Source organism: Neoarius graeffei, chromosome 3, assembly GCF_027579695.1.
Source record: "Neoarius graeffei isolate fNeoGra1 chromosome 3, fNeoGra1.pri, whole genome shotgun sequence".
Taxonomy (NCBI): Eukaryota; Metazoa; Chordata; class Actinopteri; order Siluriformes; family Ariidae; genus Neoarius; species Neoarius graeffei.
In genome coordinates this window covers 33,289,727-33,433,905 of record NC_083571.1, presented here as the reverse complement: position 1 = coordinate 33,433,905, position 144,179 = coordinate 33,289,727, and the positions used below count along the sequence as shown (strand labels likewise).

The window sequence follows — 144,179 nt, the reverse complement described above, 5'->3', positions numbered from 1 at the left end:
AGCAGTTGCTTGTGTTCACCATAATGGTTGTGACTTGGTGATTTAAAAAAAAAATGAACTGAGTGCTGCACATGTGATAGCAAGGACGGTGCTCCAGATGCCCAATGAATAAAGCATGATCCAGAGTGTCAAAAAGCTGTATGTCGATCCAAGCAGAATGGGAAAATGACCAGATTCTCATTCAGGGCTTTGAAGTGACCAAAACTACAAAGAAACCTTCAATATGTTTAAAAACAACACCAAAGACAGTCCAAAAGGATTTATCTCTCTCAGCAGTTGTGATTCTAATCATATATCTGTTTGTAAGTGTAGCAGTTTGTAACTTGCTAGCTAGTCAGTCCCAAAAGTACTGTAGGTTGATCTATTTTGATGATGCCAGACAAATTTGAGGGAACAAAGTTTAGCACAGGGCTATTCAACTACCATTTGTAAAATTCCTCTCATACAAAGTTCCAGAAAAGCCACTAATGCCGCTTTTCCACTACCAACGTGGCTGAGTTGGGCTGAGCCGTGCCGTGCTGAGTCGGGCTGAGTCGAGCTGAGTGGGGCTGTTGGAGTTGCATTTCGACTACAACCGCGCTGAACCGTGCTGGCTGGAAGTGGGTGGACACATTGGGTGGAGTTAGCGAAAGTGGGTGGACGTCAGGTGATGTCGTTAGGCGGCACAAACAGTGACATCAGTGATCTTTTAAGCGGTAGTCTCACAACCCGGAGAGTAAACAATAAACATGGAGGACATGGAGTCGTTAGTGTTGCTGGTCTTGGTGCTGTGGCTTGTTGTCACCGACAACGCCAACAGATACTGGCAAGAGCGTATAGATGAGGTGAGGCGCATAAGGCTTCATAATTCTCGTAATTCTCCTTCTTCCAGGTTTACAGTGTTTACAGATCCCAGCGTGCTCGCGGGGTGTGTGTGGGCATGTGAGGACACTCCTCCTCACCAATCAGTGCACAGGGGAGTGTCTGCTCACGCCCCTAGCCCCACTCAGCTCGGTTTGGCTCGCTTCAGCCCCACTCCAAAACCGTGCGAGTTTTGGGGGCTGAGCAGGGCTGAAGCGAGCTGAGTCGTGCTGTTCTTAGATAGTCGAAACGCAAGCCGTGTCGGGCTGAAGTGAGCTGAAGTGAGCTGAAGTGAGCTGAAAAAGGATAGTGGAAAAGGGCCATAACATTATTAAATTGTGACAACAGTTTTACCCATTAAAGCATATTATTAATGTATCGCTATAAATAAAACAATTTTAAGTGATGTTTTCTTTCTTTGCGTGACCACTTTTGAGTAGTGCCACGGACTTGGAACAAAACAATAAACATGCGATATTTTTATCCAATCATTTTTAAACATTCTGCTTTTGTTGTCTTTTTTTTGTTGTTGTTGTTGCTGTTAAAGGACATGTTGTCGCTTTTCTAACCAGACCAGAGAGGGTCAATAGACTTAAAAAAAAAAAAACTTAAAGTCTGTGAAAACGTTCCTTTCTGATGAGCCATAATCAGGGAGAAAGACCTACAGTACATCTGCATTCGTTCCACATTCCACCAGCTCATGATATCTCTAACTAGCAAGATAAATGTTTTGAATCTTGGAAGATCGTATTGCAAACAATGTCAGAATCGATTTATTCAAAATAATGCCAGTATTATTTTTAAAGTACAACCAGATGATTATTAGGAACATGTCTAATCTAAACTTTTCTCCACTGGAGCCTGTAAATGCTAGCTTTGAAAGTGGGTAAGTGGTATTCGTGTTACAGTTTGTCACTTTGCACCAGCCGGATCACTCAAGCAAAATAAGCTGCACATCCTCAGGGAACCTTACAGCAATCTAAAAGCATGCTCTTCTCCACCTAAAGCTAGTTGACTTCAGTCCTACAAGGGGAACATTTTTATTTATTTATATACTTATTTGTGTGCATTTGTGAGACCTTTCGTCCTCAGAAAGGCCAAACTTTAGAGGTGCTATAGGTCAGACTTGAATTGTAAAATGATTTGAAGCCTTAAGTTTCGATAACAAATTACATAAGAGGACAAATTAATGCATTATCTGTTAATTGCAGCATGGACGTATCAATGTGCGCATATCACGCTGGAATTAGCTGTAGCCAGGCTTGTAGTACTCAAATTCAGGACTCGGACTCGAGTCTGACATGCCCTAATTTTAAGGACTCATGACTCGACTTGGACTTGAGCACTGATGACTCAGACTTGGACTCGGACTCGTGCATTAACTGCATTAGGACTCGTAAATTGAAGACGAGGACTCTGATTTTTTCTTTATTTTTTGTAACGTGTCATAATAATTTGGCATAAGATATTTATATCTACATTAATTTTATACTAATGCAAGAGTGTTACACCTGCACGCCTTGGCTCATGCATCAGATAGCCTATCAGGCGCGCTCCAGACAGTGTGTGCGCCAAGTGGACTCTCGCACGTACGCCGTAAACAACTCGCACCTGCACAGGATTAAGGCACTTTGCAAAGTATTGAGTTGCTTTGCTGATACATTACTGAGCCTTATTTCCTTGTTTGATTTCCTGTTTCTCATCTTTGATTCTGCCAAGTCTACAATAGCCTGTTTCAACCTATTGCCTGTTTCACGATTTTGCCTGCCATTCTGGATTGTTTACCTGTCTTCACTTGTATTAACAAACACACCTTCTGCACTTACATCCGTCTCCCAACCATCTCTGACAGAATACTTCGCACTCCCTGACAAAGAGAATGCACATTCACCTGTTCATACATCATGTTCAGGAACAAACTAATGTTAATGGCACTAAAACAGCCACTGTCAAATGGTGCGGTTGGAGTGTTGGATTCGACTCGGATCAGTAGTGGACTTGACTTGAACTTGACTTGAAATTTTCTTTAATGACTTGGACTTGACTCGAACACTGGGGACTCGAGACTGGATTCAGACTTGAGGTTTAGTGACTCAACTACAACACTGGCTGTAGTGGGTCTACAACCCCGATTCCAAAAAAGTTGGGACAAAGTACAAATTGTAAATAAAAACAGAATGCAAAGCAATGAAAAACAATGTGCCTTGGCACTCTCTCCGCACCGTTCAATAAATAAAAGAAAAACTATAAATAACATTAAAAAACATCCAAGTACAGTAAACCTAGTAACTAAGCTCAGACCTCAGTCCTCCTTCCAGTTGAACTATCATTCATTAGCCTAATTACCTGGGGGTAAAAACTATCCCTGAAACATGATGTGCGTGTTGGGATACTCTGCAAACGCCTCCCTGATGGGAGGTGGGAGAAGAAATTGTGTGCGGGATGACTAGAATCCCGCATAATACTTAGTGCCTTCTTAGTACTGCGTTTCCAGTATATATTTTGGAGCGGTTCAAGTGGAGCCCCAATAATTCTAGAGGCAGTTCTGACCACTCTTGCTAGAAGATTAAGATCATATGAAGTAGCCCTGCCAAACCACACTATGATGTTGCCTGTCAATATACTCTCAATAGTACAACGGTAAAAGCTCTGTAGAATGTTGAGGGACATGCCATATTTCTTGAGACACCTCAGGAAATAAAGTCTCTGCTGTGCCTTCTTAATGACACAGCTGGTATGTGAGGACCATAAGAGGGAGTCTGAAATGTGGATGCCTAAGAACTTAAAGGTGTTGACAATTTCAACTGGGGAGTTGTTAATATAGACAGGTGTACTGTATGTGTGGGCTTGTTTCTTCTGAAATCTATAATGACCTCCTTAGTTTTCCCCACATTGAGGGACAGGTTATTTCTGTGGCACCACATGATTAGATTACTCACCTCATCCCTGTAGGCAGTTTCATTATTGCTGTCAATAAGTCCTACCACAGTAGTATCGTCTGCAAATTTCACAATACTATTAGTGGGATGTTTTGCAATACAGTCATAAGTGTACAGACTATATAATGGTGGACTAAGACAGCAGCCTTGAGGTGCTCCGGTGTTTAGCACTATAGGAGCTGAGTATGTAGTGCCAACTCTAACTGTCTGGGGGCGGTCTGTTAGGAAATCCTGTATCCACCTGCAGATGGAGTTGCAGAGGCCCAGGTCTAAAAGCTTGGTGTGGCAGCAGGGGCATGGTCAAGTGTCGGTCTGTGAATGGAGGGTGGAGTCAGGGAAGGTAAGTGGCAGAATCACTGCACCTGACAGGAATTAACCTGTGTTTGTGTGTCTTCCCCAGTGACCGTGCCCTATAAGAGGAGAGGGAGAGCAGAGGAAGGGGGCTCTCCCCAAACGAGAACACTTGTGTGTGTGTGTGGGAGAATAATTCAAAGCTGAAAAGCTAAAATAAAAAGGGTTTTTGCACCACTGTAGAAATAGTTAAGGTGGGTGGAGCACAGAAGCACAGCAGGCCAGAACTGAGTTTGCAAAAACCCTTTTTATTTTAGCTTTTCAGCTTTTAATTATTCTCCCACACACACACACACACACACACACACAAGTCTTCTCGTTCGGGGAGAGCCCCCTTCCTCTGCTCTCCCTCTCCTCTTATAGGGCGCAGTCACTGGGGAAGACACACAAACACAGGTTAATTCCCATCAGGTGCAGTGATTCTGCCACTTACCTTCCCTGACTCCGCCCTCCATTCACAGACCGCTGCTTGACCACGACCCCGCTGCCACACTTGGGTATTAGAAAAGAAGGTCTGATGGTATTGAAGGCACTGCTATAATCAACAAATAACATCCTGGCATACGTATCCCTGCCCTCTAGGTGTTGGAGCACAGTATGTAAGGCAAAGGATACAGCATCATCCACCGCTCTATTTGATCTATATGCAAATTGTAGTGAATCAGTGGAGACTGGTAAGCTATTGTTGATGTGTGCCTTCACAAGCTGTTCAAAACACTTCATAATCACAGAAGTCAAGGCAACAGGTCTAAAATCATTCATGCAGGTGACAGTTGTTTTCCTAGGCACAGGAATTATGATTGATTTTTTAAAAACAATTCAGAACCACACAAAGAGAGAGTGACCGGTTAAAAATATCAGTGAAAACAGAGGCAAGTTGGCTATAACATGTCCTCAAGACTCGTGGAGTAACACCATCAGGCCCCGCAGCCTTTCCTATTTTCACAGATTTAAAAACTTTACGTGTGTCTGTGACTGAGACCTGATATGTTTGTCTGCTAAACGCATCCCCGGTTGGAGATGGTGTGTCAGTGTGTGTGTATTCCCATTTGTAGGCATTTTGTCACGCAGAGATATTTTGACATGCGCATCCCCAGTTGGAGATGGTCTCAGAGCCAAAGACTCAGCAGCACATTCAAAGCAAGCATAAAAAATGTTCAAGTCATCGGGGAAGGAAACAAGTTGTTGTGATGCCACTAGGTTTGGCCTTGTAGCCAGTGACTGTTTGTAGGCCTTGCCAAACGTGCCTAGAGTCCCCTTCAGAACAGAATCACTCTATCTTGTCCGGGTGTTGTTTTTTAGCAGACTTGATTGCATGTCTAAGCTCGTATCTCGCATTCTTGTAACGAGCGTTGTCTCCAGATTTAAAAGCCGCCATTCTCTCATGCAATTTCGCGTGCACGTCGCTGTTTACCCATGGTTTTTCATTAGGGTAAACACGAAGAGTGCAAGTGGGAATACAGCTGTCCACACAGAATTTAACATAATCAGTGACTGCCTCAGTGTACTCATGCAAAGTAGCAGCATCACTAAAAACTGTCCAGTCAGTAGATTCAAAACAGCCTTGCAACATTAGCTCACCTTCAGCAGTCCAACGCTGTACTGTCCTCGCAGTGGGTTTCTCCCTCTTTATCTCCTGCTTGTACACAGGGAGCAGTAGAACGGCGGAATGATATGATTTCCCAAAATGAGGTCGGGGGACAGATTTATAAGCTCCCCTGATGGTTGAATAGCAGTGGTCGAGAGTTCAATTGCCTCTGGTGACACAGTTGACATGTTGGTAGTATTTCGGTAGCACTATCTTTAAATTGCACTGGTTGAAGTCACCGGCAACGATGGAGAGGGCTTGTGGATGCAGCCTCTCACACCTGTTGACAGCGTCGGAGAGCTGCTCCAGGGCTGCCTTAGCGTTGGCTTGGGGAGGGATGTATACCACAGTGAGTAGGACTGATGGAAATTCCCGTGGTGAATAAAAAGGCCGGCATTTGATGATGAGATCTTTGAGGACCGGCGAACAGGAGTGGGAGATCACTTCCGCGTCAGTGCACCATGAGTTGTTCACTAGAAAGCACACCCCCCCACCTTTCGACTTGCCAGTCGTGTCCTTGGCCCGGTCCAAACGAAATATGGAGAAGCCGTCCAAGTTTATGGCACTATCCGGATAGTCTGATGTTAGCCATGTCTCCATAAAACAGAACACACAGCAACTCCCCAGATCTCGCTGAACACTGACCCGGGAATGGAGTTCATCCATCTTATTGCTGATGAATTGCATGTTTGCCAGCAACATGCTTGGTATTGGAGGCCGCATAGGTCGGCTCCGTAGCCTCATCAGCAGTCCCCCATGTCTTCCTCTCTTCCGCCCATATCACCTTTGGTAGCCAGTGCGCCAGGTCTCTGAGATCTTGGTAATATCCAAAGGTATCATAGATCTTGTAGGCAGTTTTGGAGAATTTTGTCTGATGTCCAATAAAGTCTGGCGATCATAAGTGATAGGCCTATAGGAGGACATAGGCTGTATCAAACTCATTAGTAAGATTAAAACTAACAGTGAGGGCAGCGTGTGAGAGGCTCATAGCGTGTCGCCATGCATCGGCGCCATCTTGTCCTGTTGTCAATTAACGTGTGTTTGTGTGTCTCTTCCAGTGACTGCGCCCTATAAAAGAAGAGTGAGAAGGGGAGATTGGCACCGAGGGCTTGATAATAGCCTGTGTGTGTGTGTGTGTGTGTGTGTGTGTGTGTGTGTGTGTGTGTGTGTGTGTGTGTGTGTGTGAGAGAGTTTGAGTGTTTTGTGCTGAAGCCAAAATAAAGAAAATAATTAAGAAGCAAACAACCGCCTGCCGTGCTTCTGTGCTCCACCCACATCAGGGTCTCACTACAGACCTAATTCTGGCAAAGGATCAAGGTCAGAGGTCAAATGAGTGCAAACAAGTATTGAAGGGCCATGGAAGACAGCATGAAAGAATTTTGTCTAGCTTGTCCTGGTACTGTACTAAGCCGTCCCATTCATAGCCATTCCTGAAAATTTTATGAAATCATAAAAAGATGCAGCGGCACGGTGGTGTAGTGGTTAGCGCTGTTGCCTCACAGCAAGAAGGTCCGGGTTCGAGCCCCGTGGCCGGCGAGGGCCTTTCTGTGTGGAGTTTGCAGGTTCTCCGCGTGTCCGCGTGGGTTTCCTCCGGGTGCTCCGGTTTCCCCCACAGTCCAAAGACATGCAGGTTAGGTTAACTGGTGACTCTAAATTGACCGCAGGTGTGAATGTGAGTGTGAATGGTTGTCTGTGTCTATGTGTCAGCCCTGTGATGACCTGGCGACTTGTCCAGGGTGTACCCCGCCTTTCGCCCGTAGTCAGCTGGGATAGGCTCCAGCTTGCCTGCGACCCTGTAGAACAGGATAAAGCGGCTAGAGATAATGAGATGAGATAAAAAGATGCCATGACATCATGTGATGTCATGCATGATATGGAGATGACAGCTGGTCACTTACCTATATGCACACCAAGTTTCATCCAGATATTTTGAAAACTGAGTGAGAAATGACCCTTGTCTAACTACTACTATTGCGTGTACCCTAAACCTAAGCAATTTCAAGATCCCATTTTCACTGAAGTGGAACTGGAATAATAATGCCAAGAATTGTAATGATCACTCCAATAATTATTTGTATTGCCCTGAGGTCATGTGGGTGCCATAAATTTTAAACAGAAATATGAGAAGCTGTGATGTACTGTCATTAATTAACTTTCAAAAATGGCATTGTGCATAGAGAGTGCTTGGGATTGTAATGGTGTGTTTGTGTTTGTGTTTGGTTTCTTAATAGCTTACTGCTTATCCATGCAATCCACAAAAAAATCTCAAGACAATGTGTTGTGTGCACTTAATGCACCTTTAGCAAAGGCTCAAACAAATGCAGACTCGTTCAGACTTGGAGGATCACAGGACTTAAGGTCATACAGGGCTAGTTGTACACAGAGTTGTAGTAGAAAGAAATGCATGCAGGTCATGGTGAGTGGGAAGTCCAAGAAAGGAGCAGAGGAGTTACCTATGAAGAACTTTTTTGACCCCATTTTGATGGACTAGGAAACAGTGCAGCTGAACCTGGCAAGGAGAACGCAACAGTTTCCAGGATTCAGTGTAGTGTGAGAGGTTTCAGGAGGATACTCTCCCCCATGTGTTTGCCTCAGGATCTGGTTGCAGTCTCTGACTCATGAGCCAAAGAAGCCCTGATTATTTTTCTATAACAGCACCATGAACAAAGCCAAAAATAAAAAGCAATAAAGCCACAGCTTCCTCACCTCATCATTTAAGCATACAGTAAGTGGAATTAAATATATCAAAATTTTTCTAATGGTTAAACATCCATGAAGGCAACAACTGTTTGTTTAATTCTGACATCCTGGGCCTGTTTTTAGGGTTATGCATATGAATATGAATACCTTTTATTGGTGTAGAAGTTCAACAAGATTCAGTGGGCAGTCCTCCATCAAGCTATATACTGTACAGTGTATAAATAAAAAAGAAGAAAATAATTTCTTCATATGCTATATTGGAGGGATTTTCATCAACGGTTTTTCATCAACGGTTTTTCATCATTTTCTGTGAACCTATGCCCACTGTACTTCCTGTTCTTGGCTGACAGAAGTGGAATCTGATGTGATCTGCTGTTGTTACCCATCCAGCTCAAGGTTCAACATGCTGTGAGATGCTTTTCTGCTCAGCATGGTTGTATAGAGGGGTTATTTGAGTTACCGTAGCCTTCTGTCAGCTTGAACCATTCTGGCTGTTTTCCTCTGACTGGTCTCATCAACGAGACTCAGAACTGCTGCTCATTAGGTGTTTTTTTTGTTGTTTGTTTTTTGCACCATTCTATATAAACTTTAGAGAATGCTGTGCCTGAAAATTGCAGGAGACCAGCAGTTTCTGAAAAAAGACTCAAACCAGCCAATTTGGTAACAAGATCCATGCCATAGTCACTGAGCTCACAGTTTTTCCCTATTGTGATGTTGGATGTGAACATTAATCTGAAGCTTTAGACCTGTATCTGCATGATCTTATGCATTAACAAGGCTGAGGCTGCCAAATAATTGAACACTAAATGAAAAAAAGAGGATATACCATGGGCGGCACGGTGGTGTAGTGGTTAGCGCTGTCGCCTCACAGCAAGAAGGTCCGGGTTCGAGCCCTGTGGCCGGTGAGGGCCTTTCTGTGCGGAGTTTGCATGTTGTCTGCGTGGGTTTCCTCCAGGTGCTCCGGTTTCCCCCACAGTTCAAAGACATGCAGGTTAGGTTAACTGGTGACTCTAAAGTGAGTGTGAATGGTTATCTGTGTCTATGTGTCAGCCCTGTGATGACCTGGCGACTTGTCCAGGGTGTACCCTGCCTTTCACCCCTAGTCAGCTGGGATAGGCTCCAGCTTGCCTGCGACCTTATAGAACAGGATAAAGTGGCTAGAGATAATGAGATGAGGATATACCATACTGTGCATATTATATATAGTGCAATATGCAAGTCGTTCAGGGTTAATGCACGGTTATTACAGGCCAAATACTGCTTGGAAATTCTGTGTGAGACATAATTTTCACCCTCATCTTACAAGTGGTTGAAATTTTTATGAGAGGTCAAGATGTCCTGGTGAGCTAGGCATTGACAAAATGATGGCAGTCAGATGTGGAGTATACACTGATTGCAGGAAACTCAGTGAGTATGAAAATGTCTGATTAAAAATGGGGTGAAATCCTGAATCGTGCTACTTTTAACTCCTTGGAGTAGTCAGAATGTCATGGAAGAAAAAATATTCATATGCCAAGAAAATGGCACATGGGTGCATGCTGGTGTAAAATTGAGGTCTGACATGGAAAGATGATTACTAATGAATTCATGTAGCACCATATATCATATTTCAAGAACGAGTGATTGACTGATTGTAGGATTTGTACAGAATGATTATTATTAGATGAAATGATTTGATTTTGGAAATTATTCAAACAAGGTCAAGGTCCATCCATCCATTATCTGTAGCCACTTATCCTGTTCTACAGGGTAGCAGGCAAGCTGGAGCCTATCCCAGCTGACTATGGGCAAGAGGCGGGGTACACCTCAGACAAGTCGCCAGATCATCACAGGGCTGACACAGAGACAAACAACCATTCACACTTAATTAACCATTCCATCAATTAATCTAACCTGCATGTCTTTGGACTGTGGGGGAAACCAGAGCACCCGGAGGAAACCCACGCAGACATGGGGAGAACATGCAAACTCCACACAGAAAGGCCCTCGCCAGCCGCTGGGTTCGAACCCAAGACCTTCTTGCTGTGAGGCGACAGTGCTAACCGCTACACCACCGTGCCACCCCACAGCAAGGTCAAATATGTGAAACAGTTTTTCTTCAGGGGCGGCACGGTGGTGTAGTGGTTAGCGCTGTCGCCTCACAGCAAGAAGGTATGGGTTCGAGCCCCGTGGCCGGCGAGGGCCTTTCTGTGCGGAGTTTGCATGTTCTCCCCGTGTCCGCGTGGGTTTCCTCCGGGTGCTCCGGTTTCCCCCAAAGACATGCAGGTTAGGTTAACTGGTGACTCTAAATTGACCGTAGGTGTGAATGGTTGTCTGTGTCTATGTGTCAGCCCTGTGATGACCTGGCGACTTGTTCAGGGTGTACCCCACCTTTTGCCCGTAGTCAGCTGGGATAGGCTCCAGCTTTCCTGCGACCCTGTAGAACAGGATAAAGCGGCTAGAGATAATGAATGAGTTTTTCTTCAATCACTTCCATTATTTTTGAAGTATATTTTAACGCTATTTGAGACTTACAAATTAGTAACATGAAGGAATAGACTTCTTAGTGGTGGCGGAAACATCCCTATTGACAAGCTCTGACAAGTTCTACTTCTTCCTTTTCTTCAGGGCGTACTCTCGTCTCCATTCTACAACATGCTGACATAAGCAAGCAAAAATCATTAATGGATTTTGTAGGCAATCAGAAAAATGATACACAGTCCTTAACAGTGCTTAAACAAACAAGGTCAACGCTTTTCATTTGCTGCTCTGTTTTCCCACTGACATGTGCCAAGCTAAATATACACACAAAACTAAGCTAACACCCATTTGAATGAGATTTATTCTTTTAAAAACAGTCTGTATACACCATTTACTCACATATCACATGCAGACACAGAAACCAGGCCACGAGAAATGGATTAAACCTCTGAAACTATACAGATGGGAGATTGGGGCTTTTTTTAAATGTTCACTGATAACATCCTAATCCATTCACGCTTCTCTCTGCATGCTGCAAAACACACACCAACACAATTTTAATACACTCTTCATATTTTATTCAACACACACTCTGCTCTGTTCTGCCAGAGACACCTTCATGCATGCACGTGTATTTGCATAAACACACACTCAAATGCTCTGATAAGACCATCATAATCCATTCAGTACACACAATTCTCAGTGCCAAGCCAAATGTACACACACAGACACACACACACACCAAGATGTTGTATTTATATCAGGAGATTCTATTGTCACGAGTTAACGAGTCATGCCATAATGTTGTTTCTCAGTATGGCGGAACTTGTTAGCGGTCAGTGCTAAGTGTCATTATTGTGTCATTTTAGTCTTTTCTTAACAATTTATTGACACATCTGAGGGAAATGTTGATATTTCTGCCAATTTTATCATGTTTTCACTCTCACTCTGACTTAACAAAACACTCAGTGGCTACACACTAGATACAGTGATGCTTGAAAGTTTGTGAACCCTTTAGAATTTTCTGTATTTCTGCATAAATATGACCTAAAACATCATCAGATTTTCACACAAGTCCTAAAAGTAGATAAAGAGAACCCAGTTAAACAAATGAGACAAAAATATTATACTTGGTCATTTATTTATTGAGGAAAATGATCCAATATTACCTATCTGTGAGTGGCAAAAGTATGTGAACCTTTGCTTTCAGTATCTGGTGTGATCCCCTTGTGCAGCAATAACTGCAACTAAACATTTCCGGTAACTGTTGATCAGTCCTGCACACTGGCTTGGAGGAATTTTAGCCCATTCCTCCATACAGAACAGCTTCAACTCTGGGATGTTGGTGGGTTTCCTCACATGAACTGTTCACTTCAGGTCCTTCCACAACATTTCGATTGGATTAAGGTCAGGACTTTGACTTGGCCATTCCAAAACATTAACTTTATTCTTCTTTAACCATTCTTTGGTAGAATGACTTGTGTGCTTAGGGTCATTGTCTTGCTTCATGACCCACCTTCTCTTGAGATTTGGTTCATGGACAGATGTCCTGACATTTTCCTTTAGAATTCACTGGTATAATTCAGAATTCATTGTTCCATCAATGATGGCAAGCCATCCTGGCCCAGATGCAGCAAAACAGGCCCAAACCATGATACTACCACCACCATGTTTCACAGATGGGATAAGGTTCTTATGCTGGAATGCAGTATTTTCTTTTCTCCAAACATAACGCTTCTCATTTAAATAAAAAAATTTCTATTTTGGTCTCATCCATCCACAAAACATTTTTCCAGTAGCCATCTGGCTTGTCCACATGATCTTTAGCAAACTGCAGATGAGCAGCAATGTTCTTTTTGGAGAGCAGTGGCTTTCTCCTTGCAACCCTGCCATGCACACCATTGTTGTTCAGTGTTCTCTTGATGGTGGACTGACTCATGAACATTAACATTAGTCAATGTAAGAGAGGCCTTCAGTTGCTTAGAAGTTACCCTGGGGTCCTTTGTGAGCTCGCTGACTATTACACGCCTTGCTTTTGAAGTGATCTTTGTTGGTCAACCGCTCCTAGGGAGGGTAATGATGGTCTTGAATTTCCTCCATTTGTACACAGTCTGTTTGACTGTGGATTGGTGGAGTCCAAACTCTTTAGAGATGGTTTTGTAACCTTTTCCAGCCTGATGAGCATCAACAACGCTTTTTCTGAGGTCCTCAGAAATCTCCTTTGTTTGTGCCATAATACTTCCACAAACATGTGTTGTGAAGATCAGACTTTGATATATCCCTGTTCTTGAAATAAAACAGGGTGCCCACTCACACCTGATTGTCATCCCATTGATTGAAAACACCTGACTCTAATTTCACCTTCAAATTAACTGCTAATCCTAGAGGTTCACATACTTTTTGCCACTCACAGATATGTAATATTGGATTATTTTCCTCAATAAATAAATGACCAAATATAATATTTTTGTCTCATTTGTTTAACTGGGTTCTCTTTATCTACTTTTAGGACTTGTGTGAAAATCTAATGATGTTTTAGGTCATATTTAGGTCACACCAATTTGATTAGTTGGTTCTTGGAATCGCCACTTGAAGAAAATGTAAAATGAAAAAAAAAATTGAAATCAAACTCCCACCAACAGAAAAACATCGTGGCTGATGGTTCAAAATACTGAAGACTGCAGGTTGAGGTCACGTGACGTTGAAAACCAATCAAATCACCCCTTTCACTTTAGATAAAGACTTGTGGAAGAAACATGCCTGTGGAGGGGAATCCTGCAAAGCCTGTGTTTGTGATTGTTAGGATATTCAGCGAACAGAAGCATAAAATCTTTGACAGGTGTGTCGAAATTCAAGAGGGGGAAAACTTTGCACAGTTGTACTCAAGATGCCGTGAGCTTGTTACCCTGCGATGTGCCAATTTGGACAACAACTCTGTGGAGGTGGGTTTGATTTATATGTTTCATTGATTGATGTGAGGGGCAAGCAAAAAATCATTTGAAGTATTTAGCCATCAGAAGTAGCCTACTCCTGGTCAAATCTTTTTTCTGTGCATTGTAGATGTTCAATTGACTGTAATTCAATCGTTTATTTAGCCTATCTGTTTAGGGGCCGTTCACAATTGTCAGCATTTTCATGAGTGTACAAAACGTACACTTTTTAACCCCCCCCTCCAAAGTGTACGAAATAAAATGTTGATTTTTCTGTATTAAAAATAGATCTTGTTTATTCACAAAAAAATAGAAACCACAGGAACTTTCGCTAGTTCACCCACCCGATCCGTGGATTATCTGCAGACTCCGCGGCTGCAACCACCATCTGCGCATCTCTACTAGCTACAGCCTAGCTACACGCAGTAGCTTTCCACACTGATGTGGCCAGCCTTCCAAAATTACCCTCAGAAGCAAAGAAAAGTCAAACTAACCTTTTGAAATAGGTCCACAATAGTTTTCTTTGGCCGCACTTTGAGTTTTTCCATCCTTTCACGACCTTGTTAATACAGTGCACATCGGCCGGCATTCAGACCATCAGTTTTCAACCTTTTCCAAAGGTTTTGTCCAGCACTGACTGCCTCAGACCGTTTTAAATTGTGGTTGACGAAATGGAACACATTGATGAAGTGGCAGTATTCATTGTTCGGGGACCGATGTATTGTGTCTGGCCTATTTTTCACATAAATCTCCAGCTCATTGAACCACTCACACTGGGACGCCATTGTTCTGCAACGTCAGAATGTGTGTTTCAGCCAGCGCCACCGTCGGACGCCCAGGGAACGTCTGTATTGTGCATTCATGCTGTGTACAAACACGGCAATTAGAGCCATTGGAGTGAGATAAGGCTGTATTGACGAGCTTCTCTTGAGATAGCCACGGATCAAGAGCCATCAATACAAGGAGGTATAGCCGTTGATACAAAGAGGGATCGACATTTTTATAACTATTTTAAAAGCGTACACAGCTGATTAACCCCCTTCCCCCCAGCGTACGTTTTGTACGCTCATGAAAATGTTGATAATTGTGAACAGCCCCTTATTGGTTTGCCTGATAAAAGACGTGCAGAGAGATGGCATTCTGACTTGTCAGGCACAGTTGTTTGAGTTCCCCTTGGGGGCTTGTTTACACAAATAAAAGGAAAAAATGAAGACTGTTGTTTCAGACTTTTATTTTCAATTATCCTTAATGCATGTGGGTGGAAATAAGATAAGCTTTTAAAAGAGCCATATGAAATGTGTAACAATAATGTATTGTCTTTGTTTTGTTTCTCTATTATGAAAGCCCTCTATTTCCACCGCTAATTTTACCATCAGAGCATTTTTTTTTTTTTATTTCGCTCGCTCGCTTCATATTTTTCCTGGAAAAATCTGAGAACCAACTAATTAAACTGGTGTGGCCTTATGCAGAAATATAGAAAATTCTAAAGGGTTCACAAACTTTCAAGCACTACTGTAGCTACTAGCTAGCCTCAGTCAATAGCTATATATAGTTATACTTGGACTTGCTTAGACTATTAGGCTCATGTTTTGTCAATATAGCACAGTGTGGCAGCGGGGGCGTGGTCAAGCGTCGGTCTGTGACCGGAGGGCGGACTCAGGGAAGGTAAGTGGCAGAATCACTGCACCTGATGTTGATTAACGTGTGTTTGTGTGTCTTCCCCAGTGACCGCGCCCTATTTAAGGAGAGAGTGAGAGCAGAGGAGGAGCTCTCTCACCAACCAGACACCTGATGTGTGTGCGTGTCTGTGTGTGTATGAGAGACCACTGAAAAGCGTCAAAATAAACAAAGAGTTACGAAACTCAGTTCTGGCCTGCCGTCTTCTGTGCTCCTCCCACTCCTACAAACTGCCACAGTGGTGCCGAAACCCGGGACGTGGAGCGCAGAAGAAGAACAGCCCCATGGAGTCCTCCCCTTTTGCCGACCACCGGCTAGTCTACGCGGACCTCCACTGGGCCGTCCTCCAGCGTGTGGGGCGCACCCCTGAACAGCAGCAACAGTGCTTCTGCGCTCTGCGCTTGGAGGAAGTCGGCCGGCCATTCGCGTTTGGCCAGCAACTCCAGGATGCCTGCTGGCGGTGGTTGAGGGCCGACAATCGCGACGCCGAGGGAATAATCGATCAGGTGGTACTGGAGCAGTTCATCGCTCACCTACCAGCAGGAACCGCAGAGTGGGTCCAGTGCCACTGCCCGGCGTCACTGGATCAGGCCATCGAGCTGGTGGAGGACCATTTGGCGGCTGTCCCGACGGCAGGACAGAAGACAACCTCTTCTTCCCTCTCCTCTCTCTCTCTCTCCCCTCCTGTGTCTCATCCTCTCCCCGTTCCCCCACCGCAGAGGCAGGGGCCAGCGCCACTCCAGCCGGCCTGCCGCGCCCACGGTGCCCTCCTGTTTCTCCCTTCTGTGTCTGTCTCCCCCCCCAGGTGAGTGAGCCCCAGAGCACCAGTGCAGAGAGGGAGCCAGGGCTGGTTTGCTGGCGCTGCAGGGAGCTGGGCCACCTCCAACAGCAGTGCTCGGCAATGGAGGTGGGCATGGTGGTTCGGATCCCCGACGTGCCAGGAGCCACCCTTGATCGGGCCGGAGCGTATCGCATACCAGTGAGTGTCCAAAGGGATACATATCAGGCGTTGGTGGACTCTGACTGTAATCAGACCTCAATCCACCAAAGCCTGGTGCAAAATGAGGCATTGGGGGGAGCACAGTTGGTGAAGGTGTTGTGTGCGCACGGGGATGTTCACAACTACCCTTTAGTGTCGGTCCACATTCTTTTTCGAGGGGAAAAATTTAGAGTAAAGGCGGCGGTTAAGCCTCGCCTTACCCACTCGATAATTTTGGGGACTGATTGGCCGGGATTTGGGGAATTAATGAGTCATTTAGTGAAGAGTGGGTCCTGCCGTAGTTCTGCAGGGGGAGGTCCCGGTGTCGCATTGGCGGGAGCAGCTGTCACAGAGCTGTCTACATCATCTCTGCGTCAGAGTGAGGAGCCGTAGGCTCCTCCTCCTTCTATTGGGGAATCCCTTGCGGATTTTCCGTTAGAGCAGTCACGAGATGAGACTCTGCGCCATGCGTTTGACCAAGTGAGAGTAATCGATGGTCAAACGCTCCAGCCAAACGCCACCCCGTCCTTCCTCTACTTCTCAAGTATGAAGGATAGATTATACCGAGTGACGCAGGACACTTGGACTAAAGAACAAATCACGCAGCTTTTGATTCCAAAAAGCCTCCGGGAATTGGTATTCCAGGCGGCTCACTTTAATCCCATGGCTAGACACTTAGGGCAGGATAAGACACTAGCCCGAATAATGGCCCAGTTCTATTGGCCAGGAATTCATGGCGATGTCCGTAAGTGGTGTACGGCATGCTGCGAATGCCAGTTAGTAAATCCAGCGGCCGTTCCAAAAGCGCCTTTGTGCCCTCCCCCATTAATCAAGACCCCTTTCGAAAGGATTGGGATGGATCTCGTCGGGCCATTAGATCGGTCAACACGAGGGTATCGCTTTATATTAGTTCTAGTGGACTATGCAATGTGATACCCGGAAGCAGTGCCTCTTCGCAATACCTCAGCACGCAGTATTGCGGAAGCGCTCTTCCGCATCATCTCCCGAGTTGGAATCCCCAGAGAGATTCTGACTGATCAAGGCACCTTGTTTATGTCATGAACACTGAACGAATTGTATGGGTTATTAGGAATTAAGCCGGTCCGCACCAGCGTTTATCACCCACAAACGGACAGTTTAGTCGAATGATTCAATCGCACCCTCAAAAATATAATTAAGGAATTCATAAGCGAGGATGCACGTAATTGGGATAAATGGCTCGAACCCTTGTTATTTGCAGTGCGAGAGGTCCCACAAGCCTCCACGGGGTTCTCCCCATTCGAATTGTTATATGGGCGTAAGCCGCACGGCATTTTAGACGTGCTGCGAGAAAATTGGGAGGAGGGACCTTCACCAAGTAAAAATGAGATTCAATCTGTTATTGACCTGCGCGCAAAACTCCACACACTCACCCACCTAACCCAGGAGAATTTGCAGCAGGCTCAAGAACGACAAACCCGCCTGTACGACAAGGGTATGCGCCTTAGGGAGGCAAGGCAAGGCAAGGCAAGTTTATTTATATAGCACATTTCATACACAATGGCAGTTCAATGTGCTTTACAGAAGCAAAAACAAAAACAGTAAACAATAGAGAAATAAAATTACATAAAATAATTTTATTTTTAATCTAAAACAATTAATTAAAAGAATTAAAAGAAAATAATAAGAATTAAACAATAGTAGAAATAAAATAATAAAATGCCAAAAAGAAAAAAGGAGAAAAAGAAAAAGAAACCAGTGGAATAAAATAGAATAAAATTAAAGTAAATTTAAAACATACAGAGAAAGTAAAGATTATAAAAAATGTAAAAAATATTAATTATTTAACAGAAAGCATCTGAGAACAGCTTGGTCTTTAACCTAGATTTGTAGCTGCCAACAGCAGGAGCATTTTTAATGTCCTCTGGCAGTTGGTTCCATAGATGTACTGCATAGTAGCTAAAAGCTGCTTCACCACACTTTGTTTTAACAACTGGTTTTAATAGTAAATTTTTCTGTTGCGATCTGGTAGATCTGATTGGGTTAGGCCGCTGCAACATATCAGAGAGGTAATTGGGCCCTGTACCATTTAGAGATTTATACACCAGCAGCAATACTTTAAAGTCAATTCTGTAGCTTACTGGAAGCCAGTGAAGGGACCTTAGAATTGGAGTAATGTGCTCTGTTCTTTTTGTTCGTGTGAGAACCCTCGCCGCTGCATTTTGAACCAGCTGAAGTCGTTTGATAGTCTTTTTTGGCAAGCCTGTGAAAAGGCCATTGCAGTAATCAACCCTACTAGAGATGAAGGCATGTATTAGTTTTTCCAGATCATTTTTTGACATAAGTCCTCTTAGTTTGGAAATGTTTTTTAGGTGATAAAAAGCCGTTTTAGTGATTGCTTTCATGTGACTGTCAAAGTTTAGCTCGCTGTCAATGAAAGCACCAAGATTTTTAACCATTTCTTTAGTTTTAATCCCTTTTGTGTCAAGAATAGTGGTAATCCTGAGTCTTTCATCTTTTTTTCCAAATAGAATTACTTCTGTTTTATCTGTGTTCAACTGGAGAAAATTTTGTGTCATCCAGCTATTGATTTGATCGATGCACTGGTAGAGACATTCAAGGGGGGCATAGTCATTTGGTGATAGAGCAAAATAAATTTGGGTATCATCTGCATAGCAGTGATACAAAATTGAATTTTTATTGATAATTTGCCCAAGTGGGAGCATATAAAGGTTGAAAAGTAATGGTCCAAGAATCGACCCCTGGGGGACACCACAGGTCAAGGGCATTGACGTTGAGGAACAATTTCCCAGGGTAACAAAGAAGCTTCTATCTTTTAAGTATGATTTTAACCAATTGATAACTTTACCAGTCAATCCAACCCAGTGTTCAAGTCGATATAGCAGTATGTTGTGATCAACAGTATCAAAAGCTGCACTGAGGTCCAGTAATACCAGGACCGATGTTCTGCCTGCATCAGTATTAAGACGTATGTCATTTATAACTTTAATCAGCGCTGTTTCAGTGCTATGATTGGCACGAAATCCTGACTGAAAATTATCAAAACGGCTGTTTGATATCAAGAAGGCAGTTAATTGATTGAAGACAATTTTTTCCAGGATTTTCCCGATGAATGGTAGATTTGATATTGGCCTGTAGTTATTTAACACTGAAGGATCCAGATTATATTTTTAAGTAGGGGCTTTACAACAGCTTTTTTTAGGGACACAGGAACAACGCCAGTCTCCAAGGATGTATTTATAATTTGAAGCACATCTGTAATTATAAGATGAAGAACAGACTTAAAAAAGTTGGTGGGCAGAATGTCCAGTTCAGATGTTGAAGAACTGAGATTTTGTACAGTTTTTTCAAGAGTCTCATAATCAATTAAACAAAATTCTGACATTGTGTTAAAGTTATCTATCTGTGTCATTGGTGATTGCAGTTTTTCAATTTTTTGCAACTGAGATATATTATGAGAAATATTCTGCCTTATTTTATCAATTTTACCTTTGAAAAAAGATGCAAACTCATTGCATTTATTAACTGATAGAAGTTCAGGTGCTAATTGTGGTGGGGCATTAGTTAGCTTCTCTACTGTTGAAAATAGCACACGGGCATTGTTCATATTCCTGCTGATGATGTTGGAGAAAAAAGACTGTCTTGCTTTACGAATTTCATAATTATAATTACAAAGCATCTCTTTATGGATTTGATAATGGATGTGAAGTTTAGATTTGCGCCATTTTCTTTCAGTCTTTCTACATTCTCTCTTTAGCAGTTTAACAGCCGGGTACTGCTTCCATGGTGCTTTCTGCTTATCATTGACTCTTTTTATTTTGAATGGAGCAATATTATCCATAATTTGGGTCATATTTAAATTAAAAAATTCCAGTAAATCATCTACAGAGTCTGACATTTTGGTTGAGTTCTGAGAGAGCTTGCTCAAAAAGAACACGTGTTGTCGTTTATGACTCTCCTACCTATAGTCGTTGAGCTATTCTGAATGTGAGGAGACATAGAAACTTCAAAGAAAACACAGAAATGATCAGATAATGCCAGGTCAACAACAGTATAAGAAACAGTAAGATCCTTTGTGATGACGAGGTCAAGAGTATGACCACGAGAGTGGGTCGGTCCCTGTACATGTTGTACCAGGTTAAAGTTATCAATAATTGCAAATAGTTCTTTGGCATAAATGTTATCAGTATTATCTACATGCAAGTTAAAATCCCCAGATATAATAAGACAATCAAACTCTAAGCAAATGACTGATAACAGTTCACCAAACTCTTCAAGAAAGACTTTGGCTGAATGTCTCGGAGGCCTATAAATAGTTAATAATAATATGTTAGGAGAGCATGTAACAAGTGCACATAAGTGTTCAAAGGACGTAAAATCACCAAGTGAGGATTGTTTACATTGAAAAGAGACTTTGAATATATTTGCGATCCCTCCACCTTTCCCTTGTCGGGTAACATCCAAAAAATTAAAATTTGGGGGAGCTGCTTCGATAAGGGTGGTAGCACTATTTGCTTGATCCAGCCAGGTTTCAGTTAGAAGCAAAAAATCAAGATTGTGTTTACAAATAAGATCATTAATTAAAAATGACTTGTTTAAAAGTGATCTAATGTTCAGAAGTGCTAGCTTTACAGAAATTCTAGAAGCAATATTTGGTTGTGCACTCTGATGCTGTTTTAAAACAGGAAGGAGAATAGATTGGTTCACCCCCAGGGTTAAATGTGCTCTATGTTTTCTGTTTCTTATCAACACAGGAATAGTGTCGACATCGGGTCCCAACTTTTTTTCAACACTACATCCATTTGCAGGGACCCAGACTACATCAAACAAGACTTTCTAAATGTTCCATTTGGTTTGAGGGTGAAAGGACTGGAGATGACATGTATCTTTTGGATGGTGAAAAAGATTTGTAGCCAGCTGAAAGTCCTGAACGAACACAATTTTGATGTACTGGATACACTGCTTGTCGTGACAGATTTGGGCTGGAAAAGGAAAGCGTAGCCAGTGGGAGCAGTTTTTTCATGCTATTTGGGAAATCCATCCGAGGAGAAGTGGAGTCGTCTGTCCTTGAATGTTGGGAGGCCTGCAAGTCAGATGTTTGTGTGTCCTTGATGACGACTTGCAAAGATGATTGTTTAGGCTTTGTAACTATGTCAGTCTGCGACATCTTATCAACTGTTTTCCTCGGTGCTGGCTGAGAAAAGATTGCAAATTTGTAGTGGTCTGCTAAGACTTTGGCTCCAATCCAGCTGAGTTCAGTGCTATTTGGCTTGTAAAATTCTTTGCAATTCCAAAAAAGATTAAAATTGTCTATGAAATTCATACCAAATGAAGAACAAGTTTTTCCAAGCCAGGTGTTAAGACTGAAGAGTCGAGAAAAAGCAAAACTTCCTCTCGCTGGGAGTGGGCCACTGATAAAAGATTGAATTCCAGTCTTATAGAGCTCAGAAAAAAGTTTTCTGAAATCATCTTGGACAAACAGCTGTTCTCTGAAAACATCATTCGCTCCCACATGTACAACGATACGTTTTATAGTTTTATGCTCAGACATGAGTTTCAAAATGCTGTCTTTGGTGTCAGAGATGGATGCATTTGGAAGACAACAAATAATCATCTCATAACCTTTTAATTGTCTTACAGTGAAATCACCAAGAACAAGGGTTGTGGGATCAGGTGGTGTTACGAGCTGCTTTTTGCCTCTTCTCACAGCTCTTCGATCTTGGTGTGATCTCTTTTTACTATGTGTTTGTCCGCTTGACAAATCCTCTTCCACATCCCTGAGGCATTCAAATTTGTTCTGAAGCCTTATAGGCTGTGGATTTTCCATAGGATTGTAGATCCTATTGTAATTTGTAGAACGAGCTGGTGTTGAAGTAATTACTCTTCTGTTTTTGTTTTTTGGCTTAGCACCCATCATTTGCCAGTTTTCAGTACTTACAGGTTGAGTTATGAATTCTTCCACTTGGTCTGCAATGTCCTCAGTCTGTCGGAGTGTAATCTCTGCATTCTCAGCCACTGTTTCAGTACTCCTTTCCTGAGATATCGCTTTTAATTCATCCGTCTTTGGCAGAGCATTAATCTTTGATTCCAGAATAGAAATCCTCTGTTCTAATTCCATGCATTTTCTGCAGGATTTTTTGCTTCCTGGCATTTAAAAAAAAAAAAAGGTGGAAATTAAATTAAAATTAAATTAAAAGCTTATAAAGATTAAAAAAAATAGTGGAAAGTCAATGAGAAAGTAAAGTATAGAAATAAAGATTAAGAAAGCAGGAGCAAAGCAAAGAAGCGTCCTACTCGCTTGAGTAGGAGGAGGAGTTCGCACCGGGAGATAAAGTACTCATACTGTTGCCCACATCGAGCTCCAAATTAATCGCCAAGTGGCAAGGACCCTTTGAGGTCACACGGCGAGTCGGGGATGTCAACTATGAGGTGAGGCAAACGGACAGGGGTGGGGCGCTACAGATTTACCTCCTCAATCTACTCAAACTCTGGAATGAGGAGGTCCCCGTGGCGTTGCTGTTGGTGGTTCCAGAGAAGGCAGAGCTGGGGCCGGAGGTTCCAAAGGGAACATTGGCATCGCGTACCTCTCCGGTCCCCTGTGGAGACCACCTCTCCTCAACCCAACTCACGGAGGTTGCCCAGTTGCAGACCGAATTTTCGGATGTGTTCTCGCCCCTGCCCAGCCGCACCAACCTCATAGAGCACCACATTGAGACGCCCCCGGGGGTTGTAGTGCACAGCCGCCCTTACCGGCTACCGAACACAAGAAAAAAGTGGTTCGGGAAGAACTCGAGGCCATGCTCGAAATGGGCATCATCAAGGAGTCCCACAGTGACTGGAGCATCCCGGTGGTCTTGGTACCCAAGGCCGACGGGTCGGTCCGGTTCTGTGTAGACTATAGAAAAGTCAACGCGGTGTCTAAATTCGACACGTATCCAATGCCTCGTATTGATGAGTTGCTCGATCGAGTAGGCACGGCTCGCTTTTACTCGACACTGGATTTGACAAAGGGTTATTGGAAGATCCCCTTGACTCCATTATCCCAAGAAAAAACAGCCTTTTCCACACCGTTTGGCTTACACCAGTTTGTCACACTTCCTTTTGGGCTGTTTGGGGCGCCCGCTACGTTCCAGCAACTGATAGATAGGGTCCTCCGCCCCCAAGCCACCTACGCGGCTGCATACTTAGATGACACCATTATCTATAGTAATGACTGGCCGCGGCACCTACAACATCTGAGGGCCGTCCTTAGGTCGCTGAGGTGAGCGGGTCTCACAGCCAACCCGAAGAAGTGTGTGACTGGGTGGGTGGAAGTACGGTATCTGGGCTTCCACTTGGGCAACAGGCAGGTGTGTCCCCAAATTAACAAGACAGCAGCAATTGCGGCCTGCCCGAGGCCCAAGACCAAAAAGGGGGAGAGACAGTTCTCGGGGCTTGCTGGCTACTATCGAGGGTTTATACCTAATTATTCAGACATCACCAGCCCGCTGACTGATCTGACTAAAAAGGGGGCACCAGATCCGGTCCAGTGGACGGAGCAATGCCAGCGGGCTTTTTCTGAGGTGAAGGCTGCACTGTGTGGGGGGCCACTGTTACACTCCCCTGACTTTTCTCTCCCCTTCAGGGCTCTCAAGTCTCACGCATTGAGCGTGAGACACACGCATTTCAAGCAGTTCACACGCTCACACGCCACACCTTGTATCTCTCACGCACAGAAATTACTAAGACAACGCCCACCAAGGTGCACCGCTATTTTTCAACTGTGAATGAAGAGCAGGCATCAAGTGCTTTCCCGCAGAGTTCAGAAATAGCTTGCCACACACCGATCAATAAATTGAGAAATGTAGCTACCCAACAGCCAATCAAAAAATAGCATTGTTGTTGTCGTGGTGAACGCCCTTTTTGTCAGCCGGTATGCAAGTGCGTTAATTACTCACCTGCACGCAATCAAGGAGAACAAAGCGACATGTTGACTTCCTGGTCGGGTGCGAGGACTGAACAGCAAAAAATAGGCTGCTGCAGCGCGAAATACAAACTCGATCACTTGCCGAGCATTTTGTGAAGCTGTGTAGAAGTTTTACCATTGTCAAGATCTGAACAGACAGCTGGTAAGCTAGCTTTTATTTTTACTTTGTTGTGAATGCGAGGAAATTGTTGCGCTGACGGTAGCCTGGGCCCACCCATCCTAAGCGTGACGCAACACGAGGGCCTGTTGCGAGCTTAGTCTGGCCAGGCAAGCTATCTACAGCTCTTCCAAGCTCCCGAAAAATCGGGAACCAATCAACTTTGAGCATCTCCAACGGCCCTGGGTAGAGGCATGTTCAAGGCACTGACGTAGTAGAACTGCAACCAGAAGCCATAGATTGTTTACAGAATCTATGTCGGAAGCGCTTCATTCACGCTTCTGCATCTATTACACATAGATGCTGTATTGAAAGCATTCAACGGGAAGTTCTCATTGAAAACGGAGCAAAGAGCAGCCCTGGAGGTATTTATTGAAAGGAAGGACGTTTTTGCCTTGTTCCCGACCGGCTTCGGTAAGAGTTTAATCTACCAGTTAGCCCCGTCGCGTCACATACGTCAGAGGAAAGAGTGATGTGATTGGTTTAAGCTTCGTCACAGCCTTTTCTGGCTTCGACCAGTAGCAAACTGAGACATTTCAGGGAGGCAGGTCAACCACGGGCTCTGGGAAACGGTTGGGCTTAATATCTTGGCCAGACCAATAGCTTGTAGAGCTTTGTCGCGTTAGCCAGACTACGCTGACGGGGCATTGAGATGCGGGGAAAATGTTTGTGTTTGTAGCGTCTTAAGGTTCAAATATTCACATGGTGCTTTGTGTAATTGTTGGCTGGTAAGGGTTATTGCAACTTGCTTTGTTTGGTCCGGTAAAAGGTGTGGCAACTTGCTTGGTCTCATGTTTGAAATGGCCCAATTTAGATGTGGTTTGATGCGTGGGCTTTATTGTGCTGAGTCCTTGGGTGCCAGTGAAGACATGGTTTAAAAGCATGCATCTTTTTCTACTTGCATACAGTGCATGTTTAAAACGAACTGAAAGTATTTCATTGCTAAAATGTTCATGGTGGATATGGTTTGTAAATATGTAGGTTGGCTTGTTACTTGGTAACTCATTTATTGGGTTTAGTAACTTGCTTAATTCATTATGGCCCTTGTGGTTAAAATCTCATCTCATCTCATTATCTCTAGCCGCTTTATCCTGTTCTACAGGGTCGCAGGCAAGCTGGAGCCTATCCCAGCTGACTACGGGCGAAAGGCGGGGTACACCCTGGACAAGTCGCCAGGTCATCACAGGGCTGACACATAGACACAGACAACCATTCACACTCACATTCACACCTACGGTCAATTTAGAGTCATCAGTTAACCTAACCTGCATGTCTTTGGACTGTGGGGGAAACCAGAGCACCCGGAGGAAACCCACGCGGACACGGGGAGAACATGCAAACTCCACACAGAAAGGCCCTCGCCAGCCACGGGGCTCAAACCCAGGACCTTCTTGCTGTGAGGCGACAGCGCTAACCACTACACCACCGTGCCGCCCGTGGTTAAAATGTATTTTAATATTTTGATGCATTTACATTGAAACAATTCATTCAAAATCTGTCTTAAGTTAAAGTAAATTCTATCTATTTTCACATACTGTACATGTATTTAATGTTAAGCTTTTGATAATCATTTTTTGTGTAACTGCTTTTATAAAAAGAAAAAAACTGTGCAAATTGGTAAATGGATAGTGTTTGCCTTTTAAGGTTTTTCACCTGCAAAGGAAAAAAATAAGAGGAAAAAGATGGAACAAAGGTCTGGTTTGAGTGAATTCCAGTTTTAATGTTCAGCTTTGGTATTACCCTTCAAGTGTGGGATAAGCACAGCAAAGGAGCAAAACACTTGACAGTTGTATCCAGGTAAAATTTACCGTACGTGAACTTTCTGAAGAAGACGATGTGGTGAAGTGCAGACGGACACACATTGGAGGACGCGGGAGCGCCATATTTGATGAGTAGCCTACAGTACAGTAAATCATTTCATCATATGATTTTGTATTTCCTGAATGAAATTAGTACTTGCATCACAAAAATTATGAAAGCTGATGTTGGGGAATATTGTCTCCAGCTAATAATGTTAACTATCAGTTTGCCCAGAGTCTGTGAGCTTGTCTCGCCACTTCAATCTTGAATCCTTGCTAATTTCAACAGCTATTTTTGACGCCTGTTTTTAGTCCGAGTGTTGCATACTTGAATGAAAACTCTGTGTGTGTGTGTGTGTGTGTGTGTGTGTGTGTGTGTGTGTGTGTGTTTTTTTTAATCTCTTCCTTTACTGGGTACTTGCCAAACTGCAAAATACACAGATATAGTAGTACATTGTTACGCGCTTCTGTTTACACGTTGCCCTTGACGGAACTCTCTTCTCAATCATGGCTGTTAAAATGGCAGGCCTGGAACCACTGTGTTTCAAGTGGGAGCCCCCTACCCCTGTATTGAAGGCCTCTAAATCTGCCACTAACACTTACAACACACACCAATCATAACCCCCCCTCCTCCTCCTCCATCCCCCTGTGCGCCGCCGCCGACACCCCTCACCAGCACCACCCCTGCCCTTCCCGACAAATCTCACTCTGAACTGACTTCAAAACTTGAGAGCCCTGCTCCCCTTTATGTTACAGATGAATGCATCGGACAGAGGGCTGGGGGCTGTTTTGTCCCCGGAGGTGGAGGGGGAGGACCACCCAGTGCTGTACATCAGTAGGAAGCTGTCGGTGCGTGAGGGGTGCTACAGCACCATTGAAAAAGAGTGCCTGGTGATCAAGTGGGCGGTCCTCGCCCTCCATTATTACCTGCTGGGATGCCGTTTCACCTTCTGTTCGGACCACGCGCCCCTCCAGTGGCTCCACCGCATGAAGGATGCCAACGCGCAGATCACCCGTTGGTATCTGACACTCCAACCCTTTAACTTCAAGGTGATCCACAGGCCGCGGGTGCAGATGGTCGTGGCGGACTTCCTCTCCCGTCGGGGGGGGTTGGGGGGTCGGCTGCAGGCCGGACAGCCACCCAGCCTGAGTCGGGCGGTGGGGGTATGTGGCAGCGGGGGCATGGTCAAGCGTTGGTCTGTGACCGGAGGGCGGAGTCAGGGAAGGTAAGTGGCAGAATCACTGCACCTGATGTTGATTAACGTGTGTTTGTGTGTCTTCCCCACCGCGCCCTATTTAAGGAGAGAGCAAGAGCAGAGGAGGAGCTCTCTCACCAACCAGACACCTGATGTGTGTGTGCGCGTGTCTGTGTGTGTATGAGAGACCACTGAAAAGTGTCAAAATAAACAAAGTTACGAAACTCAGTTCTGGCCTGCCATCTTCTGTGCTCCTCCCACTCCTACAAACTGCCACACACAGGTTTAATTTCAGCATAATTTTAATTCTGTGATTGCTTTCCTTAATTTACCAGCACATTTGAAGGAAATGCTGATAGTCCTGATAGGTTTATCTCATTTCTACACTGATGACTTTCTAGTTTCTGTACAAAACATGATGCAGCTATGTACTAGCTTGCTAATTAAACCATTTTCTCACAAGTTTAAATGCATATACCAGAAATACACACAGTACACACACTAATTCTACATTCAAACAGGTTTCATAAACACCATGTTTATGAAAAGATTCCGTTCAAGACTGCCGTCATTGCTAAGTGCACTAAGTGTAATTTTAGCTATACAGAGTATTTTCCTAATAATTTACCAACACATCTGAGAAAAATAGATATTCCCATCAATTCTATACCATTTTCATGTCTCTGTGCCTTTACATTAAAGATTTAACTGCTATGAATTAGCTAGTCAGTTATCATCATTCATTAGCTAGCCTGTGTTTAGCATATACTTACTTTCTGCTTGCCTAATAGTGGCAGTATTACAACTTTAACCATTTGACACACACCTACGCAATCAGAAAGTCACACGTATGATCCAGCAAGGCAAGGCAACCATCCTCCCTGAATCTATCCTCAAAAATGTTTATGAAAAAGCAAGCTGCTGAAAAATGGTCACCTTTTCAGACACAACAAACATCATCACAACTCAAATGTAGGTATGGAAATACTTTCAGTATGTAGATGATGTGAAACATGCCGCCTTAAAAATTTCCATATGAATTTGAGATGTTTTTAACATAGCTGAAGTGTATTTAAGCTCTGTAGGAGGTTATGTTTTCACCTCTTGTTTGTTTGTTCCCAACGTAACTCAGTCAGGAACAGATTTTGATGAAATTTGGAGGAAAGGTGATCCATGGGCCAAGGAACAATTGATTTGATGTTGATGCAAATCCAGATATGTATGTGGATCTAACTTTTTTTTTTGTCTGTTCCCAAAATAATTCAAAAAGTAATGAACGGATTTGGATAAAATTTGGTGTACAGTTTTCGTATTATCCTCAGTTCAAGTGATTTGATTTTGATGTTGATATTATGTAGCTTGGCAGAGGTATGCATTCTATCAATGCCCTTCTAGTTTCTTTATTCAATCGCTTGGTAATTGTTCACATTTTTCCATTGTATTTATGACCAAAAGTTTTACAAGGACGTTTTCAACCCTACACACGTCTCCAACAATGTTTGTTTGCTTTTTGGTTCATTTTAATTGTACACAATAACCAAAGCAGATAGCAAATGAAATGAAAGTACTCTTTTTGCTTTGATTTGAACTCAGACTAACAGGTGCAAATGTGCCATAAGAGACGTGCAAGTTTCTTCCATCACCACCACTTTTGGTTCTGGCCACTCCCCACGCTGCTGAAAGTCCCTGTATAAGTCCATAACTGATAGACAATAAATTGCCCTGTGCATTGACCATCCCAGGAAAAAAAATTCTCAGAAAATAGATTTGCTAAATGCAAAAGTTAAACTTTATGTCTTCACATCTAAAAGGTCTCTAATGTTCCTTAGAAATCAAATAACAGTAATCATCCTTATTTTATGTAACTTCTGAGTGTGATGGCTTTTCTTTATAGCATAATTAAAATAAGTGTTTTGAAGAAGGTTTTTGTCCAGACAAAACCTTTCAGTGTGTTTGTGGCCAGCCTAATAATAATAATTATATGTAAACCTGACTGAAAAGTGGTAGAGAACAGCAAATGTGGTACTATTTATGAAAGAAGTATTTCAGGAGAGAGAGAGAGTGTGTGCAAGTGCTACTTTATGGACAGAACATTGTGTGTGATTACATAATTAGCTAATGCAGATGATCTCATCTCATTATCTCTAGCCACTTTATCCTGTTCTACAGGGTCGCAGGCAAGCCGGAGCCCATCCCAGCTAACTACAGGCGAAAAGCAGGGTACACCCTGGACAAATTGCCAGGTCATCACAGGGCCAACACACAGACAACCATCCACACTCAATTTAGAGTCACCAATTAATCTAACCTGCATGTCGTTGGACTGTGGGGGAAACCAGAGCACCCGGAGGAAACCCACGCGGACAACATGCAAACTCCGCACAGAAAGACCCTCGGCGGCCACGGGGCTCGAACCCGGACCTTCTTGCTATGAGGCGACAGCGCTAACCACTACACCACTGTGCCGCCTAATGCAGATGATACACATCCTAAACTGATTTTAAAAAAAGACCCATTTTAGGAAATGTATAAAAAAGGCCTCGGATTTCTCCCAATGTCCTCAATTTGCAAATGAATGCCCTGTTAAATTGAAAGCTGTTTGGGTAACGGTGGCTCGATATCACTCTTTATACAATAAGACCTGAAGTGGAATAAGACCAGGCGTTTAAGGTTTTTAGCTAAGACATATTTTCATGGGCTGTGATCAGTGCTCCATGACACCATAGTGGATTATCCAACACATCAAAAATGGTTTATGCTCTATGGTGATATGTTTGAACCAATCAGAAGCCTCTGTGCTTGCTCCTTAAGTTAAAACTGGAACATGGAAAAGACAAAGAAAGAGAGCAGTAGCAATATGAGAAATAAAACCAGAAGATTAACATATAAACTCCTGGATTAGATTAAAAGTTAAACTCACAACCAGGTGTTTTTCACCTTTTAAGAGCATGTTGAATCCTTAAGTTCTTGGTTCCTTTACATTATTTCAAACCTAATTTCAAAACTGACCTCCATCTCTACTATTACAGCTTTGACATTTTCGAACAACTTTATTTTTATAAGACAGGAAATTGTGAGGATTACAACCACAGTGACTCTTGTTGCTTGTCCCCACCCCCAAGCAACATCCTATAAAGAATGCATTTGATTTGATTATCTCTCCCTCTCTTCATGTGTGCTGAGTTTTGGCATGTCCACTGCTGGGCAATATGGTGTTCTCTGGTCAGGGCTAAAAATAAATGAATAACAGTTATTCCATGAAATCGAGTCATACATGAGCTGATAGCCGATGAGGCGTGCAGCACCGAGTTGGCTATAGATGACTTACAACCACGTGATCAAAATGTTCTACATCATGAGCATCTGCCATGATGGTGGATATACAAAGCAACTAGGATGGCAGCTGCTGAAAGCGTGTCTGTAAACAATGCTGAATTTTCTCACTATTACCACGATTTGAACGATCGAGCGAAGATAAGTGTGGTTTTGACCCATATTATTTTTTAAAAATCAGGCTTTTCTTTAGATAAGATGCTTCTACCGACCATCGAGTACGAATACAAGTCATTTCGTCCCATGACCATTTCGTCCCATGACTATTTCGTCCAAATCCTTTTTCATACACACTATCAATTATTTTATATTTGAAGAGTTCAGATGCAAAACCCCCTAAACGCCATCTCTGTGAAAAATGAGTTAATGATGTTGTGTGAATCCTGTCTACATCTAGTATATGTAATTGAAATATTTTTGTAAAAAAATTACATAAAAACCACTCCCCGTCTTGTCTAAAATATCGGTTTAGTATCAAAAACCTCTAAATGCCACTTCACTTTAGCAGCAAAAGACTCTACTTTCAACAACCAATCAGAACGTGACCTGGACTCGCGTGCCATAACGTTTGTAAACAAAGTTTCGTCAGGAAAACTTTATTCACAGGAAGATTTTTGTGAAATGGCAGCTAATACCGACATGAATTACGATGGCATGAATGAACCTGTCCTCCAGACAGTGAATGGGCGGAGGAAACGCCGTGTTGTGGAAAATCATGGTCGCTATTTAGCGAAAATGTTGAAAATGGAATAGTCTGCCATCACAACAGCTTGATGTGCGCCGCGGTAAGCTTAACTCAGATCGACCTGGCTTACTTCAAAAAACAGTTATACACGTCCAAAGATAAGGTTGAACAGGACGCTATACTTCTGTCTCACTTGAATATTATGCCGGTTAAGCGGAGGAGAGAACAAGTTGACGACGAGGGGAAGAGATGACAAAGAGACATGACCATCAAATTAATTATTATTATTTTAATAATAATTAAAATAATATTAATATTATTAATAATATATAATAATAATATAAATAATATTATTTACCATCAAATCAAATTATTATTATTATTATTATTGCGGCACGGTGGTGTAGTGGTTAGCGCTGTCGCCTCACAGCAAGAAGGTCCTGGGTTCGAGCCCCGGGGCCGGCGAGGGCCTTTCTGTGTGGAGTTTGCATGTTCTCCCCGTGTCCGCGTGGGTTTCCTCCGGGTGCTCCGGTTTCCCCCACAGTCCAAAGACATGCAGGTTAGGTTAACTGGTGACTCTAAATTGACCGTAGGTGTGAATGTGAGTGTGAATGGTTGTCTGTGTCTATGTGTCAGCCCTGTGATGACCTGGCGACTTGTCCAGGGTGTACCCCGCCTTTCGCCCGTAGTCAGCTGGGATAGGCTCCAGCTTGCCTGCGACCCTGTAGAAGGATAAAGCGGCTAGAGATAATGAGATGAGATTATTATTATTATTATCACAGTTATTGTGTCAATGTTGTTAATGTTACTAACTTAAACTTGCCCTTCTTGGCAGAATATTGCTTGTTGCATTTACTGTACATGTATTTGTGTTAAGATTTTCATGTTGTTTACACCAGGTTTTTATTGCACTTCAGTATTATTCCAATGTATTTTATTTGGTTTAGTACTTTGTATCATTTGCTTGGAAAGCAAAAGTCTGCTGATGTGAAGAAAATAAACCTATTGGCGTTGTTTAAACTGTGTGGATTTCAAATTTCTTAAATGTTGACATGACAGGCCTTTTGCCTTCATTTATGAAGAGGAGTGTTGGTACTTATTTAGGTATTGCTTAAAAACATGACACGATTATCTCATGATCATAGGTCCATTAACTTAGCTATGAATGTGCCAACCACACCACCATCACTATTACAACCACCCTATATGTGTGGCATACTAATTTTCAATGTTTCCAGTTGTATCTCTGGTGATTTTGTAACACTTACCCATGTCTCTAAGGAAAAAATGGATTTAGAGGTTTTTGCACACAAAGAACCTATGGATTTAGCTGGTTTTGACGCAAAAGAAAGAAAATATTTGTTAAAAACAGTAATTTTGCTGAAGTAACATTTGTGAGATTAACACAGTGTTTTCCCTAACTAATAACCTTGTGATTTCAAATGAATCTAGGTTTCTATACTTAAATACAAAGGCCTGATAAAAAATGGCCTTTTTCTCAAAAAGTGGTCAAGTGGAGTTAGAGGGTTTTGCATCTGAACTCTTCATTTCAGGTATTTGTTTGTTCGAAAAAAAAAGAGGAATTCTCAATGGAATTTGACCAAAGCAAAACACATTTTTGTAAAGCAAATGAGTGCCATAGTATGGATCATGTTAAATCTTTAGGCACCAAGCAGTGCTCCCGTGGGGGCTTCATTCACGAATCCCATACCGAGGCACAGTCCTACCAATCCGAGACCATGCTCTTTCCAAGGGGGAGGCTTATAGGGAGCTGCCTGTCAAATTTGGTTTCACTGCAAGCTCCATTGGCCGAGTTATTAATTTTTAAAGCTGGCTGGATCATATTAAATCTTTAGGCACAGAGCATCGCTCTCGTGGGGCTTTCATTCGCGAACACAGGAATACCTGAAATATAAATTAATTGATAGTGCATCTGAAAAAGGCTTTGAACAAAATGTCTTAACTCATCTCATCTTATCTCATTATCTCTAGCCGCTTTATCCTGTTCTACAGGGTCACAGGCAAGCTGGAGCCTATCCCAGCTGACTACGGGCGAAAGGCGGGGTACACCCTGGACAAGTCGCCAGGTCATCACAGGGCTGACACATAGACACAGACAACCATTCATACTCACATTCACACCTACGGTCAATTTAGAGTCACCAGTTAACCTAACCTGCATGTCTTTGGACTGTGGGGGAAACCGGAGCACCCGGAGGAAACCCACGCGGACACGGGGAGAACATGCAAACTCCACACAGAAAGGCCCTCGCCAGCCACAGGGCTCGAACCCGGACCTTCTTGCTGTGAGGCGACAGCGCTAACCACTACACCACCGTGCCGCCCCAAAATGTCTTAACTATTGGACAAAATGCTCATTGGACAAAGTGTCCTGATCCCCTCGTCTCCTCTCTGTACTAAGCCTCAGAGTTTCCTCTTTCCGAATCACGGACGGAATTCTAAAAATTTGGAATGCGCCACGGTCACGAGCACTGTTGTGACCACAACCATATAGAGCACAAAGATATGGCAGAGCTAAAAGAACGCTTAAAGCAGTGGAAAAACAAAGACAGTTGTGCACGCGTGACTGTTTTGTATGGAATGTCGCTTGACCCCGTGTTTGTATCTCCACCAACATGGCTGACATCCAGGTTTCTATTTTGCTTTGACGTCACTTGCAAGTCTAGGATAAGCCATGTACAACGAGATTGAGTAGAACAACTGATTTATTCTATCCATATTCACTGGATTTTGAGAAACATAGCATTTTTATTTTTTGCAAATTCGATAAATAAAAACTTTATACAAAACATCCAACAAAATCATTTCCGCTTAGAATGTAAACAAACTGGCGAAATGACAATAGCAATTTGTGAAAGATGCTACGATGACCATTCCTGAAAAAAAAGATCCATTCTTATCATCAAATACTTTTATTCCCTATTTCATCCCTTTTTGGGGGTTTTCTTCTTTCTCCAACCACTAGTAGAACTTGCGATCTCCTAGTTGAGAGGCGGACATGCTAACCACTAGGCCAACTTGCGGTTGTTGTTGCTGATAAAAGAGGTCAGAGGAAAATGGCCAGATTGGTTTGAGCTGCCAGGAAGGATATAGTAACTCATATACAGTGCCTTGAAAAAGTATTCATACCCCTTGAACTTTTTCACATTTTTCCACCTTACAACCACAAACTTAAAAGTTTTTTATTGAGATTTTATGTGATAGACCAACACAGAGTAGCACATAATTGTGACGTGAAACGAAAATGATAAATGGTCTTCAAAATTTTAAACAAATAGAAATCTGAAAAATGTGGTGTGCATTAGTATTCAGCCCCCTGTACTCTGATACCTCTAAATACAATCCAGTGCAATCAATTGCCTTCAGAAGTCATCTAATTAGTTAATAGAGTCCTACTGTGTGTAATTTACTCTCAGCATAAATACACTTGTTCTGTGAAGGCCTCAGTGGTTTGTTAGACAACACTGAAGAACAAACAGCATCATGAAGACCAAAGAACTCACCAGACAGGTCAGGGATAAAGTTCTGGAGAAGTTTAAAGCAGGGTTAGGTTATAAAAAAATATCCCAAACTCTGAACATCTCAAGAAGCACTGTTCAATCCATCATTCAAAAATGGAAAAAGTATGGCACAACCGCAAACCTACCAAGACATGGCCGTCCACCTAAACTGACAGAGCAAGCAAGGAGAGCACTGGTCAGAGAAGCAGCCAAGAGGCCCATGATCACTCTGGAGGAGCTGCAGAAATCCACAGCTCAGGTGGGAGAATCTGTGCACAGGACAACTATAAGTCATACACTCCACAAATCTGGCCTTTTTGGAAGGGTGGCAAGAAGAAAGCCATTGTTGAAAGACAGGCATAAGAAGTCCCGTTTGCAGTTTGCCAGAAGCCATGTAGGGGACACAGCAAACATGTGGAAGAAGGTGCTTTGGTCAGATGAGACCAAAGTTGAACTTTTTGGCCTAAATACAAAGCACTATGTGTGGCAGAAAACTAACACTGCTCATCACCCTGCACACACCATCCCCACTGTGAAACATGGTGGTGGCAGCATCATGCTATGGGGATGCTTTTCTTCAGCAGGGACAGGGAAGCTGGTCAGAGTTGGATGGGAAGATGGATGGAGCTAAATACAGGGCAACTCTGGAAGAAAACCTGTTGGAGGCTGCAAAAGACTTGAGACTGGGAAGGAGATTCACCTTCCAGCAAGACAATGACCCTAAACATACAGCCAGAGCTACAATGGAATGGTTAAATCAAAGAATATTCATGTGTTAGAATGGCCCAGTCAAAGTCCAGACCTAAATCCCATTGAGCATCTGTGGCAAGACTTGAAAATTGCTTTTCACAGACGCTCTCCATCCAATCTGGCTGAGCTTGAGCTATTTTGCAAAGAAGAATGGGCAAAAATTTCAGTGTCTAGATGTGCAAAGCTGGTAGAGACATACCACAAAAGACTTGCAGCTGTAATTGCAGCAAAAGGTGGATCTACAAAGTATTGACGCAGGGGGGCTGAATACTAACGCACATCACATTTTTCAGATTTTTATTTGTTTAAAATTTTGAAGACCATTTATCATTTTCGTTTCACTTCACAATTATGTGCTACTCTGTGTTGGTCTATCACATAAAATCTCAGTAAAAAAACTTTTAAGTTCGTGGTTGTAAGGTGGAAAAATGTGAAAAAGTTTAAGGAGTATGAATACTTTTTCAAGGCACTGTAATCACTCTTTACAACCATGGTGAGCAGAAAAGCATATCAGCATGCAAAAGCAGAAGATCACATTGGGTTCCAGTCCTGCAGCCAAGAACAGGAATCTTAGAATCAAGAACAGGTTCCTATTATGTGGCCGGTGATTTATAAACAGGAAAATCAGGACGTTGTTTTTGTTCTGAAATTTCTCAAATCATTTCCTTTCATGTTCAACATAGTTCTTCTTTTTATGAAAACAGGAAAATGTCAATTTTTTTCACCTCACCTGAGTAAAGGACATTTGCTTTCGCTACTGCAGTGGAATGTCATGAAATATCGGCTGTATAGATGTTATTCGTGATGTGTGCACAGCCTGTGCTCATCTCATCTCATTATCTCTAGCCACTTTATCCTTCTACAGGGTCGCAGGCAAGCTGGAGCCTATCCCAGCTGACTACGGGCGAAAGGCGGGGTACACCCTGGACAAGTCGCCAGGTCATCACAGGGCTGACACATAGACACAGACAACCATTCACACTCACACCTACGGTCAATTTAGAGTCACCAGTCAACCTAACCTGCATGTCTTTGGACTGTGGGGGAAACCGGAGCACCCGGAGGAAACCCACGCGGACACGGGGAGAACATGCAAACTCCACACAGAAAGGCCCTCGCTGGCCCCGGGGCTCAAACCCAGGACCTTCTTGCTGTGAGGCGACAGCGCTAACCACTACACCACCGTGCCGCCCACAGCCTGTGCTTTGTTATTGATTTCAATAACATGCAAACATGCTGCTTCAGGACACAGAGGTCTTTACAGTAATGACAAGTCATTTAAAGGGTCACAGCAGAAGGGTCAGGTCTATGTTAGGGATGTAAACAAATATGAAAACATTATTCAGAAAGAACAGATGATGTGTTCTAAACAGATAGACATAAAAAGTTGCACTCATTTTGGATTTAAATCCAGATATGGATGCGTCATTGTATTCCATCAGTAGTCTATGTCTGAGACATCTTGATGAGGGATCACTGTAAAAGTGTCAATCATTTTTCTTACAAATTGTATGCCAGTCAAACTGGTCTGAACAAGGTTTAATTTACCATACAAGGCTTTAGGAGAACCTTGATATGGTTGTCATCTTAACTTTTTGTATGGAAATCAGCAGAAATGTCTCTCATCTCATCTCATTATCTCTAGCCACTTTATCCTGTTCTATAGGGTCGCAGGCAAGCTGGAGCCTATCCCAGCTGACTACGAGCGAAAGGCGGGGTACACCCTGGACAAGTCGCCAGGTCATCACAGGGCTGACACATAGACACAGACAACCATTCACACTCACGGTCAATTTAGAGTCACCAGTTAACCTAACCTGCATGTCTTTGGGGGAAACCGGAGCACCTGGAGGAAACCCACGCGGACACGGGGAGAACATGCAAACTCCACACAGAAAGGCCCTCGCCAGCCACAGGACCTTCTTGCTGTGAGGCGACAGTGCTAACCACTACACCACCGTGCCACCCAGAAATGTCTCTATTTTCTAAAATATTTGTGCTCGTTTTAGACTCAGAGCTGATTGAACAGTGTGTCAATGAGCCCATGGTGTCTAACTGCACATACAAGATGGCTTCCAAAGCTGCTGGCTGCAATAACTGTACAGGAAGCAAGAGATTAATATTTTATTTTACTCTCACTATAAATGGATTAGAATGATAAATACAGACAACTAGACATCAAAAGTGTAATGAGATCACTATATTCCAGGTAGTTAGTGATAGCTTCGCTGCATTCGCAAATGTTATCACATTACCACATTAGCTGTGTTCCAGAGCTGGACTTGCAAATTAAACACAAATGTTTTTAACATTTAGTCTTGTTGTTTCAAACATTGAAATCTCCTTTTTCACTCGCTTTATTAGCTCGCCCACAACGTTCTGTCTAGCAAGTTCAGTATTACTAGCTTTGCCAAAGTTAGTTAGCTATATCAACTTAGCCTCTCTTGAATGAGCTTTTTCTCCACCTGATGAGATCCTTTACACATCCAGACGTGACGAGACCAAAAGAATGCTTTGGAGAATTCCAGAATACAGCCAGAATTTTTTTTTTTGTGTGTGTGTATCTTGTATAGGAAAATAGAAATGTGATCCGTTCTCAGCCAGCTTAAGTGTAAGTGGTTCAGATGAAAGGACGTAACTTCATGGACAGAGTCTACTTTATTGACTTCTGTCTGGTTACTTATTTACTTGTTTATACTGTATAAATGTCATTTCCTGTTCGATTTTTTTTGTTCACAATATCATTATTGACATCCAGATGCCGATGGCACACTTCTGAATGTCAAAAAGAAGTGAAGCTCACAGCAAAGACCTCTGATCATCATGTTGTTTTATTGTTCATTCTTCATTTTGCATATGGACTCTTAAGATCCATACATATGAGAGAGACAGAGATATATATTTTTTTTAAAAAGGAAAAACACCAGACAGAAAACGGAGAAAAATTCGACAGATCACAGACCAGAAAACATACTGTAGTTTGTACATACACTTGCTGGCCACTTTATTAGGTACACCTATACATCCATCCACCTGCTGTTTTATGCAGTTCTCTAATCAGTCAATCCCTTAACAGTAGCACAATGCATAAATTCATGCAGCTCAAGGGCTTCAGTTCATGTTCACTTCAAACATCAGAATGGGAAAAATTGTCATGTCTGTGATTTTCACTGTGGCATGGGTGTTGGTGCCAGATGGACTGGTTTGAATATTTCAGAAACTGCTGCTCTCCTGGAGTTCTCACACACAACAGTCTCTAGAGTTTATACAGAATTGTGCGAAAAACATTGAGTGAGTAACAGTTCTGTGCGTGGAAACAAACGCTTTGTTGATAAGAGAGGTCAGAGGGAAATGACCAGATTGGTTCAAGCTGCCATGAAGGACATAGTAACTCATATAATCACTCTTTATAACTGTGGTGAACAGAAGAGCATCTCAGCATGCAACAGCAGAAGAACACATTGGGTTTCAGTCCTGCAGCCAAGAACAGGAATCTTAGAATCAACAAGTTCCTATTAAAGTGACTAGTGAGTGTGTGCTGTGTTCAGAAGACATTTGCAGGGGTTTGTGGGTAAGCAACGCGCCGGATATATTGCTTGCTCAACGAGCAGAGAGTTAACATTGCTCATCGGGATGAGGTTGATATAAAAAACAGTAAACATCGCAGTACGGTAAACTTTTTTGATTTGGTGATGTAGGAAAGTTTTGCTGGTATTTATATATTGTACGTATTAGAAACAGGGAAATAATTGTCTTTTTTCCCCCTCAATGCATCACAATCCTGCTATTCTGTCAAAACCACATTAGACTTACAAAGAAGCAACTTTGTTTTTAAATTCACTATCAACATCATCAAACATTTCTACTGAAAAGTGAACAATATAACAATAGTACATGAGGGTTCCTTTAACAGTGAATAAAATTTGATATTTTATTTTTAAAACAGCACTAAAAAAAGCAGGTTATAAAATACAAAATTAAGACACATTACACTGCATAAAGAACATAATCATGTCAACCTGAATCCTGAAATCAATCATGAAATGTCGAGACTCAAATGTGTATATTTATATTTTTTACATGTCATACATTTTATCTTGATAAAAAATAGACCTATTGAATGATTTACATTTCTTTGTCAAACAACAAAACACATACGCTTCCAACAACAAATGATAAGCTTGAAACATGTAAAAGTGCGTGATGATAAAAACACGACATGTTTTTTCCCATTTTGTTACGTTTGCTAATGTGTTCTTTGATCAGGTTATTTTTTTTCTGCTTTTGGTTCATAGTAAGAGCACCTTCCTTCAGAATTTTCACACACACACACACACACACACACACACACACACACACACACACCCAGTCAAAAGTTTCTACACACCTTCTCATCCAATGTTTTTTCTTTATTTTTATTAATTAAGTCACTTCATGTCTTAAAGTAATGATGGATGTTGTTTCTCTTTACTTAGCTGAGCAATTCTTGACAATATGGATTGCTACAGTTGTGGTATAGGGCCATTTACTGTATGTTTATTATTTACTATTTACTGTTTGATCTCAAACTCATTAAGAAAGCAAGAAACTCGTCCACTAATTAACTTTTGACAAGGCACACCTGTTAATTGAAAAGTATTCCAGGTGACTACCTCATGAAGTTGGTTAAGACAATGCCAAATAGTGTGTAAAGAGTCGTCAAGGTAAATGCTGGATACTTTGAGGAATCTAACATATGAAACTTTTGTTTTTTTAACACTTTTTACTACATAATTTCATATATGTTCTGTATGTTATTTCATAGTTTTGATGTCTTCAGTGTTTTTCTACAATGTAGGAGATACAAAATACAGAAAACCCTATAAATGAGTAGGGGTGTACAAACTTTTGGCTGGTACTGTGCATGTAGATACATCTATATATTCGTCACACTGAGTCCACTTTGACCTGGTTGTTATTGGTGATGGGTGGCGACGGTTTGCTCCGGAGCCTCTCCTGCGCATCGTTCGAGTTTTCTGGAACAAACGCAGTCGCCGTGCAGAGGGACAAAACGATATGCTTGTACTCGCGGCGGAAGTTCTGATTGAGCGCACCATAGATGATGGCATTGAGGCAGCTGTTGAAATATGCCAGGAAGTAGCTTGCCACGAAGAGCCACTCAGGAACAGCTCGCTCGGGTGCTAGAGTCACAGCAAGGCCAATGGCGTTGAGTGGTGCCCAGCATACGGCGAAAAGCACGAAGACAGCGAACATAGTCACAAAGTTGCGCACGTCTTGTGGCGTCACTCCAGCTGGCCGTGTCTCAGGCCTTGCACGCCTCCGTGCCCGGATTACCAACACCCATATACGCAGGTAGCAGTAGGCCACCACCAGGATGGGCAGCAGGAAGTGGAAGGAGATTACTGCGAGTGTATACACAGTGTTGGCTGACTGCGCAAATGTGCACGAGTAGACACGATCATCATAGCGGAGTGAGCCTACAAACACATTGGGCACGACAGCCAGCACGCTCAGCACCCAGATCAGTGCCACGTAGCATGCCGAGTTGCGTTCGCTGAACAGCTTCTCATAGCGCAGGCTGTGGCAAATGTAGCAGTAGCGGTTTACAGCAATGCCTGCAATGTTGAAAATAGAGCCGACTACACTGATGCCCATCACAAAGCCGCTGATCTGGCACTGGACCGCCCCCGCGCGCCAACCATGCCCAAATATGGCCGCCAGCACAAGGGGGTACGGGTACAGAGCAACCACCAGGTCGGCAACAGCCAGACTCACCACGAAGATGTTCCCTGAGAGAAAAACAGAGAGAGAGAGAGAAAAGGGACGTGTTATCAAACTATCATTCAAATATGTCTTTATATATTCCTTCACTTCTTTGAAACAGACACACACTTTCTTGAAAATATGATGCTTGGAGCAAGATCTTAGAAATCTCTGATCTCTCAGGACGAGCTAAATGCTAACTCTCTAGCAACAAAGCTGTCAATCAAACCACGTGTCCTTGGGTGCACAACACACACACACACACACACACACACACACACACATACTCCTGCCATGTGAAATAACCTTGGTGGTAATCATTAGGAATCGCTGGAGTCAATCCTCCAGTCTTGTGTCAGTAGCATCTGCTCCTGTTGGGAAAAAAAAAATCTTCATAGATGTTGTGTAAAATGGTTCAGGAACAAATCCATACAGCAAGTCTGATATTTATTATGCGTAAAAATCATGGTCGTTGTCTGTAACGCGAATCAGGGAACTTGGTTATGACATTAAACAGTCCATTTTCAGAACACAGATGAACAGGCAAGAGGTAAAACCAAGAAATACGAAATGTGCAAATGTGGAAACCTCCGAAATGCACAATAATAATCGGAGGTGGACAAAGTACCCAACTTCATTACTTAAGTCAAAGTACAGATACCACTGGTTAAATGTTACTCCGATACAAGTGAAAATTGCACAGTGAAATTTTTACTTAAGTTAAAGTACTGAAGTATTTGCTTTTAAAAATACTTACACTACCGTTCAAAAGTTTGGGGTCACTTTGAAATTTCCTTCTTTTCTTTCAAAAATCACTGTTCTTTTCAATGAATATCACTTTAAACTAATCAGAAATCCACTCTATACATTGCTAATGTGGTAAATGACTATTCTAGCTGCAAATGTCTGTTTTTTGGTGCAATATCTCCATAGGTGTATAGAGGCCCATTTCCAGCAACTCTCACTCCAGTGTTCTAATGGTACAATGTGTTTGCTCATTGCCTCAGAAGGCTAATGGATGATTAGAAAACCCTTGTACAATCATGTTAGCACAGCTGAAAACAGTTTAGCTCTTTAGAGAAGCTATAAAACTGACCTTCCTTTGAGCAGATTGAGTTTCTGGAGCATCACATTTGTGGGGTCGATTAAATGCTCAAAATGGCCAGAAAAATGTCTCGACTATATTTTCTATTCATTTTACAACTTATGGTGGTAAATAAAAGTGTGACTTTTCATGGAAAACACAAAATTGTCTGGGTGACCCCAAACTTTTGAACGGTAGTGTAAGTATTAAAAGTACATTTTCTGTTAACGCATTGTTGTATTATTGCCACAACGCTTACAAAACCTAATGCCTCTGAAGCAACCTATTGGATTTACTGACTAGCTTGTAGAACCTGTAAAGCTGAAGCTCCACCTGACATGCTAGCAAACTCTTTTCAAACTCCAACTCATATTGGGTAGCTAAAGTTACTAGAAAAGAGAGATTTCTACATTCTGTTTATTTGGCAAGGTTATGCTAAAACATTTCTGAAAGGACTTCAGATAAGTTAACATTATTCATGTTAGTGTAACTGTTTTTACATGCTAACTAACAGTGTCCAAGTTAACTAATTATTTGTTAATGTTAGCCGTGGACAAGGCTACGGCAACTTGACGGGCAAATCCATAGAAAGTCATTTGACTAACCAGACTGCATAGCTATTGCAACGTTATCGCTAGCTCTAAAAGCACAGACAACTTCATTACAAGCTTTCTTTTGGAATAAAACATTTATATACCTCAATATGCTTCCGAAGGTTGGACGGCGAGTTTTTGTAGGCTGTGATATGGTTTGTTTTAAGCAAACATTTCAAACAAAACAAATCTTTAATCCTTTCAGAAAACTGAAACATGGGTTCTAGGTATGGCCATGGGTGTGCGCATTCCCTAGAAGAATCGCCTCCTTCCATTCCGCCATCAACTGATCATGTTCAAATAATGCTGCAGAGAAATCACTGAACTTGATTTTATACAGTCTATAGATGTGACGTGACCCTAGTGATTACTGATAGGCTCAGTGTCACCTGCGAAAGAAGCAATCACAGTTTAGAAAAAAAAAGAAAAAAAAATCCACCTTTCAAAGCTGCTTCATAATAACAAGTAACGAGGACCTTGATAGAAATGTAGTGGAGTGAAAAGTACAGTATTTGTCTTTCAAAAGTAGTGAAGTTAAAGTCATAAGTTTCCAACAAAAATAATACTCAAGTAAAGTACAGTTACTCAAAAAGTGTACTTAATTACAGTACTCAAGTAAATGTACTTCGTAACTGTCCACCTCTGATAATAATCGATGAGACAAAGGAGCGGGACAGTTGAAACACAGAACAGGTGAAGACCATCAGTAATAGACCAATGACCAAACAGGACTGAAACAAATACACGTCAACACAAACAAAAGGACATGATACGAATCAAAACAAACAAGTGCAGGAATTTGTGGCATAAAGTAGTACACTAACTGGCCACTTTATTAGGAACACCCATCCACCTGCTGTTTTATGCAGTTCTCTAATTAGTCAATCCCTTGACAGCAGCCCAATGCAAAAAATCATGCAGATACAAATCAAAAGCTTCAGTTAATGTTCACTTCAAACATCAGAATGGGAAAAACTGTGATCTCAAAGTGTGACTTTCACTGTGGCATGGGTGTTGGTTTGAGCCAGATGGACTAGTTTGAGTATTTCAGAAACTGCTGATCTCCTGGGGTTTTCACATACAACAGTCTCTAGAGTTTATACAGAATGGTGCAAAAAACAAAAAAACATAGAGTGAGCAACAGTTCTGTGGGTGGAAACACCTTGCTGATAAGAGAGGTCAGAGGAAAATGGCCAGGTTGGGTCGAGCTACCAGGAAGGATATAGTAACCCATATAATCACTCTTTACAACCATGGTGAGCGGAAAAGCATCTCAGCATGCAACAGCAGAAGAACACATTGGGTTCCAGTCCTGCAGCCAAGAACAGGAACCTTAAAGGAACAGTCCACCGTACTTCCATAATGAAATATGCTCTTATCTGAATTGAGACAAGCTGCTCTGTACCTGTCCGAACTTTGCGCGACCTCCCAGTCAGTCAGACGCGCTGTCACTCCTGTTAGCAATGTAGCTAGGCTCAGTATGGCCAATGGTATTTTTTGGGGCTGTAGTTAGATGCGACCAAACTCTTCCGCGTTTTTCCTGTTTACATAGGTTTATATGACCAGTGATATGAAACAAGTTCAGTTACACAAATTGAAACGTAGCGATTTTCTATGCTATGGAAAGTCCGCACTATAATGACAGGCGCACTAACACCTTCTGCGCGCTTCGGCAGTGCATTGATATCTGAGCTCCGTATCAATGCGCTGCCGAAGCGCGCAGAAGGTGTTAGTACGCCTGTCATTATAGTGCGGACTTTCCATAGCATAGAAAATCGCCACGTTTCAATTTGTGTAACTGAACTTGTTTCATATCACTGGTCATATAAACCTATGTAAACAGGAAAAACGTGGAAGAGTTTGGTCGCATCTAACTACAGCCCCAAAAAATACCACTGGCCATACTGAGCCTAGCTACATTGCTAACAGGAGTGACAGCGCGTCTGACTGCGTCTGACTGACTGGGAGGTCGCGCAAAGCTCGGACAGGTACGGAGCAGCTCGTCTCAATTCAGATAAGAGCATATTTCATTATGGAAGTACGGTGGACTGTTCCTTTAAAATCAAGAACAAATTCCTATTAAAGTGGCCAGTGAGTGTATGCTAATATATTAATAATTATAGTAATTTGTGTCAAAATATCAGTTGAATCTTAAAAGTCCAAGTTAAAAAGGATTGATCGAGAAACTCTGTTTCTAAATCCTGAGGTTCTCCGCTGGACTTATTTCACGGCTCACACACCCAATCAGTTCTGACAGCCAAGGTCTCAAGGATCATCTCTGTGGTGACTCCTCGCATGCACAGGTTCCTGAAACAGTCTTCATTCAAACAAAGGAAGGAAGTGAAAAAAGAAACATCCTCTGCTCCTGAAAAGAAAACATCCCCTGGCCTCGGCAGGTATGACCGACACTGATGTTTATGCTGTCAATCAAACTGCTTGGGTTTTTCAGAACTTCATGCTTCTTTTCAAGCCAGAATTTGCTGGCAGACTTCTCAGAAACTCTAATTTCCTTCGAGACAATATCAGGTTCGCAGAAAAGAAATAGTTTTCTAGCTTTGAAGGAAATTAAATGTACCTCAGGTAGGAAAAAAAAAAAATCCCTGAAAGGTTGCTAAGTACTGAACACCGATTCCAGGTGTGAGCTAACACACATGTGCTAGCATGCTTGAGCATGTTGTCTCCTGACACTGGGTTTGTGTGGTAACATGTGAACAGGTCACCTCAAGTTTAAGAATCACCTCAGGTTAGTCCAGACATGTTAGGTGTGACTAGTGCATTCACAACACTGAAATTAATGATGAAATTTCACTGGGTAATGCAAACTGCTTCCTCATTATGCGTAACCTTTGGGATAATATATATTAACGTGTGGTGGCACGGTGGTGTAGTGGTTAGCGCTGTCGCCTCACAGCAAGAAGGGCCGGGTTTGAGCCCTGTGGCCGACGAGGGCCTTTCTGTGCGGAGTTTGCAAGTTGTCCACGTGGGTTTCCTCCGGGTGCTCCGGTTTCCCCCACAGTCCAAAGACATGCAGGTTAGGTTAACTGGTGACTCTAAATTGACCGTAGGTGCGAATATGAATGGTTGTCTGTGTCTATGTGTCAGCCCTGTGATGACCTGGCGACTTGTCCAGGGTGTACCCCGCCTTTTGCCCGTAGTCAGCTGGGATAGGCTCCAGCTTGCCTGCGACCCTGTAGAACAGGATAAAGCGGCTAGAGATAATGAGATGAGATGATATCTGGCACATTTCTTGACATACCATATTCTTGACATATTTTTCCCCCCTAAAAAGGCTGTGAACTTTAACAATATCATACAATCAATCTGGTGAATTTCACAATTCTCAGCCTGGAAATTAGCTCCACCCCTCAGCTTGGAAGATAGATTTATTTTTAAAGGTGCAGTTTGCAATGTTTAAAAGTGTTTATAGACGAGTAACATTTGTGTCATTTTAAACACGCTTTTAAAAGCTACAATCTGTATTTCTGTAACATTTCTGTACAATAAATCTGGCTAGTTTCAGATTTCTGATTGTTAGCTCCACCCCTCACCCAGAACAATACATTTTTTTCAAAGGTGGGATATGTAATGTTTAAATGTGTTTATAGATATGCAATAATCATTAAAATTCCTAGTAAAGTAATGCAAGAAATTTTTTTCCAGAGCTAGTTTTTTTTTTTTTTTTTGGTTTTCTGGCCTGGATATTAGCTCCGCCTCCCAATTGAAGCTGAATTGCTTTTTTTTCTTAAAGGAAAACCTACAAGATAAATTGTTTCAACAGAGGGGTATGGCCAAGTTGTAGTTGTTGTTGGTGTGATGGTGCATTTTTAAGCAATTAATGTAATTTTTCTAATGAGCAGCAGAGGGCTCTAACATTACACACTGCTCCTTTAAAGGAGATACGCAGAACCATGGCCTCACTTTTTGTTTATAAATGCCTTGAGACCTCAAGAATGGCATAGGAATAGTTTTAAGCATTAACAATAAATCTAATATAGTAATTTTTATGATTAAAAATGAGTCATATAGGTAGTGGTCTGAGTGAATGACCTTGACATCTGTGACGTCACAGCAGGAAGGCTATTGGTCTCATCGACATTTTCGCTATACTAAAACACAGAGCTAACTGCAACTTCGATCCTCAATTCTGAGCTAATTTATCGCCATGCCACATAGATGTGTTGCTGGCGGGTGCAGCAACACGACAGAAAGTGGATTTATGTTGCATTCATGACCTAAGAATGTTCAAACTGCAAAGATTTGGACGCATTTTGTGAGAAATTCACGGATTGGGTGCCTATGAAGTGGTCTCTCCTCTGCACATTTTACTGATGACTCGTACAAAACCTCTGATCTGTTGAGGAGCGTTGGCTATAAGCCCGTATTGAAAGAGGGTGCAGTACCAACAATTAAAGGAAAAGAAAACTACAAGAAAAGGAAAGCAAGTTCAGTTGCACCAGTTCTCCCGAAGTGTGAGCCAAGCAGTAATGGCGGAGCACTCAGTATGGAGAAAATGGAGAATGAGTGGACCAGTTGTCAGATCTCTCCACTGGATATGCTTGCCTCAGCAGCAATATCTCGCCCTTACGTGGAAGAAGCGAATGAACGAAGAACTGAACAAAGAACTGAAAGTCAGATTGTTTCAAAACGATCGGCCACAAGATCGGCCTTCAAGAAGCAAGAACACAGATGGGTAAGATGTGACTCTCATTTGGTTACATCACAACAACAACACCACTCGTTGTTTACCTGCATTTAGATTACTACATGTAACTTGTATTGTGTATTTAAGTTACCGGTATAAGATTATTTAGGGCCCGTTTACACGAGGACGCTGTCGGGTAAAAACGACTAAATATTTTATCAGAAGTGCCTTTCGTTTACACGGGGACGGCGTTTCCGAGGCTGAAAAACGGATAAAATTGAAAATGCCTTCCAAAGTGGATAAGTTAAAAACGGCCCCCGTTGCATATCCGTCTAAACTACCCAATACGCGAAACTCTGCTCGGATCTGCTCACGTCGGGTACGCGTTTACGTCATACATATGTCGTATACTGCACATGCCAGCCCGGGAAGTAAGAAAGTAAGTAAAAAAAGTAAGAGCATGTCTGATTACGGGCGGCACGGTGGTGTAGTGGTTAGCGCTGTCGCCTCACAGCAAGAAGGTCCTGGGTTCGAGCCCCGGGGCCGGCGAGGGCCTTTCTGTGTGGAGTTTGCATGTTCTCCCCGTGTCCGCGTGGGTTTCCTCCGGGTGCTCCGGTTTCCCCCACAGTCCAAAGACATGCAGGTTAGGTTAACTGGTGACTCTAAATTGACCGTAGGTGTGAATGTGAGTGTGAATGGTTGTCTGTGTCTATGTGTCAGCCCTGTGATGACCTGGCGACTTGTCCAGGGTGTACCCCGCCTTTCGCCCATAGTCAGTTGGGATAGGCTCCAGCTTGCCTGCGACCCTGTAGAAGGATAAAGCGGCTAGAGATAATGAGAATGAGATGAGATGTCTGATTACATCGATCCAACGGACCTTCAAGCTGCTCTGTGTTTTAATGCAGTAGATGTGTTTTCCTGCTCACCCGCCCAGCTGGAGCTCCTCAGTTTGGTGTCGCCAAGTTACACACACACGCGCGCCGCCTATTCAAGCCGCTCGTGAAACCATAAACCCGAGACTGAAAACAAAACTAGCAGCCGAACGGATTTATTTTGCTGAGATGGACACTGCCTTTTCTCTTCTTCACCGAAACAAGAGTGAGTGTTACTTAATAAAGGCAGATTAAAAGAGTTTCGGTTTGCTCCTGCTCCTCCCTCGAGCACTACAGTACCTCAGCCGGACCGGTGTTCTGTAAAGTTATCCTAGCAAGTTCTCATACAGACCGTTTTATTATTTAAAACAAGTCATTACAAATTATTTGACTCGGCCAAAGACTCGACCAATACGCACAAAACATAAAAATCGGCAAATGCGTGAAATTCTCACCGATTTTCTATCAGCCCAGCTGATCGGTGGGACAAAACTACTGTTAAATTTTCCTACCCTCCTGGATTTCGCACATGTGTAGTAGGCTTGGTAGGATAACTTGACAGAACAGCGGCGCAGATGTGCAGATCAGACAAGACGGAAGATGTTGCGCTTGCGTGCAGACATAGCGGAGACATTTATGCGTCACCGTATAGACGCAGATTTCCTCCTTGAAAACGGTCGTGTAGACGCGGAAAAAAGTGAGAAAGAAAACGGACTTTTGCGTTTTTGTTTTATACCGTCCCCGTGTAAAGTGGGCCTTAATTTGCTTCAGAATGTGATTGTCTCAGTTCATCTGATTATTTGATTAGCCTTTTACGTTTTAACAGTGAAAATGCATGCATGTACGCTGCATAAGTTATCACACCTATCCTGTTTTAATGAGAGTCACATGAGACTGTCAGTTCAATTCCATCCAATTCTCTAGACGGCTTTGTCCTCTGGCTTTATTTCGTAAGGTAGGGGCCTCCGTGACCGACGTGTTGTTATTATTAGATTCACTTTCCGATGGTTTGAACTGATACAGTTCTACGTGTATAGCAGTAGCATGTACACACACTCCAATTTCAGGGACTATCATAGTCAGATGTATTACTATCTGAGGAATCTATCATGCTCCGCTCTGGACTTCCACTCCGGAGATTACTTATCTCCCAGGTCAGCGCTAATCCGGATCCGGGACGGGAATTCCATCTAGCCTGCACTTCACTTCCTGGTTCTCTCTGCTGACTTTGCCTGAACGTCTCGTTTTGCTATTCTAGGCGTTTCTGTGCCTTTACTGTGTTTCATGGTTTTTGCTCAAGCTAATTTTCTAGTTTATGGTTTTTGCACTAAGGGATTTTTCTAGTTCATGGTTTTTGCACTTAGGGTTTTTTCTTGTTTATGGTTTTTTGCTCTAGCGTTTTTGTCCTTGTCTGTCTCGTGTTTTTGTCAAGTTTTTTGTCTCTTTTTACCTGGACTATTTTTGCCATTTGTTTTTGTTCCGTTTTTGCCACGCCCTTTTCCCTGGATTAAAGCACCTTATTTATTGGATTACTGTCTGTGTTCTGCTTGTGGATCCTTATCTCACCACCCCTAACAGAATCCGAAGAATCTCCAATAAATCTGAATGAAGAGGCCATTGCAACCACTCTCGCCTGCCGAGTCTGGCTTTGGTCTATAGCTGTCAAAGGCCTCGGCCTTAAAACTGGTTACTGCTGTGACATCACTCAGTCAGGGCTGGCTGGCTCAGCGGGGCAGCTCGAATGCCAACTTTGCCATTGATTTTAACTCTTAAAAATATATTTTTATTCCCATTTATGCAGCATACAGGAGTCAAGGATGGAGATACTATCCACTCAGAAATGTATTTAAAAATAAAAGGTTCTGCGTATCTCCTTTAAAGGGGAACTGAAGTCATTTTTAAACTTGCTTTATTTCTTAATTAACATGTTATTCAATTACATTTTTGGTTTTATTAACCTTATATCATGACTCATAATGGCATATTATATTACACTTATCAGCCTTTTTGGTTTTTAGCCATGTTGAATGTAGTTCGTATGGTCCACGGCAGGTGTTGCTTATCCGCACGATCTTCACGAGACTTGTGCGAGACTTCAAAAATGAAGTGTCAGCACCGCCATTTTGAAAGCTGTTTACACAGTGCCCAGATCGCCATATCATTCCAATTTAGATTAATTTCGTGGTTTGCCAGCTTCATCAGTGATGGAGTGTTGTGCTGTGGTGCGTGCACCTGAAGGCGCGCCTCGGGCTGCGGGTACACCAAGTGGACTCCAGCACGCGCACCGTGAACAAGGCGCACCTGAGCTCAATTAAGGAACTGTGTTTGCCTATTTAAGGACTGTGCTGATGCGTTTGTATCGCGAAGTATTACGATACGCATGACCGAGCCTTTCTAGCCATTGTCTTGATTTCCTGTTTCACGATCCTTGTGCCTGTTTCTCGTTCTTGTCCTTGCTTAGTCTTTGACGTACTGTTTGCGCCTCGACCGGCCCTTTTGCCTGTATTCTCGTTTTTGATCTAGCCTGCCGTTTTGGATTGTTTGCCTGTGTATATATTGTCTCACTGTATATATATTCTGCACTTTATTAAACTGTATACTTCTGCACATACATCCGCTTCCCTCGCATACGTGACACGGAGATTATTCCATACGACTTTGAACCAACATGTACAGTAGTAGAGAAGAGTTGGAAAGACGACAGGATAAGGACTAGTCCGTCGCGCTGGTATTTACGTCATTACTGTCGTACAATTAAAACGTGCCAGATCAGGCGGCTGGTGGGTTTTCAAAATAAATGCATGCATGTATTTTTGTGATAAATACATATTATACTGAGCGCATTTCCCACATAATCCTCACTAAGGTTTCGGACAGCGCTACAAAATGGCGTCTCCACTATATAGTGCCCTGTATAGTGAGTAGGGAGCGATTTCGGACACAGGAAAAACTTCCGGCTTGATTACGTCAGCATTCGAAGGAGGGCGCGCGCATCTTTTGACAACGTTGGCAGATGTTGGTCACTTTGATTTCCACTGTATGTTTTACTTCCGTCCTACAAAGTCTCACACAGGTCTTGCACAGGTCTCAGAGAATCTTGTTTACGGCCATCGCTTTGACATATGGACTGATATATTACATAGCATATTTCAAACACTCATAACTTGCTATAGCAGCGACAAAATAGCTGTCAGAAATGCATTCCTACATTTCATAAAATGAGAGAAATAGAATTTTGATAATAAATTTGCCTTCAGTTCCCCTTTAATGATGTAGTATTATAACACAGTTTCATCAGCATTGAAACGCGTTATCATATTCTTACGTGTCTTGCGAGAAGTACAGCGTAGCTATGATAAACTAGTAATTAATGCATAATAATAATAATAATAATAATGACATAAGTGACAAATATAAATGAGAGAGTTTTTCTCCCCTTCACTTTCCTTCTGCTGTCTTCCTTGCACTTGAGCTGTCAAATCTCTATAATGTCCTCCAAAATGCTCTAGAACAAATCAGGATGCAAAGCTAATACTGGAACGACTGATTAAGATCACCACTGTCTCTGTGATCCGTTTGCTGAGTTCCACTAAGATTCTGAGACTGTGGTTTCATATAAGAGCAGCTTCAAAAAGATAATATAATGGGATTATTGCTGTCTCTCTCTTCATCTTCTTTTCTATGCACAGCTTGAAGGAGTCACAAGATGTGAATGCATGATCATAGAGCATCGAGAGAGAGAGAGAGAGAAAATATCATGAATGCATTAATATTTGAGCATATTTAAATATGAAGGATTCTTTTCTATTGTTGTTCCACAGACAGAGTGAATGTGAGAACAGGAAGTGAATATAAGATTTTCTTAACTAAAGCTCATGACCTGGAAGCCATGTATACATCCGCAGTATTTATCAACGTGCTGGTTTGTGTGGGGTTTTTTTTATCTTAAAAAAAAAAAACACCACTGGATAGAATTGAGAACACTGAATACAGTCAGAAGTACTCATAATACAGTACTTAGTCTGGGTTAAGTCCAGTTGTAGCATTTAAGTTGGAGCTCATATGTAAACTGACATGGGTGTGGCTGGAAAATATGATTAAACTTGTGGGGAGAAAATAGTTGATAAAACCCAACGTAACTAAATCAGTATCTTTCAGAATGAATCATTACATCTGCAGAACTGCAGGGTGTTCCACTGTATGAATTTTTCCAAAAAACAAAGACCAAGTCTAGGAGTCTTGGACAAAGCAGATACAAATCTCCTGAGTGCTGTTACACACCTCATACACCTTGTCAGCTTGCATGCTGGGAATTCAGCTGGGATTCAAGTTGACAGCTCTGTGTCAAAGACACACACTGTATGAGATGGGACATACGGACAGCCCTCACTACACAGTCTCTGTCACGTCTGGAGTGTCAACCGTCACCTTGCCAGCTTCAAACACAGCCACTGCTTCACTGAGAGGAGGTGAAGTTCCCTTCAGTTTCACTGCACGAAAACAAAGGAAGTGAATACTGAAATACATTGGTTTGAGAACACTCCATTCAGACAATTCTAGCACTGGAACTGGAATCCTCAAAAAAAAAAAATCCATGTGCAACTTTGTGGTTTTGAAAAATCTTTTTTTCATGTCTTTTGCAATGTTTTGGTTCAAGGATTCGTCACAGAATTATCCAGACCTGGAAATGTTGTTCTTGACTTTTGTCCAAATAATCTGGCCATATATTGTACTATTTGGAACTTTCTGGACCTAGAAGCAAAGTTTTGCTTGGACATTCTGGAACTCTCTGCAAAGTTGTGGTACCAGAATATGTTCAAAATCAGAAAACTCTGAAACAATTAAAAAATTTGAAAATTCTGAAAATAATTTGGAACAGTAATTCCAGAATCAGCAACATCTGGAAAAAAACACTCTGTATGGAGAATGTTTTGGGATATGGGGGAAATTCTGGAAATGTCCTAAAACACCAATTACACAGTTAGAAAATTCCAGAATTATAAAACACTGGAACAATTCTGAAACAAATTCAAGAATTAGACAATTCTGGAAAAATTCTGCAACACTAATTCCAGAATTAGAAAATTGTGGGAATATTCTGCTGCCACAGGTGGAGCATTCTAAGAAGGACAAGACAATTTTAGAAGGACAAGACTTCAGAATAAGATCTGGAATGTACATCATGCTTATTCCAGAATTATAAAATTCTTGAACTATCGTACCAGATAAGCATCCTAGACCTTTCTGCAAAGGTTCAATAGAGATCTTGCACGTGACATCACATCCACTCCAGATTGTAAGCAGTTGCCATTTTGTCGGTCAAACGCCATATTTCCGCCGTCTTTCCAACACTGACTTTGGGTTTTTTTTCACCCAAATCTTCAAATATTACCGTGCCACAATGCCGGAGAGTTGTATGGCATATAAATGCCACAACAGGAGAGGTCAGAAATCAGGAAGAAAGTTTCATAGGCTGCCACGGGACCCTGACAGGCGTGCAAAGTGGATTGCTGCTATCGGCCGGGCCGATGCAAACAACAAGAACAAGGCATGGGAACCGACTGGAAAGAACGATCACTGGCGCCTGTGCAGTGACCATTTCATCTCAGGTTCGCCATGTATTTATTTCAGTATATCCATGTGGTTATTCGCAACATAAGTTTATGACTTGCTCTAATAAAAAATTCCAGGAAGTGGGAACCTGAGAAAAGGCTTGGGGCGGGGGGGGGGGGGGGGGGGGGGTGGATTGGGTCTTTAGTGGTGTGACAATCAATGTAGTCTCTAGATATAAAATTATTTTACACTTTTAGGGGTCACATGTAGAGATAGATAACTTCATAAGTATCAAATCATAAATTCCTCGTGCTCAATTTGCCACTAGTCAGTATATTTCTGTCTTTCAGGGAAGAAGAGCAATAACCCGACCTCTCCAGATTATGTACCGTCCATTTTTGCTCACATTTCCTCTCCACTGAAGAGAAAACGAAAGAGAGAAATGGAAACGTACACAAGACGTGAGCGATCAAAGAAGCAACGTCGTGATCAGTGCACAAAGACACTGGCTGCCAGAGCTCTTCTTAAGTTGTCTGAGCAATTTATTTCTACAACACTGGCACCAGTTTCTGTGAATGTAATGGGGGATGACCAGGATAATCCTGCAACAATGACAGCAGATGAGTGTCAAAACATGGAGTGCATTGAGCTCAAACAGTCGTTTGAGCAATTATCTTCATCATTTGATAAACTCAAAGTTCACTCAGAAATGCTTGAAACTGACTGTCAGGCACTTACTGTAGAAATGAAAATTCAATCCTCAAAGGTAAAATTAAATCTCTCTCTCTACTTGAAGCCGACTTCGAGGATGATGATGACAAGGTGAAGACGTTAACTGGGGTTCAGTCCTTTACAGCATTGATGACCTTGTTCTACATTATTCAGGATCATTTAAAGGCAAATTCCGCCCTGTCACCATTTAAGCAATTTATATTGACTCTTTTACGGCTGCGATTAAACTTATCATTTACATTCTTAGCTTATTACTTTGGTGTACATGTTACGACTGTGTCTCGGATCTTTCACCACTGTATCAATGTAATGTACACAAGATTAATACCATCTTTAGTTTTCTGGCCAGATAGGGAGGAACTTAGATTAACATTGCCGTACGTTTTTCAGAGAAGTAAATTTAACAAGTGTACATGTATAATAGATTGTTTTGAAATTTTCACAGAAAAACCTCGTAGCCTCCTAGCCAGTGCACAGTCATATTCATCTTATAAATCTCATCAAACTATAAAATATTTAATAGGCATAACACCACAAGGTGTAATTTCCTTTATATCAAATGGATGGGGTGGGAGAACTAGTGACAAACATATTACAGAAAATTCAGGATTCTTAAACAAACTTGAGCCAGGTGATCTGATCTTAGCTGACAGGGGCTTTGATGTTGGGGACACGATTGGATTGTATCAAGCTAAATTGAAAATCCCTGCATTTACACGAGGCAAAAAACAGCTAGACCCTCTTGACATTGAAACCACCAGAGGACTAGCTGCTGTCAGAATAAATGTAGGAACTGTTAGACAGAAATTTACAATCCTTCAAAGTACCCTTCCTACACAACTTCTAGATGTTGAACCAGGTTATGATGTAACAAATCTTGATAAAATTGTACAAGTTTGTTGTGCACTTACAAATGTCTCAGAGTCTGTGGTTCCATTTGAGTGACATGTACCATGATGGTTTCTTTGCATGTGTTTGACAGTATTGTATGTTGTGATCATAAATGATGATAAACATGTGATCAGTGCCTTTTGGCTATAGTAAATGTCAGGTTACAAATTCAAATCACATAATGTGTTTGTGAATTGTTATTGTTGACAACTGGTTATTATGTAGTCAAATGTGATGACTTAATCTTACAACCTTTGTTCTTTGTCAATTTCACATTATATCTACTTGTAACCCATTAATTGGAATTAATAAATTAATGACGGTTAGTAACTTTCAACTTTAATTTCACAGAAAACCTATGCACAAGACACTTGCAAATATTTAAGGTACTTCAAAAATTACACACAACTATCACAACACACAAATGCAAATTTGTATAATACTAGTAGTTGACATGTAGCAAAATGATTATACAAGATCTCGCAAATCAAGGCATGCCACTAATAGTAATGTAAAAAAAAAGTATCAATATTATGATATAACAGTTTAACAGCATTACAAAACAAATGCAACAAGAGTAAATAAAACAAAGTTTAAACGGACAGTAACTGTCAGGCTGAGTACACCACTTATTTCTTGTTTATAAGACGCCACATCTGAGGGGGGCTGACAAATCCTGAATTTCTGTAAAGATAACTATCCAGAGATTTATAAGCACGCAGTGCTTCACCACTGAACAGCGAGGGAAAGTTTATGAGGTAATTATACACGTCTGGGTATTCCACCTCTGGCAGTTCCATATCCACTGACACGGTCGTGAAAACTACGTCCGGTAAGCCATAAGGGTCACTAATCTGTAGGTCGTTTATTTTAGACATATATCTAATTATCTGTTCATTAGAAAAATGAGCCGTGTAGTCCGTCGGTTGAAATTTATCCATTTTGTGCATGAGTGCAGCAGTATTCAGCAGTGTTTTTTATCAACAAAATGGCGGCTGTGTACTTTCCGGTCACGTGACTGCAAGATCTCTATACTAGAACATTGCCACTCTAGAACTCCAATTTACACAAGTTTCTTCTTAAAGTTTAAAAACTCCTCCCAGACCATTTTGATTCTGGAATTAGTCTTCTGGGAAATGTTCTGGAATTTTATTTCTGGAGTTTTGTGCTTCAAAAATGTCTCTTAGAATTGTCTGCCTCTAGAATTCTAGTTATTTTGCAGAATTACAAACTCTTAGGTTTTAAACTGTCTTCTGATTTTAGAACTTTTCTGATTCGGGAATTGGTGTTTTAAATTGTTCTGAAACTCTGAGTTACTTATGGAATTTTATGGGGCTTGAATCCCACCTGAAACAGTGAGGTTCTGGATGTGTGGCTCTGGTGCAATGTTTGGAGCTTGTTATTCCGGAACTTTCTATAGTCCCTACACACTTATCTATGGTATGTCAAAGAAATGTAATCAGTTTAATCTTGACGCAGACTTGGGTATGAAATAATCCTTTAATCCAATTATCTAATTTTATTACTATGTGATGAAATCAACTGTATTATCCTGCATCCAATATATTTCCAATCTGATGTAACTTCATTCAGCACTGGTGGGAATAAAATTGATTAAAGTTAATCGGACACAGGTGTTGGATGGAAAGGTTATCCATGATAACGTGATCTTCCCAAGACTACAGTGGAAAAATTCCAGACCAAAATTATCTGGAGAGGGTGTGTGTGTGTGTGTGTGTGTGTGTGTGTGGTTGAAGCAATAAACCAAGAGTCAGTTCTCCTTTTAGTCAAAATGCCATGAACCTTCAGGACAATCTCCTTGCTGTAGAATGGACTTTTGATGTGGAATCTTCTGAAACACCAGGAATTACCCTTTGATCTCAGGGAAGTGTTTTTTTTTTTTTTTTGGGCGGGGAGGTGAGACAGGTAGAAACGTCAAGGTCTCCAGAAGAAGAAAACACTTTCACAAGAAGACAAAACATCACATTCCTGTCACAAACTGGAGCTTTTCAAGCCCCACTGGAATCTATCGAAGGCCACTGAGCTTTGTGTGTGTCTTTGCATCACCTCTGATGGAGAAGAGTCCACTGGCCACCACACTGCTCACACTGTGCCAGTTGAAACTAGGCTCCCTTCGATTCTCAGCAGGATAAAATAGCCTCCCAGAGATTCTGGCTCTCAAACTGTGGAAAAATTCCATTAAAAGCTTTGGAGGCAGTCACCGAGATCTGGCAGGTCAAGTGGAGCAAGGATGTGAAGCAAAGGAGATTAGGATAAGGAGTTCAGCCAAGACAGTGACTCTGACATGCCTCCTGAAATAATAACACTAGTTTGTCGGATTCATCTACTTCTGCTTGGAGCTTCTGCACTTGTAACTCATTTCCTGCTGCTCTGACTGGAAAGCTTGAAGATATACACTGCATAAAAACATTCCCGCCCTTCCTTCAGGGAATAATCCCTCTCTACATTACTACCCATCAACCGATGATGAATCATAAAGGCCATTCAACACATTGTTCATAAAAATCATATAATCATCTGTTCATACACTTGAATAATTCTTTATTACAGTATTTCTTTAGTTATGAACTGGAGTGATGTAGCTGAGGTTGAGGAACTGTCCGAGCCAGAGTTCAAACATCATGCTAAAAACAGTGACATTTCTACCTCTGGGTTTTTCCAGGGTTTTCAGGGAGGCGTAGTAGTAGGGTTTATTTTTAATTGGGGGGGAACCACTTTTGATTAAGCCACATCCACTTCTGGTTTAAGTTCAAATAGAGATACAGATAATGGCATTCCGTTACATATATGGTGTTTGAGAGAACGGTATGTACAGAGTGAGTGAAGAATAGGCATGTAATGATTCACCCAATTCATGTCTCGATTCACGATATATTTCTGAAAAAAAAATTGAAATGAAGAAAATTTTACTCCAAAAAAATGCAATGTTCTCTTCGTATTCTTTATAGATAGATAGATAGATAGATAACTTTTTAAGATTTATCAACTTAAATATTCCTTTTGTTAAATTAAAAAAAAGACTTTTGTTTTACTTTCTTAATAACCAAAAATAATTATTTACCCACATTTATAAAGGTTGGAATAAAATATAATACTCTATTCACTAAAATATTCCTTTTATTAAAAATGAAAAGTTAATAACAACTAGGTCTTTTCTGAATGAACTTATGAACAACATTTGTACTGCCTCCATTTGCTTCTCTTTTCTTTATCGATCTTTCAGCAGTCTGTTAAAATAGCTCCGATTTCTTGTTAAATCTATTTGTCCAGTCAATCACACAACAGCTCTTTCCCATTTTAGATCTGTTTGGGGTTTTTTTTGTGTGTGTGTTTTTGTGACCTTAGAGCTGTCTTACTTCCACCTACAGTGAAGTCAGGTGAATTCTCTCTATTATGTGTTATTGTGCCTTCTGCAGTCTAAACACAATTACTGCTAGGAAAAACTCAGCAATTATGCAACGTGATAATCACAAATTTTGTTTCATCGATTCAAATAGTCATTAATTTGTATCGCAAATCATCATTGCACTATATACAGTGTCTTGCAAAAGTATTCATCCCCCTTGGGGTTTGTCCTGTTTTTTGCATTACAAGCTGGAATTAAAATGGCTTTTTGGAGGGTTAGCACCATTTTATTTACACAACATGCCTACCACTTTAAACATACAAATTGTTGTTTTATCGTGACACAAACAATAATTAAGATGAAAAAAACCCAAATCTGGAGTGTACATAGGTATTCACTCCCCCCAAGTCAATAATTTGTAGTCAATACTTTTGCTGCAATTACAGCTGCAAGTCTCTTGGGGTATGTCTCTATTAGCTTTGCACATCTAGCCACTGGGATTTTGCCCATTCCTCAAGGCAAAACTGCTCCAACTCCTTCAAGTTAGATGGGTTGCGTTGGTATACAGCAATCTTCAAGCTATGCCACAATTTCTCAATTGGATTGAGGTCTGGGCTTTGACTAGGCCATTCCAAGACATCCGCTAAAATGTCAGGATGGTTGTAAACATCCGGTAGCCATTGAAAGCACACACTGTGCTGTCCATAGCTGCCAATACTCCCGTTTTTTCCAGGTTTCTCCCATATTTCAGACCCATCTCTACATGTACTAAACATGACATGCTAACGGACAAAATTATCCTTTCAACAACGTGCGGACAGCAGGTCTAACCACCACTGCTGTGTGCCATTCTGCACAGCATCAACTAGGTCCAATTCTCACCTGAGCTTCCACACCTTTCCAAAGGACTCAGAATTGCAGAAACAGTGGGCTGTTAAGATCAGGAGAGATCATTTTATCGTCACAAGTACTTCCCGAGTGTGTTCGCGACACTTTGTCACTGATGATCTGATTGAGCCTCCCACTCCTGCTGGACGACAACGACTGTGACCTGGAGCTGTTCCTGTGCTTTTTCATTGGAATAACCATAATATCCCAACCCCACGACCTGGAGTATGGGAAAGAACAAAGCGTCCATCCAACACCGACCCAACAGAGATGCAGACTGACCCTGATGATGATGACCCATGGCTGTGTCATGAACATGACTACTGTGCCAGTACTGAGCCTGCTGCACTTGAGCTCTCCCTCAATGATACTTCCATCAGAAATACAAACACGTTAAAAAATAGGCATTTCTAGTAACATGGTTAAACTGAACCAGGACGGTTTGGTTCATGACCAAAAGACAACAGTCACATCACTAGGCTGCCATCTCAGGCTAGCTAGAATTAACATTAGCATCAGCAACTTACCTTCAAAATTGCAGAGGTAGGACGAAACGTAGAACTTGAAACACTTTTCAAGTTTACTCTGCGGCGTTGTACTTGATGCTCTGACGATAAGACGCACATCGTTAACAGTAAACTTCAGTAACTCCAAGAGGCACCTTGTGAACTTCATGGACTCAGCCATAACACCGGCACTTCCGCATACCGACCGGCAATATTGTACCATCCTTACACCACTGCCCTGTATTTAGTGCCATCCATCTTTCCTTCAGTCCTGACCAGCTTTCCTGTCCCTGCAGATGAAAAATATCCCCCACAACATGATGCTGCCACCACCATGCTTCATTGTAGGAATGGTGATCGCAGGGTGTTGGGATTGCGCCACACATGCCATTTCCCATGATGGCCAAAAAGATCAATTTTAGTCTCATTTGACCAGAGAATCTTCTTCCACATGTTTGGGGAGTCTGCTGTTGGGCAAACTCCAAACATGGTTTCTTAAGCAATGGCTTTTTTCTGGCCACTGTTCCCTAAAGCCCCACTCTGTGGAGTGCACGGCTTAAAGTGGTCCTATGGACAGATACTCCCATCTCTGCTGTGGAGCTTTGCAGCTCCTTCAGTGTTATCTTTGGTGTCTTTGTTGCATCTTTGATTAATGCCCTCCTTGCCCAGTCTGTGACTTTTAATGAGCGGCCTTCTCTTGTGGTGCCATGGTCTTTCCATTTTGTTATAATGGATTTAATGGTGCTCCCTTGGATATTCAAAGTTTGGGATATTTTTTATAACCCAACCCTGATCTACACTTCTCCACAACTTTGTCTCTGACCTGTTTGGAATGCTCCTTAGTTTTCATGTTGCTTGCTTAGTAGTGTTGCAGAGTCAGGGTCCTTCTAGAACAGGTTGAGTTATACAGACATCATGTGACACTTTGGTTGCACACCGGTGGATATTAATCAACTAATTATGTGACTTATGAAGTGAATTGGTTGGACCAGCTCTTATTGAGGGGTTTGATATGAAAGGGGGTGAATACCTATGCACACTCCAGATTTCTGGGGGGGGTTTCCAACTAAATTATTGTTTGTGTTATAATAAAACAACAATTTGCACCTTTAAAGTGGTAGGCATGTTGTGTAAATCAAATGGTGATAACCCTCTAAAAATCCATTTTAATTCCATCTTGTAATGCAACAAAATAGGACAAATGCCAAGGGGGATGAATACTTTTGCAAGACACTGTATCGCTACACACCTAGTGAAGAATGTTCAGTCTTGGGTTCTTCCTCCAGGACTGGGTTTGTTTTGTGGTTTCTCTTAACACCAGTGCAGTGTGTTGAGGAGAAACATTTTCACCCCCAGCACTGGGGTTTTCTCTGTTACATAACAGGCCAGAAGAGGGTTACTGTCCCAAGGACAGCGGATGCAATTATAATCTAGCCACTTGCCTATGAGCGTGTGTTCGCATGAGCTGCTCAAAATGTGAAGCGAGTCTGGGAACGTGCTTTAAACTGATCATGCTGCGTTTGAGAGTCAGAATGTGTGATCTTATAACAAGAATCTGCTTTTTTTCTTAAATATATATTTTTGACTTCTTATGATCACATTCACATTGAAAGCACCTACACACACACAATCACTGAGTAAAACAAATGAGAGAAGCCATCTCCCGTCCACCTAGTTCTCTCGGTCTCTCTCTCCTCTAGCTCCCTCTCTTTCTCACTCTCTCTGTACCTCATTTTTCTTTGTCTATATGTCTCTCTCTCTCTCTCTCTCTCTCCTTTGTCTGGCTCCCACTCTTTCTATCACACAATTTATCCCTTTCTGTCACTCTCTCTCTTCCCCATTCTTTATCTCTCTCTCTGACTGTCTTTTTCTCTCCTCTGTCTGTCTCTCTTTCCTGTCTCAGTCTCGCTCCTCTACCTGTCTGTCTCTCACTCTCTATCTATAACTTTCTCAGCCCTATTATCTGAATCTCTCTCTCTCTCTCACTCACACACACAAACTGTTCCTCTTCAGGTGGTTTCATTCCATGTGACATGTCTGTCTGTGTGCATCATTCAGACTATGTCTCCTGCTGTTCGCTTGTCCTCACACACACCCACCTGCCGACACACACACACACACACACACACACGCTGACCCACGCACACACACACACACACACACGCTGACCCACGTGCGCACGCACACACACACACACCTGCAATAAAGTTTGCCAGTAACAGTTTGCTGTAGAAGCCACATCTGCTGGTTACCACGCAACTCTGCACCAATTAAAAAAGAAAAGAAACGCACATTCAGGTTTTCTCCTCTTTATGAGGACCTTCCATTGGCACAATGCTACAACTAATGCTAACCTTCACCTCAGTAACCTTTTGGCTGTTCTTGTTTGGCAAATAAAACACTGAGGATCAGGTGATTCAAAGAAAATTTGACACTGTACTATAGTTTTGAGGACATTTGGTCTTTTTCATTAGAAATAAATACAAACAATTTCATTCCCCTAGAAAGCGCCCAGAAAGAGTCTGGTTGGAATTTTTTTTTTTGTGCGCACTGAGCCTGGGGCACTGAGATCAAAGCAATCAGTCATCACTGTCTGTAGGAAATTGTGTATTTCTGTAATATCCATTCAAATTCTGATATAGCACATGGAACAATATGTAGCCATGTTACACTGAGAGATCATGCTGACTGCAGAACATTCTCCTTTTCTTCAAACACCTATTAGGACCATTGTAGGTAAAAAAAAAACAGAACTCAGATTTTCCAAGATTAAACTTTTTTTTTCAAATGTACAAATTCAGGTATTCTCCCAGATTATAAAGTCATACAATTGTGAGAAAAAAAAATCCAAAAATTCTTGCCCCCCCCCCCCCCCCCCCGAGTTTAATTTCTTGTCCCCCCTCGCAAATGTATGACTTTATAATATTGGTGAAAATCCAATTTTTCTCATAAATGTATTACTTTAATCTCAGAATACAGGGTTCGTCAAAATTATGTTAACACTAATGGATTATTTTTCTCCTGCAGATAGACGTACGACATGGGTGACCGATTAAATGGCACTGTTGCTTGCTAGTTTTTGTGTGTTGAACACGATGGCGAACAGGCTGAGACCATCCTGTAAATCATCTTGCACATATGATGTACGTTTTGTTTTTAAGTGTTAACAACATAATTTTGACTAACCCTGTATTACCCCCTGCCTCAGCGCCATTTTTTTTGGGGGGGGGGGGGGGGTGCTGTTGTATCCAACACATTGAATGTGCTGCACAATATTTATGAAAAATTCAGTTTTAGGTGTTTTTGTGTACATTTATAAACTCATTACACTGGGTCAGAAACACTTCCGGCAGGAAGTGTAAAAACATCCTGTGTAAATTTTTTTACAAATCGACTCAACTTTTTATTATTTTGTAGATGAACAGTTTCATCATCATCCACAAGAACATTTGTTGCACCATACCTCAAATGTATTTAAGGATATTCTAAGGTGACAGTCCTTGGAATGATATGAGAGAAAGTCAGAGATGAGATAAAAGAGAAAAGGAACAAGAGGAGATAGGAGGAGGAGATCCAGCCAGAAGTAACATTATATCCCTGAAGAATTTTATTTATTAAAGATTTCCGTGTAACAGAGGAGATGAGATGGATTCGACAAGGGAAGGGAAGGTGGAGAGAAGGAGGGATAAAGACAAAGAGTGGGGAGAGAGGAAAATAAAGGGAATGAGCGAGGGAGAGAGATGCCCCTCTTCCACCAAAGCAGTTCCAGGGCTGGTTCGGGGCCAGTGCTTAGTTTGGAACCGGGTTTTCTGTTTCCACTGACAAAGAACTGGCTCTGGGGCCAGAAAAACTGGTTCCAGGCTAGCACCAACTCTCTGCTGGGCCAGAGGAAAGAACCGCTTACGTCAGCGGGGGGACGGAGTTGTTAAGACCAACAACAAGACCGCGAAAGATCGCCATTTTTAAGTGACGAGAAGCAGCAGCTGTACAAACGCGAAGTCATCCATTATTATTATTGTTGTTGCTGCTGCTGCTTCCGTGTTGTTTTTGCTTCGATATTCGCGCCAAGGTTTATGCAAACGTAGCGACGTAACTGACGTATACAGCGACGTAATGACGTGGCTTCCCTTAGCACCGTGAGCTATGGAAAAGCAAACTGGTTCTCAGCTGGCTCGCAAGTTGAACGAGTTGTGAACCAGCACCGGCTCCGAACCAGCCCTGGAACTGAGTTGGTGGAAAAGGGGTACGGTAATAGAGAGTAGAAGAATGAAGTGAAATTGATCCCAGGTTTGAGAGTTTTGAGAGACTGCCAGAGTCAGAGAGAGAGAGAGAGAGAGACACAGAAGAGAGAAATGAGAGAGAAAGTATAGAAGGAGACAGGGAATTGAGAGTCTCTGTTGCCCCTTTTCCACCAAAGCAGTTCCAGGGCTGGTTCGGGCCCAGTGCTTAGTTTGGAACCGGGTTTTCTGTTTCCACTGACAAAGAACTGGCTCTGGGGCCAGAAAAACTGGTTCCAGGCTAGCATCAACTCTCTGCTGGGCCAGAGGAAAGAACCACTTACGTCAGCGGGGGAGGGCGGAGTTGTTAAGACCAACAACAATAACAAGACCGCAAAAGATCACCATTTTTAAGCGACGAGTAGCTGCAGCTTTTCAAATGCGTAGTCATCCATTATTATTGTTGTTGCTGCTGCTGCTTCTTCCGCGTTGTTTTTGCTTCGATATTCGCGCCAAGGTTTATGCAAACGTAGCGACGTAACTGACGTATACAGCGACGTAATGACGTGGCTTCCCTTAGCACCGTGAGCTATGGAAAAGCAAACTGGTTCTCAGCTGGCTCGCAAGTTGAACAAGTTGTGAACCAGCACTGGCCCCGAACCAGCCCTGGAACTGATTTGGTGGAAAAGGGGCATGTGTGTGTGTGTGGGGGGGGGGGGGTTAGTTTAATACAGTCTGTGTTTTGTTTTTCATTCTCATCTCATTATCTCTAGCCGCTTTATCCTTCTACAGGGTCGCAGGCAAGCTGGAGCCTATCCCAGCTGACTACGGGCGAAAGGCGGGGTACACCCTGGACAAGTCACCAGGTCATCACAGGGCTGACACATAGACACAGACAACCATTCACACTCACACCTACGGTCAATTTAGAGTCACCAGTTAACCTAACCTGCATGTCTTTGGACTGTGGGGGAAACCGGAGCACCCGGAGGAAACCCACGCAGACACGGGGAGAACATGCAAACTCCACACAGAAAGGCCCTCGCCGGCCACGGGGCTCGAACCCCGGACCTTCTTGCTGTGAGGCGACAGCGCTAACCACTACACCACCGTGCCGCCTTGTTTTTGATTTTACCTCATGAAAGTCTGGATTAGCGGCCAATGCTAAATGTAATTCCAGTGCAATTCAGTTTATCCAGAGCCTTTTTAAAATATTTGACCAACACAACTGAGGTAAATGTCGATATTCCTGATATTTTTGTCTCACTTATACCGTCACTGTGGCTTTCCATTGTGTGTTTAAAAGAAGCTGATGCTTAACAGCTAGCTAGATCAGTTATCAGCTTTAGCTACACTGTAAAAAATGTCCGTAGAATTAACAGTGAATTTATGTAAAATCATGACATAAAAAACTGTAAATACAAAAACAATGAAGCAGTGTGTAATTTACATCAATATACTGTAAAACTCCTGACCAAATACCACTGTTAATTTAACAGTAAGAATATGGTGAATTGATCATATTTTTTGTAGAATTTACAAATTGTTGTAGTTTAAACACAGACAAACTGTAATACTAAAACAGAATGTGATAGTTAAAATTACATCATTGCCCTGTTAAAAAAAAAAAAAAAAACGGCTACCATTGTGGCTCAGTTGACTAAGGCGCCATACTATGAATCCAGGGACCTAGGTTCGATTCCGACCCAAGGTCATTTCCCGATCTCTCTCCAGCTCATTTCCTGTCTCTACACTGTCCTATCCAATAAAGGTGAAAAAAGCCCCCCAAAAAATATCTGTCTAGTAGATCATTGCTTGTAAACATTTTGAATCATTGTTTATTGTACAATGAATATCCGTAAAATTAACAGTTATGTATTGATTATTGTACATTGAATACCTGTAAAATTTACATTTAGTTATCATTAATTGTACATGGAATCCCAGTGAAATGTACAAGTTATTCTGTAATGTTGTTTACATTTCACTGTATTTTTAACAGGATTATTCTGGTAACCACAGCTGCCAGTGTTTTTCCGTAAAAACAACGGATTTTTTTTTTTAACAGTGTAGATAATTCTAGGTGCCTGCTTAACTGAGAATACTGAAACACTTTAAAAAGTGTTTCCTGTTTTTAAAGTCTGTCTTCATACCTGCTGAAAATGTCTGTATTTTAAGCCAGACAATGAAGTGAAAGCGAGCACAGATCAGTGCTCGTTTGTCAGTTATGTCTGAAATGATACACTGATCGAAGAGGAAGCCTCCGAACAACACTGAGGTAATGAGGCACAGTTCTGAGAGCATGTCAGCATGTCAGACAAGGGTATGCATGGGTGGGTTTTGTTTTTTTGTTTTTTTTTAATAAAGGATATGTTTGAGTAGGAACGAGTGTGAGGCTTCTGCCTTTGTCTCACTTCCGTTCACATTAACTTGCACAATGATGGGGAAAACAGGGTGAGAGAAATGAGAGAGAAGGTATAGAAGGAGAAAGGCAGCCATAAGGGAGAACGCAACACAGGAAATGCATGAGAGACAGAGAGAAAGACAGAAAAGCAACATTTATGTCATACCTAATGGGCTCCTGTCTTCTTTACTTGTTTACACAGAGACGTAGGAGAGTCAGATGGGTTAATAGATAAAAAGGGATGTTTATAGCCTTAATCAAAGCCTCTTTATTTCTTTTTACAGCTTTTCTTGTGGATTGAACAAAGACCTGCTTTGTTTTTTCAACACAGCATGTGGAAAAGAAAGATGGCTAGATCAGAGCACTGAAAGAAAAAAGAAGGAAATTGCAGCATTTCCTGAATTCATGGTAATACGTGGCATGCTAGGTACGGAAGAGAAGACGCATTGCGATGTCCGTACCAGCACAGTGAAGTGTTTAGCTCACAATGAACTGTTTAGTTCATATTTATAAGTGACAGTAAAAGTCTTTACACATACTTTAAACATACAGTACAATGCAAATAAATGAACAAAAAGTGCAAAAAAAATTGTTGACAAACTTAAGGCAATATTAATATTCAAACTCTCGTGGTTACCAGAGGACTAGCTGTAACCCCAGCTAGGTAATAGGTGAGATGCTGAGGGCTATGGAAACGGAGCTTGGCGCCATCCAATGCGCTAAGTGCTTGGTTAGTACTGGGACAGGAGACTGCCTGGGAAGATCAGGTCCTGGCACGGGAGGGGAATATTCACATTAAATGTGACGTGATTATGCGAGGATTCCAAAAAACAATCGTGTGACGATGCATGTGATGAGCTGGTGCTTATACTTTTACAAAAAATAGGGGGTTGGGGTACATACTATCCTGAGAAGAATGCGAGTGTCTCTGATAACAGAAACAAAGCTCCAGCTCTCTCTGCTCTTAATCTGTTCTGTTCTTTCAGGATTTATCGCGCATGTCGCTCGTTGTAGAGTTTTTTTATGCCCGAGTTGTTTGAAACCAATTTCATTTTATTTTTATTCAGAATCACCATTAGCACTTGTTATAAACAAGGCTATTCTTCCTGGTGTCCAATCTTCTCGCATCACAACATCAAACAAATCATACAGATACATACAGTACACATACACAATACATTACAACATACACTACAAACCAAACACACAATAGATCACATATTTGAATCAAGTACAATAAAAATTCATAAATCTGTTCATTTCTAATCATAGACGTCGCCAGACCCATTTTAGGGTAGCTCCAGCCACCCTATCTTATGGCAAAGCCACCCTATATTTTTTGCCCTTTTTTAAATTATTTGTATTTTTTCCCAATAAAAACAAAGGCAGTAAAGCACTGAACATGAGCCATCAAGAACGCAAGTTAATCCGAACAACAGTTTCTGCTTGCTTATTTATTGTTTAATGCAATATTATTAATATCGTTATGATTCCTCCTCATTGGCTCTGTGTCAAGCGTCACGTCGAGTGGTAGGCTAGTAGGACTTAAAAAACTACGCGGGCATTCTGCAGCAGGCGCGGTGCGGGCTTCCATTGAGTTGGGTTTGCAGAGAGTCAGAATTCTATGCTTTCATTTGCAGACACACACGGTGAGATTGTAATTTGATGTCAGTGGTTTGCATTTGCTTAACTTTACCTAGGCTATATTGAGTCTTCTGTAGAATGTTTACATGATGATTTGTGAAGCACTTGCCCTCTTCAGTTTGCGCAGGAATGCATGACACCTACCATTTTTTTTTTTTTCACATTTTTGTAGTTTAGCTGGTGAAGTTGCTTCAGCAAGCAATTAAATGATGAAAGCAATTTTAAAATAGAATAGAAATGGTGGGAAGTGTGTCCCCAAGGTGTGATGCTCTTGAAATAATGAATTGATTGACAGCCTTAGTAGGTGCTCTGAAAAATGTTCGGCGCGCGCTGCGCGCGCACAATACCTTTTCTCCTCTGGGTGCTAAGCTACCCCTGTCTCTCAAACCTAGTGACGTCCCTGTTTCTAATATACATTACCATGGGTTTCTCTCCACTTTCCATATTACCTTTTCTCCAATTCAAATAATAAAAAAAACAAACACCACCAAAAGAAAAGTCTGAGAGTGCCCCTTGGATGCAGACACCCAGCCCCCAACTCCTGCCCACCTACACCCCCCCAACAGCGGAGGGTCCCTTGTAGAGTGGCACCGGTGAACACACGCCAGACACCTGCACCCCGAGACACCCCCCACTCCCACTCCTCACTTCCAAAAACATAAATCATAATACAAACTCAATAAAACAATAAACAATACAGTCCATTTTTATCATATTCAGTAATATTTTGGACTTCTCACAACAAAATCATAATTCATGAAATCCTACAAGGTATTGTTTTATCAGCATCTTAAATCTTTCCCTAGTATTCTCATGCACAATATACACTGGCAATGAGTTCCACCTCTCCATCGCTCTATATATGACCGTCTTCTGAATACTGCATGTATTGGCTCTGGGCAATATAAACCTTCCATCAGCTGCATATCACGTTTGATATTCATGTTGAACAAAATTAGGCAGTAACCTTTTATACAATATTTTTGGGGACTGTGTTAACATAATATTCCTCAAAAAGGTTAACAAAACATAACAATACCTCTGTCTTACAGTTAACCATCTCGATCGATTATGCATGTCCTTCACGTTGGTTCTGTAAGAACAATGTAATGCACAACGCGCTGCTTTATTTTGAACAACTTGCAGTTTTCTCATGTCTTTCATAGAAGCACTAGACCATATTACAAAACAATAATCTAACTGTGACATCACTAAAGCATTTAGAACCTGTTTGATAACTTCCAGTGGCATACCTTTTGAAATTCTTCTTACAACTGACACTCCCCTTCCCATTTTTCTTACAATTTTATCAATATGGTTAGACCATGATAAAGTATGATTAATAGTAATGCCCAGAAGTTTAGTCTCTTGTACTTGTTCAACAGAAATATCATTTACTTGTAAATTCAATTTTGGTTCAGCTTTCAATTGATACCTTGATCCTATTAATATGGCCTTTGTTTTGGTCACATTAAGCACAAGTTTATTACTGGTTACCCACTCTACCACTAATTGTAGTTCTTTCTGTAATATATCATTAACAATATCAGCTGATTCTGCTGCTGCATTTCTTGATGAATCATCCGCGTACATAGAAATTTGAGCTTTACTCAGCACCAAGGGGAGATCATTAATAAAAATCAAAAACAATAAAGGCCCTAAACAGCTCCCCTGTGGTACTCCACAGTCAACAGGACTTACTTTAGAAAAACTACCATTAAACAGTCTGCCCTCTATCTCTTAAGTAACTCTCCATCCATTTTAATGCAGGAGGAGTGAAACCATAATGTTTAAGTTTATCCAATAACAAAAAAATAATCAATATCAAATGCTGCACTGAAATCCAGTAAAACAGCCCCCACCAGTTTTCCACCATCCATATTACATTGCCAGTCATCAATCATTTGTATTAAAGCAGTACATGTACTATGGCCAGGCCTATAGGCATGTTGATAATCTGTGTTTAAATTATATACATCAAAATATATCTTTGTATTTGTTCAAAAATAATTCTCTCCATCACCTTTCCTAATACTGGTAACAAACTTATAGGACGACTGTTTGTGCTTGAAAAAGGACCAGATGGATTTTTTTTTTTTTAAGTGGAATAATTTTTTGCTATCTTCCATGTCTTAGGACAAATACATTTTTCAATACTCAGATTGACAATATGGCAGACAGGAACTGAAATCACACTGGCAGCTAAACTGAGAAATTTAACATCCAAGTTATCCACCCCTGGTGACCTTTCCTTACATTTTTTAATTAAACACTCAACATCCTTAACAGAAACCTTTGCTATTTTAAATTCACAGTTCTTATTATTCATCACTAACTCTTTAATTTTTGTTATGGAAGAATCAATACCTGTCTGTTGCATATTACTCCTTAAATTATTTATCTTTGAAGAGAAATAATCATTAAAATAACTAGCAATATGAACTGGTTTTGTCAACCATTTTTCATCCACTTCCAAATGGGAAGGGCAGGATTTTGGCTGTCTTCCCATCATTTCATTTACAACATACCACATCTTCTTTTTATCATTTCTCACATCTTTAATTTTATTTTGATAAAACAAGTTTTTTTTTCTTTTTATTTAAAGCTGTAACATAATTTCTTAATTTCTTATAAATTTGCCAATCAGACTCAAAACCAGATATAATCGCTGCTTTTTTTGCTTCATCTCTGTGTCATCAGTCCCCTCAACTCTGTATCTAACCAGGGCGATTTCAAATTTGACCGTCTGCTTTCTAATCGGAGCATGCTTTTCAATTACCTGTAAAACTAATGTATTAAATAATTTATGTCCAGTGCATCATCAAGATCATCCTTTTCAAGAACATATTGCCAGCTATTTTTTTTAATATCAAGTATAAATGCATCTTCACTGAATGTTCTCATTGATCTCCTGAACACTATTTTCGGTCCTGATTTTGGAACCTTTGCATCTCTAACAATTACAATTAAATTATGGTCATAACACCCCACTTTTACTGAAACCGCTTTAGAACATAACTTAAATTAGTGAAAATATGATCAATACAAGTTTCACTTTTATGACCATCTTTCCTTATGCATATTCTCGTTGGCCTTTCCACCATTTGGATTAAATTACATGCATTTGTAACTGATTGAAGCTTCTCTTTTAGTGGACAGTTAGATGAATTCCAATCAATATTTAAATCTCCTAAACAATAAACTTCATTACCAAGATCGCATACTTTATCTAACATGTCACAAAGCTGATCCAAATACTCCAAATTTGCACTCGGTGGCCTACAGACACATCCGACTAGCAGAGGTTTTAAATAAGGTAAATTAATTTGCAGCCACGTCAATATCCACAACCATTAAATCATATTTTTGTTGGAATTTGATTCTGAACATATACTGCTACCCCCCCACCCTTGTGAGTTTCTATCCCTTCTAAAAATATTGTACCCCTGTATAGCCAATACCTCATTAAATGTATCATCTAAATGAGTTTCTGACAATACTAATAAATTTATTCCAAAAGATAATATTTCTGGGTGGCACAGTGGTGTAGTGGTTAGCGCTGTCGCCTCACAGCAAGAAGGTCTGGGTTCATGGCCGGCGAGGGCCTTTCTGTGTGGAGTTTGCATGTTCTCCCCGTGTCCGCATGGGTTTCCTCCGGGTGCTCCGGTTTCCCCCACGGTCCAAAGACATGCAGGTTAGGTTAACTGGTGACTCTAAATTGAGTGTAGGTGTGAATGTGAGCGTGAATGGTTGTCTGTGTCCATGTGTCAGCCCTGTGATAACATGGTGACTTGTCCAGGGTGTACCCCACCTCTCGCCCATAGTCAGCTGGGATAGGCTCCAGCTTGCCTGCGACCCTGTAGAACAGGATAAAGCAGCTAGAGATGAGAGGAGATAATATTTCTGATACTTCTTTATGTCTCAGGCTGCAGATGTTTATATCGCCTAATTTAAACCCTTTTCATGGTAAATTAATTGAAATCATTATAAATCAGAATATTTATTCTATCTTCAAATTTGTGAACCATTAAACATATAAAACACACAACAAATACATTCATAACACACACATTCACATCCCCACATACACATACATATAATTTGTCACACATGTTGTGATAAGTGGCGGCACGGTGGTGTAGTGGTTAGCGCTGTCGCCTCACAGCAAGAAGATCCTGGGTTCGAGCCCCGTGGCCGGCGAGGGCCTTTCTGTGTGGAGTTTGCATGTTCTCCCCGTGTCCGCGTGGGTTTCCTCCGGGTGCTCCGGTTTCCCCCAAAGACATGCAGGTTAGGTTAACTGGTGACTCTAAATTGACCGTAGGTGTGAATGTGAGTGTGAATGGTTGTCTGTGTCTATGTGTCAGCCCTGTGATGACCTGGCGACTTGTCCAGGGTGTACCCCGCCTTTCGCCCGTAGTCAGCTGGGATAGGCTCCAGCTTGCCTGCGACCCTGTAGAAGGATAAAGCGGCTAGAGATGATGAGATGTTGTGATAGATTATGGGATTGCAAGAATCTTTATAGCATGGTGCCCGGAGCTCCAACCCTCAAATTCATTTTTACCTCTCACCTCCCCAATGTTCATCATGGAATAATCATTTAGTTCAGTCCATATAGAATTGAAACAACCATTGCAATAGCAATATAACAAATGTATAAGACCCCTTCCAAATGGTATAGACCGTGTGACATCACTTGTTTCAGGAAGTACCGGTATGTACACTATCAATGTGACTACAGTACAATATAGTCTATTAACCAACAGAGACCAAAGAATATACACTAAACAATCAACGTTTACCCTAATCTTTGGTAAATGGACAACTCTATTCCACGATGTTCATAAGGAGGGAATTTGACAACATCTTACCCCACTCTTGAATGCAAAACTGACATGGATCTTTACAGTCTGAGATGCTCAATGAACGCTTCTGCTTCCTTCGGGTCATTAAAAAGTGTTGTCACTCTCATGCAAAACATGCAGCCGATGTGGGCATACAAACCCCCTGAACATTCCTTTCTGGATCAGCACCCTAATAACCCTGTCGAACTCCCTACTGTACGTTTCTTCCGCACCTCCGCCGGCAGATCCCTGCGAATGGTAAGTTTAGTTCCATCTTCTCACATTGATGTCTTCTTAGCCGCTTGTAGTATCTTATATCCATCTCTAAGCCTTAAGAGACGACTTAAGACTGGTCTAGGTGGTCTACCTGGCTCAGGTGGGGTTCAACCCGAGTGCATGGCTTGATCCAGTTCAAATGGTTTATCCATTGGAAATTTGAGCCAGCTAGGTAACTCCTGTTGGATGTAGTCGGTGAGAGCTACAGTAGTTCACGTTCAACATTTTCTGGGAGGCCCAGCAACACCAGGCTCATCATCCTATCTTTATTCACCAAACGCGTCCACTTTGGTTTCCAGCTTGTGTATCCTTCCTTCTACTTTGGTCAATACCGCTGTAATGTTTTTTTGCGTGTCTTCAGCAGTTGAAACCCTCTGTTCGAATGCATCCCTGCATTGCTTTTGTTCCTCAAGTGTTTGATTGATGGTATCCAGTGCGGTTTTAATTACTGCTACTTGCATGGTCACATCTCCTAGGCATGTATCTATGCCATCCAGTCGACCTACTATCTCAGTACGCTGAGATTTCAGTTCAGACAATATTACCTGTAAGGTGGACTCAAATTCAGATTCACTCATGTCTGATTCAAGTATCTGGTCTTCCACTTGTTTGTAGGTCGCACCTGTACGCTTTCGGCTATTACCACCAGCGCCACCGGTAATCTTATTGTCTGGCATTATTCTTACCTAAAGTTCATAACTCTTACTTAGAGTAAAAAAAAAAAAAAAAATTATTTTTTACTGAGTGGAGGTAAAAATAAGTTCCAACACCGAGGAAAAACGGAGCTTTCAGCTCAGGCAGTCATCTTATTTCTCCACACTTAGAGACCCATCCCAATCTGGGTTTTCTGTGTCAAATAAGGAAGCGTCTTCACCTTTAAGAAAATCAAACACTTTCATGAAGGAGCTAACTTGAATGCAAGCGGAAAAAAATACAACAAAATTCTTAAGCAAACTCTTCCATCCTCACTTTCGACTTTGTTTTTGTAAAATACATTTTAAATACAATCGTGAATTTCTCTGGAGTTTTCAGGCTGAGCTCCTCTCTTTGTATCCTTTAACCACTCATTTCCTCGTTGTTCTTGAAGCATTTGCTTCTATTTGTTAACATTTTTCTTGATAGAGGGGAGACGGTAATGCCTTTTATCTATTTTTCTGTTTGAACAAGCAAAAACGGCGCAAAAATTAACCATATTGAAGACGGATTAAGTCTTGCTTGCATGAAAGACGGTGTCTGTCTGACCCCAGCTGTAATTATCACGTGATGCGTGACGTCATGCACAGGGGGTCTATAAACAGAACGCGTACTACAATAGTGGGGGTATATAAAATAACTTGCAAAGCAGTAAATGAAACCGAGACTAGGAAAACAGCCAAGATATAATGGCGGATACGTAGTGAGGGACGCTTTTAGGAACTGAAATAAAAGATCAAAAAGCCTAATTTTTGTGGTGCTAGTTCATAATATATGCTTATTCCAACTTGCCCAGTTGGGCATGTCGGGGACATATCTCACTTGCCCGAATACATGTTTCACTTGCCCCGGGCAATCGGGCACTCCTAAATGTTGAGCCCTGGGCTGGTACATGGCGAGGCATCGGGGAGAGCACAACTGCTGAAGGTGCTGTCTGTGCACGGGGATGTTCACAACTACCCATTAGTGTCCGTCCACATTCTATTTTGAGGACAAAAGCATAGAATAAAGGCAGCAGTTAATCCTCGTCTCACCCACTCGCTGATTTTGGGGATTGATTGGCCAGGGTTCAAAGAATTGATGGAACACATAGTAAGAGGTGGGTCCTGCATTAGTACGTCACAGGAAGAGCCCGGTGTGGCACTGACTGGAGAAGCTATCACAGAGCCGTCTACGTCAGCACCGAGTCAGGACGATACGAGGAGTGAGGAGCAGCTCGCCCCTCCTCCCTCTCTCGGGGATTCCCTTGAAGATTTCCCGTTAGAGCAGTCACGAGACAAGACTCTGCATCATGCATTTGACCAAGTGAGAGCAATCGATGGTCAAACTCTTCAGCCAAGTGCGACACCGGCCTTCCTGTATTTCACTATTATTAAGGACAGGTTGTACCAAGTGATGCAGGACACTCAAACCAGTAAACAAATAACTCAGCTGTTAATCCCAAAGAGCTGTAGGGAACTCGTATTCCATGCGGCTCACTTTAATCCCATGGCCAGACACTTAAGGCAGGATAAAACACTAGCCCAAATAATGGCCTGGTTCTATTGACCAGGGATTCGCGGGGATGTCCGTCGGTGGTGTGTGGCGTGCCACGAATGCCAATTAGTAAATCCTGCAGCCACTCCAAAAGCACCTTTGAGCGCTCTCCCACTAATCGAGACCCCTTTTGAGAGAATCGGTATGGATCTCGTCAGGCCATTAGATTGGTCAGCATAGGGATAATCGCTTTATTTTAGTTCTGGTGGACTATGTAATGCGATACCTGGAAGCAGTGCCTCTCCGCCATATCTCAACATGCAGTATTGCAGAAGCGCTCTTCTGTATTATCTCCCGGGTCGGGATTCCGAAAGAAGTCCTGACAGACCAAGGCACTACATTTATGTCACGCACACTGCACGAACTGTATGGATTATTGGGAATTAAGTCTATCCGCACCAGCGTCTATCACCCACAAACAGTTGGCTTAGTGGAACGGTTTAATCAGACAATCAAAAACTTTATTTGGAATTTGTAAGTGAGGATGCATGTAATTGGGATAAAAGGCTCGAGCCCCTCTTATTTGCAGTATGACAGGTCCCACAAGCATCCACAGGTTTTTCACCGTTTGAGTTATTATATGGGCATAAGCCGCATGGTATTTTGGATGTGCTATGAGAAAATTGGGAGGAGGGACCTTCACCTAGCAAGAACGAAATTCAGTACTTGTCAACCTGCGCGCAAAACTCCACACCCTCACGCATTTAACCCAGGAGAATTTATGTCAGGCACAAAAACATCAAGTCTGGCTGTACGACAGGGGCACGCGCCTTAGAGAGTTCATACCAGGAGACAAAGTGCTTGTATTATTGCCCACGTCGAGCTCCAAATTAATCACCAAGTGGCAAGGGCCTTTTGAGGTCACACGGCGAGTTGGAAACGTCGACTATGAGGTGAGCCGAATGGATAGGGGTGGGGCATTGCAAATTTACCACCTCAGCCTGTTAAAACATTGGAACCGGGGGTCCCCGTGGCATTGGCGTCAGTAGTTCCAGAAAAGTCAGAGCTGGGGCCGGAGGTAAAAATTTTTTTTTTAAATTCAAGCCACTCCGGTCCCTTGTGGAGACTACCTCTCACCGGCCCAACTCACAGGGGTGGCCAAGTTGCAGAAGGAATTTTCTGACATGTTCTCGCCCCTTCCCAGCCGCACCCACCTCATAGAACACCACGTTGAGATGCCGATATAATTATTTATAACAATGATTGGCCGCAGCACCTGGAACACCTTAGGGCTGTCCTAAAGTCGCTGAGGCATGCGGGTCTCATAGTTAACCCGAAAAAGTGTGCAATTGGGTGGGTGGAAGTACAGTATCTGGGTTTCCACTTGGGTCATGGGCAGATGCATCCCCAAATTAACAAGACTGCAGTGATTGCGGCCTGCCCGAAGCCCAAGACCAAAAAGGGGGTGAGACAGTTCCTGGAGCTGGCTGGCTACCATCGTAGGTTCATACCTAATTATTCAGACGTCACCAGCCCACTAACTGATCTCACTAAAAAGGGAGCACTAGCTCTGGTCCAGTGGACAGAGCACTGCCAACAGGCTTTCACTAAAGTAAAAGCTGCACTGTGTGGGGGGCCACTTTTACACTCCCCTGACTTCTCTCTCCCCTTTGTTTTACAGACGGACGCATCGGACAGGGGGCTGGGGTCCGTTCTGTCCCAGAAGGTGGAGGACGAGGAGCGTCCCGTGCTGTACATCAGCCGCAAGCTTTCGATGCGTGAAAGCAAGTACAGTACTATTGATAAGGAGTGTCTGGCCATCAAGTGGGCAGTCCTTGCCCTCCGATACTACCTGCTGGGGCACTCTTTCACCCTCTGTTCGGACCACGCGCCCATCCAGTGGCTCCACCACATGAAGGATGCCAATGGGCAGATCACCCGTTGGTATCTTGCCCTCCAGCCATTTAAATTCGAGATGGTCCACAGGCTGGGGGCACAGATGGTGGTGGCGGACTTCCTGTCCCATCGGGGGGGGCACTGCAGGCCGGACGGCTCCCCGGCCTGAGTCAGGCGGTGGGGATATGTGGCAGCAGGGGCGTGGCCAAGCATCAGTTTGTGAATGGAGGGCAGGGTCAGGGAAGGTGAGTGGCCAAGTTGTTACACCTGCTGTCAATTAATATGTGTGTGTGTGTGTGTGTGTGTGTGTGTGTGTGTGTGTGTGTGTGTGTGTGTGTGTGTGTGTGTGTTGCAGTGGTGATGGAGCATAAAAGGAGTGGGAGAACAGAGAAGCGGGCCCAGGACCAGAACACAACTGTGTGTGTGTGTGTTTGTGTCTTAGAGTTGAGCAAAGTGAAGCTGAAAAGCTTAAATAAACGTGTGTGTGTGAACATTATCTCCCGCCTGTCATACTTCTGTACTCCACTCACATCAGAGAGACTGTTACAGTCACTTTTTCGCACGCAAATGTTCAGCTTTGATGTGAAAGTGTTCACTTATGGCAGTGTTTCTCAACCACTGGCCCACGACCCATTAGTGGGCGCGAAGCGCCAGCTCGCGGGCCACAAATTTTTTTTCCAAGTTGAAGCTAAATTTTACTCGTAGTAGGGTGCAATTGCTGGGTTGCAGCCAACGTCACATCCGCCTCATTAAGCTACAGTCGGACTGCAGCTTGCAATGCTTTGCGATGGGTTATCAAGGAAAATGAGGCATTTTGATGGCGATATACACGAGCTAAAAGTTGTGGTCACACAGTTGGCGAACACTTGATTATTGCACCTTTGCGCACATAAGTCTGGTGCAGCTTGAGCGGCCGTGTGTGCTCACAGAGTGCGTTGTGCGCACGCTTGAGACCCAGTCGTATTGGAAACACCTGACACTGATTTGAATGCAACCAGCACATGTAGATATAGAAGCTGTTTTCACAGAGGCTTTGCGAAGCATTATCATGATCACTGTCATGTTTATTTTTAGCCATGTTTAAACACTGTTTAAATACTCTGCTTTCTGTTTTGCTTTTGTTAAAACACACACACACACACACACAAGATGGCTCTGGACACTTACAGTAATACATTTATGTCTGAGGACTACAGTCGACTCGCTACCTTTAGGCCTGCAGTTGTCATATACAGTTTTGCACTCAAGTTTCCATTAATGAACAGTTGATAACTTAAACCAAACAAACTTCATGTTAAAACTATAATGAATTTCCTGGTTACACAGTTATACTTTGTGACTATATAGAACACAGTTATAGAAGCAAGTTATTATAATCATGTTATCTGTCATCACCCAAATGAAGATGGGTTCCCTTTTGAATCTGGTTCCTCTCAAGGTTTCTTCATGTCATCTGAGGTAGTTTTTCCTTGCCACCATTACCACAGGCTTGCTCATTGGGAATAAATTAGGGATAAAATTAACTCATGTATAAAGTCTTTAATTCTCTGTAAAGCTGCTTTGCGACAATGTCTATTGTTAAAAGCGCTATAAAAATAAACTTGACTTAAATATCATGCCTGCTAATAAACACTCTTCCTGCATTTAGATCCGTCTACCGCCATCTATCTTGTGGTGTCCTGATCCTCAGATCTTTAACCCAGCCACATATAAAAAGTTGTACTCCTCCATGCTCTTCCAGGTTTTCATCTGTTTGTCCATGTAGAACAGGGGTGGGCAATTATTTTTTCCATGGGGCCACATGAGAAACAGAAAATTTTGTGGCAGGCTGGACCAAAAGGCTGAACTAAATTCTGCATAATATTAATTGTATTTCTTTATATAAAGCAGTAAATAACATTGTTTTTACAAGCTGCTAAGACTGGTAAGAGGATGGAAAAAACGAGGTTGCCTTACAAAAAATGTCATTTATTCAATCAAATTTCCCAAAACAATGGTTAACAAAAATGTGAACGTTTGTACCATTATTTTTCAGTCACATTCACCCCAAAACACAATAAAGACATCACAATATTGTCTTTCTACTCCAAATATCAAGCACCAAGTCCACCAAGCACTCTTTCACAAATTCCCCCTCCGAGAATGGCTTACTGTTTTTAGTGATCTTGTGGGAAAAACACAAAGCTGGTCTTGGTTGCTGCATCCCTGGATGTGTGACGCTTGGTAAAAAAAAAGCCTTGTTGCTTTTCTAGCTTAGCCAGCAAAGCTTCCGATGTCCGCGCTATTTCAGCATCAGTCAAGTTTCGGTATTTCTCAGCGTGCTTCGTCTGGTAATGCCGACTCAAATTGTAGTCTTTGAACACAGCGATCTGCTCTCCGCAAACTAAACACACGGCTTTATCTCTGACTTCAGTAAATAAATACTTAGCAGTCCATGTTTTGTTGAAAGCCCTGCATTCGGCATCTACCTTTCTTCTTTTTGCGGACATTTTGGGGGCTAAAGTCTTCTTGTGATCTGCTCCCAACAATGTCGATTCAGTGTAGGTATCAGATCTACAGATCAGCTCGGGCTCCGGCGCCTGCTGGTGACGTCACACTATGTGATTGGCTGGACCATTTGAAGGATGACATACAAATTTGTGGTTGGTCTGGACAAATTACGGAAGTAGTTATCGCGGGATTAGGTTTCGTGGGATTTCAGGTAATGTTCATGTCGCGCGCATTGCATTTTTGTTGAACACAACTTCAAAATAAAAGCAATGCACATTCAGTCCATGCATGGGGTAAAATTAGAAAATACGTTTCTTTTGTAATTTCTAATTAACCTTACGCAGGCCGGTCAGAATGAAGCAAAGGGCCGGATGTGGCTCGCGGGCCATAAAATGCCCAGATCTGGTGTAGAACAATGTCTGCAGCACCAGGTAGTTTGAGATGCTGGGGAACTCAACAGATGGATAATTTTCCAACTCCTAGGAAAAATCCTTCTTTGTTAGCGTGTAATGATCTATCCCACTGAGTGGTTTCTACATCCACTTCTTTTGAGTGTACTTCTTGGTTTCAATAACTTGCTTGTTTGCTGTACACAAAAATGGCAATAAAGATCTTGTGTTAATCAACCAGACTCCAATTTTGGATCATTAATCCCTTTTGACTTAAAATGCCCTGCATGCATGGTTTTATGTTGGCTTCGGGCACATCCATACAGTTTTGAATACAATACCTATAATTAAAAACAACTTGTTTTTATTGCATTTATTTAATTCCTGGGCTCCCATCTGTAACAGAGAGTGATGTTGCATTCCGTTAATGCACTTGACGATAGATTATTAGATTCTAATAGAATAGATAAACCAAAATAATTGGGGATCTTTTTTAATGGGCCCCGATTCATTACAAGTATGAATAGGTGGACGTCAAAGCAGAAAAGGTTGAGAACCACTGATTTATGGGATAGTCGTTTGAAAAAATATTTTCAGATAAAAAAAAAATCGTAATGACAAATCATGCTGTACTGTATATGCATAGATCATTAATAACTGTGTGGTAGTGATGCACAGGTTGACCCATAAACCACAGGTCCCCTGGGCTGACCTGTTTAGGTAACCTTACTAGAAAAAAAATATTGTGGGTTTGGACAGGGACGGTCAAATGCATTATCTCTTACTCTGTGATGTGGATGCCAGGCTATTAGTGCTTCACGGGTTGGGTGGTTGATTGATGGGTCAGATGAGTGAAAAACCCTGACCCACACATCACTACTGTGTGGCATTAACCCTACGTTCACAGTCGTCAGTGACAATTCAATTCTATACAAATCTAAACGATCTAGTTCCCCATTCATGACTTTACTTCCTGTAACTGTGCTTTTGTCTCGTCCTATATAACCTCTTATTAAATGTGTAGAGACATTATGAAGAAAAATAAATCTTCAGAGGAAGCAGCAGAGATCATCGGTGCTGCTATTGAGTTTACAAAGCTAGTAAAGTTAGCGTGTTAATCTGCTGAATAGTGCACGCCCACAAGCGGCAACAGTATCAGCTGCTTCAACATGAAAGGCACAAAGCACACCAACCGTTCCAAACACACCATGAAAGAATCATCAGATTCTGTATGATTGACACTGGGTGTGTGTGAGTATGAACAGTGAATCCTATGGGGACAAATACATGATCTGACTTGACAGGAGAGAATATGGCCAGTGTAGCTCAATTCAGGCAATAAATTCTTCACAGAATGTTGTACTCTGCAAAAGGAAACTCAAGGATAAAGAAGTACGTCTGCTCTCTGAAAGGTGAAAATTGTAAAACATTTTAGCAAAAATATTTCAAGGCTAATTATGAAATGACAGGTACAGTCCAAAGACATGCAGGTTAGGTTAACTGGTGACTCTAAATTGACCGTAGGTGTGAATGAGAGTGTGAATGGTTGTCTGTGTCTATGTGTCAGCCCTGTGATGACCTGGCGACTTGTACGGGGTGTACCCCGCCTTTCGCCCGTAGTCAGCTGGGATAGGCTCCAGCTTGCCTGCGACCCTGTAGAACAGGATAAAGCGGCCAGAGATGATGAGATGAGGTACATCTCTAATACATTTCTTTATCACATTCCAGGATAAAAAGGTCTCAACAGAAGTGATAATTCAATCTGATTTGTCAATCTTGGTATACAGCTTTATATGAGGAATTCTACTGTCTGGAACAAAATGTTAGAATTAGTGCTGTCAAGCGATTAAAATATTTAATCGCGATTAATGTCGCGACTGTCATAGTTAACGCGCGATTAATCGCAATTTAATCGCACATTTTTGTCACATGAAAAACCATTGTAATTCTCTTATCAGCATAAAAAAGTGAATGGGCTTGCTTTGTACCAATTTTTTTTTTTTTTTTTATTGCAGAGCATAACACGTCTTGTCACAGCCACGGACATCCATAACTTCCATATTAGATGAGAAAACCAAGGGATGAAAAATAAAGTAGATATCACTGGGAAAATAAAAAAATGTTTTATTTTACTCTTCATTAGTTTCTTTTGAAGAGAAGTATTTGCCATAAAAGAAGAAAAAAACAGATAACAAAAATAAAAACATTAATCATACGTTCAAAAACGTTCACCATAGTGTGGCACTGTATTATCTAATTCTCACTGCTTATAACTCTACACCTACCCGGTGGAGATGAGCTGGGAAACTGAAGACAGAAGGAACAGTATTGAAAAGTATTTTTCCAGTCTCACCTGTGAAAGGTAATCCCATGTGATCTCGTTTGGACGGTAAACCTGTTGGTACAGTTCAACGCAGCACATGAATGAGGCATCTTTATTCTCGGCTACTGTCTAGACGCTATACCAGAGACGGTTGAAGAATCTCCACTTTGCCCCATCCAATATGGCGGCGAGGATGTTTATATGTCTATGCCTTTCTCCATCACTCACACGTACTCTTATTGAAGCAGCGCGCGACAAGCCTCAACAGGAACTACGGGTGACTCGCAGGGCCAAATTAGAATTTGCGTTAACGGCACTATTTTTTAAAATCGCGTTAAATTGAGATCGCGTTAACGCGTTATTATCGCGTTAACTTTGACAGCACTAGTTAGAATATAAAAGGGATTGAGTGATTTAGCCAGGCCATCTTTACGCAGACAAACGTGTCGTAACACAGCCTGTGAAACAGGGGCCCCCACAAGCCCAACCTTAAAAATTCATAACTCTGCCACCAATGGTCCTAGCCCGCCAATATTTACAGGCACATCCCTCTCCCCACGCCCTTTCGAACCAGCCCAGGCACAGCCTGCTACGACCGCAGCTCGGCCTGCTACTCGCCCCGGAACTCCTGAAAAAACTTTAACATGAGCCCTGGCTTGAGCCAGCTTTTAAAAATTAATAACTCGGCCACCCAAAGTCGTAGCCCCGCCAAACTTTACAGGACCTTACGAATGAGTTCAGGCACAACCCAATCTGAGGTCAGGAGTGAGCGTGGTTCGTGGAAAACATTAGCACGAGCCCTTGCCCTAGCCGCTCATGCACACAGGGATTTAAAAATTCATAACTCGGCCACCCAAAGTCATAGCCCTGGCAAAATTTACAGGCACCTCCTTCTCCCTGAGCCCTTTCAAAGCAGCCCAGGTAGGGTGCAGTATGACCCCACCTTGGCCCGTTATTCGCCCTGAAACTCCCGAACTCCCGTTTTGCCTTGAGGAATGAGCAAAAATCCCAGGGGCTAGATGTGCTAAGCTAATAGAGACATACCCCAAGAGACTTGCAGCTGTAATTGCAGCAAAAGGTGGCTCTACAAAGTATTGACTTGGGGGGGGGGGGTGTTAATACCTATGCACACTCCAGATTTCTGTTTTTTCATCTTAATTATTGTTTGTGTCCCAATAAATTTTTTTTTGCACCTTTAAAGTGGTAGGCATGTTGTGTAAATCAAATGGTGCTAACCATCTAAAAATCCATTTTAATTACAGCTTGTAATGTGACAAAACAGGACAAACACCAAGGAGGATGAATACTTTTGCAAGACACTGTATGTTATTATTATGTGCATTTTTTTTCATTCATAATAAGAATGACAGTCATATGCTTTGTAGGATGTAGATTTATATATTTTAATAGAGTTTTTATTTTCTTCTATTTTCTAAGTTCTAGTCCAGCAGATTTTAGTCTGAATGCCAAATGATATGACCATGTCTCGTTTTGAGTCATTTTAAGTCATTATGTTACGAAGTTACTTGGAATCTCATACTCAAAATTTTCACTCTATGTAAGAATAGTTGTATTGTTAATTACAAAATTTCTTATAGACTTAATATAAACATAGTATTAAAAATTAATGGTTGACATAATGCTTCATGAGTGTTATTATAGTACATATATACGAGTACCAGTGAGCTGTAACCATCTGGAACATCTTTGGCCCCCACGTTTTTTTCTTGACATGAAACTGACCTGTGTGTTCTGTTTTCTTGGGTAGAACTTTAAGCATGTTTTTCTTGAATCTTCTGACATTTTCTTGTAAATTATATTCAATTTGTAGTGTAATAATCAACTAATGTCTAGTGTAATTTGGCCTTTGAAAAATCACAAAAATGTGCCTGGAAATAGCTGAGAAGCCATCTCCAGGCATCTAAAGCCCAACAGTGTCCGGGGCCTGCTTTCAGGCCCCGAAACCCCAGCTGCATTGTTCCGGACTTTTGGCCTGTTTAGACAGGCCAAAGGCCCGGAACAATTTGGACGGACAAACAACATTTCAGACTTGTCTGTCCTGCGACAGTCTGCTTAAAATTCCTTATTTCCCACACTGTTGTGCTGATGTAGTTTTGGACAAAAGTAGGACTTCCTGCCATGTATAATCATGAACACAACTTCAAACTTCTATGGGGCAACTATCTTGGATGCCTATTTTGGGATCACTCACCCCCTTAGACCCTGCCTCCAAAGGTTTGAAGATTGGACTGTAGGCTGCTATGGAAAGAATAAAACATTCAGGAGCAAGCTGTTAGTATAAGAACGTAATCAACAACCAAGTTTTGTGATAAAGCACATTTACAGTTACAACCCTGAAGCTGTAGCTATAAACACCACCTAGCAAGTATGCTCTGCTGATTATTTGCTAACCTATTCATGTAACACACAATTATTTGGTCCCAGTTAAAAACATACTTGCTAATAAATTTGCTCTTCAGCCTTCAGCATTGTATCAAAACAAAATGTATTTTTTTGTGAAGGCATACAAATAATCTACAAGGACGCCTTGATTTTAGGTATGTCATTTTTCTGGGCTGAAAATACATTTGACCTTCAGCTTATGAACTCCATCATGCTAAACAGTGGCGGAACAACTGCACACAAGGCCCCAGGGCAAAACACCAATCAGGCCCCCCTCCCCCCCACGTGGCAAAATTGCAAACAAACCAATTAAAAGGCTTGCGGCATATAGGCCTATTCAGGCTATATCTAACAAAAAGCAGTTTTTAAGAACGTAGCCTTTGGACCTAGCCATGGCGAAATTGCAAACAGAAGGCCTGTGGCATATAATCAGGCTATATTAGAACAGAACTTGCTCAAAGTTTTTTATTATTATTATTACTTTTAATAGGCCTACATAGCCTGTATTTTCCATTCATTTTTTATTATGTTCCAAATAGACACTAAACAACAACAACAAAAATTCAGCAATCATGAATGATACACCCTCATTGTGTAAGCATGTCTTCAACTACAAAGCCGACACGGAAACCTGCGTTCGTCATTAAAAAGGCATTCGACGCACCTCGCGCTCTGCAAAGTCGTCGACTACATGAGGGATGTTAAGCGCTCTTGCTCACTCATTCTCAATTAATAAAATGGCCAATCCACAGAGTCTCTCTTGACCCATTGCGCTCCTGAGATAAATTATCAATTTTAATTTGGAGAAAGAGTGCTCTGCTGTCGCAACTGAGACGGTGAGAGTGAGAAAAAGCAAGAAGACCGTGCACACCTCACTAAATGTAGAAGTTACTGCTGGATAATCTACTACCAGGTAGAGCCCTGCACTCCCCCGGGACCCGACGCAAAGCAGTGCGGCGCGGGACAAATTTTGAAAGCTCATTGCGGGCGCGGGCGGGAGGGGGAGTGCACAATGCGGGAGCGAGCGGGAGAGGTAATAAGCTGCAGTCCCGCTAACTAAAAACGTGTTTAAAATAAAATTTATAAATTATTAGTTTATATCTATCTATCATATATAATTTGTGCTGGATATTTTTTTTGGCATTAATAAAAGCATTTTAAGATGCCTAAATTTGCGGATGTGGTTGTGGCAGCGGGGGCGTGGCCAAGCAGCAGTCTATGAATGGAGGGCGGGGGCGGGGTCGGGGAAGGTAAGTGGCTAGGTCATTACACCTGATGTCAATTTGTGTGTGTGTGTGTGTGTGTGTGTGTGTGTGTGTGTGTGTGTGTGTGTGTGTGTGTTTGTTGCAGGGATGGAGTATAAAGGGAGGGGGAGAGGAGAGAAGAGGGATTCGCTCCCCGACCACAACGAGTGAGTGAGTGAGTGAGTGAGTGAGTGAGTGAGTGAGTGAGTGAGTGAGTGAGTGAACGAAAGAAAGCTGAAAAGCTCAATAAAGTGAGTGGTGTGCGTCCTGGGTTTCAGCACCACTGTAGTAATCCCCGATGTGGGTGGAGCACAGAAGCACGGCAGGCGAGAGTTCGTGTTCACACCCACTCACTTTATTGAGCTTTTCAGCTTTCTTTCTTTCACTCGTTCGTTCACTCACTCACACACACACACACACACACACACACACACACGTGTTGTGGTCGGGGAGCGAATCCCTCTTCTCTCCTCTCCCCCTCCCTTTATACTCCATCCCTGCAACAAACAAACACACACACACACACAAATTGACATCAGGTGTAATGACCTAGCCACTTACCTTCCCCGACCCCGCCCTCCATTTACAGACTGCTGCTTGGCCACGCCCCCGCTGCCACAGTGGTCTAATCTCGCGTACGTTTCCGATTCCTTTCCGCTCTTCCGTGTTTGAGATCTCCGATCATGGCAGAAGAGCAGAGCTCCTCTAGTGAAGCTCACAATGGGTATCTCTGTAAAGCCTTAGCTGCGCATGCCGCCTGGCAACGCGCACCCTCGCTACGTGCGCTAGGTGAAGGATCGGTCAGTGGAGAGCTCAGCTAAGCTCAGCATGTTTAATTCCCCAAGCCAATGACAAGAACTTTAGTGAGAAATAGCGCGAACGTCTGCATCATGCGAGATTTGCGGGCAGGAGCGGGACAAAATATGGCAGGCGCGGGCGGGAGCGGGACTGAAAATCATAATTCTTTGCAGGAGCGGGCGGGAGCGGGACTGCACAATGCGGGAGCGGGCCTGAAAATTCTGTCCCACGCAGACCTCTACTACCAGGAACCTAGCCAGGCTAAGCGCAGATGTGTGTCTTGCTATCTGCTCCTTGAAACAAACCCTAAATGACACTAGTTGACCAGGAAAGCTGGAGTCAATATCCCGACTATAGTGATCACACAGTCGACGGGCCACTTCGTATAGCTCCTCGTCCTTGGCATGCTGGAGCGTATTTGGATGAATAGCCTCAAACAAATGAGCAGTCCGATTTAAATTGACAAACCTTTGACAGCTGCTGAATGATTACATCAAGGCATGCATAGAACACATTCACCCGAAAATAACGTTCGGCATCGGAAAGCCGACTGTCTTCGCTAAGGTAATCAAAGTGGCGCTTCACTTTTTTCAACCTGGTGGCTATAAATTGCGTTTGACTGTCCCATTTCACAGCCAATGCCGGAGTGGAAGCCTTTGCCTCATTAAACTGCTCCCTGTCCTCCTGTAGAGTTCGTACAGCATTCTGCAATAATGCAGACGCTTTGAGGAGATCAATGGTCTTCTCTTGCAGTAACTTTGAGATGGCATTAGTGCACTCCAAAATCTTTGTCTGAAGGCTGATTAAAAATATGAACTGAAATTTAGTAATGGCCTTTTTAAGTGCATCTGCCTCATCTCGTTCATTCGTTTTCTCGCTTGTAAGTGAGAGCTTGTCGAGAGCTTTAATGACGTCTCCTTATCTGTACTTTAACGCAACAAGTGCATCGTAGCGGGAGGACCAGCGGGTTGGGCAGAGGCATCTCAAGGTTATGTCCCTGCTCTCTGGGCTCAATAAGTTGCCAAGTAATGCCCATCTCTTAACACTGGTGGCAAAAAAGTTGTTCAGTTGTTCAACCACATCATAAAACTGACTAATCTCTGGGATAGTTTTGACAGAATCATTCAGTACCAAATTCAGACAATGAGCTGCACAGTGCACGTACAAAGCAAGGGGCTCCCGCTCCGCTATTCTCGCTTGAACACCAGAATAAATTCCGCTCATGTTCGCTGCGCCGTCATAACCCTGTCCACGGCATCTGGAGAAATCTAAGCCATTCCCTTCAATGCAGCTAATAATTTGGCCTTCCAGTTCAGAAGCGAATGCGTTCACAGTTATCTCGAATCCAAGAAAAGCCTCAAGTATCCTGATATCTGTAGCAACACCCATTTCATCTCGATCAATTAAAACATACCTGAAGACCTGGCTCAGATGATCGCGCTTTGCTACATCTTGAATGGTGTCCATAATGATGGAATAAAGTGGAGATGCATTTATTTCATGGACTATGTTGCTCTTGACTCTCTGTGATAATATATAAATGATCTCATCCTAAATAGCATGGCTCAGATATTTAACTGATCCCTCGGGCCAGCTGATCAGTTCTTTCAGGACAGGGTCATGGTGGGCCAACAGTTCAATGATGGACAAAAAGTTTCCTGCATTCCCCTGCCCAATGGACTCTCGGTGTCCCCTAAATGCCATGTTACATGACGCTAAGGTCAATGTGACATTCACAATGCGCTCTAACACTTGCCTCCAAAAGTTAGCTGCATTACAAAGATCCCTCTCCATATCAGCATCTATTGTACCATGGAGTTTCCACTGCTCATAGACTACACACGCACTGAGATGGATCTGGGTAGATTCATGCACTGCAATTTTGGAGGGGATATGTTTCCAATCTCTAACTCCGTTTACCCAGGCATTATTGTAGGAGGGGGCTTGACGATTGGCAGAAAGCCAGCAAGGCTCGCAATATGCACAGTCAAGCTTGGGCGAGTAGCATAACCAGCTTTGTGGAAGTTTAATACCAGCTTTAGTGACAGATGTGTAGTAATGGGTTGAAAAACTGCAATTGCCAGTGACGGGAAAGGGACCATTTGGCTTACATGGGCCAGTTTGAAGGATATACCTCTTCACATTAGCATCTGCAATGTTTTCAGGGAAATTACCACGATCTGTTGGAAAATTAGCTGGGTTTGATGATTCCATGCTGGGAATCATCATGGATGGGAATCCCCCTCCTAGAACTGCCTGATTGTGGTGGAAGGGTTTGTGTGCTTGAATGATCCTAGGAGCTATGTTGTCAGGGGCATTACGCCCCTGTCAGGGTCTCCCAAGGCAGACAGGTCCTAGGTGACAGGCCAGACCAAGAGCAGTTCACCAAAACCCTTATGGAGAATCAATCGAGGACCGTGACGTCGCCCGGTAAGGTGCAGCCGGGGCCCCACCCTGGAGCCAGGCCCGGGGTTGGGGCACGTATGCAAGTGCTTGGTGGCCGGGCCTTTGCCCATGGGGCCCGGCCGGACTCAGCCCGAAGAGGTGATGTGGGCCCGACCTCCTGTGGGTTCACCACCCACAGAGGTAGCCGTAGGGGGCTGGTGCAGTGTGGATTGGGCGGCAGTCGAAGGCAGGGGCCTCGACGACCTGATCCCTGGACACAGCGGCTAGCTGTTGGGACATGGAATGAGAGGTACCGGCGAGAGATAGTCAGGCTCACCTCCACGCACAGCTTGGGCTCTGGAACCCAGCTCCTCAAGAGGGGCTGGACTCTCCACTTCTCTGGAGTCACCCATGGTGAGCGGCGGCGGGCTGGTGTGGGCTTGCTTATAGCTCCCCGGCTCAGCCGCCATGTGTTGGAGTTTACCCCAGTGAACGAGAGGGTCACCTCTCTGCGCCTTCGGATTGGGGAGAGGGCTCTTGCTGTTGTTTGTGCCTATGGGCCGAATAGCAGTATAAAGTATCCGGCCTTCTTGGAGTCCCTGGGAGAGGTACTGAGAGGTGCTCAGACTGGGGACTCTATTGTGCTACTGGGGGGCTTCCATGCTCATGTGGGCAACGACAGTGACACCTGGAGGGGCGTGGTTGGGAGGAACGGCCTCCCCGATTTGAACCCGAGTGGTGTTTTGTTTTTGGACTTCTGTGCTAGTAACGGTTTGTCCATAACAAACACCATGTTTGAGCATAGGGGTGTCCATAAGTGCACATGGCACCAGGATGCCTTAGGTCGGAGGTCGATGATAGACTTTGTTGTTGTTTCATCTGATCTCTGGCCCTATGTCTTGGACACTCGGGTGAAGAGAGGGGCTGAGCTGTCAACTGATCACCACCTGGTGGTGAGTTGGATCCGCTGGCGGAGGAGGAAGCCGGACAGACCTGGCAGGCCCAAACATATGGTGAGGGTCTGCTGGGAACGTCTGGCCGAGCACTCTGTCGGGGGGGTCTTTAACTCCCACCTCCGGGAGAGCTTTTCCCAGCTTCCGAGGGAGGCGGGGGACATTGAGTCTGAGTGGACCATGTTCTCTACCTCCATTGTGGATGCAGCTGTTCGGGGCTGTGGCCGCAAGGTCTCTGGTGCCTGTCGTGGCGGCAATCCCCGAACCTGGTGGTGGACACCAGAAGTAAGGGATGCCATCAAGCTGAAGAAGGAGTCCTATTGGGCCATGTTGACCTCCGGGACTCCTGAGGCAGCTGACGGGTATCGGCAGGCCAGGCGTGCCACAGCTCGGGCAGTTGCGGAGGCAAAAACTTGGAACTGGGAGGAGTTCGGGGAGGCCATGGAGAAGGACTATCGGTCGGCCTCGAAGAAATTCTGGCAAACTGTCCGGCGCCTCAGGAGGGGGAAGCAGTACTCTGCCAACACTGTTTACAGTGCGGGTGGGGAGCTGTTGACCTCGACTGGGGACATTGTCGGGCGGTGGAAGGAATACTTTGAGGATCTCCTCAATCCCACCGTCATGTCTTCCATTGAGGAGATGGAGGCTGATGACTCAGAGGTGGACTCATCCGTTACCCAAGCCGAAGTCACTGAGGTGGTTTGCAAGCTCCTCGGTGGCAAGGCACCGGGGGTGGATGAGATCCTCCCTGAGTATCTCAAGTCTCTGGATGTTGTGGGGCTGTCTTGGTTGACACACCTCTGCAACATCGCGTGGCGGTCGGGGACAGTGCCTCTGGAGTGGCAGACTGGGGTGGTGGTCCCTCTTTTTAAGAAAGGGGACCGGAGAGTGTGCTCCAATTATAGGGGAATCACACTTCTCAGCCTCCCAGGGAAGGTTTAATCCAGGGTACTGGAGAGGAGAATTCGACTAGTAGTCGAACCTCGGATCCAGGAGGAACAATGCGGTTTTCGTCCTGGTCGCAGAACACTGGACCAGCTCTATACCCTTCATAGGGTGCTCAAGGGTTCATGAGAGTTTGCCCAACCAGTCCACATGTGCTTTGTGGATCTGAAGAAGGCATTCGACCGTGTCCCTCGTGGTATTCTGTGGGGGGGTGCTTCGGGAGTATGGGGTTCGGGGCTCTTTGCTAAGGGCTGTCCGGTCCCTGTACGAACAGAGCAGGAGTCTGGTTCGCATTGCCGGCAGTAAGTCAGACCTGTTCCCAGTGCATGTTGGACTCTGGCAGGGCTGCCCTTTGTCATCAGCTCTGTTCATAATTTTTATGGACAGAATTTCTAGGCGCAGCCAGGGGCCAGAAGGAATCCTGTTTGGGAACCACAGGATTTCATCTCTGCTTTTTGCAGATGTTGTTGTCCTGTTGGCTTCTTCAAACCAGGACCTTCAGCATGCACTGGGGTGGTTTGCAGTCGGGTGTGAAGCGGCTGGGATGAGAATCAGCACCTCCAAGTCTGAGGCCATGGTTCTCGACTGGAAAAGGGTGGCTTGCCCTCTCCAGGTTGGTGGAGAAGTCCTGCCTCAAGTGGAGGAGCTTAAGTATCTCGGGATCTTGTTCATGAGTGAGGGAAGGATGGAGCGTGAGATCAACAGGCGGATCGGTGCAGCCTCTGCAGTGATGCGGTCGCTTTACCGGTCCGTCGTGGTGAAGGAGCTGAGCCAAAAGGCGAAGCTCTCAATTTACCAGTTGATCTACATTCCGACTCTCACCTATGGTCGTGAGCTTTGGGTAATGACCGAAAGAACAAGATCACGGATACAAGTGGCCAAAATGAGTTTCCTTCGCAGGGTGGCTGGGCGCTCCCTTCGAGATAGGGTGAGAAGCACAGTTACTCGGGAGGAGCTCAGAGTAGAGCCGCTGCTCCTTCACATCAAGAGGAATCAGCTGAGGTGGCTCGGGCATCTTTTTCAGATGCCTCCTGGATGCCTCCCTGGGGAGGTGTTCCAGGCATGTCCCCCCGGGAGGAGGCCCCGGGGAAGACCCAGGACACGCTGGAGGGACTATGTCTCTCGGCTGGCCTGGGAACGCCTCGGTGTTCTTCCCCTGGCCGAGGTGTCTGGGGAAAGGGAAGTTTGGGCTTCCATGCTCAGACTGCTGCCTCCACGACCCGGCCCTGGATAAAGCGGAAGAAGACAAAACGAGACGAGACGAAACGAGATGCTGGGAATCATGCTGTTCACTTCAGCTAACTCAGCTAAATCTCCACGTTCCCTACCCTGCAGATTCTGGTTGCTCATCTCAGCTAACCCCTCTCCACGTTCCCCACCCTCTTCTATATGACTTTGGCCAAAGCTACTGCTAAGCACCACCATGTTACTGCTGCTAGTGCAATGCATGTTCACTATTAGCAAATTCAGGGACAGGAGAAGGCAAAGTAAAAAATGAATCCAACTTTGGAAGTTTAGAGTTTACCTCCTCTTTATTTTTCTTTTCCTTCCTCTTTTGTGCCCCACTTTTACTTTTAAACATGCTGAATTCGTTTCTAGTAGACAACCAACAACCGCAACCAGGCATGCACCTTCCTAGTCTTGTTGTATGTCGTCAGACAGATGAGGATGTTAGGCAGCCTTTAGATCCTACCCATCATGCATTGCAGTTTTTTTGCAAATTCCTCAAATGAAAAACAATTAAATACAAAAGGAACAGCTTAGTTTAGCTTGAAAACATGACAATTTATTATATTTTAAGTTTGTTTAGGGATTTCACAGGGTTTTTTTTATTTTATTTTTTTTAACAATGATAAGAATGTGTGGCAAAAATGAGAAATATATAGGTCAACTAGTCTGTAATCATGTGAAAACTTGTAGGTTTCAAGGAATTTCCAATGAAATCGTGTATGGCACATTTATTGGGAGGGCCTGAATGTCAAAGGGTGGGGCCCTGTATGGCTAGGGGGAGGGCCCAGGGGTAATGCCCCCCCTTTAGCTCCACCCCGATGCTATAGTAACCCATGCACTACTATTCTTTTGGCCTGAATCGATACATCACGGATAGGGGAGTTTTATGAGATGACTTGTATATTGGTAGGTAAGAGTTTCCCTTTCCACCAAAATGGTAACCATCCAAGATCAAATCTGGAATATTTGTGGTTTAATAATTCCTTTGATTGACAAGTATAATATCCCACATGGAATGTAGACATCCAGGGCCAATCAGGAATTGTAGGAGTGTAATTTATTTGACTGACAGGTACATTGGTCCCCTATTGACCAATAACCACCCAGATACAACACCCGTAAGAACAGCATTATTAGGCATGTTTCCATGGCAAACTGGGAGTGACATTACTGCCTAGTAACGTTGGCAAACATGCAAAAGTATCTTATTTATTGTCCTCTCTTTCATGCAAGAATCATGTAGCTTTTAAAAATGTACACATAAATGTTTTTCAGTATTCATTTACTATATCTTGCTTTGACAAGATCACTTTGTCCAGTCTTCAAAAGTTGTCCCCCCACTGGAAACTGGAGAATATTAGTGTGTATACATGTAAGTACAGACAGCCAATCAGATTGCAAGCTTCAATAATCTGAAACTTGGGGCCAGAAAAGCATGCAAAGACTCCCCAAGGCTGTGTGTAGCCTGAAACTGAACTGAATATTTTTGCACTTGACCTGAGTTGAGGTGTCGTATCAAACTTCTGAAACCCGTTTTGACGCTGACTCACCCATCAGTCCATCACGTGAGTGAAAAGACTCACAGGATGTCGACAAGACGCACACCTGATCGTAGAGGTCACTCAATCACGTGCACATAAACATGGCCTAATATTTCATCCTGAAAGACTTGTTGATGTCAACATTGGAGAGGAAAAATATGGAGTGTAAAGCAAGTTACTATACAATTCACTTGTGGTGTCAATTAGATTAGATTAAACTTTATTGATCCCTTTGGGAGGGTTCCCTCAGGGAAATTAAGATTCCAGCAGCATCATTACAGATAAACAGAGAAAAGAAATCGAGAAAACTTCTAGATAAATTAAAATAAATTAAGTATTTACCAGTGACGTGTGGTGAGGTTTGTGGCTAGCGAGGCACTGACTTTTTCAAAATCAGATTTTCAAATATGCACCAAAATATTTGCCAAATACCGATTAGTTTCCTATCTCATAGCAGCATTCTTTACATAAGGTACATTTGAAGGTACATATTTGGCCAAGGAAGAATGAAAAATGAATGGCGGTTCAGTAGCCTACCTCCAAAAAACACCACGGCGGACCACACAGCGGGTACCATACACAGAACAAGCACACGAACCACGGTGCTACAGACAGAACAGGCCACACAGCACCACGGCCAGTGCCACATACATCCATCGCAAGGCACAGCATCACGGTGGATGCTCTCCCTCACACACACATACACACACAAACACAGGATTCGAACACTGGTCTTACCTTTACTGTTTGGCTAAGAAGCAGGTTGCATGAATGAGATATTTTAAGATCTCTCGGTTTTCCTTCACCTTAGCGTTGTGCATGCTAATGTTTAGCCGGTGCTGTTCATTCAAAGCCACATCTATTCGAGAAGTCCCAAAAGTTTTTAAAGCAATTTGGCTTTGAACGTGAGTAGCTGAGCATTCATGTTTCAGGAGGCTTCTTGGTAGGTTTTTTAAGTCACAAAATCCCATGTTAGTCCAGACATTGTCACTGGTTGAGAACAAGAGACAGGGATAACAGAAAAGGCGGTTTCTTGTAGTACAGCCACTCTTTTCGGTTATACCACTCACTTTGAAACAATCGGGTTATCTTCTGCCCAGTCCTTTGAAGTAATTCCTTTAGCTCCAGCGTCGGCCGTCCATTCTTTATCATGTCCCGTTTTCCTTGAAAGTCCAACTTTGAGAAACCTTTCAGTTGAGTTATTACATCCTCCATTGTTGCAGTCAATCGGAACAAGCCAACAACAGTCCAAATTAAACTTTACGTGACCACCAAACAAGCAACCACCAAACAAGAATAACTGAGCTCACGTACACCCTCTGCGTTGTGGCAGAGCTACTGCCTGCCTCACCTCATGTCTTTTCAGTGCAGCTTTATGTCAAATTGTTAACGCTAAATAAGTGATACACATATGTAGAAAACATTACATACTTTAAGGAAAGTGAGGACATATTATACACATGTCTACAATGTATAAAAAACATTTTAATACAGCATTACGTTGGTAGCATACACAGAGTAAGCAAAAGGCACGTGCTCAACCCAGTTAACAAGGGATTGCGCAATCTGACGTGAGGCACGGCTTGGTGCTGCCTCACTTCGCTGCATATTCGCTGCAATTGAATAGGAAATAGGCAAATACGGCGATTTTGATCGCAAAAATGATTGAAATTATTTGAATCATACAGAAATGGCATATATAGCACAGATGATTGGACAAATCTTTATTGTTATCATTATTTACATTCATTACATCTCATGATGGCTGGTTGATGACCGGTGAGGCCCTGCACGTCAGTGGTATTTACATATACAAATATAAAAGAATAAGTTATGGGGAAGAGAGGAAGGGGGAGGGGGGAAAGGGGGGAGAAGTGGGGTTAGGGCAAGTGTGTGTGTGTGGGGGGGGGGGGGGGAGCAGGAAAAATATTGCACTTTATATTGCACATTGTCCGGTATTGCTTATTGTTAGGCTAGGCTACTGCTCCTTCCCGTCCTCCGTCCTCCTGTTACCCCTCTTCCCCCCAGAGAGGAGTTGTACAGTCTGATGGCGTGAGGGACAAAGGAGTTTTTGAGTCTGTTCATCCTGCACTTGGGAAGGAGCATTCTGTCACTGAACAGGCTCCTCTGGTTGCTGATGACGGTGTGCAGAGAGTGACTGGCATCGTCCATGATGTTCAATAGTTTGTCCATAGACCTCTTCTCTGCCACCGTCACCAGAGAGTCCAGCTTCATGCCAACCACAGAGCCGGCCCGCCTGATCAGTTTGTCCAGCCTGGATGTGTCCTTCTTGGATGTGCTGCCCCCCCAGCACACCACGGTGTAAAACAGGACACTGACGACCACAGACTGAGAGAACATCCACAGGAGTTTCCTGCTGATGTTAAAGGACTGCAGCTTCCTAAGGAAGTATAGCCTGCTCTGTCCCTTCCTGTACAAGTGTTTGGTGTTATAAGTCCAGTCCAGCTTGCCGTCCAGCCACAGCCCGAGGTACTTGTAGGAATCCACAGCCTCCACCTCGACTCCCTTGATCAGAACTGGTTGTGACCTTGGTCTGGACCTCTCAAAGTCAATGACCAGCTCCTTGATCTTCGAGGTGTTGAGCTGCAGATGGTTCCTGTTGCACCACACAGCAAAGTCCCTCACCAGGCTCCTATACTCCTCCTCTCTGTCGTCACTGATGCACCCAACGATGGCTGTGTCATCGGCAAACTTCTGAATGTGACACAGCTCCGAGTTGCAGCAGAAGTCCGCAGTGTACAGGGTGAAGAGAAGAGGGGCCAGCACCAAGCCCTGGGGTGCTCCGGTGCTGCTAATTACAGTGTTAGATGTGATGTCCTTCAGCCTAACGTACTGCGGCCTGTCAGTGAGGTAGCTGGAGATCCAGGTGACCAGGCAGGGGTCCACTCGCATCCTGTTCAGTTTGTCCTGAAGCAGTAGGGGCTGGATGGTGTTGAAGGCACTCGAAAAGTCCAAGAGGAGGAGCCTCACTGTGCCATTTCCCTTATCCAGATACGAGTGGGCTCGGTGTAGCAGGTAGAGGATGGCGTCTTCCACACCAACACCTGCCTGGTACACAAACTGCAGACAGTCCTGGGCATGTTGTACCTGGGGTCTGAGGAGGCTGAGGAAGAGCTGCTCCAACGTCTTCATCAGATGTGAAGTGAGTGCCACCGGTCGGAAGTCATTCAGCTCGCTGGGCCGATTCTTTTTGGGAAATGGAACGATGCATGATGTCTTCCAGAGGGTTGGCACTCTCCCCAGCTACAGGCTAAGGTTGAAGATGCGTTGGAGTGGTTCACCCAGTTCAGCAGTGCAGGTCTTCAGTAGTCGTGGACTCACCTTGTCCAGGCCTGCTGCTTTCCTGGGGTGAAGCTTCCTCAGTTGACCTCTGACCTGGTCTGCAGTAATGCATAGAGGAGTCTGTGTTGAGGTGGGGGAGGAGGGGGCTGCTGTGATGACTGGGGGAAGGTGTGTTGAGGGAAGAAGGAGAGATGGCTACAGTGAGGGAGAGGGTGGGGGGGACGTGGGCTGGTTGAACCGATTGAAGAAGTCATTCAACTCGTTCGCCCTCTCCACTACTCCCTCAACAACTCTGGTCTTTGTATTGTGGCCTGTGATGGTTTTCACACCTTCCCAGACCTCCCTCATGCTGTTCTCCTTCAGCTTCTGCTCCACATTTCTCCTGTAGCTGTCCTTAGCTTCCCTCATGCAGCGTTTCACCTCCTGCTTTCATTGCCTCCCTATCCCTGCTCCTGAAGGCGGCCTTCTTCCTGTTGAGGACAGCTTTGACTTCCTGTGTTACCCATGGCTTATAATTAGGGCAACACCATACAGTCTTAGCGGGGGAGACCATGTCTACACAGAAGTTGAGGTAATCAGCCCCTCTATGTCTTCACAGTGTGGGCTAAGCAGCACATCCCAGTCTGTGATGTCATAGCAGTCTCTGAGGGCATCTTCCATTTCAGGGGACCACCTCCTGATGGAGCTAATTGTTGCAGGCTGCCTTTGAACCAGGGGGATGTACTTCGGCTGTAGAAGAACCAGGTTGTGGTCAGACTTCCCTAGTGGGGGGGAGGGGTGTGACACTGTATGCATCCCTCACATTAGCATACAGGAAGTCAATTGTCCTGTTGTTCCTTGTTGGACAATCCACAGCCTGGTAAAAAGCAGCCAGAGTCCAAAGTAGCACGATTAAAGTCCCCAGAAATTATGATAAATGCCTCAGGGTGCTGTGTCTGCAGCCTTGCTGTGACAGAGTGAATCCTCTCACATGCAGCGGCTGCATCTGCCTTCGGAGGGATGTAAACACAGATAGTGATCACGTGACTGAACTCCCTCAGCAGATAATATGGCCGCAGGCTAACGGCTAGCAGCTCCAAGTCCAGGCAACATAAAACTGTCTTTATGGAGATATGTCCCGGGTTACACCAGCGGTTGTTAACATAAATGAGTCCTCCACCTTTGCTTTTCCCGCATGTGTTAGTGTCTCTGTCGGTCCTCACAGCAGTGAATCCCCGCAGGTCCACGTTAGCATCCGGTACAAGGTGTGTTAGCCATGTCTCCGTAAAAACAAATAAGCTGCTCTCCCGGTAAATCCGCTGGTTGTTCAGTGCGGATAGCTTGTCGACTTTATTCGGCAGCGAGTTCACATTCCCCATGATAACGGAGGGAATGGATGGTTTGTAGTGCCACCGGTTGTCCGCTAGCCTAGCCTTTAGCTTAGCTCCAGCTTTGCAGCCTCTGGGTTTCCTCCTCAGTCAGCCGGGATGGGGTGTCGTATCCTGGCTTGTCCCATTGTTTTCAGGGCCAGCAGCTCCTCTCTCGAATAAGTGAGAAAACTGGCTCCTGGTTGTGTGTTAAAGTTAAATATATCCATGTTATATAGTTAAACACACTGTCTTCGTAAGAAGAGCAAAAAAGTAAAAAAAGGTGGAAAAAGAGGTTTAAAGAGCTAAAAACTACAGAGCTACTGGAGAGGCAGCGGTCTCACACAGCGCCCATGGCAGAATAATTCTTTCAGGTTATGAAATAAACTGAAGGTATAAAGGAAACCAGGACAAAAGTACACGTGTGATACTGGAGTGCTACAGGAGGCAGTAGCTCCTCATTCTGAATCTCAGTGCACATTCTAGGACACAAACAGAAAGATGAGAGGACATGATAAACTTTTTAATTACTGACCTGATTCAAAAAGTGCCAGGCTTCATTAAGCAGGCTGGCTGTATCAAATATGGGCCTAATCGAGAACACTGATCTGCTGAAAAGAGAAGCATTACCCACTCAGTTGCGTGTGGTTCTCTAATGGTTAAAAAGTACCTGGAACAAGTGACCTGTGAATCATATCGATCATCTCATCTCATTATCTCTAGCCGCTTTATCCTGTTCTACAGGGTCGCAGGCAAGCTGGAGCCTATCCCAGCTGACTATGGGCGAAAGGCAGGGTACACCCTGGACAAGTCGCCAGGTCATCACAGGGCTGACACATAGACACAGACAACCATTCACACTCACACCTACGGTCAATTTAGAGTCACCAGTTAGCCTAACCTGTATGTCTTTGGACTGTGGTGGAAACTGGAGCACTTGGAGGAAACCCACACAGGCAACATGCAAACACCGCACAGAAAGGCCCTCACCGGCCACGGGGCTCGAACCCAGACCTTCTTGCTGTGAGGCGACAGCGCTAACCACTACACCACCGTGCTGCCCATATTGATCATATTCAATGCAAATATCATGAAAAGATTTGGAAAGCCATTGTGTCCCACTAGACAACTTTGAATCCCATTGAAACATCATTAAGACCCATTACATATTGATTTCAACACCTAATGGAAAATAGGAACAGTCACCATCACAAGTTCCTAATGGTTCCTGGTCGTTCTGGTGACCTGATACACTTGTAATTGCATTTCATGTTTTTTCAATGGGATTGACGCCGCTCAGGATTGAGTTCTACTGGAAAACCAGTAGAAGCATCTAGAGTTAGTCTCATCTCATCTCATCTCATTATCTCTAGCCGCTTTATCCTTCTACAGGGTCGCAGGCAAGCTGGAGCCTATCCCAGCTGACTACGGGCGAAAGGCGGGGTACACCCTGGACAAGTCGCCAGGTCATCACAGGGCTGACACATAGACACAGACAACCATTCACACTCACATTCACACCTATGGTCAATTTAGAGTCACCAGTTAACCTAACCTGCATGTCTTTGGACTGTGGGGGAAACCGGAGCACCCGGAGGAAACCCACGCGGACACGGGGAGAACATGCAAACTCCACACAGAAAGGCCCTCGCCGGCCACGGGGCTTGAACCCAGGACCTTCTTGCTGTGAGGCGACAGCGCTAACCACTACACCACCGTGCCGCCCTAGAGTTAGTCATGTGGCAAATTACTGGGACCCTTTGTGCTTTGATCTGAACACTATATGAAAATGAGAAAGGTTTCTGTTGGTTCCTAGTGGTTCTCTTATGGTTAGTAATGATGTAACATGTGACCTGGGACAGATTCTAAACATGAAAATGTGAAAATGACGAATTCCATCAGAAAACCAGTACATTCCATTGGACACTTTTGGAATAACCTTAAAAAAAATAAATTTATGGATTAACCTCTTAAACCATTAGGACCCATTTTGCTGTAATATCAGTACATCACAAAACCACTAGGAACCAACAGAAACCGTTCCTATTTTCAGATGATGTTAAAATGAAGATATGAAACACGTGAATACATTGCATTTTTAATTTCAGCACCAAATAGAAAACAGTAAATAACATTACTAACCATCACAGAGCCACTAGGAAAACAGGACATCTTTCTGTTCCCACAATACAATATAAAGAGTCTTATAGATTTCAAAGATGACTTTTGTATGAGGGCGGCACGGTGGTGTAGTGGTTAGTGCTGTCGCCTCACAGCAAGAAGGTCTGGGTTCAAGCCCTGTGGCCGGTGAGGGCCTTTCTGTGTGGAGTTTGCATGTTCTCCCCGTGTCCGCGTGGGTTTCCTCTGGGTGCTCCAGTTTCCACCACAGTCCAAAGACATGCAGGTTAGGTTAACTGGTGACTCTAAATTGACCGTAGATGTGTGTGTGAATGGTTATCTGTGTCTATGTGTCAGCCCTGTGATGACCTGGCGACTTGTCCAGGGTGTACTCTGCCTTTTGCCCATAGTCAGCTGGGATAGGCTCCAGCTTGCCTGCGACCCTGTAGAACAGGATAAAGCGGCTAGAGATAATGAGATGAGACTTTTGTATGAAGATATGTTTGACTGTTTTTTCAACTAGGAGTAAACATCATTACACCTAAGTCCCATTGGACAACCTAGTGTCCCACTTTCACTTCCATTGAAAATAACATCAGATATCTCTTGGATTCAGTGCTAAATATCATGAATTTCATTGGAAAAACCATCAAACATCTCGTTTCAAAGTTAAATACAGTACTACAAATCCCATCGGAAACCAATCCAACACATCTAGAATTGGTCACATCACATTTTAAACTGTTAGTACACAGGTTTTAAGATCAACAGAAACAGGAAACAACAATAATAACCATTACAAAATCACGAGGAACCAATAGAAATGTGTTCTGTTCTGATTAGGGATGGCGAAAACTAAAAAAAATCTTGGCCGACCACCGAGCCTCATTAGCCGGTTAAAGTTGGTTAACCTATGAGTTTAAAATTCTAGAATTGGAATTATTACAGGGATGCAAACGGCGCGCCTTTTGGCAGATGCCGCCCTCTCCACAGCTGAATCGCGCAGATCCGAGCTTCCTTTCCCGGGGGGGGGGGCGTTGGAGCGTCCGACCACAACTTCATCAAAGCAAATTCTGCATATAAGCAAATGCCACCACAGTCCACGAAACACAGGAAGTACAAGCACGAGAAGAAAACAGCAAATCAGAAAGCCGCACACGCCCGCGCCGAAGCCGCGCAAAATTTAACGTACAATTTAATAAACTGAGTGCGCAGCTTCCACGCAAACGCACGCAGCCCCCCGATCCACTGCCCTCCTCCCACACACCCCACGCCTCATGGACTGCAACGGCACCCGCCTATTTAGTAATTTTAATACAGAATCCACCTTGAAATTACAATCAGACACTCCAATGCTCCCCCCCCCCCAAAAAAAAACGGATCTGCACGATTCAAAAAAAAAAAGTCGGCATCTGCGTCTTTAGTTTGTGTGGAGAGATATGATCTGCAATAACATGCATTGTTGGCTACAGACCGAAACATACTTTCAGAATGCACTGGCCAAGGCAGGACTAAACTCCATGTGCCTTCTAATAATAATTTAAAAAAAAACAGAATAGTAATTTGTAAGCGAAAAAGCCTGTGTCTACACTTTTCTTTCGCTGAGTGGCAGCTGGGCGGGACATGACTGAATGGGTGTTTCTGATTTGTCAGCTGTCTTTAACTGGGGCGGGACATGACTGAATGGGTGTTTCTGATTTGTCAGCTGTCTTTAACTGGGGCGGGATATGACTGAATGGGTGTTTCTGATTTGTCAGCTGTCTTTAACTGGGGCGGGAGGGCGGGACATGACTGAATGGGTGTTTCTGATTCGTCAGCTGTCTTTAACTGGGGCGGGAGGGCAGGACATGACTGAATGGGTGTTTCTGATTTGTCAGCTGTCTTTAACTGGGGCGGGAGGGCGGGACATGACTGAATGGGTGTTTCTGATTTGTCAGCTGTCGTCCTTACACCGTATGGCATACCCCAAGCATTTACAATACGGAATTCCAGGTTCTCCGCTCCAAAATTGGCAGCTTCAAAACGATTGAATTTTTTTTTTTTAACCGACAACCAAAAAAAAGTTAACCGGTTGACGTTGATTCGGTCAAACGGTCATCGGTTAACATCCCTAGTTCTGATATCCCAATGTAGTGAGTCCTAAATGTTTAACAGATGGTCTGTGAATGAAAGACTTTGGATGGGACAAGATTCAAGAGTAAATATCCTGATTCCAATTGGGAAGCCACAGTGCCCCACTTTGCATTCTGCTGGGAAAACATCAAATACATCCAGGATTCAAAGCCAAATCCCAAATCAAACCGTGAATCCCATTGGGAAACCATCAAAGATGTCTAGAATTAGTCATAGGTCAACAGTTAAACCTTGAGTACACATTACATTTTTAATATGAACACTAAATAGAACGCAGGAAATAAAACAACTTTTTATACAGATTTTAGAAGGATTTTGATATACACAAAGTCTTCAAAGAGAAGAAGGAATCCTGCATTTCCACGTTTTTTCTTAGCCAGCAAGCTAACACAAGCAAAGCTGACAGGAATTCTGACAGAATTTTGTTTACATTGTTTTAAAATGTCCATAATAGCCACAGCTAAAGCTAGCTAGCTAGCTAACATATACTAAGCCAAGATATTTTGACAAGATATTTCAGAAATTTTTTTTATATTAAAAAAAAAAAGCAAAAACTTCTTCTGAGGCCTGGATTCTCACTCAGAAATATATAAAGGATGGATTATTGAATTAATATATGGGCTAAAAGACATGACTGTAGCTCCTCACTATGATAAAACAAAATTATATATTCAAGTTATATAATGATGCCAAGATGTTAGACACCTTTCATGATATGGAAATGAAATGTTGGCGTGTGCCTAGCGTCGTTCGCTCAGCCATGGATTGCAAATTAGGAGCGTGATGTTCTTTGTGACTATTTAATCTCAGAATTTCTGATTCTTTTTCTCGCAAATTCATCTCAGAGAATATCTGAGGTTTTTCTCATAAATTATTTTCTTGGAATATTACCCTTTTACAACTGTGGTTCTAATACACCATCATAATACGTAAATCACAGGCATCTGTGGGCTCATGCATACGGAAGTGGGCGGATAGCACTTTTCTCCAAGTGTGTTACTCCATTCCTATTTTGAAAAATATGCAGTCAGCTGGCATCATGTGCCTTAAAGGAAGCACGTGATAGCCTTCACCTTAGCTGGCTGGTAACTGTAATATGATAGGGAGAGACCTGTCTGGTGGGTGGGAATTGGTGGAAACATTTGGCAAAAAAAAAAAAAAGGGATAAATTACAAAAAAAAAAAAAAAAACACTATTCTTTGACAATTGTGAATATTGTCAGTACTTTTGCAACACTTTTTTTATGCCACAATATTTAATTACATGTCAAAAGTTATTTCTATAGATGTTAATACAGTACATCACAATACTGATTTTTTTTTTTAAATATAGCATTAATGTTTGGATGCCAGTGTTTTCTAAGTCAGTGTGAAAGTGAATGAAGCTTCACCTGGCTCTAGCACAATACAGTACAACTGCATTTCATAACTTTCCTGTCACACGCCTGGTCTTATGATCACACTGCTTATCATGCTGCCCTCAAGCCCCGTTCTCCTCCAGTGCACATGGAGCCGGCCAGTCTGAGACCCAAAATAAAACCAACAAAGGCTAATTATCACAGTGCAGAGTAATAAAACGAATGTCTTTGACACAGCATGCACATTATCATGCACACAACATTTAATGCTGTTGTGTTGCAAACACTTAGCATGCACACAACATTTAATGCTTTGTGTATTCAAGCTAAACCTTACTGATCTGTTGTGTGTCAATTACGAGGGCACTGGTCTTTTAATATTGGTGTCGACAAACACAATAAGAGTGTGTAATGAATAGGGACATGGAGATGATGAAAACAAATCATATTTACTATGGGATAGTGGTCAAGCCAGCTCAGTGGGAGAAGCCTGATTAGAGCTGGAACAGACAGGAAGAGGCCAAACAAAACAAAGAAGAGCCTCAGAAAACAATCTGTGCAAATATGGTGGGAATGTTGGTGGGTTGACACAGTTAATAAACAGTGGGATAACCATGGTATATGTCTCAGCTCATTACGCTCCATGTTTATTACCTTGCACAGGACAGCCCTTATTATGCCTTATCGTAACTTACAGTGTGTGCATTCTAAAAACTAGGGATCGACCGATATGTTTTTTTCAGGGCCGATACCGATAATTATGGAATTGGGATGCCGATAACCGATATGTGCAACCGATAAATGTAAACATTATAATTCACATGAAATTAAACATGGCACACACTGACACAGACCTTCATATCCATGAAATGTATGTTTAATTGTAAAATTGAACATGAAATTTTGTGCAGGGAGATGCCAGCAGCATTTGTACAATAAAGTCAAACATTAGTTAGAATAAAATGAGAAATAAAATAATAATAAAATAAATATTCACCAATAAAAAAATAAATCACTCCCTACTATATTACAGCTCACCATTTTCAGTGGAAAATAAATGAAAATACACTCTGGATTCTTTTATACTAAGAACTAAGTAAGACTTACCAACGTCAAGTAGTTTTTAAATAACAAATCAAGTGTAGGGAGCTGCCTGCAGCATTTTTTTAAAAAGTAAAATCAAACATAAAGTAGGCTATCACTCCCTATTAGGAGTGGCTGCTCCTTTAAGAGTATATCGCTTTCCGAATCAGAAGCGCTAGCGAGGAGAAATCACTTGCGCAAGAATTATAAATACTAGTCACACCTGGCTTGTTTAAATGTTCAAATAGCGCTTTATAAAGTTACCTCATATACAAATGCAATGCGCTTTTTGAGCACGAGTCACGTCATGAAGTTTACTCATCACCATAACAAATAGCCAGTAGGCTTGCGCTAGCCTACAGAACACAAACACTACGTTTTATTTCGTCTTCCCTTGACCACCTCTCTGTATGGCTGTCATTCTACTGTTCAAGTAGAACTACTGACACATTCACGTTTCCAGACGGGGATTTAAAAATGACTGCAGCCTACGTTATGCTGGGGACTGCTTACTATGGACAACATTACATGTAGTTTCAGCGAGACTAGTTGGTTGTAGGCTAATTCAAGTGCTTCCTTCCGTAAGCTAAGTTTGCCTGGCTACACAGATGCAAATGGACAATTTTTAAACGAGTAGTAGATGAAGAATGTAAACATATAATGATGTTGTGCTTTTGCAACTTGTGTGTTTGTGACTTATTGCGGGAAAAGCAGCGTGTCCTTACCTTGAAGTGGGATCTGCTTCTGCCCGAGTGCCCATATGGCCACCTTGAAACAGTTCACAGCGTTTAGCTACACGTGTCGATTGGCTATATCTCTTGTGCCAAACAAATCAGATGTTGTGGTGGGCAGGACCGTGTTGTTGAACTCAGAGGCGAGTGCAGGAAAGGACGTGCAGTGACAGTCACGTTAGGAACGAAATGGCTGCAAAAAGGCATGTTATCGGCATATCGGTGGAAATTATGGCCGATACTGATAACCCTAAAAATGCAGAATATCGGCCCGATATATCAGCCAGGCCGATTATCGGTCGACCCCTACTAAAAACCTGAAAGGAAGTCCCCTAATTATAGCAATTATTCTTATAAATTATGGCTGAACTGTATGCAAACTGCAAATAAGAGATTTTGCAACAAGTAATTTGTGTTCAAGTCTTTCCATGATGTGTGTTTGTGACGTGTTAGTACTGGTGATGTCAGCATATTGCGCCGCTTTACAGTAACAGCACGTCAGAAAATACACAAGAGTTTCATTCTTTGTGTCTTTTTACACTTCGAAATGCAAGAATATTGTGAAAGGAAATCTAGCAAATTGTTGTCAGCGTCCCAAAATGGGTCTTATTTGTTGCATCGGATACAAACAAATTTATTCAAAAAACCATTCCGAAATCAAATTGTTTAAGAAAAAAAAAAAAAAACGTTCATATCGTAGGCATCACACCTGAGTTTGGGTAAATTTACATATAAGGAGACTCATTAACGTCCACCTCGATTGTTCAGATAAAAAAAAAAAAATGTATAATAATTGGTGATGGCGTTAGTCGGATTTTTATATATGGATTACATTGTGATGTTTAAATAATGTTTTTATATTTAATTATTGATTGACCGACTTAATATTTCCTATCAAGGGCCTGAAAAAAGTGGCCCAAAACAAATCCATGAATGAACAGAAATAAGACAAGTCCTTCAATCTGGACATAAGTAATAACACTACACAAGAGAAAGAAAAGGTTAAGTGTTTTCAACTAGCTGGAGGAAGGAAGAAGTGTTAATGTAGCTGACACTAACAGGTGTCACTAAAGTGGCTGAGCTGCATTATTTGAAGATTTAGCACACGCAGAACAAAATGGTGGATGTGTGCAGCTTGCTTTTTTGTACACTGTGCTCTTAGCTAGGTAGTCACAATCCTTGTGGTGCTGCTTGCTAACTTCACTGCAAGGCAATCTTTAAAGTCTGGGGCATTGTAAAAAAAACAAAAAACAAAAAAAAAAACAGCAGGATGTAATTTATTTGCTAAAAGAAATATGATATTATTTCTTTAGAGTTAACAAAAGGCCACCATGTTTTCTGAGAGTTGTTGAATGACCACACTGCTCAGAAACCTACCTAATCAAATCGGATAGTATAGCTGGCAAGGTCGGTAGCGGAGTCCTTAGTATTAGCTACAAACTTTTTTCTGATAACTAGCATGTTTATAAAAGAGACTTACAAAAATAGGAGCATGATTTGTAGCCGAGATACTCTCAGAGAGTGAGAGTATCCAGTTGATCTGCTGGTAGCTGGATGCATGAAACCATCCTATTCCTACCCAGAGGTGGGTAGTAACGCGCTACATTTACTCCATTACATTTACTTGAGTAACTTTTTGGATGAATTGTACTTGTAAGAGTAGTTTTAATGCAGCATACTTTTTACTTTTACTTGAGTATATTTGTGAAGAAGAATCGGTACTTTTACTCCGTTACATTGGGCTATATTCTGCTCGTTACTCACTACTTTATTTTTAATTTTTATTGATCCGTGCGATGCGTGGTCTGTTTGTTTATGTTTTGTCGAGACTTCCAGCAGAGGCTCTGTCACATGACCACATCTCACCGATCAAATGGGGCAGCCAGAGCCATAGTGGGAGGAGCTATGGTTTAACTCCATTTCGCCAATCAGACCCTCCAGGATTTCGCGATTTGCAACATCAACGCAAATTCAACCAATCCCTGCAAATTCAGGGTGGTGTTGCAATTATATCCAATCACCGCAACTTTCCCACAAATTTGACCAATCGTTGGCGTCGTCTTGAGGTGACGTCGACAAACTACCTTACGCCTTACTTCCAGTGTTGCCAGATTGGGTGGTTTCCCACTCAATTGGGCGGTTTCAAGTGCATTAAGGCGGGTTTTGAACATATTTTGGGCTGGAAAACAGCAGTATCTGGCAACACTGCATGTACGAGTCAGTGTTTATATACTGTAGGCTTAAATTCTGTTACTGAAAGTGTGTTATGTTTACAGTGAAGGACTGTGTGCACTTTATTTTTTACTTAATACAAGAAATTAATGGATGCCAACATTTTTGCCAAAATGATTTTATTTTCCATTGTTTAGGCAGCTTCAGCATCATACTGTGAGATTCTGTTCAAATTGTTTTTTTTCTTCTATGAAGCCTGAGCCATTTATTTTATTAGTTTATAATTATTGCTTAATTTAGTCTTCAGGAGAGACTGCCTGCACACAGTACTAGTATTAATAGTTTTTTTTTTCTTACATGAAAACTGAGGCATTTATATTATATTTTAAGGGAACTTCATGTTGTGCTGTGAGGTTCTATGCACTTTAACTTTTGAACCAACAGGTGCATTTGGATAAGTAAAGCCTATTTTTCTGCATTTTTGTAGTCCTGGTAATCTTTTATATTGGTAAAGTTGTTTATAGGACCATTTCTCAGTGTCTTTGTTTTTTTAATCAATAGTTTTTCAGTAATAACTTATTTAACATATCACTCAATTTTAATCACAAAAAGAGAATCGCAACAATTTCTCGCAACTTTCACTTCCTCCCGCAATGTAATCGCAGCAAAAACCTAAAAAACACTGCAACTTTTATTGCAATTTTTTGGGAAAACCCCTGCAACATCAGACATTTTAGCCCGCAACAATCACAAAAAAGGGCCACAGAATCCTGGGGGGACTGGCCAATCAAACAGAGCCAAGCCGCCGTGCGCGCCCGCACACAAAATTCCCACGGCAAGACCAGTCCAGGTGGAAAAGAGCACGGAAGCAGAAGAAAAATGGCAGAGACAGCGGCCAGCGTTTCTCATCAAGCTGAAGAGGCACACCCCTGGCCACACATACAAACCATGTTCACTCTCCAAACAACAAAAAAATAATAGTTATATGTTATGCGGTGTCACATGTGTCTCCCCAAACCAGTGGACGTTTCAGCTTATAAAAACTCAACGTCAAATTTGAGGAAACACATTGCGCTAAGTAGGCTGTGCGCTTTTGGCTGTCTTCGTAGGCAGACGTTAGCCCTGTTGTAACATCATAAATAACTGTAAAATACATTGTTTTGTGGAAATGTATTGACGCACTGCGGCCTCAGACAGCAAGATAACACACACACACACACACACACACACACACACACACACACCAGAGAACCAAGAAATAAAACTACAAAAAATCTTCCTAACAATCACTTTTTATTAATGTGAAACCAAAAAATGCTCATGAAAATAAGGTTGCTCGCCTAATGTCAGCTCCTCAATAGCGTTACAGTTGTACACGGCTCTGGTCAAAAACTGGGAATGGAAGACTGGTGAAAACTTAACAACTTAACAACGCGTAACATATCGTTTGTGAAATCTCCATTTTTCAAGCTACTGTATTTGTTGTGGATTAGAGGGATTTGTGAAGACTTTAGGTGTTTTTTTCTGTGAGATTTGTTTTATTATTTGTCTACAAGTGCTTGTTCACAAAAGGAAGGGCATTAGCTTGTTAGCTTGACCGCTTGCTAGCAATCCCCACCACCACCCAGCCAAGCTGGGCACTGGCAGCTAGTTAGCAACCTTTCTGCTTGTTACTTCCACTTGCTAACTCCTCTGCGAGATGGATCCAGTAAACAACTTTTTGGGAGACGAAAGGATTAACATCGTTGATCGCATCTTACAGGATTATTTCCAGTCTTTTTCGTACGAGGAGATATTACGTGTGATGTTCAGCTGCTGTTAAAGCTGAACAGTCACTTCACGGAGTGAACGTGCACGCGCACACAGTGTTATGGTTTATGTGCAGACTGCCTTGAGCTTCTTGTTGTTATTGTTAATACACAGAACTACACACACACAGTTTATGTGAAATATATATGAAATCTCTGCCTGTTATGACATCCTGATCAATAAACAAAAGTTACTCAGCAGTTATTCAGTACTTGAGTAGTTTTTTCACTTAGTACTTTTTACTCTTACTCAAGTAATTAATTGGACGACTACTTTTTACTTTTACTTGAGTAATATTATTCTAAAGTAACAATACTCTTACTTAAGTACAAGTTTTGGCTACTCTACCCACCTCTGCTCCTACCCAGCGCTTTATGATTGGACCTTTCTGTAAAGGCCGCTGTTAACTTGGCAAGGCATCGGAAGAAGGAGACAGCTTTCTGCTCCACTGATAAACACTATGGACAAGCGCATCATCAACACACACATGCAGTGGGTTTTGATTAATAATAAAACATCATTGTAATGGTCAGTTACAATCCTGACAGCTGCCTGTAAACGAACTATGTTTGAAAGAACACGTCCAGGTGTTTATCTCTCAGTGAAATGAATGAAAGAATTAATGAATGAATGAAAAACCAGTTCAGTAGATGAATGGGCAAAGAAATAAGTGGATAAAGGGATGCCAGAATTATGAATGAATTCATAAATAAATAAGCAAGTGAACAAATGAATGACTGAATAAATAGCTTCCAAACACCGACAATGTCATGGTTACAACCAATGAACAAGTGAATTACTGAGTGAAACAGTAAATGAACAAACTCAGTGACTAAAAAAAGTGAATAAAGAAATCTTAAGTGAAACAAATTAATGAATGATCCTGATTAAAATGTTTGGGGAAAAAAATAGCAAATTAATCAACAAGTGTTTCACATGTTATTGTATGATCCCACCAAGGGTGTAACTTGATTTGAACATTGTTTTATCATCATGGGTAATTCCTAAATCATTATTTGTGAACAATAAATCATTAATTGATACTTTAGAAATAATTACTAATTACTATTTAGACCTCATACTAGCAAGATAATAACAACTAGCTCATAATGACAATAAAAGTGGTCTGAACTGGTTCACCTAACACAATGAAAATACATCAGAAAATAAGACTTTCATTCAGTCATTTGACCCATGAGTGGTAGTACTATTACAGTAGCATACCTCCTGTTGTGGAGAGGTTTTTCTATTTTTGTTTTAAAACGACAAGAAAAATGTTATCCTTTGCTTGCCAGTTACACTGATTCATGAAAACCCACCACTTTAGCATATTTTATAACAGTTAATATTTCTTGTTTATTATGATGAGATGATTATTCGTGAGAGGTAGGAGGGTGTTTTGGCCAGTTTTGATTATTGGGGGGTTACAAACACTGCTCCCCCCCCCCGTAATTTACATCCACAGAACCCACCAACTTGTGAATGAATGAATGAACGAACATGTAAAGATTACAATATATTCAAGAATTAATACAGTAAGCGGTAATGGAACAGGCATAACAGTGAATGAATAAATTAATGAATGATCAAATGAATGAACCAACAAATGCATTGAAGGCATAACATGGATAACATGAGTAAATGAATTAAAATCAAAGAAACCGAATGAATGAATGAATGAATGAATGAAGCAAGTCAATTTATGAATTAAAAAAATGAATGAATGAATGAATGAATGAATATTATCACAATAAGACAAAAAAATCATCAAATGAATAACTCAAAAATTAGTGAATGAACAAATGACTGGCTGAACAACTGAATGAAGAATAACCAAATGAATGAATGAATGAGGGTGGCATGGTGGTGTAGTGGTTAGCACTGTCACCTCACAATAAGAAGGTTCTGGGTTTGAGCCCAGTGGCCAATGGGGGTCTTTCTATGTGGAGTTTGCATGTTCTCCCTGTGTCTGTGTGGGTTTCCACTGGGTGCTCCGGTTTCCCCCACAGTCCAAAGACATGCAGGTTAAGCTAAATGGTGGCTCTAAATTGACCGTAGATGTGAGTGTGAATGATTGTCTCTATGTGTCAGCCCTGCGATGACCTGGCGACTTATCCAGGGTGTACCCTGCCTCTCGCCCATAGTCAGCTGGGATAGGCTCCAGCTTGCCTGTGACCCTGCACAGGATAAGTGGTTACAGATAATGGATGGATGAATGAATGAAGCATATATAAAAACTGAAATAAATGCAAAAAGAATGATCAATGATAGAATCAGCAACGTAATGAATGAATAAACAAACCATTGCTCAAAGCCAAGGAGCCAATGAATGGATGCTCAGAATAAATGAAAAAACAAAGCAACAACCAACTGACTGAATATTGTTAAGCATGCTTTGCAAATCTTCATATTTTCCTGAAATAACTCTGATATTGAGATTAAAAGATTACACACACACACACACACACACACACACACACACACACACACGCGGCATCATTCCAAACTGTGGAACATCAAATGGCAGGAACACTATTTATGTAACTCTAAATCCTAGACAGCAGGTTATTACATAATCAAGTACAAAGATGTAATTTTTTTTAAAAAGCAAAGATTAGAAAGATGTGATGGGAACGTGGAGCGGAAACTTCAGCTGAAAGGGACCTGGGGATAAAGAGAAACTGAGTTTGAAAGAATGAATGAAAGGTTGAAGGATGGAAATCTGTTAATGCCCTACACACAGAAATCAGGACACGTGCAGCTGTCACTGTTGGCTGAGAAACAGGTTTTTATGTGGATCTGAAATATAATCTGGTCTGAAATAAAGTTTCCACAAGGTTCACCTTTATGCCCAATGCAGCCCATGACCCGAGACGTGTTTGCCGTATTATTTTTGCATCTTTAATTTAGCCACTTTTAGCTAGCAAGTAATTTTCCTTCAACACAGACAGAAGGAAAAATAACATTTCTGACTTCACTGTTTTTAGAGCACACTCTAAACAAAAATAAAGAAACAAAATAAAAATAATCAACAAAATAAATGTGCAAAATAATAAATCTGAATATAACATTATACTATATAAAGGTGTACCCTTTCTAAAAATGGTGTTTCATCTGAAATCACTGATTCTGGAAGTGAAAGCGCACAGAATGGAAGCTCTTGTCCATCAACAATAGCCAGGGGAACATTGTGGAAACTTTATGTCAGACCAGATCATGTTTCAAATTTATAGCTCAACCATACTTGGATGGTTACATGATCTCTACAGAAGCGTCTGGGAAGTCTTTCCAGACAAACCCAGGACCTGATGTTCAACAGCGTGCAAAAACAAGACTGAAATGTAGTTGACAAGCTCTAAAATCCTCAAAAGTGGCCTGATTGGGGTTGGATAGTGATGTTCAATGATGGATAGTGAATATATTAGCTCACTAGAAGGTCATTAGAAGTATGTATATGAAGATTTTGGAATGTATTTATGGAAAAGGGATTGGACATGAAACTTCACCAAAGCAACTGCATTTGATGTAAAGTAGGAAGACTGAATCCGATTTGTTTTTTCCGAATCTGCCTTGGGTGTTAGGCTCTGTGGAGACTCTAGGTCTGTCGCTACCAATGGAAGTCCTTGAGTAAGACCCTTACATCCTATCTCCATGGCTTAGGATAAAAGCATCAGCCTCCTAATGAATATACTGTATGTAAATGGAATTTGGACACGTCTTCAGGCCCGCCGACAGGGGGGGACAAACGGGTATGTTGTCCCGGGCCCAGGAATGGGGAGGGCCCAGAACTGGGCTCTCATGAAGTTGCGATTATTTTATTTCATTTCAAAATGTGTTGATTTGGGGGAGAAATGTGCTATATTTGCATTCAATAAATGATTTCTAGATCTTTTACCTTTATTGTCTTTGAAAAAGGCGTCAAGAACCCCCTACCACCCCTAATGCAAAAATGGTTTGGTCTGACTCTTTGATTAAGGGGAAAAAAACGACATCGTTCGATCATAGCGCTTCGACAATCAGCGTGCGTGTCATTTGCCAACATGCACAAGTCAGGAGCACAGAAAAGAAAAGAGAGAGAAAAAGAGAGGAAGAAACCAAGAGACTCAGGGGCTCACTGCATAAATATTTTAAAAAAGATTCGGATGATGCAGCAGGTACTAGCAAAGGCAGTGGGGCAGCTGAGCCAGGTAAGACACAGCCAACTTTTTCCAGCCCCGTAAAGTAACCCCAACCAAGGCACGCATGGCACGCAATTCATGTTACAAACGAGGGGAGAGCAAGTCACACTGAACACCATATCAAACGCACAGGGCATTGAATCATTTCATAACCACAATGGCTTAACATTGTGTTTCATATATCTGATTGAAGCTAAGAATATTCACATTAGCCCGCAATCATATCCCGCCGTTTCTCGAGCAGTGTGTTCTTCTCTGCTTTTCACACTGGACAGTACGCACGCACAGTATACTATGTTCGCCCCCAGCCCTGCCCGAAATCCCCCGTCCATCGCTGCTCCTTCAAGAGCACCCCAATTGCGTGATTATAGTAGACTATCCACGAGTTTAGGAAGGTATTGCGGGGGCTGTCGCATGCAGGCTTGGGGCGTAACATTCAGAGCATTTTGTCCCGGGCCCAGCCAAAGCTGTCAGCGGCCCTGCACGTCTTTGTCATCCATGAAACACAGTTTGGAATCACGTCAAAGGCGTCAGGTAAAAAAATTCAAACCCATCACACACTTCAAATAAAAACACAATCTAAAACCACACTGCTAAACCAGAGCCAGAGTGGTTGATTTGCACAAAGAACAAAGTTAGTAACTGGCAGCTAGAGCATCCCAGTAATAGCGGATGTCTATTTCAGATTTAACACCCAAAAAAAAAAAAATTGGAACAGAAAAGGTTTCTTTTTTTAAAAAAAAAAAACCTGTCCAGGGCATACGAGATCTAGGAAATATATGCAAGCCGCAAAGTGGGTCAAAGTTAATTAGATTTCTTTGAATCATCTCATTATGAAATCAGACAGAAGTTTTTCCAACACAGTCCATGTCTCATACTCACACAGGTGTGTCCTGATGTTGCTTTTGATACTCATCATGTATGATGGGTTTAGGGGCTTGTGGTTTTAAATTGTTCACATTTTTATTCTTGGGAGAAGGTAGTGGTTGTGTCAGTGTGGTGGCATGCTGAAGGAAATACCTTTTGTACTATAGTATATATCATTTTTACCTGCAAAAGGTGCATAATTTACAGGTTTGACCTCTAAAAGATAAATAAAGGCACATCAGTGATCCATAAGATGGATTCTCATTTGTTATCTATACTAATTATCCATTGCGGATCTTGGATGACCTGGAGCCAATCCCAGCTGACACTGGGTGAGAGGCGGGATACACCCTGGACAGGTCACCAATCTATTACCGAGCTAACACAGAGAGCCAGACAGCCATTCACACTCATGTTCACACCTATAGGTGATTTAGAGTAGCCAGTTTAACTAATCCACGTCTTTGGACTGTAGGAGGAAACCGGAGCACCCGTAGGAAACCCATTCAGACACGAGGAGAACATACACAGGTGTATACACAGAAAGGCGCCCATCAAATGTGTATATTAGGCTACAGATACAAAAGATGTATTCTATCTACAAGGTCCCACATCAGTGATGAGGTTTAGGTAGTTTCCGCTCTAAAATCTGTTTTATTCCAGACAAGTGTGCACGAGCATTGCACATGGCCCATGATTCCATGATTCTGAACGTGGACAAAAATGTTTCTAAAAACTGACGTGTGTGGGGGGTTAAAAGGTGTTTTAAAGGTGACACATTCCTATATGCACGCGCACATGTGTTCTGACATCAATGTTTGTGCCAAGACAAGCCTAGACAAAACATGCATGAGAAGAAAGAAAGAAAGAAAGAAAGAAAGAAAGAAAGAAAGAAAGAAAGAAAGAAAGAAAGAAAGAAAGAAAGAAAGAAAGAAAGAAAGAAAGAAAGAATCAGAGCAAAGACAGGGAAACAATTTTAGGCACATGCATCAATTTAAAGTCCAAATCAAAGTCCATAGAGTTAGATGTAACAGAAGTGCATGACAATGCAACACAACTGTGCAATCAGCATGAGAGAGAGAGACAGAGAGAGAGAGAGAGAGAGAGAGAGAGAGAGATGCTACATGTAAAGAACACAAGAGCACACACAAATTTGTCTCCATTTGATATATACAGTGGGGCAAAAAAGTATTTAGTCAGTCACCAATTGTGCAAGTTCTCCCACTTAAAAAGATGAGAGAGGCCTGTAATTTTCATCATAGGTACACTTCAACTATGAGAGACAAAATGAGAAAAAAAATCCAGGAAATCACATTGTCAGATTTTTAAAGAATTTATTTGCAAATTATGGTGGAAAATAAGTATTTGGTCAATAACAAAAGTTCATCTCGATACTTTGTTATATACCATTTGTTGGCAATGACAGAGGTCAAACATTTTCTGTAAGTCTTCACAAGGTTTTCACACAATGTTGCTGGTATTTTGGCCCATTCCTCCATGCAGATCTCCTCTAGAGCAGTGATGTTTTGGGGCTGTTGCTGGGCAACACGGACTTTCAACTCCCTCCAAAGATTTTCTATGGGGTTGAGATCTGGAGACTGGCTAGGCCACTCCAGGACCTTGAAATGCTTCTTACAAAGCCACTCCTTCGTTGCCCGGGCGGTGTGTTTGGGATCATTGTCATGCTGAAAGACCCAGCCACGTTTCATCTTCAATGCCCTTGCTGATGGAAGGAGGTTTTCACTCAAAATCTCACGATACATGGCCCCATTCATTCTTTCCTTTACACGGATCAGTCGTCCTGGTCCCTTTGCAGAAAAACAGCCCCAAAGCATGATGTTTCCACCCCCATGCTTCACAGTAGGTATGGTGTTCTTTGGATGCAACTCAGCATTCTTTCTCCTCCAAACACGACAAGTTGAGTTTTTACCAAAAAGTTCTATTTTGGTTTCATCTGACCATATGACATTCTCCCAATCCTCTTCTGGATCATCCAAATGCTCTCTAGCAAACTTCAGACGGGCCTGGACATGTACTGGCTTAAGCAGGGGGACACGTCTGGCACTGCAGGATTTGAGTCCCTGGCGGCGTAGTGTGTTACTGATGGTAGCCTTTGTTACTTTGGTCCCAGCTCTCTGCAGGTCATTCACTAGGTCTCCCCGTGTGATTCTGGGATTTTTGCTCACCGTTCTTGTGATCATTTTGACCCCACGGGGTGAGATCTTGCGTGGAGCCCCAGATCGAGGGAGATTATCAGTGGTCTTGTATGTCTTCCATTTTCTAATAATTGCTCCCACAGTTGATTTCTTCACACCAAGCTGCTTACCTATTGCAGATTCAGTCTTCCCAGCCTGGTGCAGGTCTACAATTCTGTTTCTGGTGTCCTTTGACAGCTCTTTGGTCTTGGCCATAGTGGAGTTTGGAGTGTGACTGTTTGAGGTTGTGGACAGGTGTCTTTTATACTGATAACGAGTTCAAACAGGTGCCATTAATACAGGTAACGAGTGGAGGACAGAGGAGCCTCTTAAAGAAGAAGTTACAGGTCTGTGAGAGCCAGAAATCTTGCTTGTTTGTAGGTGACCAAATACTTATTTTACCGAGGAATTTACCAATTAATTCATTAAAAATCCTACAATGTGATTTCCTGGATTCTTTCCCCCCATTCTGTCTCTCATAGTTGAGGTGTACCTATGATGAAAATTACAGGCCTCTCTCATTTTTTTTAAGTGGGAGAACTTGCACAATTGGTAGCTGACTAAATACTTTTTTGCTCCACTGTATACATAGTGCTTTACATTAAGTAAAGCTTTAAAAGTCCATGTCCACTTTTCTCAGTAAACGAGATATATTAAAGGTGCAAAAGGAATACACTTGATGGTACCACCCTAGCAACATGTGCCACACTGATGCCTCTGAAAACAACTACAGTCTCAGAAAATAAAGTACATTATTGTACCTTGAGGGATACAGTGGCTTGTCACCAGGGCAGTACCCTCTAAGGCAGAGCTTTTCAAAGTGTGGGGCGCGCCTCCCCTGGGGGGCGCCAGAGTTCTTCGGGGGGGCGCAACATGAGGAAAAATAAACCAGAATAAAGTTACTATTGCGGACATTTAGCGAACTTCAGCTAGCCTTTACCAGAGACAAAATGGATCAATTTTTAGTACCTAAAGCTACAGTGAGTGAGGAGACAGAGTCTGGGCCAAGCAAAAAAACCAGAACCTCCAGGATGTTGCGATTTGCAGCTTCAATGCAAATTCAACCAATCCCCGCGAATTCAGGGCGGTGTTGCAATTATATCCAATCACCGCAACTTTCCCGCAAATTTGACCAATCGTTGGCGTCGTCTTGAGGTGACGTCGACAAACTACCTTCCACCTTACTTCCGTGTACACGTTCAAGAGAAGCAGCATGCGCGCAGTGTTGCCAGATTGGGCGGTTTCAAGTGCATTTTGGCGGGTTTTGAACATATTTTGGACTGGAAAACGTCAGCAGTATCTGGCAACACTGCATGTGCGAGTTAGTGTTTATGTACAGTGGTGCTTGAAAGTTTGTGAACCCTTTAGAATTTTCTATATTTCTGCATAAATATGACCTAAAACATCATCAGATTTTCACACAAGTCCTAAAAGTAGATAAAGAGAACTCAGTTAAACAAACGAGACAAAAATATAATACTTGGTCATTTATTTATTGAGGAAAATCATCCAGTGTTACATATCTGTGAGTGGCAAAAGTATGTGAACCTCTAGGATTAGCAGTTAATTTGAAGGTGAAATTAAAGTCAAGTGTTTTCAATCAATGGGATGACAATGAGGAGTGAGTGGGCACCCTGTTTTATTTAAAGAACAGGGATCTATCAAAGTCGGATCTTCACAACACATGTTTGTGGAAGTGTATTATGGCACGAACAAAGGAGATTTCTGAGGACCTCAGAAAAAAAAGTGTTGTTGATGCTCATCAGGCTGAAAAAGGTTATAAAAGCATCTCTAAAGAGTTTGGACTCCACCAATCCACAGTCAGAGAGACTGTGTACAAATGGAGGAAATTCAAGACCATTGTTACCCTCCCCAGGAGTGGTAGACCAACAAAGATCGCTCCAAGAACAAGGCGTGTAATAGTCGGTGAGGTCACAAAGGATCCCAGGGTAACTTCTAAGCAACTGAAGGCTTCTCTCACATTGGCTAATGTTAATGTTCATGAGTCCACCATCAGGAGAACACTGAACAACAATGGTGTGCATGGCAGGGTTGCAAGGAGAAACCCACTGCTCTCCAAAAAGAACATTGCTGCTTGTCTGCAGTTTGCTAAAGATCACGTGGACAAGCCAGAAGGCTATTGGAAAAATGTTTTGTGGATGGATGAGACCAAAACAGAACTTTTTGGTTTAAATGAGAAGTGTTATGTTTGGAGAAAGGAAAACACTGCATTCCAGCAGAAGAACCTTATCCCATCTGTGAAACATGGTGGTGGTAGTATCATGGTTTGGGCCTGTTTTGCTGCAGCTGAGCCAGGATGGCTTGCCATCATTGATGGAACAATGAATTCTGAATTATACCAGCGAATTCTAAAGGAAAATGTCAGGACATCTGTCCATGAACTGAATCTCAAGAAAAGGTGGGTCATGCAGCAAGACAACGACCCTAAGCACACAAGTCATTCTACCAAAGAATGGTTAAAGAAGAATAAAGTTAATGTTTTGGAATAGCTAAGTCAAAGTCCTGACCTTAATCCAATCGAAATGTTGTGGAAGGACCTGAAGCGAGCAGTTCATGTGAGGAAACCCACCAACATCCCAGAGTTGAAGCTGTTCTGTACGGAGGAATGGGCTAAAATTCCTCCAAGCCGGTGTGCAGGACTGATCAACAGTTACCGGAAATGTTTAGTTGCAGTTACTGCTGCACAAGGGGGTCACACCAGATACTGAAAGCAAAGGTTCACATACTTTTGCCCCTCACAGATAAGTAATATTGGCTAATTTTCCTCAATAAATAAATGATGAAGTATAATATTTTTGTCTCATTTATTTAATTGGGTTATCTTTATCTACTTTTAGGACTTGTGTGAAAATCTGATGATGTTTTAGGTAATATTTATACAGAAATATAGAAAATTCTAAAGGGTTCTCAAACTTTCAAGCACCACTGTAGGCTTAAATTCTGTTACTGAAAGTGTGTTATGTTTACAGTGAAGGACTGTGTGCACTTTACATTATTTTTTACTTAATGCAAGAAATTAATGGATGCCAACATTTTTGCCAAAATGGTATTTTATTTTCCATTGTTTAGGCAGCTTCAGCATCATACTGTGAGATTCTGTTCAAATTGTTTTTTTTTCTTCTATGAAGCCTGAGCCATTTATTTTATTAGTTTATAATTATTGTTTAATTTAGTCTTCAGGAGAGACTGCCTGCACACAGTACTAGTATTAATAGTTTTTTTTTTCTTACATGAAAGCTGAGGCACTTATATTATATTTTAAGGTAACTTCATGTTGTGCTGTGAGGTTCTGTGCACTTTAACTTTTGAACCAACAGGTGCATTTGGATAAGTAAAGCCTATTTTTCTGCATTTTTGTAGTCCTGGTAATCTTTTATATTGGTAAAGTTGTTTATAGGACCATTTCTCAGTGTCTTTGTTTTTTTAATCAATAGTTTTTCAGTAATAACTTAATATTTAACATATCACTCCATTTTAATCACAAAAAGAGAAAATTGCAACAATTTCTCGCAACTTTCACTTCCTTCCCGCAATGTAATCGCAACAAAAACCTAAAAAACACCGCAACTTCCATCGCAATTTTTGAGAAAACCCCCGCAACATCAGACATTTTAGCCCGCAACAATCACAAAAAAGGCCCGCGGAATCCTGGGGGGACTGAAAAAAGAAGGAAGTATGACAACGATTATTTAAAGTTTGGATTTTCATGGACTGGATCTGAAGATGCTCCACTGCCACAGTGTGTTGTCTGCCAAGAGGTGCTAGCTAACGATGCTATGAGATGTTTAAAATGTGTAAAACAAGATGTTTTAAAAAGCACAGATGTTTAAAATGTGAAAAAGAAAAAAAGAAAAATGTGTACAACCATTTTTTTAAAAATATGAATGGAACATTAAGTATAGCAACAACAAAAATTGTAGGGGGGAGCGCTGTTGTTTATTTGCTCTCCGAGGGGGGGGCTGACTCTCCCACACTTTGAAAACCCCTGCTCTAAGGCATTTATTTGTTCCCTTTATATATCACTTAGGAACATATATTACATTACATTAATGGCATTTAGCAGACACTCTATCCAGAGCGACGTACAACATAACCCTAGCAGCCTGGGGAGCAGTTGGTACCTTGCTCAAGGGCACTTCAGCCATTCCTGCTGGTCCAGGATCAAACCAGCAACCTTTTGGTCCCAAAGATGCTTGTCTAAACATTAGGCCATGGCTTCCCCTGCATGAATTCTGAACCATGCTGTTTTCTTTACCGATATACAAACATTTTTCTGTAGCATTTAATGTTGTGCAGGAAAACTAATATTTGGAAATGTTTTTGTACTGACTGCATAATGTTACTTATGTAGTTACCTTGAGGTCCAGTAATGAGCACAAAGGGGTACATTAGTGTAGACTGTACCATGGAGGACAAATGGACTTGTACTGTACCCCATTTCTAAAAGTTTATAACGTCAGCAAGAACCCAAAAGGTTCCCAGAGATTCAAGAAGAAGAGCAAAATCTGTTTTAAATGTGGTGGACCTGATGGATCGGATTTTATATCTAAACCTAAGTCCTCAGTGGGGCAGCACGGTGGTGTAGTGGTTAGCGCTGTCACCTCACAGCAAGAAGGTCCGGATTCGAGCCCCGTGGCCGGCGAGGGCCTTTCTGTGTGGAGTTTGCATGTTCTCCCCGTGTCCGCGTGGGTTTCCTCCGGGTGCTCCGGTTTCCTCCACAGTCCAAAGACATGCAGGTTAGGTTAACTGGTGACTCTAAATTGACCGTAGGTGTGAACGTGAGTGTGAATGGTTGTCTGTGTCTATGTGTCAGCCCTGTGATGAACTGGCGACTTGTCCAGGGTGTACCCCGCCTTTCGCCCATAGTCAGCTGGGATAGGCTCCAGCTTGCCTGCGACCCTGTAGAACAGGATAAAGCGGCTAGAGATAATGAGATGAGACTAGACCTAAGTCCTCAGTGATGAGTGAATTTCTACTTTGTATCCAACATGAATTAGATGGAAAAACAACTTGCTTACATTTTATATCTTACATACTGCATCTTTTTTTTCCTTCCTTTCAGATGAATCCTGCCTGTGCTCCAGATGTGAGGTGTGTGTGTGTGAGCGCGCGCGCATTGGAACGCCACTGGTGGAAAAGCAGCACGCCGTTCCTGGATTGCGCGCGCGCGCGCGTCACTCAACTCACCAGCGTTCCGAAGTTTCTTGTTCCGGTAAACGGAGAAAATCACCAACAGGTTGCCCAAAATATCCACCACGATGGTGAAGATGAGGAAGCAGCTGAGCGTTGTGGTGACCCACGGACGTCTGTGGAGCGCGTGCTCTCCAGTGGTGGAGCCGTTCGCCTGAGTTCCGTTCACAAGCATCGCGAGGCGTTCGACATCTGGCATCTCTCACTCAACATCTGGCTCACTGCCTGTCCATGTCCATCATCCAAGTGCCTGCTTTTAGCCGGGGGCTGAAGAATGAGTGTCCTCCGGTGCGCGTCTCTCCATGTTCGTGTGCGTGCGCGCGTGAATTATATACTCCATCGGAACCGTGCGTAAAGTTTCTGTACTCCAGCCAGTGCGCGAGGTTGCCAGATTCTCCTATCGCCTGTTCAACTTGTTCAAATTCTCCGGTCAAAAAAAAATCTATCTCCTTGAAAAGCTCTCAATGTGGCAACAGTATGTGGAGTCGTAAGGGGCGGGACTTATTTTATAAACGGCGTGCCTGTGTGCGCCAATCACGTTACAAGTGTGTATCTGCCACAGAGCAAGGTGTTAAGGTGTGAGTCCAAATCTGCATACACACCCTCATGTATTTCCTCCCTCCCGGGGTCAATTTAGTCTCTAATCCATCCACTGGCATGTTTTCAGAGGTGGGAGGAAACCCTACTCAAACATGCAAATCATGTGAGAATAGAACAGTTATTTTTATACGCTTCTAGACAGAAAGGTACCAAACTCAGGGACAGATTACAAGATAGGAGAAATAGCAATATGACTTGCTGCTTCAGTTCATTCAGCCCTGTTAACCTGAAACTATTCATAATAATAATAATGAGAGCCCAGCAGCCGGCGAGGGCCTTTCTGTGTGGAGTTTGCATGTTCTCCCCGTGTCCGCGTGGGTTTCCTCCGGGTGCTCCGGTTTCCCCCACAGTCCAAAGACATGCAGGTTAGGTTAACTGGTGACTCTAAATTGACCGTGGGTGTGAATGTGAGTGTGAATGGTTGTCTGTGTCTATGTGTCAGCCCTGTGATGACCTGGCGACTTGTCCAGGGTGTACCCCGCCTTTCGCCCGTAGTCAGCTGGGATAGGCTCCAGCTTGCCTGCGACCCTGTAGAAGGATAAAGTGGCTAGAGATAATGAATGAATGAATGAATGAATGAATGACTTGCTGCTTCAGTTCATTCAGCCCTGTTAACCTGAAACTATTCATAATAATAATAATGAGAGCCCAGCAGCCGGCGAGGGCCTTTCTGTGTGGAGTTTGCATGTTCTCCCCGTGTCTGCATGGGTTTCCTCCGGGTGCTCCGGTTTCCCCCACAGTCCAAAGACATGCAGGTTAGGTTAACTGGTGGCTCTAAATTGACTGTAGGTGTGAATGTGAGTGTGAATGGTTGTCTGTGTCTATGTGTCAGTCCTGTGATGACCTGGCGACTTGTCCAGGGTGTACCCCGCCTTTCGCCCGTAGGCAGCTGGGATAGGCTCCAGCTTGCCTGCGACCCTGTAGAACAGGATAAGCGGCTACAGATAATGGATGGATGGATGGATAATAATAATGAAACAATCCACAGTATCTACGACTACATTTCACTTTCTAGAATTTGCACGGCAGCACAGACAACATATACATGCATGTTCATGTGCAGTTCTTCATGATACAAATATTTAAATAATATTGGCTGGCTTTGAGTGGTATATCAGATATATTCCATTCAGCTATAGCATGATATTGAATGAATTGAAGATATACCATTATAATAATAATAATAATAATAATTATTATTATTATTATTATTATTATTATCATGCATACACATTCCTTTCGGATGTTAAACACGTCTTTCTCTTTCAAAATTCTCTTAAAATCTTCTGTATTTAACAAACCTAATGGCCATGTTTGTTTACAAATTGTCACAGCCATTCGCTAGCACGGAAGTTTTATGTGTAATATGTATCATATGGCATTTTCAATTCACTGCAACAGTATACTGTGGGCACCGCCAGTGAACAAAGAAATACTTCTTCACATGCGCAGCGGAAAACTTTCTCACTGAATATTTGCGTCAGCTCTGACGTGTGACGTCATGTTGTCTTGACAACCATGCAATATGGTAAACCATATTCAACTCTCATTCTCCATTGGGTAGAGTGATGTAATACATGTAGGATAAGCGATATGCAATATTGCATGCCATCAAATTGAATGAAATGAATGAAGCCCACTAGAAGGGAATAGAATACATGTTTTGATTCCATTGAAAAAGTGTCTTGTATGTATAATAATACATTTTGTAGGTAAGCATGATTATAAAAGATTGTAAAACATTTTGACTGCATCTCCAGTCAAGACAGGGTAAATCCAACCCTGACCCACACAAGCTTCCTTTTCCTGAAAGTTAATGATAACATATATGTATAATTACAGGAGGTATCCCCTGATTTTTGCAAGAGCTGTGGCCCTATCAGTTATTAAAAGAATGTTATTTGTTCCAATTAAGGGACTCCATATTAAAGGGATCCAAGTATAAGAGCAGAGTGTAGGTGACCTGGTGAGTGAAATATTTTACAGTACAAAACCCTTCAACAGGCTGCAGCACTCTCAGCTCCTCTCACAGCCCTCATTGCCCTGCAAAAATCAACCTATATATATATATATATATATATATATCTATCTATCTCCTTCTCACCCCCGGCGGGGGGGGTGGTGGTATCCATGTCATCCTCAAGCTCGGGTCCTCTACCAGAGGCCTGGGAGTTTGAGGGTTCTGCGCAGTATCTTCGATGTTCCTAGGACTGCGCTCTTCTGGACTGAGGCTTCAGATGTTGTTCCTGGGATTTGCTGGAGCCACTCTCCCAGTTTGGGGGTTACTGCCCCAAGTGCCCCCACTACCACGGGGACCACGCAACCCTTGACCTTCCACATCCGTTCCAGCTGCTCTTTCAACCCTTGATACTTCTCAAGTTTCTCATGTTCCTTCTTCCTGATGTTGGCGTCAGCTGGGATCGCCACATCTATCACCACCACCCTCTTCTGCTCTTTGTCCACCACCACTATGTCCGGTTGGTTAGCCAGGATCTGTTTGTCAGTCTGGAAGCTGAAGTCCCACAGAATCTTGGCCCTGTTGTTCTCAGCCACCTTCTGTGGTATGGCCCATTGGGACTTGGGTATTTCTATTCCATACTGGTTGCAGATGTTCCTGTATACTATCCCAGCCACTTGGTTGTGCCTCTCCATGTACGCTGATCCAGCTAGCATCTTACACCCTGCTACTATGTGCTGGACTGTTTCAGGGGCTTCTTTGCACAGTCTGCATCTTGGGTCTGATCTACTCTGGTAGATCCTGGCCTCTATGGCTCTTGTGCTTATGGCCTGTTCTTGTGCTGCCATGATTAGTGCCTCTGTGCTGTCTGTCAGTCCTGCATTATCCAGCCACTGGTAGGATTTCTTGATATCAGCCACTTCCTCTATCTGACGGTGGTACATGCCATGTAGGGGTTTGTCTCTCCAGGTTGTCTGTTCCTCCTCCTCCGCACTCTCATCAGGGTTCTGCTGCCTGAGACATTCACTTAGCAGTTCATCCTTTGGGGCCATCTTTCTGATGTATTCTCGGATTTTCGATGTTTCATCCTGGACCGTGGTCTTGACGCTCACTAGCCCTCGGCCTCCCTCTTTCCGCTTAGTGTATAGTCTCAGGGTGCTGGACTTGGGGTGGAACCCTCCATGCATGGTGAGGAGCTTTCTAGTCTTGATATCTGTGGCTTCTATCTCCTCCTTTGGCCAGTTTATGATACCAGCGGGGTATCTGATGACTGGTAGTGCGTACATGTTGATGGCTCGGACCTTGTTTTTACCATTCAGCTGACTTTTCAGGACCTGCCTTACTCTCTGGAGGTATTTGGCTGTGGTTGACTTCCTTGTGGCCTCTTCATGGTTTCCATTAGCCTGTGGGATGCCAAGGTACTTGTAGCTGTCTTGGATATCACCTATGTTGCCCTCTGGTAGGTCAATCCCTTCAGTCCGGATCATCTTGCCTCTCTTTGAGACCATCCGGCCACACTTGTCCAATCCGAATGACATCCCTATGTCATCGCTGTAGATCCGGGTGGTGTGGATCAGCGAGTCTATTTCTCGCTCATTCCTGGCATACAGCTTGATGTCATCCATGTAGAGCAGGTGGCTGATTGTTGCCCCACTACGGAATCGGTACCCGTAGCCGCTCTTCGTGATGATCTGACTGAGGGGGTTCAGGCCTATGCAGAACAGCAGTGGTGATAGCGCATCTCCTTGGTATATGCCGCACTTGATGTTGACTTGGGCAATGGGTTTTTTTGAGTTGGCCTCTAGGGTTGTCTTCCACATTTCCATTGAGTTCTGTATGAAGGTCCTTAGGTTCCTGTTGATCTTATACAGTTCCAGACATTCCAGTATCCATGTGTGTGGCATTGAGTCGTAGGCTTTCTTGTAGTCAATCCAGGCAGTGCACAGGTTGGTCTGTCTCTTCTTACAGTCTCGGGCGACTGTTCTATCAGCCAGTAGCTGGTGCTTGGCTCCTCTGGTGTTACTGCCAATTCCTTTCTGTGCCTCGCTCATGTATTGAGCCACATGCTTACTCATTTTTGCCGCAATGATGCCTGACAGGGCCTTCCATGTTGTGCAGAGACAGGTAATTGGCCGGTAGTTGGATGGGATGGGTCCCTTCTGGGGGTCCTTCATGATTAGGACTGTCCTGCCTTGGGTTAGCCATTCTGGGTGGGTTCCATCCCTCAGCAGCTGGTTCATCTGTGCTGCTAGGCGTTCATGGAGTGCAGTTAGCTTCTTCAGCCAGTACGTATGGATCATATCGGGGCCTGGTGCTGTCCAGCTCTTCATCTTTGACACTCTTTCTTGGACGTCTGCCATTGAGATGGTTACTGGTTCTTGTTCTGGGAGGTTGCTGTGGTCAGCTCTTAGGTCCACTAACCATTGGGCATCGGTGTTGTGTGATGCCTTTCTTTCCCATATGTCTTTCCAGTATTTTTCCATCTCAGCTCTTGGTGGGTCTGACCGGTTGTTGTTCCCCTGCCATTGAGAGTACACCTTGGCTGGTTCAGTGGAGAACAGCTTGTTTATTCTCCTGGCCTCTCCTTCCTTGGTGTATCTCCTCAACCGGGTGGCTAGAGCTGTTAGTCGCTGTTTGGCAGTTTCGAGTGCCTCTGGTATGGAGAGTGAGTTGTACTTCCTGGGCGCCCCTTTATTCACCATGTTCCCTTTCTGTAGTTCAGCTAGCTGGCTAACTTCTCTCCTTGCTGCCTTTATCTTGGCCTCTAATCGTCTCTTCCATGGTGGATACTGTTTGTTATGTCCCGAGCCCACCTTGTGTCCAAGCATCTCCATGATTACTGTTGCTGTACTGTGTATCAGCTTGTTGGTCTCAGTGATGGTTCTTGTGGAGATTGTCTTCAGAGCAGCATTCACATCTACTAGTAGATCTTCTGAAGGTACTTGGCAACTCAGCTTCGGTATTCGTCGGGGGCTCCAGGTTTCCAGTTGGGTCACGATCTTCCTTCTCAGGTCAGCAGCTCTTGTGTTGAGGCTGTTAGCTGTTGGGGCTTGGTACCCAATCTCTGGTTGTGGGGATGATGACATCTCCCCGCTGACCTGTCTTCCTGGCTCCCCCTTGCCGTAGCATCGTTGTTGTATTTCATTAATCTCTAGTTGTGATAGCAGATTTCGATTATGGATGTTGGAACACTGGGCTAATAGCTGTTTCTTTGTTAGCCTTGATTGTGGGTTTCGAAGTATCCAATGGTCCCACATTCTCTCTGGGATTGCTTGTATAGTAGCATTCCAGCAAATCCGTATTTTCTGTCCTCGTCCATCGATGTCTTGTTCCAGTAGCCCATTTCTCATCAGTTTGCCCTGGTTCCCTAGCAACTGACGCAGACCTTGTTGACCCGGGCGACGTCTGAGCCGGTATGACTCTATCAGTTATTTTTTCACTCATTCCTGAGGTAGGCTGATATATCATGAGGGGTTTTGCCTAAGGACCCTTACTGGATGATGTTTTGCCCCGACCGGGATTCGAACCCCGATCTCCTGCGTCGTAGTCAGTGAGCATTACCACTGTACTATCCAGCTGATAGTACAGCTGATATATATATATATATATATATATATGCATCCATTATCTCTAGCCGCTTATCCTGTACATGGTCGCAGGCAAGTATACCCTGGACAAGTCGCCAGGCCATCACAGGGCTGACACATAGACACAGACAACCATTCACACTCACATTTACAGTCAGTTTAGAGCCATGAATGAGCCTAACCTGCATGTCTTTGGGGGAAACCGGAGCACCCAGAGGAAGGACACAGACACGGGGAGAACATGCAAACTCCACACAGAAAAGCCCTCGTCGGCCGCTAACCACTACACCACCGTGCTGCCCCTATATATATATGTGTGTGTGTGTGTGTGTGTGTGTGTGTGTGTGTATACAGTGGTGCTTGAAAGAACTCTCAGAAATAAAAGCAACAAAATGGAATTTTTTTGTTTTTGCTGGTGTGGAAGCGCATGCAAATGGTGCTTGAAAGTTTATGAACCCTTTAGAATTTTCTATATTTCTGCATAAATATGACCTAAAACATCATCAGATTTTCACACAAGGCCTAAAAGTAGATAAAGAGAACCCAGTTAAACAAATGAGACAAAAATATTATACTTGGTCATTTATTTATTCAGGGAAATGAGCCTCTAGGATTAGCAGTTAATTTGAAGGTGAAATTAGAGTCAGGTGTTTTCAATCAATGGGATGACAATCAGGTGTGAGTGGGCACCCTGTTTTATTTAAAGAACAGGGATCTATCAAAGTCTGATCTTCACAACACATGTTTGTGGAAGTGTATCATGGCACGAACAAAGGAGATTTCTGAGGACCTCAGAAAAAGCGTTGTTGATGCTCATCAGGCTGGAAAAGGTTACAAAACCATCTCTAAAGAGTTTGGACTCCACCAATCCACAGTCAGACAGATTGTGTACAAATGGAGGAAATTCAAGACCATTGTTACCCTCCCCAGGAATGGTTGACCAACAAAGATCACTCCAAGAGCAAGGCGTGTAATAGTCGGCGAGGTCACAAAGGACCCCAGGGGAACTTCTAAGCCAGGGGTTCCCAAACTTTTCCATGCCAAGGCCCCCCAAACAGCATTAGCTTCTGGCTGGGGACCCCCTTTGCAAACCCACAGACAATGCTACAAAATATGTAAAGAAACATCAACTTTTAGAATGTTTTCTCTTACTTTTATTCAATATTCAATAATTGTTACATTTGTTTAGCATAAGAATATTATTAACTAACATGTTTTCAACACAAATATTTTCGCACTGAACAATAAACTTTTCAACAAACTGTTGATAAGAACAGCACAAAAGAAATCAAACCACTCTCAATTGTGTGTGTGTGTGTGTGTGTGTGTGTGTGTGTCTGGGAGTGACAGACGGTTTACGCTAGTGGGAGGGATGGGCTTGGTGGCTCCTACATAGTTTGTCAACCCTGGGCTTAATCTCCGTCAGTGCCATACCCATGTCATTGTCCACATGTAGACGTGCTCTATGTTTGGTTTTGAGTACCTTTAAAGTTGAAAAGCTAGACTCACACAAGTAGGTTGTTGCAAAAGGGAGAAGGTATTTCAATGCCCTGTCAGCCAAGCTGGGATAGTCCTTTCTTACATGTAGCCAGTAATTAGACAGGGGAAGAGCCTCAAAGTCCATTTTTAAATCCCCTGAGTTTGTCATCTCAATCAGCTCCTCCTGTGACTTTAAGTCCAGACTAGAACCGACACCGGGGGCAAAGGGGTTCCTAACCCAGTTTAAATGTGTGTTTTCGAGGTCAGGAAAATAGTCTTTGAAATATCCTTGGAGGTGCTCCAGGTGGGACTGGATCAATGGAGAGATGGAGCCCAAATCATCACATGACAGCAGCTCCTGGTGAAGTAGTGGGAACATTTCTGTAACTCCCTCCTGGAGCTTGTTTGACCACAGCATGATCTTTTTGGAAAAAGCACACACTTTGTCTTGCACCTGGAGTATGTACGTGTCACATCCTTGCATGCTTTGATTCAGTACATTTAGATGCTGGAAAATGTCTGACATGTATGCAAGTTTGCGGATCCAGGTTGCATCGGTGAACCAATCTGCCAGCTGATGCTTTTCAGATGAGAGGAACTCTGCAACCTCCCTCCGCAGCTCATAGACACGGTTCAAAACTGTGCCCCGTGACAGCCAGCGCACGTTCAAGTGAAGCAGCAGCCCCTCAAAATGAGCGCCTATCTCATTACAAAGCAGGGTAAACAGTCTGTGTTTCATGGGACGGGCTTTAATAAAATTCACTACTTGTATAACCTCCTGTAGTACCTGATTCAACTCGTTATCCATCCTTTTTGCGACCAGTGCCTCGCGATGGAGCATGCAGTGTGTGGCCACTACATGCGGGGCCTTCTGCTTAATGAGCGCGGTTACTCCACTGATCTTCCCGGTCATTGCCGCGGCTCTGTCCGAACACACCCCCACACAACGGGTCCAGTCCAATCCGTTAGACTCGATGTAACCGTCCAAAACTTGAAAAATGTCTTTCCCAGTAGTTCTTCTTTCAAGTGCTTTACAAAATAGTATTTCCTCCACAAATCTTTCCTGTGAAATAAATCTGATGTACACAAGCAGTTGGGCCTCATTGGATAAATCTGTGCTCTCATCCAGCTGAAGTGCGAAGTATTCGCTGGCTCTCACCTGCTCCAACAGCTGAGCAGATACGTCTTGAGCCATGGCACCAATCCGTCGGCTCATGGTGTTATCAGAGAGTGGGACAGCATCGATTTTTTTGGCAGCATCCTCACCAAGCAATTTTCGGACAATGTCTTTGGTGGCTGGTAAAATCAAATCTTCTCCAATTGAGTGAGGTTTTTTAGTACGAGCAATGTGGTACGAGGCTAAAAATGATGCCTTCAGGGCCCGCTCGGGAACAGTAGCTTGCTGGGTGAATGCAGCAGATTGCCTGACCAAACGCTCTTCTTTGCGTCTGAAGAAATCTACTGTTTTTTTCGGCATCTGTCGGATGTTTTTGTACCAAGTGATGCTGAAGTTTCGAAGGTTTTAAGCACTCGTTTGACAGGGTTTCCAGACAGAGGACGCATTTTGGGCAATCATGGCCATTTTTCTGTATGGCTGTAAAGCCATACTTAATGTATGCTGCCTCATATTTTTGGATTTTAGTTGGCCAGGACTTCTTAGTTTTTTTTGCAGCAGTGTCCTCCACAGTAGGGCTGTTGGTTTGTTCCTTCGGTCTCTTCTTCAAAAACCTGTCCATTTTGCGCTAGCAATACGCTAGCTTGAGGAGCAAAGCAGCTTGATAAATGGCGCAAACCGCAATGTCACAGGCAATCGGAGAGATGAGCATGGCAAACAAAGTTTCGATATGATGTATTATTATTAATAATTAATTATGTTCTTTACATTATATGGACACATACACAAAAAAGAAATACGCAAGTTCGTCAAAAGAATTTTAATTTTGGATCGGTTCGCCATTTTGAAACGGATCTCCATTTTGACAACTTACATTTGGTCAGCGGGAAAATATGTCACTCAGATCCGCGATGTATTTCGTATGAAAAATGCGAGTTTTTCAACACAAGAAGATAAACTTCATATATCTTCAATTGAATATCTTCAAGCCAACGTGTGATTTATGAACACATCCCCAAACAAAAAGAGCACAAATTTATCAAATTGTGTGTGTGTGTGGGGGGGGGGGGGGGGGGGGGGGTACTCAATGTCCCGGATGTAGTTCATATGAAAAATATGAGTGGTGTACTTCCCAGTAACACACTCATGTCTATATAATAAATATAATTTATTGATTGCTTTGGAAGCAGATCCAGCTTGTGTGTGTGTGTGTGTGTGTGTTGTTTTCTTTGACCTATGTAAAGCAACCTTGAGTTTGAGAAAGGCGCTACGTATATAAAAGCAATTTATTATGATGATGATGATGATGATGATGATTATTATTATTATTATTATTATTATTATTATTATTATTAACTGTGCCATTGTTTTGTGCTTTCTTTCTCTCCTCACAGAGTTGCAGGGTCCATATCGAATGATCTCATTAATACAGAATTCAGACCCCTAAGTCCTATAGTCAAGACAACTAAAGGTGTCATGACTTTAAAAAAACAAACCTAATTCCTACAGATATTTTGCATATAATGCTGGTTTCTTTATTGTGACATCTTCATAATTAACGTAGCCTGTTTATTCAATATTTCAAGGAGACTTGTGGCCTTTTATTCATGTGTAGTGCTGCTTCAGTTGCGATCATAACCCCAAAGATTGCTAACTGACCGACTGAAGCATTCATTCATTCATTTTTACCTTTATCTAATTTTATTTCCTTTCTCTTCACCTTTTATACAGTGATGAGTGACTTTTTAAACACATTATGTGAAAGTGGCAACATCTGCTGGAAGAGAAGGGACATTACTACACCTTCATTCAGTAACATCAAGTGGATATTTTTGAACAGATGAAGATAGTCAAGACCAAATTGAAGACAAACTGGACTGAGTCTTGATAATGTTTAGGGAGACAGATTTTATATGAATAAAAGTAAGAACGACAAACTATATTCACGTCCAACTGTATGGGTTTTTAATCATTTTATTCAGATTGTTGACAGCAGCAGACAGTTTTTTGTCAGGAGTAATTTATTGTGGAAGAATTCCCTCCCGATGTGAATCTTTACAAAGTCAGATTAAATTATAAAACATGCAAAAGTGTAACAAGTGGAAACATGTTCCTACCTTTTTTTTAAATCATAACAGGATAATAAGATAACTTATTCCCATGATATAATAACATGTTACAGTAAATAAATAAATATCACCTTATAGGACTTTAAGGGCTCCATAGCACAGGAATCAGGTTCACCCTGGTGCACACAAACTTTTTGTCATTCACTCTGTAATCCCCTTTTCCCTATCAATATAGACAATGTATTTTAAAATAGGATTTGTGTAATAAATTTATGTTGTTGAATCAATAATAAATCATAATTTGACAAGCATAAACAACTGCAAGCATGTGATTAATTTAGGAACAAGACTGGAATTTTTTTTACTGACGTACGCAGAACAAAGAGGAATATTTTATTTTATATATTTTTTTGTTTTTTCAAAAAAATGATCTTACTGGCTGTGAGTATAGTGATATGTCATTAAATGTCTTCTTTCCTTACATTCCACATAGTTATATATGTGTGTGTGTGTGTGTCGGCGGTGGCATGGTGGTGTAGTGATTAGCATTGTCACCTCACAGCAAGAAGGTCCTGGGTTCAAGCCCAGCGGCTGGTGAGGGCCTTTCTGTGTGGAGTTTGCATGTTCTCCCTGTGTCCACATAAGTTTCCTCCGGGTGCTCCGGTTTCTCCCAAAGACATGCAGGTTAGGTTAACTGGTGGCTCTAAATTGACCATAGATGTGAGTGTGAATGGTTGTTTGTCTCTGTGTCAGCCCTGCGATAACCTGGCAATTTGTCCAGGGTGTACCCTGCCTCTCGCCCATAGTCAGCTGGGATAGGCTGCAGCTTGTCTGCAACCCTGTAGAACAGGATAAGTGGCTACAGATAATGTATGTATGTATGTATATGTATATATATATATATATACACACACACAAAATATTCATTTAAGCTTTGTTTGCATATTTTTATTATTTAGAAAAGATCATTATATGGTATCGACCGCAAAGACAATTCTGAATTCACAGAAAATGGCTTGAAATATTTCTTTAAATGTCAAAAGCTCAATTGATGTTTCACGGAGTGCTGCCAGCTGTGTGGAGCAAATTGTATTTCTCCAGCGAGCTGCTGCTAATTAGGATGGAATTTTACAGTGTTGCGGCTAAATAACTCGAGAGACAGAGTAAAGTGATAGAAAAACAATGTTCAGAAAAATGGATAAACACTGGTTAAGTAACACAATTAGAAGAGAGCAAAACCTCTCGGTGTTGTTTCAAGCAGAACTGTGATCCGGCCGCCATTTTGATTCCGCCGTGGCAGCCATTTCATGACATTTCGATAGAACTGCTACACCATATTTAAAATACAGCAAAATGGAAGAAGGTTAGATTAGATCAGGGGTTCTCAATCTTTTCTGCTTTAAGGCCCACCTATTTGTACTTGCAACGAGTTGGGGCCCATTAAAAAAGATCAATTATTTTGGCTCATCTATTCTATTAGAATCGAATAATCTATTTTAAAGTGTATTAATGGACTGCAACATCACTCCCTGTTACAGATGGGAGCCCAGAAAATAAATAAGTGCAATAAAACCAAACTTTTTAATTGTAGGTATTGTGTTTAAAACTATGGATGTGCCAGCAGCCAACATAAAACCATGCAGAGTATTCTCAGTCAAAAGGGATTAATGATCCAAAAGTGGAGTCTGGTCGATTAACACACAAACTTATTGCCATGTTTGTGTATGGCAAACATTAGATCCTTCCACGCTAACAAAGAAGTATTTTTCCTATGAGTTGCAAAATTATCCATCTGTTGAGTTCCCCGACGTCTCAAACTACCTGGTGCTGCAGACATTGTTCTACACCAGGGGTCACCAAACTACAGCCCGCGGGCCAGATCCGGCCCGCCACCCCCCTTTGACCGGCCCCCCAGCCCCTCTGCCCCCCATCACTTGAACCGGCCCTATGAGGCAATCCCCAAAAGTGGTCATGGCCTATTTTTTTAAATTGCTTTTTGGCAAATAATAACATGTCTGCATCTTGTATTTTGTTGATTTTATCAATTAAAATTGATATTTAGTTATAAAATGAACTATTCATATTTTCCGAATTTTCGTCATATGCTCGCGACCAAGCAGTGACAGGCAGTGCACGCGCAGAGAACTGTCAGTGTTCAGGACAGCAAAATGGCGAGCGGTCAGCGAAAAGCTGACAGAGAGTGCAGAGTTTTTAAAGAACAGTGGACCACCGATTATTTTTTCGTTCAGTGTAAGGACCGTGCAGTTTATCTTGTATGTAAAGAAAGTGTGCCGGTTTTCAAAGAATATAATCTGCGTCGTCACTATGAAACCCGCCACAAAGAGTATGCTAGTTTGCGAGGGCAAACAAGAGAAGACAGGATTCGGAGGATGAAATGCGGACTGGCTGCACAACAGAATGTATTCCTTCACCAAACCAAGATCAACCAGGCTGCTGTCTGAGCTAGCTATAAGGTAGCTCACCTACTAGCTACCCATGGAAAGCCGTTTACTGATGGGGACTTTGTTAAAGTATGCATGCTTGCTGTGGCCGAGGAGGTGTGTCCCGACAAGAAGGATGCGCTCAATGCGGTGAGTCTCTCCGCACCTACTATGACCAGGCGAACCGAAGATTTGGGGGACAACGTGTATGACCAGCTGAATGAGAAAGCGTCAGAATTCGAGTTTTTTGCTTTGGCCATGGATGAGAGCAATGACGTGCAGGACACAGCACAACTGCTGTGATCTATTGATCTATTGCTCATATTATTATAATTTCAGTTTTTTTAAATGTATTTATTTTATAGGCCTATTTATTTGACCTTTATTAAGTGCTGCATACAATTGTTATTTATATTATTAATAATATCAACAGGCCTACCTACAATTTATAATTTTCCACTCACCTTTGCCAGTGTCAATCACCTCAAATAGGCAGATGTTTCTTACCTTGACAGCTTTGATATTATTTTTATTAGAAAATAAATAAATGGAATATCAGTGGTATTTTAAATTAAAACAAAGTGTGAAGACTTGATTACTACTTTTGCAAACCACTAGTAAAGATAAACAAATATGTGCCAGGAATCAAGTGTTGATATAGTAGTATGGATATAGTAGTGGGGATGGCCGTGCCAGGCTAGTAATCTCTACTACACAATGAGGCCTGCTGGTGGTCATATTTGTCTGGGTCATACAATTCTATGTGATATAGCTGACCCGACCCCGGCCCCCATCACAGTCAGGAACGACAATGTGGCCCCCAGAGAAAAAAGTTTGGTGACCCCTGTTCTACACGGACAGGCACATGAAAACCTGGAAGAGCATGGAGACGTACAACTTTTTATATGTGGCTGGGTTAAAGATCTGGGGATCAAGACACAAGATAAATTCTGGATTGTTTATGTCCGAGTAAGTAGGAATTTTGGGGCTTTTTGTACGTGTCGTTGTGGTGGTTGCTTGGATGCTACAAGTTTTACTATCAGGTGTAAACAAACCACAGCCACTTGATTCTAAATCCTTCCTGCTCTTCTCTTCCAGCTAAATCATTCATGAAAATCCACAGGAACACCTTTAAAGACCTGGGTGTTATGTGTATTATATATGCATTAGAATCAGAATCAGAATGCCTGTTATTGTCATTGCATATTAACGTAAAACGAAATTTGGTGTCTCTCTTAAAGGAAATATATACCCCATTCATTACTCATCAGTTCATTCACTCACTTACATTAAAAGAAGCTAATCAATTAACTAAGTAATAACGAAAATACAATTTAAATAGAATATAAAAATAATTTAAAGTCTCTAAAACAACTTAAAGTGACTTATGCAGTTATTGCACATTAGTGCATCCTGATTGCAATTGAGGTAAAGTTGTTGTGGTGGCAGTGGAGGGGTGTGAGTTCAGTTCACTGATAGCTGTTGGCAGTGTTGCCAGATACTGCTGACGTTTTCCAGCCCAAAATATGTTCAAAACCCGCCAAAATGCACTTGAAACCGCCCAATCTGGCAACACTGGCTGTTGGGTAGAAGCTATTCCTGAGTCTGGAAGTGCAGGCCTTTAAGGCTTTGTAGTGTCTTCCAGATGGCAGTAGTGAGAACAGGTGATGAAATAGATGTGTATTGTCCTTAATGATGTTGCAGGCTCTGCTGAGGCAGCGAGATCTGTAGATGTCCTCCAGGGGGAGCAGGGGCAGAATGATGTTTTTTTTTTTTGTGCCATATTAATAACCCTCTGAAGAGCTGCTCTGTCTGCTGCTGAACAATTTCCATACCAGGCTGTTATGCAATATGTCAATATGCTCTCAACCAAGTAGTTGGTAGAATGACTCCAGCAGCTTTGCAGAGAGGTTAGTCTTCCTCAGAGTCCTTAGGAAGTATAGTTTTTGTTGAGCCTTTTTGACCAGAACACTGGAGTTAACCGTCCACTTGAGGTCCTCACTGATGTGGGTACCCAGGAACTTAAAACGGGAGACCCTCTCCACCTCCTCTCCCCTTATTTCCAGTGGCAGGGGCTCCTCCTGATGCCATCTGAAGTCTATAAGAAGCTCCTTTGTCTTTTTGATGTTTATTGACAGGTTGTTATCTGCGCACCATTCAGTCAGTTTGCAGATCTCATTCCTATAAGCTGTCTCATCACCATTAAAGATCAGTGCCACTACTGTTGTGTCATCAGCAAATTTTATAATTGTATTTGTGGGGACTTAGCACACACCCTTCTGATGCTCCAGTGCTGACGGTGAGACTCGGGGAGACATAAGGACCACGTCTCACCATCTGTGAGTGGTTGTTAAGAAAGTCCTTGAGACATAAACACAGTTTGTTGCTGAGGCCCAGGTCCAGCAGTTTCCCGACCAGTCTGCTGGGTACAATAGTATTGAACGCAGAGTTGTAATCAACAAAAAGGATTCTTACATATGTACCCTTCTGCTCCAAGTGGGTCAATGCGGTGTGGAGAGCTGTGTTTATGGCATCCTCTGTGGATGTATTTGACCCATATGCATAACTGGTGTTAATCTAAAGTAGGCGAGAGGCTGGTTTTGATGTGCTGAAGAACTAGTTTTTTGAAACACTTGGATATGATGGGCGTGAGTGCGACTGGTCTGTAGTCATTGAGGGAGCTGATGTTGGTCTGTTTGGGCATTGGGATGATAGTGGTGGTTTTCAGACAGGCTGGTACAGTAGCATATGCCAGGGAAAAGTTAAAGATGTTGGTGAAAACTTCTGAAAGCTGATGAACACAGTCCCTGAGCACCCTGCCTAAAATCCCATCTGGACCTTCTGCCTTCTTGACATTAACAGTTCTCAGGATTCACTTAACCTCTTGTGTCTGCAGGGTAATCGGGGGGTCAGCAGTGTCCAGCTGGGGTGAATTGTCCGGTCCATTCTCAAATTGGGCAAATAAGCAGTTCAGCTCCGCAGCCAACGAGACACCGTTTTCTGTCAGTGGGTCTCTGTTGCTCCTGAAGTTGGTCATGTGCTGAATGCCCTGCCACATACAGTGTCTTGCAAAAGTATTCATTCCCCTTGGGGTTTGTCCTGTTTTATCGCATTACAAGCTGGAAGTAAAATGGACTTTTGGGGGCTTAGCACCATTTGATTTACACAACATGCCTACCAATTTAAAGGTGCAAATTGTTGTTTTATTGTGACACAAACAATAATTAAGATGAAAAAAACCCCCAGAAATCTGGAGCGTGCATAGGTATTACCCCCAAAGTCAATACTTTGTAGAGCCACCTTTTGCTGAAATTATGGCTGCAAGTCTCTTGGGGTATGTCTGTATTAGCTTGACACATCTAGCCACTGGGGGTTTTGCCCATTCCTCAAGGCAAAACCGCTCCAAATCCTTCAAGTTAGATGGGTTGCGTTGGTTACAGCAATCTTCAAGTAATGCTATAGATTCTCAATTGGATTGAGGTCTGGGCTTTGACGACAGAGGTGGGAAATCTCCATCTACTGACAGATTTCCATCTTTTGAAAAAATTCTAAAATTTGAGAAAAAAAACTGAAAAAAAAAGAGCTTTGGCCAATCAGTGCACAGGAATGCAATCACGTTATTTTCAATCATGGCGGCACTGGCAGAGTAGATGAACTTTTCGGCTTGATTCAGAAAATCCGCAGCAGGGGACACTAATATTAATAAGTTCAATTTAATAATAATAATAATAATAATAATAATAATAATAATAATAATTGATATAGCGCCTTTCTCAAAACTCAAGGTCGCTTTACAATTATAGGGAACAAAAATAAATAAATAAAATAAATAAATAAATAAATAAATAAATTGGGGAGAAAAAAGTCCACCAAATAAAGGTCAGGATGTCATTCCAATGGTGTAGCAGCCACAGTCCCACCAAAAGGTGCACGAGAACAAGTCCCAAACCGCCTGCCCAGCCGCTGCATTACCACTGAGCAACATCGCTTGGAACACCACGGCAAGCACTAAAGCACAGAGCACTGGATAACCACAATGTTAAAATGAGCAACGAGCTCACTGTAGTCCATAGCTAGGAGCACAGGCATCACCCATGATGAACCAAGGCCTGGATGGAACCGACGCCCAAAACTGGGTCCAGAGCTACACCACCGCCGGCGGACAAAAACACTCAAACAAAAATAAACATTAAACTACACACACAAAACGGCTAGAGATAATGAGATGAGATAAAAAAGAGAGAAAATAAAATAAAAAAGCTTGGTAAAAAAGCAAAATATTGATTTGAAGTTGCTGACATGTTGATTCGGGAAAGCTTTATTGTTTTGTGATCAAATGGAGACTGACAGCTTGTATGTGGAGTGGACCGTTCATGAATTACAGCTTTGGGGATTTTTCCATATCATAACTTGAATGAAAAGAAGACCAAGGAGGATCGTGTATTGAGGCTTTGCACCGTCACATGACCCCATAGCAATGATAACTAGGGTGCCATGACAAGGGGCACGCTTGTAGTGCTTCATTCAGCCGAGTTAGTTTTTATTGATCAGTATGGGAAGGTTTTGCTGCGTTTTTGGATATGCAAATCATTTTGAACGAAACAAAGACCACAGGTTTTTTTAATTTACCAAAAGTAATTCATTATTGGGGGAAAAAATAGAGAAATTTCTTAACCTAGAAGGGGAAAATGGGGGAAAAAACATTCAGCAGGACTCGGTGTCAAAAGGAAAGGTCAAAAACCCTCCACGAAGGTAAAGATAAAAAAAAATTATATCACAACTGCAGCGTGGTGCTCATTCTTAAAGTGAATGAGCGCTCATTCTTGAAGGGAAGTGAACATGAGCCTCAACACAACAGCTCTGCACAGCCTCACCTTCACCAAGACTTAAAGTTTATTTACATTCAGTGATCCTTCGGCATGCATTGTGCGTGCATGGGACCCAGTCATTATGGGAAACACCTGACGCTGATATGAGCGCCATCAGCATGCTGTTTTCACTGAGACTTTGTGAAGCCTTCTGTCAGGTATGTGACGGTAGACGGGTCTAAGTGCAGGAAGAGTGTTTATTAGCAGACGTGATATGTACAAAAACAAAACACAAGTGAAACCAAAAGCAGAGTCATAAACATGGCTAGAAACAAACGTGACAGTGATAATGATAATACTTCGCAAGCCTCTGTCCTGTGCTGACTGCACTCAAATCATCAGGTGTTTCCCATAATGACTGGGTCCCAAGCACACACACAATGTGCTCCGAAAGATCTCCAAATGTAAATGCACTTTTTAAGTCCTGGTGAAGTTTAGGCTCTGCCAAGCTGCTGTGTTGAGGCTCATGTTCACTTCACTGTATAAGAATGAGCACCATGCTGCAGTTGTGAAATATATATATATATTTGTAGTATTGGACAAGGTGGGTAGAGCACAGAAGCACGACAGGCCAGAACTGAGTTCTCAGTGAACTATTTATTGCTAGCTTTTCAGCCTTTTATCACTTCCCAGCCACACGCGCACGCACACACACACAAATGTTCTGGTTGGGGAGAGCTCCCTTTCTCTGCTCTCCTCTCCTTTTAAAGGGCGCGATCACTGGGGAAGACACACAAGCACAGGTTAATCCCCATCAGGTGCAATGATTCCACCACTTACCTTCTCTGACTCCGCCCTCCATTCACAGACCGACACTTGGCCACGCCCCCACTGCCACATACCCCCACCGCCCGACTCAGGCCAGGGAGCCATCCAGCCTGTAGCCGACTCCCCCCCCCCCAACGGGAGAGGAAATCCGCCACGACCATCTGCACCCCCGGCCTGTGGACCACCTTGAACTTAAACAGCTGGAGTGCCAGATACCAACGGGTGATCCGTGCGTTGGCATCCTTCATGCGGTGGAGCCACTGCAGGGGTGCGTGGTCCGAACAGAGGGTGAAAGAGCGCCCCAGCAGGTAGTAGCAGAGGGCAAGGACCACCCATTTGATGGCGAGGCACTCCTTTTCAATTGTGCTGTACCTGCCCTCGCGGACCGACAGCTTCCGGCTGATGTACAGCACTGGGTGGTCCTCCCCCCCACCTCCTGGGACAGAACAGCCCCCAGCCCTCTGTCCGACGCATCCATCTGCAAAATAAAGGGGAGAGAAAAGTCAGGGGAGTGTAACAGTGGCCCCCCACACAGTGCAGCCTTTACCTCCAAGAAAACCCGCTGGCATTGCTCCGTCCACTGGACTGGATCTGGTGCTCCCTTTTTAGTGAGATCAGTCAGTGAGCTGGTGACGTTCGAATAATTAGGTATAAACCTACAATAGTAGCCAGCCAGCCCCAGGAACTGTCTCACCCCCTTTTTGGTCTTGGGCCTCAGGCAGGCTGCAATTGCTGCTGTCTTATTAATTTGGGGATGCACCTGCCCATTGCCCAAGTGGAAACCCAGATACCGTACTTCCACCCGCCCAATCGTACACTTCTTCGGGTTGGCTGTGAGACCCGCTCGCCTCAGCGACCTAAGGACAGCCCTTAGGTGTTCCACGTGCTGCGGCCAATCATTACTATAAATAATAATGTCGTCCAAGTAGGCGGCCGCATAGGTGGCATGGGGGCGGAGGACCCTATCCATAAGCCGCTGGAACATAGTGGGCGCCCCAAACAGCCCAAAAGGAAGTGTGATGAACTGGTGTAAGCCAAACGGTGTGGAAAAGGCTGTTTTCTCTTGGGATAGCGGAGTCAAGGGGATCTGCCAATATCCCTTTGTCAAATCCAGTGTTGAATAAAAATGAGCCATGCCTAGTCAATCCAGCAACTCGTCAATACGAGGCATTGTGTACGCATCAAACTTAGACACCGCACTGATTTTCCTATAGTCCATGCAGAACCGGACCAACCTGTCGGCCTCGGGAACCAAGACCACCGGGCTGCTCCAGTCGCTGTGGGACTCTTCAACGATGCCCATTTTGAGCATGGCCTCGAGCTCTTCCTGAACCACCTTTTTTTTGTGTTCAGGCAGTCTGTAAGGGTGGCTGCGCACTACTACCCCTGGGGGCATCTCAATGTGGTGTTCTATGAGGGGGGTGCGGCCGGGCAGCGGTGAGAACACGTCAGAAAATTCTGTTTGCAAGTGGGCGACCTCCGTGAGCTGGGTCGGGGAGAGGTGGGCTCCACAGGGGACCGGAGCGGTGGGCGATGTCAATTTCCCTTTTTGAACCTCCGGCCCCAGCTCCACCTTCTCCGGAACCACCGACACCAATGCCATGGGGACCTCCTCATTCCAAAGTTTTAGTAGGTTGAGGTAGTATATCTGTAACGCCCCACCCCTGTCCGTTCGCCTCACCTCATAGTCGACGTCCCCAACTCGCCGTGTGACCTTAAAGGGTCCTTTCCACCTGGCAATCAATTTAGAGCTCGACGTGGGCAACAACACGAGTATTTTGTCTCCCAGTGTGAATTCCCTAAAGCGCGTGCCCGTCATACAGACGGACTTGACGTTCTTGGGCCTGCCGCAAATTCTCCAGGGTTAGGTGTGTGAGTGTGTG

At 42.7% G+C, this 144,179-nt stretch overlaps 1 protein-coding gene across 1 annotated transcript; it reads right to left on the bottom strand.

Moving 5' to 3' along the window:
- Positions 1 to 40,797: 40,797 nt before the first annotated feature.
- mtnr1aa (melatonin receptor 1A a) lies at positions 40,798 to 123,588 on the bottom strand. Its single transcript, XM_060916707.1, has 2 exons — positions 123,411 to 123,588; positions 40,798 to 41,660 (listed from the first exon to the last, which is right to left on the bottom strand). Exons 1-2 carry the CDS (start codon positions 123,586 to 123,588, stop codon positions 40,798 to 40,800), a joined length of 1,041 nt encoding a protein of 346 aa, XP_060772690.1.
- Positions 123,589 to 144,179: the final 20,591 nt, after the last annotated feature.

Coding starts and splice junctions, on each gene's coding strand:
- mtnr1aa (XM_060916707.1), bottom strand. CDS start 123,588: ATGCTTGTGAACGGAACTCAGGCGAACGGCTCCACCACTGGAGAGCAC. Junction 41,661..123,410: donor CAAGAAACTTCGGAACGCTG/GTGAGTTGAGTG, acceptor TTTTTCTCTCAG/GGAACATCTTCGTGGTGAGT.